The 127,317-nt window shown below is 34.8% G+C and overlaps 6 protein-coding genes across 9 annotated transcripts; 3 read left to right on the forward strand and 3 right to left on the reverse strand.

The window, feature by feature from the left end:
* The first annotated feature begins 15,270 nt into the window (after positions 1–15,270).
* Positions 15,271–31,762, forward strand: chrng (cholinergic receptor, nicotinic, gamma). Its single transcript, XM_056480700.1, has 12 exons — positions 15,271–15,386; positions 19,104–19,240; positions 19,319–19,363; positions 19,457–19,578; positions 19,783–19,938; positions 20,033–20,130; positions 23,525–23,725; positions 25,457–25,571; positions 26,064–26,178; positions 28,907–29,153; positions 30,715–30,848; positions 31,012–31,762. The coding sequence occupies exons 1-12, from the start codon at positions 15,326–15,328 to the stop codon at positions 31,201–31,203; spliced, it is 1,623 nt and encodes a 540-aa protein (XP_056336675.1). The 5' UTR covers positions 15,271–15,325; the 3' UTR covers positions 31,204–31,762.
* A 1,159-nt stretch (positions 31,763–32,921) lies between these two features.
* Positions 32,922–48,703, forward strand: LOC130238429 (phospholipid scramblase family member 5). Its single transcript, XM_056469439.1, has 8 exons — positions 32,922–32,972; positions 34,880–35,132; positions 36,171–36,245; positions 38,775–38,967; positions 44,625–44,736; positions 48,256–48,355; positions 48,523–48,581; positions 48,677–48,703. The coding sequence occupies exons 1-8, from the start codon at positions 32,922–32,924 to the stop codon at positions 48,701–48,703; spliced, it is 870 nt and encodes a 289-aa protein (XP_056325414.1).
* Positions 48,704–51,057: 2,354 nt separating this feature from the next.
* eif4e2 (eukaryotic translation initiation factor 4E family member 2) lies at positions 51,058–69,234 on the reverse strand. 4 transcript variants are annotated; one of them, XM_056480692.1, is made up of 8 exons: positions 69,119–69,234; positions 63,482–63,593; positions 63,269–63,403; positions 63,045–63,149; positions 60,918–61,070; positions 57,457–57,593; positions 52,920–52,980; positions 51,058–51,915 (listed from the first exon to the last, which is right to left on the reverse strand). In XM_056480692.1, exons 1-7 carry the CDS (start codon positions 69,136–69,138, stop codon positions 52,932–52,934), a joined length of 711 nt encoding a protein of 236 aa, XP_056336667.1. In that variant the 5' UTR covers positions 69,139–69,234; the 3' UTR covers positions 51,058–51,915; positions 52,920–52,931. The 4 variants fall into 4 exon arrangements, with proteins under 4 accessions (XP_056336667.1, XP_056336660.1, XP_056336645.1 ...); XM_056480685.1 differs by having other exon boundaries at positions 52,914–52,980; XM_056480670.1 differs by having other exon boundaries at positions 52,905–52,980.
* Positions 69,235–72,237: 3,003 nt separating this feature from the next.
* capn10 (calpain 10) lies at positions 72,238–95,236 on the reverse strand. Its single transcript, XM_056480656.1, has 13 exons — positions 95,050–95,236; positions 93,987–94,140; positions 93,728–93,859; positions 89,549–89,745; positions 88,544–88,770; positions 86,878–87,019; positions 85,623–85,789; positions 84,574–84,806; positions 81,144–81,343; positions 75,193–75,436; positions 74,885–75,081; positions 72,714–72,759; positions 72,238–72,356 (listed from the first exon to the last, which is right to left on the reverse strand). The coding sequence occupies exons 2-13, from the start codon at positions 94,116–94,118 to the stop codon at positions 72,330–72,332; spliced, it is 1,944 nt and encodes a 647-aa protein (XP_056336631.1). The 5' UTR covers positions 94,119–94,140; positions 95,050–95,236; the 3' UTR covers positions 72,238–72,329.
* Positions 95,237–101,057: 5,821 nt separating this feature from the next.
* Positions 101,058–104,468, forward strand: LOC130237073 (uncharacterized). The gene is made up of 2 exons (XM_056467882.1): positions 101,058–101,091; positions 102,362–104,468. The coding sequence occupies exon 2, from the start codon at positions 102,374–102,376 to the stop codon at positions 104,174–104,176; it is 1,803 nt and encodes a 600-aa protein (XP_056323857.1). The 5' UTR covers positions 101,058–101,091; positions 102,362–102,373; the 3' UTR covers positions 104,177–104,468.
* An 8,127-nt stretch (positions 104,469–112,595) lies between these two features.
* On the reverse strand, positions 112,596–117,679 carry ccl20a.4 (chemokine (C-C motif) ligand 20a, duplicate 4). Its single transcript, XM_056467893.1, has 4 exons — positions 117,429–117,679; positions 114,981–115,089; positions 112,934–113,011; positions 112,596–112,805 (listed from the first exon to the last, which is right to left on the reverse strand). The coding sequence occupies exons 1-4, from the start codon at positions 117,502–117,504 to the stop codon at positions 112,784–112,786; spliced, it is 285 nt and encodes a 94-aa protein (XP_056323868.1). The 5' UTR covers positions 117,505–117,679; the 3' UTR covers positions 112,596–112,783.
* Between the last annotated feature and the right edge of the window lie 9,638 nt (positions 117,680–127,317).

A 127,317-nucleotide genomic window follows, 5' to 3' on the forward strand; every position in this document is an offset into this window, starting at 1 on the left:
TTATAAAATGACAAAATGTACTTAACATCCAGTAGAAAGCGATATGATGTAGCATAATGACTGTGACCTATCCAGGCTACTAACAATAGTATATAACTGGTGACATGAAGGCTCAAGACAATGCAAGAAAGAATGACAGCCAGAATCACAAATGATCTAAGTGTGTTAAAAGTATGGTAGATATAAAGCGATTATCTGTGAATAGCTGTCGCATGGCAACGATCGAGATGTTTGTTTTTTTTTAATTGCTAGTGCTTCTCGGTGTAGATAATTCTCTTTGGTTTATACAAAGGTTGCATTTGACAATAACATTCTTTTTGTCCTTATGTCAAACAAAATCGAATTAATGCGCATGCGCGTACGTCCATCTCGTGAATGTACTGTCTTCTGCCATTTTCATCTATTTGCTGCTTTTCCGCTGCACATTTGGGCTTAACGTTACTGCGAACCCGGCTGAGCCAATAGCCTCGGACCTCGAGCTAAGCGGCTGCCTGAAATCATTCCGCGTTCAAAGTAAAAAGTTCCAATAACCAGAGGGAGATTAATGACAACACACGTGTATATTTACTAACCACAAACAGGAAATTGAAACTACTTGCGGTATTTTTTATTTGTTAATGTCTTGCGGGGTGAAAAGTTAGTTGTAACGCAAGTGTTACTAAACATGTAACGAGTAAAATATTACTGAAAATGTATTAGTAATGTCAAAATATAACTGTATACATACAATTTTTATTCAACAAAACTTTCCTAAAAAAATTAAATAAATTGACATTTTAAAAATAGGCTAATTATTGTCATGTATCTAGAACTGTGCACAGAAATCTGTCCTGACTAAAGGTCCCAGATTATCAGTACACTATACATAAATGGGGAATTAATCTCCTATTAAAGCAATGCTGTTGTAAAGGATGATAATTAAACCATAAATAGAAAAACAACTGTAAAAGAAAGCAGATGAAAAACATACTATATGCGCTAGTGAAAGAATGATCACCTGCACAGTCTTAACATTACATCCATTAATAATCTGTTCAAAAAATGGTTAAAGCGAAAGTGCCAACCTCTGCTGCTTACACAAAGACATTTTCTTAAAGAATCTCAAACTCCTAAAAGCAAGCATCGTGAGTATCGCATTTTGTCCAGTCTATTTCAAAGGGAACTGATCGCATCAGTTACGTTTTCAGGCACGGTTAGTTCGCACAAGGAAACGGGAGCATGCAAGCATTTAAACACTCGCGTGATCCTCCTCTCATTCGTTATTCACCTGCCTGAACAGTTATTTTAGTCAGTCGTGCTGTACCTCGATGGGCATCCTTATTGCCAAACTTTGCTTTTAAGAAAACTACCATTTGAAAGTTATTTTCAACCGGCCAAAGTGGCTAGTGGGTGTGGTTATCTAACCTGCCAAAGCTGAAATCTACCCGCATTTCAAAAGTTCACACTTAGCTGATGATTAATTATGAAGCTTGTTTGGCATGCTGTCCCGGGAGAGAGCCCTGAACTCATAAGATCCTTGAGCCCGGGGCTCCCTCCCGTTTGCAAGGCGAGAGGGGAGTTTGAGCTCAGGTAGATCTCGAGAACTCGCCTGCTGTAGTAGCTATTGATCAGATAGTGATTGATTGCTCTTAAGAGATAACTACTTACTAAGAGCATGTCTATGGTGCTGATTTGGATTAGTCAGTTAACTTAAGTTGCATGTTTTTGGATGGTGGGAGGAAACTGGGGAACCCAGGAGTAACCCACATGAGCACGGGGAGAACGTGTAAACTCCACACAGAAACGTTGGCTGGCTTGGTAATGAATAGAACCAGTGACGTTCTTGCTGTGAGGCAACAGTGCTACCCATCTGGGAAAGGAGGAGTAGGGGTGGAAGGGGGGATTCTTCAAAATGAAGATGGCTGTGATGTGGAACTTAGGGTATTTTTAGTGGCTTAGGAATCGTCTGATTGGTAAATCATAAATTAAAAAATGCGGGACTATCATAAGCACGTGGTCCTCTCAAAATTAACTTCACTTGGTGGTTGGGCGGGTGTTACTGTCAAGCCCTGTATATATATATATATATATATATATATATATATATATATATATATATATATATATATATATATATATATGTATATATGTATATGTATATATGTATATGTATATATATGTATATGTATATATGTATATGTATATATATATATGTATATATATATATATATATATATATATATATATATATATATATATATATATATATATATATATATATATATATATACATACTGTGTAAATTATTTCAGCTAGAATAAAAACAGTTTTACATTTTTTTAAAAACCATTTTAAGGTCAAAATGATTAGCCTCTTTAAGCTATATATTTCTTTTGCTAGTCTACAGAACAAACGATCGTTATAAAATAACTTGGCTAATTACCCTAACCTGCCTAGTTAACCTAATTAACCTAGTTAAGCCTTTAAATGTCCCTTTAAGCTGTATAGAAGTGTCTTGAAAAATATCTAGTCAAATATTATTTACTGTCATAATGGCAAAGAAAATAAATCAGTTATTAGAAATGAGTTATTATAACTATTATGTTTAGAAATGTGTTGAAAAAAATCTGCTCTCCGGTAAACAGAAATTGGGCAAAAAAAAAAAAACTAGGGCTAATAATTCTGACTTCAACTGTATATTGTAAAATTATATGGAAGTGATATGGAACTGCAGTTATTCATGTCATTTTGTATTTCATTATTTGGTTTAAATTCTGCATTTGGTGACAATTTTCGCACTAACTCGTGCTGTATTCGCTTGTATACTGGAAAAAAAAGATTTATTATATTTGCAACTTTAGTTAAAGGTAAGTGGTTGAAAACAATTTATATGAGCTGAATTTAAACAAATTAATTTAGTAATGTTTAACTTAATTTATTTGTTTAAATTCAGCCCATATAAATTCGTAATTAAAAAAAAATTCTAAATATAATCAATAATCTTTTCAGTGTATGTTGGTAAAAAACAAATACACTCTTATTTATTATGCAAATTACAACCTGGCCAGCGCATTAAACTTTATTCTAGAAGAACAATTACATAATAGTAATATATAAACCAATTTTAACTGTTTTTAATTGTTATTTTATTTAAATAACTGGTGAGCAGAAGACTCTTCAAAATCTGCTCAAAATACTCCCATCATACAAAGCACAACTTTTCTTTTTCATATTTCAGATGAACAAGAAATCAAATGTCTAGCTGACATTTTTTTGATGATTTTTTTACAGGATGTGGACAGTGAAAAAGCACCTCTTCGGCAGCTCGACAGTGCTCTGCGCTCCTCCATTGCTGCCCTGCGATCCAAACTGGAAACACTGCGCATTCCTGTCATTCCAGAACTGGACCACCAACTGTTTGAGAGAGATTTCACCACCTCCACCACTGCAGGACAACAGGAAAACACTGACCATTTTGGAGAATCTCTATGGGCTTCTGAAAGTTGGACTACTCTGATAAATGAAGCCCTCAGAGGAAGCACAAGCAGTGTTACGGGACGTCCCATGATGATGGCATCGCCTCAGGTTCATATGGATTCAACATCCAGATCTGTGGACCCTTCTGCACAACCAGTGAATCTCGTGACTCTGGAAACCTCTCATTCTCTGCTCGAAAAACGCTCTGTTCCTACCCAGAAACCCCTGCTACAGGAGCCACTGTTCAAAAGTAAGGATTAATAATGGGACAATTAAGAGAATAATAATAAAAAAGTACTAAAGTTCTTTCATCAACAACAATCATCCCAACAATGCAAATTTAGACCACTTTACAACTTGAATAATACGGCATGATAGCTCAGTGGTTAGCACTGTCACCTCACAGCAAGAAGGTTGCTGATTCAAGTTCAGCTGGGTCAGTTGGCGTTTCTGTGTGGACTTTGCATGTTCCCCCCATGTTGGCGTGGGTTTCCTCCAGGTGCTCCCGTTTCCCCCACAGTCCAAAGCCATGTGGGACAGGTGAATTGAATAAGCTAAATTGGCTGTAGTGTATGGGTGTGTGTGTGTGTGTGAATGTGAGAGTGCATCCACTGCGTAAAACATATGCTGGATAGGTTGACGGTTCATTCCGCTGTGGTGACCCCTGATAAATAAAGAAATTAAGCCAACGGAAAATGAATGAATGAATGAATAAACAAACAATGTTAATCCTTAATACTTAATTGACCATTTTAAAAGAATTGCCATCACCACAATTATATTTTTGTATAACATGTCTCTATTAAGTTTTACAAGGTTTTACAATAAATCAAATCGCAATACCCAGAACTTAACCCAGGTAGGTTTAGTGGAAAAATTAAAATGAAATAATAATCATTAAAAAAAAGAAAGAAAAATAAAAAATAGAAATCTAATTTTGCAACCCATTACTGGGAAACATCCATACACACTCATTCACACACATACACTACGGACAATTTAGCTTACCCAATTCACCTATAGCACATGTTTTTGGACTTGTGGGAGAAACCAGAGCACCCGGAGGAAACCCACACGAACACGGGCAGAACATGCAAACGCCACACAGAAATGCCAACTGACCCAGCCGAGGCTCAAACCAGCAACCTTCTTGCTGTGAGGCGATTGTGCTACCCACTGCGCCACCGTGCTGCCTGTTATTTTATATATAATTTTTATTTTTTTAGTTTGATTATACCATGATTAAATAATACATATCGGAATGATTTATTTCATTTTATTTAAATAATAAAATAAGAATATTATTTTAGAAATATATCAAGTATATTATTTAAATAACTCTAATTCTAATTAAAAATTATTATTCTATTGCAGATTTATGTTAAACCATGACTGTCTGGGCTAATAGAATCCACTTCTGTTGTTGTTTTAGAGCTCATGAGGAGGAGAAAGAGGGATTCACACACACGAACGATACGAGGAGCCACTGACAAAGGTACAATTTCTTGTTTGATGAACTTTTTTCTTACAGAAAACATGTTCCAGTAACTTCACATCACATCTACGTCATATTAAATGAATAATCATATTAAAGGAAATGTCTTTTTGAATTGTACTGTGACTACTTCAAAATATAACTGTAAATACTTTAACAAGCTTATCCTTTGTGTTTTGTAGTTTGCTCAGGAGTAACTGATTCAGCTCATCTGGTCAGCACCACCAAAGAGATGTACAACTGGATCCTGTCTCTTCCATCCAACAACATAAACATGATCTTTCAGGAGGTGTGTGTATGTGTGTGTGTTTGTGTGTTATAAATGCTATGATTTTTATGCTGATTCAAATGTGCTGCTTTGATACTCTAGAAACATTTTTTATTGTTATCAATACGGAATTTTTTTGTGCAAACCATTTCTTTAATGTTAATTAGAAAGATCAAAGAACAACATTTGTTACAAATATACACTGTTAGCAATTTTCTGTAGAATCTACAGTAACTTACTGGCAGCAGTGTGCCAGTAACTTACTGTAAATTAGCAAGAACACTGTACTTACATTTACAGCACCATATATCCACTCTATGTATTTAGAATATTGTATTTCTTTACTGTAAAATACACAGTAGTTTTAGCAATGCAGCTTTAAAATACTGTATAACTATCCGACAGTAAAATACAGTTCATATTACAATTAAATGCTGTGTAATTTACTAAAATCGTTAACAGTGTAATTATAAATGACTTTTACTCTCACTTTAGATCAATTTACATTAATGCATCCTCGCTGAAAAAAGTATAAATTAAATTTTGGAGGTCCCGGGAAGTGTATTGAAATGTTCAATTGTGTTCATTGTGTGATGTTATTTTAATTGAAACACAAATAAGATGTGGAACATATAGTAGCTCCTCCCCTTTAAAAAAAAGCAAATGAGAAAAGTCTTAAAGGGGGCGGGGCATGTCAGATACTAGAGAGCATTTGATTGGTCAAAAGAGTTGATGAGAAACCGAAGTATGATGTGATGACAAAAAGATGGCAGATATTTGTATCTTATAAATGCGAATGTCGACACTGTTTTGGTTCACACTAGCTTCTAGATAAGACTAACATACTAATACTAGCATCTACAAAATGTGAAATTCTGATTTCATGAGGACTTTAAAATCATGAATGGTACTGCTATTTATGCTATCAGTTGCAGTTTTAGTTTGATTTATTTTTGTCATTCAAAACATCACAATAATTTGAAATGCAGAACGAAATTACGTTGCATCAGACCCAACAAGAACATAAAAAACATCAAACTCTATAAAACATAACATAATAAATACGCTTTTATAATTTCATAAATATATAAAAATATAGTTATATATAAAATATTACCTTTTTTTAAATCACAGAATGGAATAAATTAATACTTAAATAACTGCTGCAGTTTGTTATGATAGTTATAATATTAACAATGTGTGCAAAATTAACTATTTATAGATTTATTATTACTAACTATCAATAGTATTAAACATGGTCTTATTCAAAAGTCTTATAATGGCAGGATAAAAACTATCACGAAACTGCATTGATTTGCTCCTCAGGCTTCTGTATCGCCTGCCTAATAGCATGAGCGTGAGCAGACTAAGGCCAGGATGGGTTGAATCCCTTAAAATACTATTTGCCCTAGACAAACATTGTTGTTGATACAGTTCCTCAATAGATGTCATTTTGACTCCATTGGATATTTCAGCTGGCTTTATTATCTTCCTAATGGTGTTCTGGTCTGATATGCTATTCTCATACTAAAGAGAGATGTCATTAGTCAGAACACTCTCAACAGCGCCTCTGCAAAAAGTTGTGAGGATTGATGTGTCTGTGATACATGGTGTTTATGTTTGGTGTTGTGTTTAATTCAGTATTTCTCTCATTCTATGCATTGATCATCTCAGGTGCAGGTTGATCTGAACTCTAAGAATGAACGTGGTTTGTACCAGTCCCGCATCAAGGCCACCATCGGCGGGCGACCTCTGACTTTTTACAGTTTGGTGGGTTTGGAGAACGAGGCATTCTACCGCAGCATGCCTCGTGTCCTTGCCATTGCCATTGATGCTCTCAAAACGTAAAGCACACTCATCTACGCTGCTGAAAAAGAAATCATACTTGAGGTCAAACGGCATCCCTGACAATGAGTGTTATTGCTTCCTAAACTCTACAGAGACATCATGTGCTGCTATGGAATCAGTTGGATGGGACCTTCCTCTTTCTAGAGACATTTATGGGACATTTTTCTGAAGGATGAAGGCTCTTAGTGGGTCACTGCGCTCTGAGATTGTGACTGTTTCCTCCTTTAACTTATTTAGCGAAGGCAGAGGTTGATCTTCATGTCTGAGCTGCAAACTGTACAGATATTATATTTGATGTTTGGTTTATATATTTATTTCTGTAATACTTTGTATTTTTATAATAAAAGTCAAATTATATTCAAATAAATGGACTTTTTGGAAATAACTATCTTTAAATACGTTTTATTTTTCATTTGTATTGATTTGCAGACATGGATTTCACACCGTTCCAAACTTTTATTTCCATCTAATGTCTTGTTTTTTTGTTTTTGTTTGTTTTTTTCTTCTTGTGTAATGTTTTTTTCATAATACATTTTTCGAACAAACTATTTTTCTACTTAATAGTTGAGTAGTTTTATCAGTGTTTACTATATCAAAGAAATTTGACCCTGAAAAACAAAACCTTGTTCCACAAGTAGAATTTTTATCAATATCCAACAATACATTGTTCATTCATTCATTTTCCTTCAGCTTAGTCCCTTTATTCATCAGGGGTCGCCACAGCGGAATTAACCGCCAACTTATCCAGCATATGTTTTACACAGCGGCCCTTCCAGCTGCAACCCAGTACTTAGAAACACCCATACACACTTATTCACACACATACACTACAGCCAATTTAGTTTATTCAATTCACCTATAGCGCATGTCTTTGAACTGTGGGGAAAAACGGAGCACCTGGGAGAAACCCATGCCAAAACAGGGAGAACATGCAGATTTCACATAGAAATGCCAACTGACCCAGCCGGGGTTGAACCAGCGACCTTCTTACTCAGAGGTGACAGTGCTAACCACTGAGTCACCATGTCACCCTCACAGTACATTGTAAAAGTTAAAATTATTTGTTTTATGAACAAATTTTGGGAGAAGCATGATCAGCTTTGACGAGGCTTTTTTTTTACAATAGTTTTTACAGTAGTTCTATAGTTCCAGTAAAGTCCAGATTTCAGAGTTGAAGTTCAGTTTAGTGTGGTTTAAGTTTCACTGCTGAAAGTTTAAACACTGTAGAACGAATCCACCGAAGCGCAGCTCCACAAGTCCCGATCCGAGCAAGCCAGTGGCAAGGAAACAAAACTCCAATTGACGAAGTGAAGGGAAAAATAAACCTCGAGAGAACCAGGCTCTGTTGGGCACAACCATTATTCCTCTGGCCAAACTTCCTGTGTGGAACTGCAAGCTAGGCGCCAGAGGCTGGAGAAGCTGTACGTCCACTCTGGAAAAGCTGCAGGTGTGAGTAGGGCACCGGCAGGAGATGCGGGGACTCGTTTATCACTGTAGTCTTTCAGGAATCAGTCTCAGACCAAATCCCCATAAATAGTAAAACACATCATACATCAGATTTCTCACAACTTCAGCATCTCTCCACCACCCCAATTCCATACTTTTAAACCCGACACCTACTTAAATCTGAGGGGGAGCATTCTGGAGCCGGGCTAGACAATGTGCTCGGACCCCTATCTCTTTATCTCTCTCTCTCTCTCTCTCTCTCTCTCTCTATCCTGATAAGGGGAATAACATGAGTTAAGCTACGGTCACACTGGGCTTTGTGTGTGCGAAGTTCAGTCGTGCGGCGCTGCGAAAAGGGGCAGGATTAAACAAGATGATTGGACATTAAAAAAGCAAGCGATTGCTCCATGTTTAAAATTTCTGCCAGGAGAGGTCGTGTTTTGATCCACGATTGGTCTCACGCAGTCAAGTGATGCGATTTCGCAGGTCAGAGTTCACCAAGCTTGAACTTTGCACCACAGCGACATGTGAAACTTGACGCATGATCTTGCGTTTCCGGTCTGATGCATTCGCGTGCGTATGAATGGAAGTCTATGGGAGTAAAAGCCCAGTGTGACCGCAGCTTTAGGGTGTCTTTCCGAGCTCAGAGCCCTCTTTCCGGACAGCATGCCAAATGCGTATAATCTATTCAGTCAAATATGACTGTGAAATAGTGTGAACTCGTGAAATACCAAAAAATTATTGTAATATTAAGAATTAATTTGTCAAATGATTTTAAAATAAATATTAAACATTGTACACTAGTCTACACTATTTTAATGTTGTTGTGGGACAATGTGAGAGACAACGGCAGCATGTCGTCAACTATATATCTAGATATTATTTAGTTTCAAGAGTTCGCCCTTAACTGATAATTGATTATGAAGCGTGTTTGGCATGCTGTCCAGGGAGAGAGCCCTGAGCTCATGAGATCATCGAGCCTGGGGCTTCCCCCCGTTGCAGGGCGATAGGGGAGTCCGAGTTCAGGTAGGTCTCGAAAACTCCCCTGCTTGATAATAGTAGAAGTAGATGAATGTTATAGAGTGAATACTGGATTCAACATCTGTCTATAATGTCAATTTAGTTTTGTCAATTGACTTGTTACATGTTTCTGGTCTGTGGGAGGAAACCGGAGAGCCCGGGGAAAACCCACGCAAACATGCAACATGCAAACTCCACATAGAAATGCTGACTTGGCCAGGTAAGATCTGAGCCAGTGACATTCTTATTATTCTTATCAGGCCATGATGCTAACCATTAGGCCTCCGTGCTGCCCTGGCAAGGACATGGGAGGAGTAGGGGTGGAAGGGGCGATTCTTCAAGACGAAGGTGGATAAGGTAAGATACTCTGGTTATTTATAGTGATTAGGAATCGTCTGATTGGTGAATCATGGTTAGCTAATGAGGACCAGCTGCTATCAATCATAAGCACGTGCTCTTCTCGAAATGAGTCTATAAATAAACTTCACTTAGTTCTGTCTGAGTAATAAGTGTTCGCGGTGGAGAAAAATTAAGTTTTATTTGCTTTAACGTTGTGGTTTCGTCTCCTCCTTTGGTAGCAGAGCTCATGTTATGACCTGCGTAGCCACAAATTTTGTAGAGGTATGTGACGACATGAGGTGCTTCATTAGATTAGAATGACTTGTCACTCGTCTTTTTTTCTTGGGCATAAGTTGCACGATACATAAACATTCTTGCCTTTCAAGTACTGGGTGTTTCCCAGTACTGTGTTGCAGCTAGAAGGGGATCCACTGTATAAAACATGGATGACCCCCATACCTGCCAACACTCCAGTTTTTCCAGCACATGCCTCTTGTAAAGTCTCTGCACGGTACTGTTAAGGACACCTAGACATCCTCACCACTCTGCGAACCCCTCCCCACCCCCGTTTCCCGGATTTTCAGAGGGAAATGTTGGCAGGTATGGTGACCCCTGATGAATAAAGGGACTAAGCCGAAGGAAAATGAGTGAATGAATGAATACAGGAGAGGGTATAAGACAGATCCTTGTAGCACTCCACACTGAGCCAGGTAGGATTTACACCATTTTAATGTTAAATTACTTACAGTTCCCTTTACATTGTCACTAATTGTCACATAAAAATGTTATAGCTGGAGAAATAAACGAATAACTGTGAGAAATCCTTTCTAGAGGTTTGTTTACCACTACTGAATCTGGCAACCAAACTTCCACCCTCAGTGGTCATGACAGCTGAACGTCTCTGTCAACAGGAGCATTGCCAGAAAACACAGGGGGGCAGATTTAATTTCTAAGCATTTCTGAGATGTTTTAGCTTACGGGAACTGTGCTAATTGTGCTACTTTGCAACAGGTGCCTCTGAATCACTAACAAATGTCACCCGGATGCTTTATTTGGAGCTGATGACAATCCGTTGGGCTTTCAGTATGAGCAGATTCTGGAGACTCCTAAAGGAACATTGAGGAAGTACTGTGTGTATAAACACTTTATAAAAATCCCTTTTAGAGCCAATCAACTGCAGTATAAAATCCTCTGTAATGATTTGAGACTCATTTGAGCCCTCCTGGACTTATCTATGCATAGAAAAAATGCATGAGATGTTAAGATGGAGGGTTGCCAGAAGTGACGCAAGCAGCTGTCTATATACAGTACTCTTGCATAATGACTGACAGCATAAGATGAACTGGCTCCTCTAACACTTTTGTCTCGATCTCCATTTGAACCCAACTCCTATCAATAATAGCAACCACAATCAATAATAATAAAAACAGTCTGCTTATCTTTGATTTGGTTGCAATGGAATTCTAATGGATTGACTTTGAATTGTTGAGAGCTGCATCTCTGCATCAAACAATCTGTCTAGAATCCGTCATTATGAAATTCCAAAGTGTTAAAAATAAACCTGGACACTCAACAGTGAGGGGTTAGTGGTAGTGCAGGGTGGCAACACATGATATTATTGAACTCTCTGTCTATAAGCAGATAATAAGATCCCTTGTTGTCTCATCCCTTTTTTACTTCTTTGCTTTTATATAACAGTATACTGTGAACAAGATCATTTGGAATAAGGTTTTAGACATATTGGGCCCTTTAATACACCTGGCGCAATAAGGCGTAAGATGTGTTTGGCGCGATTTGTTGCTATTTTCAGACCAGCTCAACCCTAATTTTTACGTTTTGTGTCACGTTTTTTAAATAGCAAATCCATTTGCGCTACTTTGTGGACTCATGGGTGTGCCGGTCCATAAAGGAGATGTGTTAAGGCACGTTGTTTGGCGCATTGCTATTTTGAAGAACTGAAATAGACTGCACCATTGACCAACTAAAAGCTGGTCTAAATTCCAGCACAGAGTGCGTTAGTTATGCACCTATGCCGGTTCAAATACACACAGGATGTACAGCAATACACAAATATCTTTACATATATGCATAAAAAAGTAATTAAAATGTTACAAAAAATTTTATTTACTACACAAATTTTTTAAGTAACCTGTGCTTTTATCAGTTTGTGATAATATCTCTGTTTCGTTTAGTCGATTCTGTCACGATCACAAGCAACCTAACATTTTCAGATCGACAGAGAACTACAATTCTGCCACTGAACCGAACTACAACTTCCAGAAGTCATTGCTCCAATCACTCCTGCTACAGCTGACAGCCACCTGGACACTGACACACACACACAAAGCTGAAGTTACTTATTGAATGATTACATGGACTATATATACACCTCAGTTTTACACACTCTTTGCTGAGTCTTGTTTCTTTTAAGAGCATCACATAAGCGTTATCCCTGTCTTGCATTCCCGTCTTATTGACCTTTGCTTTGTTCTACTGTTTATGTTGTTTTGCCACCTGACCTGACCATTTGCCTACTTTTGACTACGCTCTTGGATTTCCTGTATGCTCCTGTTTGCTCCTGTTTTGACCGTTGCCTGCCTGACTATTCTTTTGCAATAAACTGCACATGGATCCTCACCTCTGTTGTTCCAGACCCTTACCTGACAGATACAGTATGTGATCCAAATATTCGTAGCTTGAAACAGATGAAAATCTGACCAGATTGTGCTGCAGTTCTATGCAGATCCCAATTTAGCTGCCATTACTTTATAACCCATTTTTTTTCCTTCGCACAGGTCACGTGACTAAAAATGTTTTAACAAATTAGTTGATTGAGTTATTCAATGATTCACTTAAAAAAAGACTGTATATTATCTTTGGGAACATTATCATTGAGTAAATGATTAAACGACTCAAAATTTTTAGTCCCCCAAAAATACAATGACTGCATCTTAATCCTTTTTTTTGTTTGTTTTTTGTTTGACTTGCTGGAAAAAACATGGACAGGTCTCCAAGTTCCTCATTTGAGGTAATCATAAACAACAGTTTGCAGTAGCCCAAGAGCAGCTGTCATAAATATATACCTCACAGAGATGCCATTAGGTTTAAAATAATACACTAGAGGAGGTGAACTCATTAGATCCATTGACCTCACAGACTACACAAAGCTGAACACCATCCATTTTTTAACATGCATAAAAACCAACTTCCATTTGTCCATGAAGTAATTTAAAGTGTTATGACCCTTTTTGATTCCCCAGATGGCGATCATTAGACAGAGATGAACTCGGGACAGCTGATGACATGTGTCCTTCCACAAATCATGCCCGGGACACCATCTGTGAGGCTGTGAGTAATACTGTAAACTTATCTCAGAGATGCAGAAAGGTCTGTATATGTGAACAGGCCCTTTTTGAAAATACCGGTAAATTCGTTCTGGCAATTTTCTGGAAAGAGAAGTTGTAACATTACCGGTAATTTGCCAGAATGCTGCACTGTGTGAACGCAGAAGGAAGATTGCCGGAAAGAGCGCGTTCACGTCTAGAACGCGCTGATGTGAGACGTCTACTCCATCCAATCAGAACACTCAGACGCATTCACATCTGTATGATTTATGAAAATAAAAGCCTTTGCACATTTTCCCAGACACATTTACTGTAGCTGCTAGATGTTAGTCAGATAACGTTTCTATTTTCCTTCTTAATACCAACTGTGTAAAACATTATCGATAAAATATTTATGATAAACTGCTGTTTGTTTACCTTCAAGCTCTGCTTCAGTTGCATGACGTGTGTGCACGTGAAGGAGCCGCTGAGCACCAGCACACACACATTTTATGAATATTTCGACATGTGAAAATGTTCCTCCATATGTTTTCATATAAGTTGTTCTCAATACTTATCCATCTACATAATTTGTAATGTAGTCAAGTTTATAAACATTTAACTGCGGTTCGCGTTAAAGCCTTTCTCAGAAAGCAGCTGCATGAATGCTAAAGTTTTAAATAAAAGTGAAACCATCAACAAAAGCCAGACCCCGTCTATGTTTACAAATACAAGCGCAGCCATTTAGAGCTCATTTCTGCTTTACTGTGTCATAATTTACCTGTTCATGATGTCATAATTTACCTTTAGAATGGATGTGTGAATGGTCTTTTCCGGAAAAATTACGGAACATCCTTGCCTTACACTTTCTTATGAATTTACCAGTAAAGTCATTCTGGAAATTTTCCCGATATTTACCGTATCACTGTGTGAAAGGGGCTAATGTCTGCTTTTTCCCCAACATTCTTCAGAATACCTTGTTTTTACATTCTGGGCGAATCGGGGCATCGGGGATGAAAATGTAGCTGTGGTGAATGGTTTAAGCTTAAAGGTAAAGTTCACCCCAAAATAAAAATTCTGTTATAATTTGCTCATCCTACACTTTTTCCAAACATGTATGAGTTTCTTTTCCTTTTTTTTTTTTTTTTGTTAAACACAAAAGAAGATATACCAAAGCAGCATCCATTGACTTCCATTGTAAATTTGTTACTATTTTTTCTTGGGCATAAGTTGCACAATACATAAACATTCTTGCCTTTCAAGTACTGGGTGTTTCCCAGTACTGTGCTGCAGCTAGAAGGGGATCCACTGTATAAAACATGGATGACCCCCATACCTGCCAACACTCCAGTTTTTCCAGCACATGCCTCTTGTAAAGTCTCTGCACGGTACTGTTAAGGACACCTAGACATCCTCACCACTCTGCGAACCCCTCCCCACCCCCGTTTCCCGGATTTTCAGAGGGAAATGTTGGCAGGTATGGTGACCCCTGATGAATAAAGGGACTAAGCCGAAGGAAAATGAGTGAATGAATGAATACAGGAGAGGGCATAAGACACATTGTAAATTTGTTACTACTATGGATGTCAATAGCTGCTTTTCCCCAAAATTCTTCAGAATGTTTTGTGTTCAACAGAAGAAAGAAATTCATAACAGTTTAGAACCACTTGAGTGAGAGTAAATGATGTGGAAATGATTTTTAATGGGAAAAAAATAGTTTATGATCTTTCTCTGAGAAAGGAAATTGGTTTAACATGTTTACATGACCAAGTGCATTGTCCGCTTATTAAAACATAATAATACAGCATACAGCAAGCTCCTGTGACCTCGCTTTGAGGTCTTCAATACCTATAGCATGCATGTGTGTGTGTGTGTGTGTGTGTGTGTGTGTGTGTGTGTGTGTGTGTGTGTGTGTGTGTGTGTGTGTGTAGTGACAGCTGACAATGTGAAGAACTGTATGTGCACAGACTGTGTGGGCATACTGAAAATAACAATGAGGATTCAAATTTGTAACCACACCTATTTTCCCCATAAGCCTTCCCTTTCTCAGACAACTGCGTTTCCCATCACAAAACACTTACCAGGTGCTAGAGAACCTTCAACATTAATGTTTCTCTCAGGATTTCAGACATGGATCACAACTTTTCCTCAAATATCATCTGGTTATGGATCCTCCTCATTTGCTTTTCTGGTAAGACGATGTGTGTGTATATTTTTATGGTTTTTAATTTGGGTTCTGAGAGTTTGTGGAGCACAAAGATGCTTGGGATAAATGGATCATTCATCAGTAAAGGTTTTTGAAAGTTTGTTCACCAGCTTTACAGTGATTAAATCCAGTTCAACACATGAAGATTGTTTGAAAAGATGGTAAATTTAGAGTATGTCATATCCTTTTATGTCATATCCTTTATGGCATTGATGGACTCATACTCTGTCTTTATGAAGTGTTGGAGAACAGTGTCAGCATGTCAAACAGGGTGTTAAAAGGGTGTTAAATCCTTGTTGAATTACACAAGCATTACATAAAGCTTGGTGTTTCATCTGCAATAATAATAATAAGATTGTTTTAAAGTTAAAGTATGTAAGAGGATCATTCTTTTATTTACAGTGCTCAGCATATATAAGTACACCCCTCACAAATTTCTCTTTTAAACTCATATTTTTAATAGGAAACTATACAATATGATATTTGTGCATATACATTAGATTAGTCAGTACTGAAGCCAAATCTGGAGATTATCTAACAAAATAACTTACAATAACAGTCCAAGAAGTGAATTTTTACAGCCAAATTTATGTTATAGAAAAATTTTAAATACAAATTGTAAAAAAAGAGAAGCCCACACACACACACATACACACACACACACGCACACACACACACACGCACACGCACACACACACACACACACACACACACACACACACACACACACACACACATATATATGTATATATATATATATATATATACACACAACACCAAATTTTGAACCATATAATTTTATACAGTATACATAAGTTATACTTGATGGCACTGAATTGCATTAAAAATACATAAAAAACAAAGACAAGACATCCCGTTTTGGTATATTTGGTAAAAAGCATATTAGACACGAGTACAATGTCTACTTAACAGTTTCAAATTACTTAATAAAATGTCAAAATATGGAAAAAATTATGTTCCATCCTCATTCATCATAACTTGCATGAAAATTAAACAAGATTATTCTGATCTGGACAAATTAAAGAGTATTAAAAAAAAATATTCAACATAATAAAATTTTAATACATTCTGAATTATTAAAAATGTCCTGCTGACAATTATGTTTAACCCTTTTTATCTTGAGCCATTTGATACAAAAGCTAGATTTTCTCCAAACTTAATAAAACTTAATAAAACGTTATGAGGCTTTATAATGTATTTTCATATTCATGCACTTGTTATAATGAGCAAAATATATCCGGTGTTTTATGAACTAAAAAAAAAAAAAACTTCGGTGATTTCTTTTGAAACGATTTGAACTCTCACCAAAAAAATGCAAAGGAATTGCATGTGCTGTAGCATATAGAATTACATTTTAGAAAACTTAAATAGTATTTTCGTGTATGACTGAATAAGTACTGTAAAACCCAATAGTAGAATTTTGAACTCAGTGTTGAAGTTAATGAGTTAATAAAGTGATAAAGTAAGTGATGATTGAGCTTTAATAAGGTACACCTGCTGCTAACTAATTATCTCATTACTTCAATTTAAATGGAGTAAGTTCACAGTACTTATTTAGATTAGTTTTTGAACTCAAATGGTTTGTGGCAATCGGTTTGCTTAAATGGTTTGAGTTGCCCTATTAGGTTTTACAGTACTCAGTTGGTTTGAGCTATCTTAATTTAATGGGTTTTATTGTGCTCAAATTGCTTCATTTACTCAAATGGAATAAGTTCACAGTACTCATATAGATACATTTTTGAACTTAAATGGTTGCAATCGGTTTCCTCAAATGGTTTGAGTTGCCTTAACTTATGTTTTACAGTGTGTGTATGGGTGTTTCCCAGCTGGAAGGGCATCCGCTGTGTAAAACATATGCTGGATAAGTTGGTGGTTCATTCCGCTGTGGCGTCCCCTGATTAATAAAGCGATCCGCAGCTCTTCGATGCACCCCACTGCATTATCACTTTAACGTTAATTTTGCCTGGGTGACAAGCTGTTATAATACGCTGAAAGCATTGTGTAAATAATATATATAATATATAATCAATATAACTTATCTCTAAGACAACAACAAACTCTGTACTGCATCGGATGTCATTCCCTCGCTGTAAATGCTAGCCCTCCCGTTTTTTTTCTGCTACCTCGCTGCGCACGCATGTTGAATGTTTACAAACAGGTAATTCGTCTATAGCGCATGTCTTTGGACTTGTGGGGGAAACCATCTCTTGGAAACATCCATACACACTCATTCATACTCACACACTACGGACAATTTAGCTTACCCAATTTACCTGTACCGCATGTGTTTGGACTGTGGGGGAAACCGGAGCACCCGGAGAAAACCCACGCGAACGCAGGGGGAACATGCAAACTCCACACAGAAACACCAACTGACCCAGTCGAGGCTCGAACCAGCGACTGTGAGCACTACCTTCTGCACCACTGCGTCGCCTACCCCTATATTAGTGATTTCAAATACAAATATGTGAAATAATTTAAATACATGTTATTATACAATATATTATATATACAATTTATTGGTTTGCTCAACAAAACTTGGTCAATTGCTTAGATTTATTTATTTTTTTTGGTACAATAACCTGTTAATTTCCTCTTTAGGTATTCTGTTGACTATAGTCTATAAGTAACTATGCAATTTACATGTCAAATAGCAGTCATTACAGGGATAGTTGACCCAAATATGGAAATCCTGTTCCATCGTTTACTCACCTTTTATTCATTTCATTTTCCTTCAGCTTAGACCCTTATTTATCGCCACAGTGAAATGAACCGCTAACTATTCCGGCATATGTTTTATGACATATGTCATTATGTCATATGTCCAGCTGCAACCGAGCACTGAACTCACAATTACTTGTTCTAAAGCTGTTTGAGTTTCTTTCTTCTGTTGAACACAAGGGAATGTTGTAGAAAAAAAAACAGCCAATGACTTCCTGAGTATGTTTGAAATGTATGAGTATGTTTTGTTCCAATTCTGTCGTTTTAAAACCTTCCTGGCTATGCTTTCAAAATTGTATTAGTGTCTTTATTTTTATTACTTTTATTGATCATTAAGTGTTATCTTTTGAACTATTTTTGATTCACTATCACAATACATGTTCCAAAGACATTTGGGACATGTTTGTTCTGCACCTTATGGCTTGATTCTGACTTATATTGTTTGCTGTTATTTATTAAAATGATAATGTTATATAATATAATTAAAACATAATGCTTTACATTGAATTTTGATTTATGTTTTTCTGCATGTCGATGTTGCCCTAAAAACATGATTGATTATTTATTTTAATTTAATTTTATTTTATTTTTTGATGAATAAATGCGGACCTGTATGATTTAACTCCCAAGATTTATGAATTTAGGAACACTGATCCAGGGACACCCAGTTCCAGTGACAAGCAGTTCAATGTGCTTTTCCCCAACATACTTTAGAATTTCTCGTTTTGTGTTCAACAGGAAAAAGAAATTCATAAACATTTAGAACCACTTGAGTGTGAACAAACGATAAGAAATTTATTTTTTGGGGGGGGGGGGGTGAAAAACCTCAGAAAAAGTAACGTCTGTTTGATGGTCCCCTGACAGGCTTTCAACTGACTTACACTCTGCTACTAAGTTACTATCTATATATATTTTGATTAATAAAATGATGTATTAGATTGACTTGTTTTCATGTTTCAGGAGCTCTCTGTAATCTGGAAGGATCTCTGCACAGAGATCTAATGGTGGGATACAACAAAAACATACGGCCTATGGAGAACCATGGAGACATCATTGATGTTAAGATCAAGATGACCCTCACCAACCTCATTTCTCTGGTAAAGCTTTCTCTCTCTCTGTGTGTGTAATGATATAGCAGGCTATTCTATGGTTTATCATCCTTTTTTCATGTTCAGAATGAGAAAGAGGAGACACTCACCACTTGTGTTTGGATTGAAATGGTGAGACTAATCCTATCTGTATACAGTATGTTCAGTATAGTACAGGTAGCGGTGATTTTAGAGAAAAAGCTCTTTCTTAAACTCTCTTCGTAGCAATGGCGGGATTATCGACTGCGCTGGGCTAACAGGACGGGTTTTGAGGTCTATGAGAACATCACCCGCATGCGTCTTCCGTCCAAAACCATCTGGCTGCCTGATATTGGCCTGGAGAACAAGTGAGGGACTGAATTATTATAGAAGATCAATCTGACAGTGGAGATTACACTCTTTAAAATCAAGACTTTTATTCTGTAAATGACTGGTGACATTTCTTCCATTTGTTTAAAATGTTCTTATTTATAGCACACATTTCCATGTGGTTAGACATGTTTATAAATACAACTTTTGAAATGTCTGTTTTCGTGTGTATGTGTGTGAAGTGTGGACGGACGTTTTGAAGTGGCGCTCTATGCTAACACTTTGATAAATCCTGATGGTGGTGTGTACTGGTTGCCTCCTGCCATCTACCGAAGCTCCTGTGCCATCAAAGTTAACTATTTCCCCTTTGACTGGCAGAACTGCAGCATGGTGTTCAGGTATGGCGGCTTCGTCTGTCCTGACAGTGTGGACTGCTGGAAATATAGAAATGAGCAGCTTTATTCAGGGCGGTGTCTCTGATTGCTTTGGCAGGTCTCAGACATACAATTCCAATGAAATTACCCTGATGCTGTCGGACGAGAACAACGTCACTATGGAATGGATTGAGATCGACCCAGAGGCTTTTACTGGTAATGAACCTCCAGTAGCGCATAATTTTTCTTCATTAAGACATCAAGCATTGATCTCTAAGTAGAATACATTTGCTGGGTGTTATTCAAGTTGTGAAACTGTATTTAACTCCTTCTGGGTCAGGTGGAAACACACAATAACTTTAGAATAGATTTAAGTTAAGGTTAGTTTCACCAGCACGGACCACCCCACACTTTGAGCTAGGCTTTATTGTAGGGATGTAGGGATGAAAGGGATGGTTGGGGAACAGTGGGATCAAAGGGAACGGAAGGAAGAGGATAAACAGTGAACAGGTAGGTAGGTTGATTGGGTGTCCTACGATGATGCCCAGAGATTCAGAGAGGGGGTACCAAGTCTGTAATATTTTGGTAGAGTGATTGGACCATCCGTTTCAACCTATAAGGGAAGAGAGGGTTATAAGGATACACTGTAAAACCAAACAAACAACTTCATCAAATAAAATGTATGTTAACTCAAAATGTATGTTAACTGTGAGTGTAGTTAACTCAAAATTTACTGAAAGTTAATTTTACTCATTTGAAAAGAGTTTTGAACTCAGTGTTGAATGTAATGTGTTAATTAAATACCTAATTACTTCAACTTAAACGGAGTAAGTTCACAGTACTTATATAGATTAGTTTTTTTAACTCAAATGGGTTGTTGCAATCAGTTTCCCCAAACGGTTTGAGTTGCCTTAACTTATTGGCTTTTACAGTACTCAGTTGGTTTGAGTTCTCTTCATTTATTGGGTTTTACTGTGCTCAAATTCCTTCATTTACTCAAATGGATTAAGTTCACAGTACTCATTAGGATTAGTTTTTGAACTTAAATGGTTTGTTGCAATCGGTTTCCTCAAATGGTTTGAGTTACCTTAACTTTTTGGGTTTTACAGTGTACTAATGTGAACACTAATAAGAAGTTAACAAAACTAATTATTTTGAGTCAACGGTCCTGAAGTTCACTTTGTTAAGAGGTTGTAAACACACACTGTTTAAGTTATGCTCACTTAAAATTAATACACTACTTTTTATTTAGAAATTTTAAGGCAGTCGGTTTCCTCAATTTTTCTAAGTAAGGTCAACTTATTACATTTTACAGTGTAGTTAATGGGAAGCAAGGAAATGTAGAGAGGGAGGGTGGGTTCGAGAGAACGAGAAAAACAGTGCTAGAGGGCTGGTCTGCCTTAAATAAGTTTTACCCGAGTAGGTGAGGCGTGGTCCTGCTGCTGAACCTTTGTTAACAAGTGAACTCTAATTAAAAGTCAACGTTGTAGTTTGAAAATATAAATATATATATATATATATATATATTTCAAACCAGTTCTACAGCATATACACTGCTGAAATGAATTGTTTCTCAGATTTATTGTCTTGTTTTTAGCCCAAATATCTAATAATTCTTACATCAAGCAACATTTTTAAGACAAGCAAAACATATTGTCTTGTTTTAAGAACTAATATGTCAAAATTAAGTAAATAATTTTTTTTCCTTAAAACAAGCAAGATAATCTTACAACATTATTTTGCTTATCACACTGGCAGATTATTTTGCTTCTTTTTTTTTTGGCAAAATTAGGGCTGCTTATACTTCATTTAAACAGTTATCATCATTCTAAACAACACTTTTAATTAAGGAACATTTCACACCTGAGATTCATAATCAGGGTTGGGTAATCATGGCAAATTTTGGACAAAATTCTGCTTTACGAACAATCCTAGTTTAGGTAAGCCTTGATGGTTCTCCAAATTATTTAATCAGATACTCCCACAGTTTAAACATTTAAACCTTAAAAATCTAGCATGTTATATATTTATCATCCTAAATTATGGAACCCTTGTTACAAAATCTTGTTTTAGACTCTTTTCACATTTATTCATTTTCTTTTCGGCTTAGTCCCTTTATTCATCAGGGTTCGCCACAGCGTATGAATCATCAACTTATCCAGCATATGTTTTATGCAGCAGATGCCCTGGGAAACACCCATACACTCTCATTCACACACATACACTATGGACAATTTAGCTTACCCAATTCACCTATAGCACATGTTTTTGGACTGTGAGAGAAACCGGAGCACCCGGAGGAAACCCATGCCAACATGAGGAGAACATGCAAACTCCACACAGAAATACCAACTGACCCAGCCGGGACTCGAACCAGCGACCTTCTTGCTGTGAGGTGACATTGCTACTCACTTTTCCTCCTTTTCACATTTCTGGGTTAATGTTAATTTGCAAAGACCAGCTTATCTGAACTAAGCAGCACCATGCTAGTCAATGTTATGATGACTAATAATCAACTTTTCTCCATCACAACTAGAGGTGCACCGATGTCTTTTGAATAATCCAGTGATTTTCTCAGAGCAAAATCATTAAATACTTGCAAAAAAAAACAAAAAACAAAACTTAAATGTAATCTTTACAAAATATAAGATCTGAGTCTAATATGTACAAAATGTCACATGTTCTTAAACTCGAGCACTGGCACAAAACCATTGGTTAGTTTGACCTAAAACTGCTTTATTTGTTAAGTTTATTAAAAATATGTTCAATTATATGACAAATAAAAGTTAATGCTGGTGAAAGAAATATTTAAGTCTGATAATAATGAGTCTTGTTTGAAAATGTAAGTCTTTAATCTGATTTTGGCTGAGTGAGATTTGCTTGTTTTGTTGTTTCTGTCAGAACAGCATCTAAAGGCTCCATCTACTTTTGGAAAGCAGCATCTTAATTGCATTTTGAAGGGACATGCAAAAAATGTAGATGTATATGTGTATATGTATATGTGCATGTTTTTGTTCAGACCCAAGTAAGGTCAAATTTGAGAAGATATAATAAATAAAATTTATTTCGGTGTATTTTAAGCTAAAAATTCACAGACACATTCTTTATTTAGAGATCTATTTTACATCTTGCCCCTTGGGGCGTCACGGTGGCGCAGTGGGTAGCACGATTGCCTCACAGCAAGAAGGTCGCTCGTTCGAGTTGCCATTTCTGTGTGGAGTTCGCATGTTCTCCCCGTGTTTCTGTGGGTTTCCTCTGGGTCCTCTGGTTTCCTCCACAAGTTCAAAGACATGTGGTAAAGCTGAATTGGGCTAGCTAAATTGGCCGTAGTGTACAGTATGAGTGTGTATGGATGTTTCCCAGTGATGGGTTGCAGCTGGAAGGGCATCCGCTGTGTAAAACATATGCTGGATAAGTTGGCAGTTCATTCCGCTGTAGCACCCCCTGATGAATAAAGGGACTAAGCCGAAAAGAAAATTAATGAATGAATGAATCTTGCCCCTTTAAAAGTCAGAAGAAGTTAACTGTAATACAGCTAACCCCAAACTTAACCTTAATCATCATTATTATTTTGCTTATTAACATTTTGCCCTGTGTTCTGATTGGTCAGAGAATGGAGAATGGATGATTAAGCACCGCCCTGCAAAGAAGGTCATTAACAAGCGATACAGACCGGATGAGCTGGAGCACCAGGAGATCATCTTCTTCCTCATCATCCAGAGAAAACCGCTCTTCTACGTCATCAACATTATCGTGCCCTGTGTGCTCTTTTCATCCCTCGGGCTGCTCGTCTACTTTCTGCCGGCCAAAGGTCAGACTAGAACAAATGCAGACAGATGTCACTGTACTCAATATCCAGCAGTCTGCCTTTTAAAATAATTAGGAATACAAAGGATTCTCCAGCAGAAAAATCAAACTCTGTCCACATGAACACATTTTTTTCTACGCAGTTTGGCTGTTGTGTTAAACGATATATATATACATATATATATATACATATATATATATATATATATATATATATATATATATATATATATATATATATATATATATATATATATATATATATATATATATATATATATATATTCCTGATAAATCCTGATTGGGAGGTAACGTCTGATTCAGATTGAGTCTGAAACCGCGTGATTGGGCCTGATTTCCGATCACGTGATTGGATCTGGACATCCCTAATTATTATGTGTCAGTACTAATGTGTATTATCATGTCTGACAGGACAGGATTTGCAAAGAAATGGGGATTAAAATCAGGTGACTGAAACTGAAACTTTATGAAAACTCTGGCCAGGGTGAAGATTTTCCATAACTCCAGCTACAGTGTGGCCACTACAACCAAAGTTTTTGCCTCATGACGTCAGCGTCTGCGCTGTTTTCTCCTTTTTTAATGGCCAACATGGCTGGGTTAACACCAAACTCAGATTATTACGGATCTTCACATCATCATCAGTCCTATGACCAGTGTTGCCAGATATAGCTGACCTTTTCCAGCCTAACAGCTGTCCAAATCTCGCCTAATCTTTTAGATTAATATTTAATTAATATTTAATTTGTTTAAATTAACCTAACTGTCATATTTTTTAACCATACAGCAACCAACACCAGCAGTCACAGAACCACAACATAACCGGATCACACCAAAACACTGCCCCCTCTCACCAACACATTGCACTTATAGCTGTGTAGATTACACTACCTATGTTTTACTTTTAAAATGGGGTATAAAATTATCACATTTTGCATTTAAAATTCTTTTGAACATAATTAAGCGCTGCTTGTCAATCAGAAAATGCTTCTAAATTTGTTCTTGCTGTCTTGCAGGTGGGCCTATGCGATTAGTGCTATGCACTGCTCACTACTAAATGAATGGAGTAGGTGCACACAGTTATGTTTTGTTAAATAAGTTGCATATGAAATTTACATTTCAAAACCGCCCAAAATTGGTCAACCAGACAATGCCATTTTTTACCTGCATGATCAAATTCAAAACCACCCAATCTGGCAACACTGCCTACGACATATTGTGGTTGTTGAGGCGCTGAGGTGCTGAAGAATTGACCAGCTTTTTGATCAGGGAAGAATTGACAAGGGCTTGAACTCAAAATTCACCATAGTGCGTTTTCATGTGGACAAAGATTTTTTTTCAAACAAAAGTGGGAAAACTAAGTGACGTGATGTTGAAATTTGATGTTAACTGAGGGTAACAGGAGAAACTAGAATATATGTTACTGTAATGTTAAATGGTAAAGATAAATGTTATTAGCTTTGCATAATGACATTAAAATAAAGTGAACAGTTAAGACAATTTATTTAATATCAGCAGACTTTAGCCCCTTTCACACAGTAATGGCTATCTATAATAAAATAAATCTCTGCAACAAACTTAACTTCAAAAATGTGCTGTTCAAGGCAAGGATGTTCTGTAATTTTTGAGGAAAAGTGTGTTTAAAAGGAGCTTTTTCCATTATGAAGTGGAACTCTAAAATGTTTTTGATCAATGTGCTTTCTTCCACCTGTGATAGCTGGAGGACAGAAATGTACTATGACCATCTGTATCCTGCTCGGCCAGACTGTCTTCCTGTTCCTTATTGCTAAGAAAGTGCCAGAAACATCACAAGCAGTTCCTCTCATTGGGAAGTGAGTATGTGCCTTAATTAATAAATCACACCTTTTCAGTGCTTACCAATAAACTCACAATGTGTGTGTGCATGTATGTGTGTGTGTAATATACAATAAAATTAAACTGTTTATATGTAGTATCGTACAAAAGTTTTGGGGTCAGCATGATATTTTTAAAGAAAGTAATTTATACAGCAAGGATGCATTAACCTAAATAACACATCCATTTCCAAAAATAATAATAAATTCTTGTTTAATAATATATATTGTTATATAACCATTATTTCAAAAGGTTTGATGTACTGTATGATTCAGGCTATGTGTGGTTTATGGGTAATTTTAATTTAATTAACATTTTTCAAAATATCTTCTTTTGTGTCAAACAGAAATAGGAAATAGTTAATAGTGAGCACATTTACATTTTTGGGTGAACAGTCTCTTTAAAACTGGTCGCTCAAAAAAAATTGATAGTTAAAAACTTTTAAAGTGTAAAAATCTCTGTTTTTGCAGGTATCTGATGTTTGTGATGTCGGTGACCACAATAACTGTGATGAACTGTGTGGTGGTGTTAAACGTCTCTCTGCGAACTCCAAACACTCACCCCATGAGCAACACCATCAGAAAGGTACTCTAAACATGTCCAATCATTAAAGAAAGATTGAAAAAGTTAATTTTACATCTGATACTAGCAAGCAAAGGCCATAAAGGGGACCTATTGTGCCCCTTTTTTTCAAGATGTAAAATACGTTTCTGATATCCCTACAGCAGAGGTGGGCAAACTCGGTCCTGGAGGGCTGGTGTTCTGCACAGTTTTGCTCCAACACTAATCAAACACCTGAACATGCTAATCAGTGTCTTCAAGGTCACTAGAAATCTATAAGCAGGTGTGTTTGATTAGAGTTGGAGCCAAACTGTGCAGGACACCAGCCCTCAAGGACCGAGTTTGCCCACCCCTGCCCTAGAGTGTCTATGTGAGGTTTCAGCTCAAAATACCTCACAAATGAAGTTTTATAACTCTTTGAAACTGGCCCTTTTAGACTTTGATCATAACTGTGCCATTTTTGTGACTGTCAGTTTAAATTCAAATGAGACTGTGCTCCCAGCCCTCTTTTCAAAAGAGGGCGGGACTACAAATACCTGTGTGTCAGTATAGTGGCAGATTCAAAAACAAGACTAATGTCCTATATAGATTGTCACTAATGGGCGGGGCTTTCCTCCACTGATGACACCTACAAAGGGAGAATGTCAATCAAAGTATTTCTGCAGACTTTTTTTTCCAAGTGTGATAATAAGCAATCAATTTAATACATTTTGTACCATTAGAGATTGGTTATATTCACACACTGTTGCCACACAAATGTGTTTAAACCCCTTATAAAAGTGATTTTTGCATAATAGGTCCCCTCATCCAAAAAGGAACCTTTTCCAATAATGAACTCACCCTCAAGCCATCCTCAGTATACAGCATATGACTGTCTACTGTTAGCCAAACACAGTTAGAGTAGTTTTAAATGTTATCATGGCTTTTTTAGTTGTGTTTAATAGTGTCTCTGTTTTTGAAGCTCTAAAAAAGAACATATATGCTTATGAATCTTTATGAATCTTTGTAAAAAAAATATTTCAAATGTTTAAATTATAAACTAATTTCCGGTGGCTTCTGAATGTGCGTCCTTGACAACCTCTTGGCTAAAATCTGACTTGACGCATGATGTATGAATGCACAATAAAGTGCATTTTTAAAAAAATATAACAATTTATTTTTTTACAAAAACATGTCAGTCTGATTTATAAGACATGCATTAATCCCCTGGTGGCTTATGGGTTAGCTTTACAATGTGGATTTATGCACCTTTGGAAGCTTCAAAAAAGAGCCGCTCGCTGAAAAAAATGATTCATTGGATTTACTACATTGTTTTAAGGTAACTGGTTGAAAACAGTGTATATGGGCTGAATTTAAACAAATTAATTAAATTTAGTAATGACTAACTTAACTTGTTTCTTTAAATTCAGCCCATATAGTTTGCAACCACTTACCTTAAACGGCACCTATGATGAAAATTATCTTTTGTAAGCTGTTTGGACAGAACTGCGTGTTGGTAAAGTGTGTCCACAGTCATATTAGGGGGGATATAAACCTATAAGCCGCGTATTAACATGTCTTCGTAGTAATGCGTTTAATCATATCAACAAGACAGGATGTGCGCAAAGCAACTGAGATTAAAAGATCTGTTCAGCGCTCTGTGATCATCAATCATCATCAAATGTGATCATGAGTGAGTTTTACAAGTTTAAAAGGTTTTTAAAACACTGCATGTTTGTAATGAGTTACAGCGATTTTACAGTGTGTGTGTGTGCGTGAGCTTTGTAACATTGACATTATGTGTGACTCATCGTTGCAACTCCACAACAAATATATCAAATAATAATCATAATCATTGGGTAAGTTCTTACTGTAGTATTTGTCACAAACGTTACATGAGATCTGCTTTCTTCTTGTCTGTAACTGTGCTGTTTATCTACGAGGCGGAGATTGAGGCAGGGAAAACTAGCAATAAAGGCACAGGCCACAAAAACAACTACAATTGTGTTAAAAAAGAACATCTCAATGTTCTGAAAGGTATAATAAATAATCTAATGGGTGTTTTGAGCTGAAACTTTACAGACACGTTCTGGAGACACAAAAGACTTATCTTAAATCTCGAAAAAGGGGTAAAATAGGTGCCCTTTAAAAAATGTTTGTAAATCCAATGAATAATTTTTTCAGTGTACTGAACACCATTTTATAGCATGGGAGAGCCAGGATAAAGTTTAAAATGACTCCCACTTCATCTGTGTTCATCTGAAAAAAAGTCATATAAACCAGATGACTTAAGGTTGAGTACATTATGAGGTAATTCTCAATTTTAGGTGAACTGTTCCTTTAAGTTTATATAATCAGTGTGCAATATCAGTCACTTTACGCTAAAAGCCTTAGCTAAATTAGAATTGTGAATGCAGTGCAATGCTAAGATCTGTAGTCAATTTTTATTGATGTACAACTGGTTATATATTTGCACATTGGTTTATTTTTGAACAGTGACAACATGTGACACAGTCCCTATAGTTTTTACCACTCTACTTTGATTATTAGGTCTAAAATCGCATCTAAGTATGACTTCAAAACAACATTAGCACTGTTTAATTGACTGTGAACAATGTTGTTGATAGCCATTGGCTGCTAAAATGATTTCCATATTTAGAATTTGCAAACAATACATTTCTGAAGTTATATTATCAAGGAGAAAGTCAGAATGTGCGAATATAAACCAACTTTACCCTGATACACTTTTCCTTGTATTTTGTGGATTGCTCAGGTGTTGTTGAACATTCTTCCTCGAGTGCTGAGAATGACAATGCAGCGCTGGACACCTGAGCAGGAGGAAAGTGATTTTAAGATGTTCGCTCTGGGCAACGGGACACCACTCCGCCGCAGGAGACGCAGCTCTTTAGGGTTAATAGCGAAAGCGGATGAATACATGTTCAGAACGGCACGATCAGAGCTCATGTTCAGCCGACTGAAGGAGAGGAAGGGGCTGCTGAAGAACACTCTGGAGAAAATACGTCAGTAAATGATCATGAACAAACTACTATACTTATACACTATACATGCAACATGCTGAAAATGGCCCGACACGATGGCTCAGTGGTTCGCACTGTCACCTCACAGCAAGAAGGTTGCTGGTTCGAGTCCCGGCTGGGCCAGTTGGCACTTCTGTGTGGAGTTTGCATGTTCTGTGTGGGTTTCCTCTTAATAGTTATAATAGTTAGCAGTTCATTCTGCTGTGGCGACCTCTGAAATAGAGACTAAGCTGAAAGAAAATGAATGAATGAATGCTGAAAATTCAGAAGACTTGAATAAATGATAATTTCTTTAAGCAGTGTAAAAAATGCAGAGTTCCACACAATTGCTTCAAGTGGTCCCAACCCAAACCGATTAAGCTAACGTAATTGATTTTAAAAATTTAAGTGGATTGAACATGAAAGAATTAATTTGCCCCACAAAAATCTCAAGAATTGTTACGATTCAGCTTGTTTTGAATAAGTTGTTTGAACAAGCAGAAAAAATATTTTTTATGATACAGAATAGTTGGCGGTTCATTCCACTGAGGCAACCAGTAATAAATAAGGGACTAAACCAAAGGAAAATAAAAGTAGACTGTAAAAAGTGAGTAGTTGACTTTTCTTTAAAAAGTGAGTAAACTTATTTAAATTTAAATTTAAATTAACTATGTGCGTAATTATTAAAATTAAGTCAACTGAACAGTTCCAAGTTACGGTGGGTTTACTAAATTGTTTTAAGTAAAGTAAGCTTGTTGTTTTAAGAGCAATAGGACTCACTGTGTATTTACTGTATTTTTTTAATCTAATTAATGGAGCATTATTAAATCAGTATTATATATTCAAAAACATAAAAAAATATACTACCCCAAATATATCAATATATTTGTGATTTACGGGATCTTTCCTCCATCAACTTTTAATGTTAAAAAGGTGGAAAAGGTTACTTTTATTGACATTTTAATAGTGTGAAGAGATTTATTGTCTGGGTTGGTGTTGTAAATTATGGTACAAAAACCTGGTAATACACCGCCAGTACATTGTCTGTTAATTTATGGACTTAACTCTCCATATGTTTTTTCTTTTATAACATATTGTTACAAACTACTAAAATGTCAACAAAAGTCACTTTGTTAAACTGTAGAGTTGAATTTTCAACCTTAAAAGTCAACAGAGCAGAGATCAACTTCCCATAATGCAATTCATAACCATAAATAAACAGAAAAACATCATTCACAAAATACAGAACCTAATTAACAGATGATATTATTAAACAGTAATTAGTGTATTTTTTAATATTTGTTAATCCTTTTATGCTCATTTATACTCTTTCATTCTTTAACTTAATATTTTTAGTTTAGTTTGATTAATGCAAGTTGAAATGACTAAAAAAGCTGATTTTATTCAACTAAAAAATTTAAGGCAGCAAGATTTTTTTCTGTCAGTGTATGCACATTTTAGATAATATTAATAAAACATATTAACCCCTTTTTAACAAGGTTTACCATAGTGATTTTCTTGCCAAATGGCTTCTGACATTAATCCTGTGTTATTCTGACCTCAGAGAATGGTCTGGGGGGAAACACGGCACAGGATCTGGAGTGCAGTTTAGCAGCGGCTTCCCCTGAAGTGCAGCAGTGCGTGTCCTCCTGCAAACACATTGCAGAAAGCACCAAGCATCAAAATGACTTTCAAAGTGTGAGTTACTGCACCACAATCTTCCAAACATGAGGTTAAAAAGTCTCTCATTTACAAGATAAACACACTCAATGTTTGTGTTTGAGTTTAACTTCCCAATCCCAGACAAAGTGCTGTTGACGTCTGAATTCCAGACATCCTTTCTTCTTCTTCTTCTGTTTAGAAAAATGAAGAATGGTTTCTGGTCGCCCGGGTGATTGACAGGATGTGCTTCTTTGTCATGGCGCTGCTGTTTATCCTGGGTACCATCGGAATTTTCCTGACAGGACATTTCAACCAGGCGCCGTCTCAACCTTTCCCTGGAGATCCCAAAAAATATCTACCTGAAATCTTAGCTGGAGACATCCCTGGCTGAACACGGGTGTAAAACAACATGTCGGACGCAGAGAAACTCCAGCAGAAGACTGGAGCACTTGCTTGAAGAAACTCTGGAGATAAAAATATAGTGTTTTGCTGCTATTTAACTCTCAGCATTGCAATGTGGCTGCAATGCACCACTAATGAATGTGATCTTCAGAGAAAAACGTTGGTTGAATATGAAGCCATCCGAGACCTGGAAAGGCTTTGTTGAGTGGTTTGTAATAAGGAAGTCATGCTATTTGCTTGTCCATTTCTTTATCAACCCTACTGTTTGATATTGCTTCAACATTTCATTATTTTCCTGAGATAAATATGTAACATTTAAAGGTATGATCTGCTATATTTCTAGCCTTAAGCCACTATTGCTCAGTCTGTTATTATAGATCGTTTGATATGTACTCCTAAATCACACCAGTGTTGGGCAAGTTACTTCAGTATTTAATCACTAAATACATGATAACAGTTGTATTTAAACAACCTTTCTAATTCATTTGAGAAATTCATCTTGATTACTCAATAAATACTTAAATTACTTGACTAAATATAATTGATAAATGTCAGTACACAAGAAATTAAATATTATTTTCAATTAGAGTCAAACAGGGCCTTTTTTTTTTTAAATTAACATTCAAGAGTTTAAGCAATATTTGTATGAATGCACAAAACTTTTCAAAAAAGTAATAACACCATATTTCATACATTGCATATAATAGCCTAAATGTTTATGTTATTGTTTCTTAAGATTCTGCAGTTTTAGATTAGATTAGATTCAACTTTATCTAATCTAATCTAATCAAATCTAAAACTGCAGAAGCTTAAGAAACAATAACATTGTCGGACAATTAAAAAAATTTTTGTTGTAGAGAAATTGAGTTGATATGCAAAATATCTGAATAACACAAAATAAATATTTACAATGACTCTGCTACTCTGAATTTATATGTTGTGAAATAATTTCTCATTTCATTTTTATCTTATGGTCATGCAGCTGTCTTGATAAATTATAATTGTTCTTTAGTTGAAAAAACAGAATTATTTAGCAAAATATATGTTACTCTGCTTCTCTGTCTCGATTTATATAGAACTGTTGAATTACATAATGTTTAAGGCAAGTATATTATAAAGTAACTGTAATTAAATCATCCCGGAATTAAAAAGTCATTTAACTACAGTAACTTGTTACTTTGTAGCACCTAGTACCCATCTATGAAGAATGTAAGAGTTGTTGCTAGAAGGGATACAGCTGCGGCTGGAAATTAACTCGAATTATTTATATGATTTATTAAATTATCCATTCCCTAAACCAAAACTATCACAGACATGTAAGAACAGTAATTTTACCGAGTATTATTCATATTATTGATTAAAATTACCAATTTAATCGTATTTTATTAACTTCAACACCTACCTGGACCTTAATGTAAAAATGTTGATTATTGTTGAACAATGTCACAAACATAATGCTATAGTATATTGATGCGAGTATCCGCAGGTGTATCCCATTTAGACTTTACCTATCAGCCAATCATAGCAGTGGACAGTTTGTAGTACGCCACGCCCATTCAAACGGTGTGCTCTGAAGGAGTCCAAGAGGGTGGCCAAAACACGACAGAAAAAAAAAAAAAACAGCGCGTTGCTGCTAAATTATATATATGTTTGACATACATTTCTTTAGAAATATATGTAGACCTCCGTTAACTGTACTGAATAAAGATGAGGCAGTTCTTGATCCGTTTAAATCACATGGAGTTCTTCAGTTTTTGGGTAAAAACGCTTCTCGACCCCCCCACTGACTCGAGGAGGATCTAGATTTCATGGCTGACTGGAATTTTTCTGTGGGACAAAGAGCAGATCCGGGAGGAAGAGAGCGGGGCAGGAGGGGCTGCTGCTCGGTGGAAATATATAGACATTTAACACACACTTTCTGTTATATGTGTATGGGTGGAGCTGCTAAACACAGCATCTGATTCTCACTGAAGGAAAGACACTCTTCCCATCACTACTGCACCTGCCAAGCAGTTCTCTGATATGGTAAGAAATGTTCTCGAAGTTTTAATTTCACACACGATTAAGTTTTAATTATTGGTTTGATTTATGTTAGCATAGTTACAACGAAAAAAATGCTTAGTTGTGGATTAATCAAAAACTTGAATGTGTTTGTTTTTATGAAAATCCTAGATCCACCATTTCATTAGTTACTTTAATTTATCTCTCCCTTTCTTATACATTCAGCAATTTTGTGGTTTCCTTAAAACATGTAGGGATACCTAAAAGTATTTTAGTCAAGTTTTTATAATTAAACATTTTATTAGAATCTTTTATTAAATATTATTTACTTATAATATTTACAAAACATATATTTACATATCAAAATAATTTTTTATGATTTAATGTAATGGTGGTTAAATAACGTTAGTAAATAATATGAATAATTATTAATGTTGATTAATTTAACTATTAATACTGTATATGTTATATATTTCCCACCAATTCTTCCTTTGGTTTTCTTTGCATTTAATTGTTATGAAACAATTACTATTTTGTCAGGCTCTTTGTACAGATATATAGGATGTGGAAAATTCTGACTTAAAGTTACTTTTAACCAACCAGGTTCAACCAGCACCTTTTTTTTTTTTTGACCGGAAATGACACAGGCTTCTCCCAAAAGATAATAAGACGATGTGCAAGAGGCAACATTGTGGGGGAAAAAAATTCTCCACTTTCATTTAAATTTGAACAAAAAGTATAAATAATTCAGGCTTGACTGTATATTTCGTCACAAAATATATTAGAATAAAAATAATTTAATAAATATAAATTCTGTTCTTATTAATAATTTTTAAAAACTAGTATTGCTGTTTATACTTTAGTATTTTTGACTATTTATTGCATGCATACTTTAGTTCTGCATTCAATGTAATCTTTCATTATATATATACAATGGGGAAAATATGTATTGAACACGTCACCATTTTTCTCAGAAAACATATTTCTAAAGGTGCTGTTGACTTAAATTTTTCCCCAGATGCTGGTTACAAACAAAAGCAATCCATATATGAAATTAAGTTAAGTGTAATGAAATGACACAGGGAAAAAGTTATTGAACACATGAAAAAAGGGAGGTGTAGAAGGCAATGAAAGACCAGACAGCAGCTGAAATCTCTCAGTAGTTCTTCAGCAACCTTTTGCCCTTCCTCATTGCCCTTTCTAATATTAGCTGCTTCAATCCAACATCTACATTATCAGGATGATGAAGATGAAACCAGAGTGGACAAGGAAAAGAAAAGGAATCCAAGGAAACTCTCAAATGCTTTCAGAGAAAGAAAATCAAGCTGCAGAATGGCCCAGCCAATCACCTGATTTGAAATCCAATATAAAATACAAATTAAAGATCCGATTTGATAGACGAGACCCACAGAACCAAGATTTTGACACTCTGTTGAAGTCTGTGGAATAAAATCACACCTGAGCAATGCATGTGACTTCATTCCCCATATGAGAGATTCTTCCCAGGAAAAAAACATGTTGTGTTCAATACTTATTTTCCCCGTTGTAAATTGTACATTATAAAGCTAAAATGCCTTACAAATGTCAATTCTCAGTAATTTACAATGCCAATTGTCATACATTAGCCTTTGAGACAGCATGTTTCTCTTTTCTGTGTGTGTCAGGCCTTCTCATCTGTGACCACTCAGCCTCTTCCCTTTGGTGTGGAGAGAGAGAAACACATTGACCTGCTGTTCAGAGCGTTTCACAGGCAGATCAGACCTGCCGGAGACACTCAGGACCTCACACCGGTGCTGCAGGATAGAGGAGACCATGAGGGAGTCGCAAACGCACACGCTGAGAGGAAAACACTGGGGAAACTGACTGCTCTGAGAACAGTCACATCACTCCACATCACTGCTAGACCTGAACTACAGGGTGAGTACAACATTTTTTAAACATTAAAACAACTGATTATATCCTTTTTTTTCCATTTACAGATTTTATTTATGAGACATGGAGTTTTTAAGTGATTGTGAAATGTACTAATACAATGCAATTTATTAATAATTAAAATCAAACTGTTCACTCATGTTCAGAAGTCAGTAAAACTATTTTTTTTTAAAGATAATCAACATCTTTGTTCAACAAGGATGCAAGAGATGGTTCAAAAGAGACAGCCAAGAGTGGAGGATAATAATAATAATAATAATAATATTAAAATGTATATTATTTGTGACCCTGGACCACATAACCAGTCATAAGCCATCTATTTTTAAATTGGGATTTAATAAATCACCTGAAGAATGCTGTTTAAATAAGCATTATGTTGATAAATGCTTTTTTTGTGTACAACAATATTTTGTTGAGATGCAACTGTTTGAAAAACTTGACAAAATGAGAAATAATGAGAAAATTGCCTTTAAAGTTGTCTAAATGAAGTTCTTAGCTCTTAAACTTGAGTTTTGATATATTTACAGTAGGAAATTTACCAAAAAATTAAATTTACTTAATATTGTAAGGGTTTTTTTTTTTGGCATAAAAGAATCGATAATCAATAATTTTTAAAAAAAGAAAATCAATAATTTCAAACCATAAGATTTAATTTGGGCTATTGCTAAAAGTCTAACTGTCCAACGTAGACCGATTTCATGGTCCAGTCACATTTTTAATTAATTTAAATTAAATAATATTTGATACTATTTTAAGCACTCTTAATTATTATTTTTAAATTGAAAGATTATTCTAAATAATCATAAAATAATTCAATAATAAAATAAATAAATAAATAAATAAGAAGAATATAAATAAATAATAATATGTAATAATTCTGAAATGACATCAGCATTTCTACAGTATATATGTATATTCATACTTATTATCATTATTTATGTGGAACAGCTTGCGCATGGTTTAAGATACAGTATATAACTTCCTCTCTAAATAAAGAGCATTAATAGATTTTTATATGTTCAGGTCCACAGTGTGTAGCCCGGAGAACATACAGCATCTGCTCAGAGAACAGAGATCAGCTCTTTGTGGCGGTTGAAGGTAAATATGGGAGACAACATGTGCTGTTGTGTGTCACTGTTAAAGATGATTGAAGCCTTCTATTATTTACACCGTCAACCTTCAAACAGCCTCGTACAACATTTAAACACATTAAATCATGACTTTCATTCTTGTGCATGGCAAGTTTAAATAATTCATCTATTAAACTTTCTCCTACCTATTATATCCGTACTGCTATCAGTACTTGATGAATATTTTGTTCTTAAAATATAAACCAATATCTGGAAACCTTTTATATTAAATTTAGGTCAATTTTTAAATAAACATTTTAATTTTTTTAAGGCAAATTATGATGTAGTTGCATGTTTGTGTAGTGAATTGATAAAAAGTATCAAATATCCACACAAACACTGCATAAATAAAAAGTTGAGAAGTTACTGTAAAAAAAATATATATATTTTATCATATAAAAATTTATATTTTCCTATGTAATTGGTCTGTAAGTGTCAGGAGGACCCCAGTGTACCTAACTGTGATGTGACCTTTTTTTTTTTTCCTGGGCCACTCTAGGGCTAAAAGATAGTAGTCCTTATACAGTCCATACCAGTTATTCTATTATATACACTCTTATTAAATAGTTTGTTGTTTTATAAATACAAGTATTTATTCATTAGATACTAGTTTTGATTTATTAGATACTAATATATATATTTTAGAAACTAGTAATTATTATTTAGATACTAGTACTTACTTTTTCCAAAAGAACTTATTAGTAGTAAAAAAACAATTCTCTATTTAGTAACATCTACTTTTTTACTCATCTTATGTCAACATAAGAAACATAAGCCAACAAAATCGTCACAGTAGAATTAAATCCAAAATCTCATTCATTCATTTTCCTTTGGCTTAATCCCTTTATTTATCAGGGGTTGCCACAGCGGAATGAACCGCCAACTTATCCAGCTTATGTTTTACGCAGCGGATGCCCATCCAGGCGCAACCCAGCACTGGGAAACACCCATACACTCTCGCACACACACATACACTATGGCCAACTTAGTTTATTCAATTCACCTATAGCGCATGTCTTTGGACTGTGGGGGAAAACGGAGCACCCGGAGGAAACCCACGCCACACAAGGAAAACATGCAAACTCCACACAGAAACGCCAACTGGCCCAGCCAACGACCTTCTTGCTGTGAGGTGACAGTGCTAACCACTGAGCCACTGTGCTGCCCTAAATCCAAAAATGTTACCAGTAATTTTCTAAATGCATTCTAGTATCTCATATATGTTTATTAGTATTTATTGAATACATAGCTAGTCAGTAAATTATAAGGCTTACAGTAAATGTTAAAACACATTTATATCAGACACTTTCTTACCATCAGTCCATATATCTATAAAACATTGTGCATTTCTAAGTGTGCTTCACACAGGTGAGTGGGCTTGACACACCACCTGTAGAAACACTCTTCTCATGCATATGCTCTGGACACTTTACTTAAACTCCATCTTACAAGGACTCAATAAGAAAAACAATGTTTACCTGTGAATGTACCACAAATCATGTTGCACCACTTGTTTGTTTCAACCTTAATATACCTCTTTTGCACAATATCTTACTGTCTCATGCGAAAGTACTTGTATAGTGTAACGACCCTGGTCTAGGGTCAAGGACGCAACATAAAAGAACACTGCACAAATAAATTCACTTTTATGAACCCTAGAATTGGGTCCGTTTATTTGTCTTTTTGTCGTTTTTCTTTTTTCTTTAAACGCCCAAAATATGAAGCAAAATACCCCAAAGAGGACCCACAGAAAAATAATAAACAAAAAGTACACTCTAACTAAACCCCCAAAGGAAACTAAATACACCTAACAGAAATAAAAATACAAAAACTACTCCAACCTCCCTGACTATGAAGAAAAAACCAGGAGAAAATATTTTCACAAAAGAAAAGTGTTGCATCCAACCCTACTGCTTTTCACTGTGTATATACAGAGTACAATATCAACAAGCAAAGCAAAAACAAAATAAGATGGGGGCAGTGGGCACGGATGGATAAACCACAAACAAAAGTCAAGATTTACACCCACCAAAACGGTAAACGCAATCAAAATAACACTTAGCAACTCTATAATTTTTTTTACACCAAATACAAAATCTCCATGCCAACCAACTCGCTCTCCCACCCAATGCCTGTTTTCCTTTTTTTAAAAGACGCCCTGGGTCACTCCAGCCAATCCCACGGCACGTCATCTGCATAATTAGGGCGGGGCCTGTGTAGATAAAAAGAGAGCGAGAGACACACACACCTGCGAACACAACAGTTGTCTGTCTTGGGTTATGAGTATAGTTTGTATAGTAAGATGACTGATTCAGTATGCCAGCTACAGTATGTATAGGTTTAAAATAGCTCTTACCTCCAGTGTTGCGTTCATATTTATCATTGTTTATTTATGTTGCACTGTGGTCCTGCGGGACACAACATTTCATTCCACACATTGAGTGGAATGACAATAAAGCTCAATTGACTTGATATTTTGTGTTTCTTATCTCTTCAGAGAGCTCATGTATGTGTATGCAGTGCTGTGGTCCAGCTAGATCCTGTTCACTACAGGGCTTTGATAAGGAATCGGAGTGTGTATTTCTGTTCGAGAGGCCCCTGCGAGCCGACATGTGCTGCCTCGGCTGCTGCCTGATGGAAATAAGGGCCTATACAGCAGAGAGAGAACTCATTGGGACAGTTCACCAAAGGTAGTCATCAACAGCAAACATATTTAAGGGCCTGTACGGATGAATCCCTGATATATTGGGATCTCAGGACAGTAACATGAAGTTAAAATACTGCATATCTCAAAATCTGCTTGCTACAGAAGTTGTTAAAATGAGCAAAATCTCCTCTTCCAAATATTTCTGAAACTGATTCTGACTATTAAGAGGAAATGAATTAATCTGTTTCAGCATATTTTTGTCCCTCACACAGGTTATGGTATACATTTTCTGTTATAGAAAGAAACAAAATACATATATAAAACGATATTAAGTCTTTAAAGGTGCAGTAGGTGATTGTTTTCAGAAACATTTTTTGTTGTGCTGGTTAAAAAGTCTCTTCACATTCCAATAGTAATGATTAAACTAAAAAATCTAAATTTTTTTTTATTCTTGGTAGGGCATAAGAGTAAAAAATGTTCGTCCAATTAAATATTGTTGGGTCGACATCTCCCATAATTCTGATAAGTAGCCCAAACTGTCAGCAAATGTAGATTTGTACAACTGCGAACCCGTTCATGCAGATCCGCCATTTGCGCGTGCACGCGTGCCGTGTTCGAGAGAGTGACAGCCGTAAAAACAAATGCTGAATCAATACTTTTTTGAACTCCTGAATCAATATTGGAGTTACTTTTGCACGCTAGAGGAAGGACGACACCATGGCTGAAGTATTTCTTTTAGACAGGTCATGTTCTGTTTTAAAACTATTTTAGCTTCACACAAAGCTGATGTAGGTTGTGTTGTTACGAATGGGTTATATGCACAGAAGTGTTGTTCAGCCACTAAAATGTTCAGACGAAAGATTGATGTGACTATTTTCAGTTTCATAAGGGACCTTTTACAGCATCGATAATGTAGATTTTTATTTAGTTTAACAACAAAACAAAAGTAAATAGCGCTATTCTGCCTAGCCTGCTTTACTGAGCTGAAGTTGGTTTAATATTTACATCACATTGGTTCACTTTTGAACAATGACAACCTGTGACGTTGTTTATCATGTTGTTCACCATGCTTCAAATATTCGGTCTGAAATAGCATGCAAGTATGGGTTTCAGTAATAAGGGTAATTCCTGCACCCTGCTTTAGGACAAAGCGCATGACAGAGTGAGACCAGTGATCCTTGCATGCATGAAATATTGCACATTATAACAAGTTTTGTTTGCTACACAACTGAAAATGTGCTAGATATACTACAGTTTCAGAATTGTAGTTTAATAAAGTACTATAAAGTTTTCTAACTGGCGAATGACATGATCTAGTGGGTACTCTACTGTCAACTTTAAGGTGCGTGTTTGTGATTTCAGGAGTTGTGGCTTTGGACGGCAGGGGAGGGACTGTGTTTCAAAGATATTATGCTTACGGATAGCATTTTGGCAGATCACCTACTGCACCTTTAATACCTTTTAAATAGCAGAAATCCACATCTCACCTACCCATCTTTTTTTAAAAAAGTAAAATAATAACTCTGCCATCTGTCTGAAGTCATTTCTCCTCTTCTTTAAATTGACTATAGTGTAATTTTGACCCCTTTACAAATAATGTATTACTCAGAAAACAAGCATCCATGACATTTAATTTTTGGCTTTTGGTGAAATTTATGTGGTATAGAAATGGAAAATATGTGCAGGGAAAATGTCACAATTTTATTTTGTCACTATGATGCCACGTGAGAGAATTCATGAATAGGAGTGAAGTGACGCAACTGACACAGGTAGTTCACTTGATAATGACAAATAGCAGATGCACTGCAGTACATCTGAGTTCCATTCATACTACTGACATTCATACTATATAGAGCATACATCTCTAACAGTCGTGCAGTAAATTCAAATGACAATGTACTGTAATACATAGTCAAGTAGTAGACTATTTTGAATGCAGCTAAAGTTTAGAATTGAATTTGAATTTTATTTAGTTTGACGATGGATTTATGTACTTTAGGAAGCTTCAAAATAAAAGTCACTATTAGAGCTGCACAGTATTGGAAATATTGTGATATTTTATTTTCCTGCGTTAAATATTTCAATATGAAGATAGTTTGAATAGCACTATTTGACAGTTTTCTGGGGAGCCTAACAGTAGTCAGGTACAGAAATTAAATAATCACAATGCAAAAAATGCTTTTCTTACTGTGCTGTTTTTTAAAGATTCTTAGATCAAGTAAAAATAATGTTTGGTTTTTAACTTCAGTCAGAAATAAATCACTTGCAGAAAACTCTTAATTTTGACTTAAGTAAAAGGATCTTGTTTTTGCTTTCTGGAATATTTGGACTAGAAACGAGACAAATTCAAAGTTCTGTAGAAATACAGTAATTAAATACAATTTTGTTGCTTCTGGTCAACTATAATTCAGACTCAACATTGCAAATCTTGAGATGTGATTATTGTGGATGTGCACGTTGCAATATCGATCTGAAATGATATATTGTGCAGCAGTCACTACGTCACCTTGGAATTATAGTTTTTTTTTTTTGTTTTTTATAAGATTTTGCATTCCATATAGCAAACAATATGTGTGTAACAATTCTCTTTCATACATGAACATGCCAGTGACCCTAAATGTACTCTAAATGTAAATGATAAATTCTCTTAAATTTGCAAATTGGGTTAAAAAACAGGGTAAATGCAGACAGAATCTTTTTATTCCAATTTTCTTCTATTTCTGTTTAGAATTATAAGGTTTTTATCTTGCAAATCATTAATTGAAGCATTACTTTTTAAGAAATACAACCAGTCTACTTATTAATTTAATTTAAAAAATAAGAATTTGTGTTGTAACAAGATGTTGATGTTTGAGAAAGTAAAATGTTTGCTTTCTATAACATTTCTTTAATGTTTTAGGATGAATATGTTGTTCAGATTAAGCATACAAGGCTATGCAAAATATTTTGTCCAGTGCAAATGTTAATTTTATTGAATTATATGAAGTATTTGCCCTTTAATATCAAATTTAAAGACTTTAAAAGACAACAGACGATAAGCAAATGAGTTTAATAAACACTATTTCACTGACTATATATACACAAATAAAAATATTTCACATTTAATATATTACATTTTTTAATAACTTTTTCAACAATATAAAGTTGAGCATTTCATCTCGATGTCAAAAAATGCTTCTAAATCATCACATTTACACATCTTTTCAGTTTCGGGTTTCCTAATTTTGTGTGGTGCGGCATTAGTCAGCTCCGATTTTGTGTTTCTGGTTGTTCCGGCTGTCAACGAAGCAGTCCGGTGGAATGACAAAGAAAGATCCTGATTGGTCCTTGTGGGTGCATTCGGAATGCTGATTGGCTCACGGAAAGAACCTTATAGACCATTTCAATGTGGTCATGTCATTGGCCCATGAACAGTTCCTGCTTGTTATCAATCTATTTCATAACTGTAACAAGAGACAATTCAATCATAACTTAATGTTAAAACAGCTATCATGACATTATTTATCAATATGTGGCTCTTTTTGGATTCCAGGAATCTATAGAAATTAAAAATGTAAAACAGGAAATGCGTTGGGACCATTATTTTTGTTTACATCCCTCAAAATGGTCTATAGAGCCAAGCTAGAGTTTGACTTTTAAATAAAAATTCTTAATGTAAACCGCTTATAAAAAAAATCACATAATGTACATAAGTTGTCATTTAATAAGAATATGTAAATAACTCTATTTTGACAAATGTCAAATAGAACCTTATATTTGTAAGGTGACGACTATCCAACACCATTTACAGCATGGAAAAGCTAGGGTAAAAATGTAGAGACCATTTAAATGCAGTGATGTCATTGGCCCATAGACATATCCTGCTAGTTGTTAGATTATTTCATAAATGTAAAAAGAACCAATTCAATCATAATTTGGCATCAAATTAACTGTCGTAATATTATTTACCAATATTTGGCACTTTCGGAAGCTAAAAAAATAAAAAATGTAAATCAGGGAATACGTTAGGGCCATTGTTATTGTTTATATTCCTTAAAATGATTTATATTACAACTGTGTTTGTATGACAGAATAAAGTCTTGAACACTGAAGATGGCTTGAGGGTGGGCAACATCAAATAATGGTTAAATTTTCATTTTTGGGTGAACTTCCTTTCAATTCAGAATTTCCAGTCATTTTGTCAGGCGGATCCAACTTTTGTGCAATGATGGATGAACTAAACTCCTGTACTGTAAATCTATTGTGCAGACGATGCCATCCACATCATGGCTCTTCACGGTGCCAACTATTGTGCAGGGGTTAGACGAGGTCACCATTGTGTGTCTTCTAACTGCATTGAGAGGGGGGGGACTAACCCTGGATTAACCCTTGTAGGCGGAGACAGAACTTTGATGAACTTTCTGATATGAAAGTATCAACATGACCTCCTCCTCAGGACAGTCGTGAACAAAGGCAGTGCCGTGTTTGTTTGTTGTCACACACAGAGCCTTTGAGCATCAGGTCATGACAGGCTAACATTATATCCATCACACACACACACAAATGCACATTCACTAGGCTGGAGAAAACTCTTTCCTAAAACAAATTCATTAAATGTGAGTCTCATTAAGAGGCTTGACACGTTAAGTCTTTTAGAGATTCGTTTTGCAAGTGTATTGTGGCTTTTTGGCCGACTGAGCATCTTGATTTGTCGTCATCAGTGCTGGTATGTAAATGATTACATGCAATCTGGATTATGTAATCAGTTTCCTTCAGATTAGCCCCTTTATTCATCAGGGGTCGCCACAGCGAATTTAACCGCCAACTTATCCAGCATATGTTTTACGCAGCGGATGCCCTTCCAGCTGCAACCCAGTACTGGGAAACACCCATAAACTCATGCAATCATACACACATACACTACAGCCAATTTAGTTTATTCAATTCACCTATAGCGCATGTCTTTGGACTGTGGGGGAAACTGGAGCACCTGGAGGAAACCCACACAAACAGTGAGAACATGCAAGAAATGCCAACTGACCTAGCTCGGACTTGAACCAACGACCTTCTTGCTGTGAGATGACAGTGCTAACCACTGAGCCACAATGCTGCCCCAGATTCCAATTTGTTTTTTAATTTTAAATACTCAGGTTGCAAATGACATATGATTTTTAGAAATCTTCATCATATAATGCCTATATGTTCATCATATAATTTATTGGCATATCCATGAAAACCTTTAACATTCAGGGGACCTTTATATCACACAAAAATTTGGCAGAGGAAAGTGATTCTTTTAAGAACTAACCGCTGAGGGTACATCTCAGTCAGCACCCTAGCTCCCTAGGTCATTCATCAGTAGGTTGTGTACAAAAATTCGGGCACTGGTAAGGACAATAATGAGCTTGGTTCACTACACAGTGGAACCATATTTTACAGTCTATGAGTGGAACACACTGAGTGTGACATGAGGACATCCTCATTGTACCAAAATAACCAAAACTGGAGTTTATAAAGACCAGTATAACTAATCATTTTCATATATTAGTTTGTAAAAGTCCATTAGAGCTAAATAATCTGATGGTTTCATATACCAGCAACATTTCTACCATTAAACAATAGTAAATGCTCTCAGATTTGAATTTCTGATGAAAATATAAAAATTGAGTACAGTAAACACTGCAAGCGATAGTAAATGATGACTTTTTGCTACCTCATCAGGTGGAGTATGTTCACACCATATTTCGAAGTGTGTGACTCTGAAGGAAACTCTTCTACGAGGATCCAGGGCTCCTGCTGTAACACACGATGTCTGTCTGAGCAAGAGTTACAGGTCTGAAACCCGCCCATTGTTTACATCACCCATGGCAAGCTTTTTAAAATTGAATTTAATTAACCTACTACTTGTATCCATATCCATGCTTATTTTTATATACTGGTATCTTTGGTAAATCTTTTGTAAATTTTATGAATTTGACAAAGTCAGAACAGCCACAGTAAAGTTCAGTTCAAAATCTTGTAACCTTTTTAAAAATACTGATATCTAATAAAGGTAAAGGTTCTGATAATAACTGCCCATATACATATTGATTTATAAGATATAGATACAATCTATATGTTTATTTTAATGAGTAACAGGGTTAATAGGTTTATTTTAATCAAATAAACAAGAACTTAAATTCAAGTGTTTACTCACTGTTGTAAAGTAGTCAACTAATCACTTGGCAATATGTGTACTGACCTTTGTAAAGTCAAGTAATCATTTTTAAAGGACCAGGAGTACTCAATTTTTAAGAGTAAAGTCAACTAATTGCTTTAGAGGACACCTATTTTACCCCTTTTTAAAGATTTAATATAAAGTCTTTTGTGTCTCCAGAATGTGTTTGTAGAGTTTATATATTTGTATATAAACTATTTATATGTAGAGTTTGTATATAATATTTATTATACCTTTTTAAATCTGGGAACTTTGAGCTTTTAGGACATTGTACAGTAGCTGTTTTTGTTGCTTGTGCCTTTAATGGAAATGAGCTAGTTCTTCCTGCCCACCATTCCCATGTGCGTGTCAGTGTGTGTAGCCTTCACGTAGATAAACAGCACTGTGACAGACAAGAAGGAAGCAGATCTCCCTTACTACAGTACAAACTTTCCCAACTGTTATTTGATATACAGTTGAAGTGAGAATTATTCACTCCTCCGCATAACAGAGCAAGGAAATTTTAACAGGATGTCTGCTAATATTTTTTTTTCTTCTGGAGAAAGTCTGATTTGTTTTATTTTGGCTAGAATAAAAGCAGTTTTAAAATTTTTATGAACCGTTTTAAGGTCAAAATTATTAGCCCCTTTAAGCAATTTTTTTTTCCCGATAGTCTACAGCAGGGGTTTTCAAACTCTTAGGTCACACGCCTCCTAAGTTTGGCAAATTTCACTCGCGCCCCTCCCCCGGCCTCCCGCGAGCCTAAATTATAATGCATGTGCAAACATCGTTGATATATCACTTGCTGCATTTAAAACGCGTAGCATTAATTACATTGAAACATACGTAAATATACAGCTTACCTGTTTCTGTGAGGACAACATGGTTGGATTCCTGACACGACTAACCGTAAATCATCTTTCACTGTCAATAAGCATGAGCCATAGCATACTTGCTTTTGATGTACGTACATAAAGAAAATGCTGCTTCTAAAGCCAAGATCTGACGGTGTGGTTGAGTCGAACATAGAGTACGTTTACATGGGCAACAATACTTTAATATGATTAAGACAATACTCTGATTAAGAGTCACCATGTAAACAGCTTTTTAAAAAAATTTATTTATTTATTTATTTTTTAATCCGACTAAAGTCATAACTGAACTAAACAGAAATGAAATGAAGACGTGGAGTATGAATATAGGCCTATCAGTGGCATTATTGAAGTAAACACTGCAATCAAACTATTACCGTCATGTCGGACTTTTCGCCATATTTTCCGACAAGCTCCACACGCGCGGCTATCAGTAAAGGACTGCATGGCACACGCACGTAGACACACACACCACGAAATGCGGAAGTTTTTTATTTCCATTTGACGTGCGTTATTAAATTCCATAACACTCCTTTCCCCCTATTTGCATCTAATACCCCAGTTTGTCACGGGGGCATAAATGTTCATGAGTGAATGTGAAACTGCCGAACTGCAGTTAAAGTCACCCAAAACTACAGGAAACTCTTACATGAAAGCACTTCACGTAAACACCTTAATTATATTATTGTCTATTAAGGCAAATATCTACATTAGTTATGTCCATGTAAATGTAGTCAGTATGTCTTCAAAGTTATTGAAAGACCCAGAAGGACATCCTGCTGGTTAGATTCAGAAGTGCACTTGTTTGTCAGACGGCTCACCGGTTTTCATTGTCATTAATTTTAAAAAGCACCCGCTCCATTTTATTTGCGTATATTTTACTCGAACGCATTAACTCTATATGTGCCTGATAGTTAGATGTGGAGCTAACATTAATCAGATTCACTCTAGTGAGCACATAAAAATCAGCATCATAATTAACTTGAGTGCACGCCTCAATGTCTCGTTCCCCCTTAATAGGTGCTGGTGCCACCCTGGTGGGGCACGCCCCACAGTTTGAAAACCCCTGGTCTACAGAACAAACCATTGTTATACAATAACTTGCCTAATTACCCTAGTTAACCTAATTAACCTAGTTAAGCCTTTAAATGTCACTTTAAGCTGTCTTGAAAAATATCTAGTAAAATATTATTTGCTGTCATCATGGCAAAGATAAAATAAATCAGTTATTAGAAATGAGCTATTAAAACTATTATGTTTAGAAATCTGTTGAAAAAAAATTTGCTCTCTGTTAAACAGAAATTGGGAAAAAATATAAATAAATAGGGGGCTAATAATTCAGGGGGGCTAATAATTCTGACTTCAACTGTATTTTTTGTGGAGTTTACTCAAGCGTTTCTGCAACGATGAGTCACACACAATGTCTTTATAAAGTGTAAACACACACACACACACATGTTTAGCATTTGCACTGTTTTTGCCGGGAAAACGTGACAGGATACACATTAATATCCACTGCTGTATGGACATCTGTTATGTTAATGTATAAAATAAACCTGATTTAATGTCTACAAACCGGGATTAAAGTGTCTTCGTTTATAATTGTACTCACACTATGCGGCTGTGCTGATGAATTACGTAGCGATTTTACTGTCCTTATTAATAATGTTTTAAACTTGTTAAACTCATTTGATGATAATTGATGATCACAGAGAGCTGAACAGATCTTTTAATCAAAGTTGCTTTGCACACGTCCTGTCTTATGCATATGATTATACGTTACTACGGAGACATGTTAATACACACCTGTCAGTCAATTCAGAAAGTGCAGGAAACCGCACTCCTATGTCACGTTGTGGTGGGCCTCAAAATGGAAGGGATTTGGGTCCAATTTTAACGTCAGGAAGTTTATAAAAGAGACTTATTGTCTTTATATCACCGCAATATGACTGTGGACACACTAAACCTAGACACAGTTATGCTGAAAATCAGCTTTTGTAAGCTGTTTGGACAGAAGTGCCCCTTAAAAGCAACAGGTGAACACACTTTTTTTAGTCATCTAATCGCTTTAAAAGCAATGGGTTTACACTCTTGTAAAGTCAACTAATCACTTTAAAAACAATAGGTTTACTCACCTTTGTCAAGTAATCATTGTAAAAGCAACGCGTTTACCCACTTACAAGTGCACTAATAACTTCTTTCAGCTTTTTGCAGTTTATAGACTAGATATAAATTGGCTTGTCATTTACATGCTGTTCTTACTGTCCTGTTTTCTCATTTACAGGTGGTTTCCACTATTGGCGAGAGTATCGGCCGCATATGGAAGAAGTGGCCTGGATATAATGAGAAATGTAACATGGATCACGAGTACTTTGGACTGGATGGTAAGATATAGTTTTTTTTAAACCTGCTAATATTAGACCAGCCTTTATGCAGGGAAGCAGACAAATATACTCATTTTGCCATTTTATTCATTTATTAACTCATTTATTTTTGCACAATAGCTTCAGCTTTAAGAATTGCATAAATAAAACATTGCTTTCTCTCTTAGTCCCTCAAGAAATGAGTTTGAACACTAAAGTGCTGTTACTCGCTGCTGCCTTTCTATTGGTCAGTTACCAAACACACACACACACACACACACACACACTGGTGCTTTATTAATCTGCTAAACTGCTGTATTGGTTATCTGCTTCTGTTTGCAGAATCATATGTTTTTTGAGATGAGCTAAGAGGACATAAGACATCTGCAAACATCACCTTGAAGTAAAGCGAGAGTCCTTCTAAATAAAACAGTGATGCCTTATGATGACGAAGCAATGCATTGTTTCTATGGTAACCGCAGGAACACAGATGAGCGATGCTTTTCTGAGCTAATTTAATCTCAACTACAGTAATCATGCCTGAACAAAGCATTTGGACAAAAACTGGGTTTAGACGTTGATCACTGAATTTCATTGAATATTATTCCTATGAATCCTACTGTATAAGATTTGATATACATATTTCAAGGGCCTCAAAACCTGCTGCAAAAACACGTTGCACCATTTTCTACAAGACTTCCATGATCTTAGTTTTTTGTGCATTTTACTTGCTAAAAACATATTTAAAATATAAAATCATTGACCTTTAGGTAATGGTCGATGTATTTTAGTGCAGTAATCTATAATTCTTTTTTTTTTGGTACTTTTATATAGTCTTTTCTTTTTTTAAATATTTCCCAAATGATGTTTAACAGAGCAAGGAAATTTTCACAGTATGTCTGATAATATTTTTTCTTCTGGAGAAAGTCTTATTTGTTTTATTTCGGCTACAATAAAATCAGTTTTTAATATTTTTAAAGCGATTTTAAGGACAAAATTATTAGCCCCTTTAATATATTTTTTTCGATAGTCTACAGAACAAACCATCATTATGCAATAACTTGCCTAATTAGCCTAACCTGCCTAGTTAACCTAATTAACCTAGTTAAACCTTTAAATGTCACTTTAAGCTGTCTTGAAAAATATCTAGTCAAATATTATTTACTGTCAATATGGCAAAGATAAAATAAATCAGTTATTAAAGCTATTATGTTTAGAAATGTGTTGAAAAAAATCTGCTCTCCCTCAAAAATGAGGGAAAAAAATAAACAGGTGAGCTAATAATTCAGACTTCAACTGTATATATATCTCACAGTTACATTTTGCCAATATCATGCAGCTCAAATATGAATACAGCTGAAGTGTTTTGACTATTTTAGTCATGAAAGCCAAATGCTCATAAAATATGCTCAAAACAGTCTCTATTTTTTTTTTCTCTGCTAAAAGTTCAATAAGCTTACATTTCTCAATTTAATTTTTACACTTATAAGTGTAGGTATAAAATAATTCTTACATGAAATATGATTGAACCACAGTGACTACTGCAGCTTTTATCATGGCAAAAAACAGGTTCATTTTTTTTTTCATTTTTAAATACAAAAATAAACATACTTATATTGGATTTAAAAATTGTGTAAATTTTACATGGACCCACAGAAAATAATTTTGACCACACACACAAAAATACTTTGTTACCTAGATATTAAAATCTAGGGCCTCAAACCGGCTGAAAAACCTGTTGCACAATCTTCTACAAGATTTTTTTTTTAGCAAGTAAAATGCACAAAAAAAATTTTAAAACATTGAACAACAATAAAAACATTGATCTGCAGGTTATGGAGTAATCTTCAATTTTTTTTTTTTACTTTTATATTGCTAGTAATATTTAAAGATGAATGTTACCTAGACTGGCCCTCAACATCCTGACGGTATTATATAATTTTTAGTTGTGTATCTATCATTGCATGTAAGACAATACAATTTTATTAGGATTTATTATGGATATTTGAGTGATAGAGGGCTGCTGTTTATATGCCGTTTTAATACTAGAAACTGCTCCGAGCAGCATGTATAATCATGAGTACAACTGAAGTGCTTCTATTTTAGTAAAAAAAAATTCAAACAAAATACAAGCGGTATAAAACTGATAATCAAACAACCCTTGAATAAATAGAGGTTAAATAAAAAATAGAGCTTACAGACATACATTTCCACATTTAAACCAGCCACAGAATTCAACCGCATGTGTGTTACTCTCCACCGTACACTGAGAGAAAATGAAAGTAAAACTAATCCAAATGCAGTGCTATAAATGTTGACTAGGTGGGGGGTCAAAACCACAAGCGGCTACAATGATAGTGGTTCAAAAATATGTTTTGGCAGGCCGAATTTTGTTCTATTTTTAATATCAGTTGCGGGCCGGCAGTTTGAGACCCCTGAGTTAAAAGGTTTCAGATTTTACATACAAAATAAACTAAATTATATTGGGTTTTGAAAAATTAATCATTTAACATGAACCCACAGAAAATTTTGACCATCACAAAAAAAAAAACTTTTCTGATAACAAGGTTTCCTAGATATTAATATCAGTTAGCATCAACAATAATAATAATAATGCTGCAAATGTAAATAACCCACCATAAATCATAAAAGATGAAAAATATGACTGACAACACACATAATGGAACATGAAAACAACAAAAGCCACAACCACAGCCAGAACATTAGCAGCAGATGCATAATCAACATTTATTGCTATGATCGATCAATAATTAAAAACCTTTCCTTTCCACTTTTTATTTTTCTCTCTTTTTTTTTTTTTTTAATGTACCTCAAATACAACTGTCCAGCACCAGCACTGAAGTCCAGGCAGTATAAAGTAGGTGTTGATCCACAGCCTCCAGTAACTCCAGATATATCAGTGTTTGTTAGTTAGCATGTCTGAATAGTGATTGTAAAGTCAGTGTTTATGAAGGCCAGGCACAGTGAATCAGGCAGCGCCGTGCCCATCCATAAAGGGCACTGTCCTTTGGGTTTACACTCCTTCAGCTCAGGAGAAAGAAAAGAAAAAACAAGTCCGCCATTATACAGCTCTCCAAATAGGTTTACAAATATAATTTTTTTTGTACAACAGTTCTATGTTAAAACAACTCAACACTGTAGCTAAAATACTGCACTATAGTAAAATATCCCCATCAGCCTGCGACTCCACTGGATAATAATGTGACCTAAATGAACTCTTCAGTTTAAGATGGTCGTTCAGGTAAATGTGAGTATTATTCATTTTTTGTGGTTGTTTTTGGAAAATGTGGCAGTTTCCAGCCTTTAGTTTGGGTGGTCCCGCTTTCTCTCTGAAAGATGGCCGACTGGAAATCATTCACACATTGATGTTTTGGTTCCTCCTCTGTCTTCAGGTGTTGTTTGGACGTTTATAAAAAGCCAGAAGTCTTCAATATTAAAAATGGCCCATGCTGAGCCCCATTTCGTGACGTCCCTTTCATTTTTTCTTTTAAAAACAGCTCAGTTTCAGGTTGGTGTGATCAGAAAGTGTCCTCTTCATTGGGAAAATGAACTTAATCGATCTAGATGGGGAGAAAAAGGAGTCATACTTTAAGGTTTTGATGAACATAATCTGAAATCTCATTGAGTGTGTTTACATGGACACCAATAATCTGATTTTAAAACGATTAAGACAATATTCTGATGAAAGTCGACCATGTAAACCAGGGGTCACCAAACTTGTTCCTGGAGGGCCGGTGTCCTGCAGATTTTAGCTCCAACCCTAATCAAACACACCTGAATGAGCTAATCAAGGTCTTGCTAAGTATACTTGAAACACCCAGCTAGGTGTGTTGAGGCAAGTTGGAGCTAAACCCTGCAGAGACACCGGCCCTCCAGGACCGAGATTGGTGACCCCTGATGTAAACAGTGATTTTTGGTGACGTTAATCTGGCTAAAGTCATAATCAAACTTAACAGAAATCGAAATAAGACATGTGGAGTACGACGATTTTAGTGGCATTATTGAAGAGCAGTACAGACAAGTAAACACCGCAATCAAACTATTACCGTTGTGTAGGGTTTTTGCTGCATTTTGCGACAGGATATTTCATACACACATGGCTGTTTGAGAATATTCTCTGCAACTACCGAGTCAGTAAAGGACAGCAGACCCACATCGCAAAATGCAGAGTTTTTTCCCCCCATACGACATGCGGTATCAAATTCCATTAAAACTACACTCCTCCAGCAGTTCATACTTGTATCCAATATCTCGTTTGTCACGGACGCATGCATGAAATCTTCCTGAATGAAAGTGAAAGTGCCAAACTGCAGTTAAAGGCGACAAGGTAAAAATGAAACACACGAAATTACATGAAACTCCAATGACGTTAATCGAATTATGTGCTTTAACATGTAAAATGAAACGTCAAAAACTCATGTAAACACCTTAATCATATTATTGTCTTCAGATTAAGGCAAATAATTCCATTACTGATGTCCATGTAAATGTAGACGATGTTTGAGCAGCTCTAGTGTCAGTGATTTACGTGTCAGTCATAAGTTTATACCCGTCTCACACACACTGGGTGAAAACACTAGCGTCCTCCACTTGCATTCACTAGACCGTGGAAATCCTCCCAAGCTCTGGAAAACACAACACATCACAAATAGATTATTATTATCATCTAGTGTGTCAATATTACTACTACAACAGGAATATACACCACCAGTCAAATGTTTGGGGTCTGTTTTTTATTTTCATGTTTGTTTTTTAAAGAACATTATTCTGTTCATCAAGTCGGCATTTATTAAGAGTAAAAAAATTGCTAAATATTTCTTAACATTTTATATAACTGCTTTCTTATTGTGTGTAGTTTCAAATGAAATTATTACTCCAGTCATTATTGCTTTAATTACATTCATAAAAAAAATAATAATGAATATTAGAGTGATTTCTGAAGGATCACGTGACTAAAGACTGGAGTAATGAAGCTGAAAATTCATGATTAAAATCACTGGAGTAAATTCAGTTAAATTATAAACTACTTTTATAGTGCAATAACATTTCACATTTCACAATTTGTACTGTATTTTTGATTAAATAAATGCAGCAAACTTTGACCGGTATTGTGTACATGGATAGTTAACGTTCTTTAAAGAAACACCTCATTTTAGACCATTAGCATCTCGCTTTAAATAGAAAAACTACTGAAACTCGTTTTTTTTTAAGACTTATCTGTAGGTACATCAGAGGCTGATGGAAGATAAAAAGAAGCTATTTTATAGGCTGATATGGCTAGAAACCACACTCTCATTCCAGCATAATCCAAGTGTTGTCACATGAAGCGACTTTTGGGTCCAATGAATGAATATATATATATATATATATATATATATATATATATATATATATATATATATATATATATATATATATATATATATATACACATACATATACATACAGTTGAAGCCAGAATTATTAGCCCCCCTTTTCATTTTTTTTTTTGTCTTTTTTAAATATTTCCCAAATTATGATTCACAGAGCAAGGAAATTTTCACAGTATGTCTGATAATTTTTTTTTCTTCTGGATTTTATTTGTTTTATTTCGGCTAGAATAAAAGCAGTTTTTAATTTTTTAAAACACCATTTTAAGGTCAAAATTATTAACTTCTTTATGCTTTCGATAGTCTACAGAACAAACCATCGTTATACAAAATTTTGCCTAATTACCCTAACCTGCCTAGTTAACCTAATTAACCTAATTAAGCCTTTAAATGTCACTTTAAGCTGTATAGAAGTGTCTTGAAAAATATCTAGGAAAATATTATTTACTGTCATCATGGCAAAGATAAAAGAAATCAGTTATTAGAAATGAGTTATTAAAACTATTATGTTTACAAATGTGTTGAAAAAAATCTTTTCTCAGTTAAACAGAAATTGGGGGGGGGATTAAACGGGGCAAATAATTCTGACTTCAACTGTATATATATATATATATATATATATATATATATATATATATATATATATATATATATATATAAAGAAAGTTTTTATATATTGTTAAAATATTGATGTCTGTGAATTCTAGAGATTGTTGTGTACACCATGACTTTATATAAAATTCACTTTAATGTGTGATAGGACTAAAAAGTGGTCATAAACGAGTATTTCTCAATTCAAATGAGTAGCGGATTGGACCCGGAAACAGTATTCCATACGTCACGAGGTAACAAGTGGATAATTAAGGAAATGGACCCTTTTCACAAAACTTACGATCTGTTTAATGGTCATAAACATCTTAAATCCTTGAAAGTTTTTTATATTTTGATTTAAAAAAGACTTTTTATGTATTTACTTATGTATTATATCATCTTTGCATCAAATTACAAAAACAAATTACTGCGTATGCAAGGTAATGTAGTGTCTGGACGGGACAGTAAATTTGACGTTCTTTTTTCTGTCTCACACAATTTTTTTCCCTTCTTTTGAAAGTCTTAAAAACACTATCGTTGAGTTTTTCTTTAATTAATTGAGCAAATAGGACTGTAAAAAAATATTTGTTGCTGAGAAACATGGACATGTGAAAAGGGTCCATTAAACAGCACCTGAACATCTTGCAACCATGAAGACAATTGTAAGGGACGACTCTGTGTACTATCGCTAATCAATATCACTATTACTTAAATTCCTTCGTTATGACACCCAAATGAGAGTAGAGTTCCTAGCCAGAGCGACCTTGAAAAGAGCAACTTTACATTTTCTGTTGGTCTTAGTACACAGTGTAATTACAGAAGGGTCAAGCTTTAAATAGGAAAATTATCAAAACTATTTGGTTATTTTTTTTAAATCCCTGCCTGAATTGCTGGATTATTCTTCAATTTGAATTATATATATTTTTTTCAACTTTGTTTTTATTGATTTTAATTATATTACAAAACCCAGCAAACAGTACAGAATATTAATTATATGATATTTCCGAATGTACTTTTTAACCACAATATTTGGTAAACAAAAATGACATTTAAAATAAACTCTAAAATAGAATAAAATACAAAGACTATAAATATTCTAATACAAATAAAAAACATGATTATGTAATGATGAATTTAAAATTACAGTCAACTTTCCAAAGACATCTAATTTTTATCTATCTATTTATAAAGCGGCTGAAAGAAGACCACACTTTTTAAAAAGTCTCTGCTTTACCTCTGCTTATGTATGTTAATTTTTCAAGAGCAAAATTATCAGACATTTGCTTTATATATCGCGCAAGGACAGGTCTTTGGGTATTTTTCCATACCAAAGCTTAACACGTTTAGCTTGTATAAAGCTGAAATCTATACCTTTCTTTTTGTTTGCATTAACTGACACATTTTCAGGATATAAACAAAGTTTTGGATCCAAAGGAAAATTTTCTCCAGCCATTTCACAGACCAAGTTCCAAAACAATTGCAGGTCTCCACACTCCCACATACAGTATAACAGAGTTCCAATTTCATCTTGAATTTTACTTTCTATTCATCATGTTCATTGTGTGCTTTGACACAATATTTAAATAGCACATTTTATAATGTAGACTATTAAAAGCAAGATGCTAATGGTCTAATTTGATTCAATGATCTATGCTAAGCTAAGCTAAGCAAAAGTGCACCAGCCAGACCTGGAGATCAGCTTAAAGGATTAAAAAAATGGTAAAACTCAACTGTTTAACTCTAGGGGACTTTTATAATAAGCCTTTTTTCAAAAAAGAAAAAAAAGTGTTCATTTAAGGGGTTATGAACTGAGAAATATAGCATACTGTAGGTTACTGTATTATAAGAGCATGTTTATAGTAGTTATTGCACTACAAAACAAAAAGGAAAGTTCAAGACCCCCTGCATTGATACAAACAATGAAAAAAAACATTTGTAATAATAATAAAATAATAATCAGAATATTTGAATAAAGCAAACACAAAACCCTTTGTAACACTTAGCTTCATTCAGATGCAGTTAACACACTTTGACCCCTAGTAAATATTAAAATTATTTAAAAAATTCTTATTATAATGTAAATTCATTCAAATTTATCGAACATATTTTCAATCTGAAAAGCTTCAATTTTACACACACACAAACAGAATTTGCTATGTAACAAATTCATAATCATATATGATACAATCACAAGACCATCTTTTATATGGCCATTTTAAAACAACTGACCATAAAAACATGTCCTCCCCTAGATTTATATTACAGTTTTTTTACAGACGCTAGAACACATTTCTCAATACTTAGGTCACTTTTGCAAAACTCTTCACACAATTCTCCTAACCGACTTTTAGCTTGTCAAAGCAGTTCATTTCACATTCCAAATGCACTACAACTACTAAAACACTTTATTCAGGTCTCAAATGAACTCATTCTTCCAGAACACTAGCAAAGAGTGTTTGTCGGCTGTCACCCTTTGCTAAACACAAAACAATGAGCTAAAAAACACTAACAACATGTAGCATTACACAGCGTTTTCTTGTGTAAAACAAGGACACGTCTCTGTTTATAATTGCAATATATGTTACTGGAATAAATCAGACATGATGCAAAATTCCTCAATATTTTATGTCCTTTATTTATAAGTCGTTTATTAAAGTAATTCTAAAATACAGAAATTTGTCTACACACCATCCACTGATACAGATACAACAGTAATGCTAATCTGACTGGTTAAACTGCATTTTTAGATGTGAATTATGTTTCAAACAAATATTGCTGGTGAATTTTGCTCTTATTTTGCATTATGTTATTGTTTTGAACATCAGTTTAACAGTAGTCATTGTAGTCATTGAATGTATTTGTGCCAAAACAATGACAATTGATCCTGAGTTTAGCCCACATAGACATCTGTTGTGCTCACTGTGTGAAGAGTTTTGCAAAAGTGACCTAAGTATTGAGAAATGTGTCCTAGCGTCTGTAAAAAAACGTAATAATCATTTACTGACGTATGACAGATTCATTATGTGCCATTATAAACACACATATACAATTATATGTTTAGTTTGGGAAATCTTTTAGCTCAACAAAGCCATTTTCACCAGTAGTGTGTATATACATTAATGTGTGTGTTGTGTAACTCACTTGATGCTGTCGGTGTGTGTTTTATACTCCATAATAGTATTAGGAGGCAGGTTGAGGACTCTGCGTAAAGTGTCTCTAATGCGAGCGGTGGTGGCCTGATCGCTGGCCGTCTTATTCCAGATGGAAATGATATCCTCCTTCAAACAAACAAACATTATTATTATTCTTATTATTTTCAAAGCAAGCAAGACTGCATGTGAGAGTGCTGACAGGTCTTGCACACACAGAACGAAACTGATAAACGAGAGAAGATTTTTTCCACTACTTAATCGTTAGCGGATGTTTGGTTATATTAGGCAGATACAAAAAAGTGTAAACGGATGATAATAATAGTTAAAAAAACAAAAACATGTCACTAAATATACTTGTGCAGCCGTTTATATACCTGGGTGGCCCGCCCAAGTAAAGTCTATGTGTGGGAAGCACTGGCCTGGTAACCTGTTGGTATTTCTTTTGTTTTTCTATTGCTTTTCTTTTATAATCTTTTCAAAATAACTTTTTTGCATTATAGTTTGTGCCCAAAACAAATATGCAGAATCCACAAAAAAGAGAACATTCTTATAGCTAGAACAGGTATTAAACAGCCCCTATTATGGGTTTTTGAGAATGAGCTTCCATGTAGTGTGTAACACAGCTCCAAGTGAATGAAAACATCCAGCTGAGGTTAAAATCTGCTGAGGTTAAAAGTGCACCTTGTTTAAAACTATTGATTCTTAAGCGAAATATTTGACTACGAGTAGAAGAAACTAATTGTTTTTTTTTTTTTTTTACTTTTTATTTAAGATTTTTTCAATATATATATATATTTTTTTACAGAACATCCCCTTCCCCAACAATTTAACCCCTTACACATGAGGTGATACATAAAATAAATAAATAAAAAACAATAATGAAATTATAATAAAAAAATAAAATAATAATAATAAATAAAAAATTAAAATTGTAAAAAAAAAGTAAAATAAAATAGTAAAATAAAAAATAAAGAATAAATAAATAAATAAAAGGTATTGCCATCCTAATTACTTTACGGGGGATACACTTGTACATCTAGTTACATTGTGTTGCATCAAATTACGGTGACAGTAGGTTAAGCAACTTCTAAATATGTCATAATACTTTTCCACCTCTTCAGAAAAATATCAGTCTTCATTTGTAGACATGCAGTCATTTTTTCCATTATATAGACCTGTTTAAGTCTCTGAATCCACTGAGCTACCTTTGGAGAACTTTCTTCCATTCAGTGTAAATAAACGAATTGTGTTGGGTTCAGATCTTTTGTTGGATCGCATCCATAGATATATACATTAGATGTCACCTACCCTGTTGCCGTCTATTGGAAGGAATGCATCAATAGAGCCGCCATTTTAGTACAGGGTAGTGCTCCTTTGAAATGAACGCGGGACCAAGCTGCAGTGGAGGACTGTGGCCATCCAGAGCCAGAGAAACACACATATACACATATATCTACGATCGGGAGTTTCCCCGGAGGTCAGTTTACAAAATTTAATTACGAAAATTATAATTTTACATCACTTTTCTACATTGATCGATAAGTGATCGCTCAGGCATTCCTGACAAAAAGCTTGTGTTTGTGTGTATGGAAATATACACCCTCCTTGTTAAATTTGATCTAATCCGTGTCCTGAAACACACCCCCTTCTCCTGCTTTCACTTCTCATACTGACGGAGGGAGCAATTCGTTTGTGAATGAATCTCCGTTATGAACGACTCCTTCACTAACCGACAATAATCCAAGTTTCAGGCACCGCAGCATCTCGCTGTCATATTTCTTTTCCTTTGTTTGCTGACTTTATTCAACAAAACTAGCATAACCCAAGCGTTTAGTGTGAGCTGGTGCTACTTTGCCTTATGTGAATTCAGTAGGTGACTGTATTATCATCAGTAAGGTTACTTGTTTAGCACAAAAGTTCATAAATACATACAAAAATGTAAAAAACAAGATCTTACCTATGAAATGTTCTGCCTTTGTGCTTTGTTTGCTCATTACTACACCTGTACACAGCGCTAAAGTCCAGCATCTTCACGTAGTAACACTGTCTTGACTAGTGCGGTTGGATGACACTTGTCCTGGGAGCACTGTACAAATATGGCGGCGCTATTGACGCATGCGATATCTAGTGTATATATCTATGGATCGCATCAACATCGATACGGTACATCACCAAATATGTACTTCCAGTTCCGTTAAAATGTGCATGTGCTTTCCCTCCACACACTAGCGGAGGAGCAGGGGGTCATGGGACTGATCGTGACGCGAGGAGGAAGATCACTGACAGATGGAGATTCGGCTGCGGGCAGGGCCGGAGCTAACTGAACTGGCGTTCTAGGCAAAAGATGATTATGCCACCTTCAAACTGAAAGTGAAAACGGGATTGTCGCGGATGAAAATGATGAAAATGAGGAAATGTCAGGGACGCTGCCCTAGGTCGCCTCTATGGACGCGCTGGCCCTGGCTGTAGGAAATAAAGGGTGAAAGTTCATTTTCACAACAGTACTACAGTATAGCCAACCTAGTGCTGTGTTGTTCCTGTCATTTTACTGATTTTTAATACAATAACCTACACTGCAACGCTGGATTCGCCGGCCGTTTGCTATTGAAGGAGCAGCAGAGACTATTGGACTTTGTCAGACTTTGACAGGGACTTTGTCAGTAACTGTTACAGTTTATATGGACCAGTTTCTTCTTCCTCCAGATCATAACATGTAAGTGGCATTAAAATTGTTGCCTTGTTTTGTGTAGTTTGCAAAATATGTGTTTAATTGTGTGTTATAAGTTGTAATGGCTTGTAATCACGTATAGATTATAGATCAGTGCTTGTACTGTATCTCTCAGGTTAAATCTGTATAGGGCTGTTCACATACCGCGTCCAAAACCACGTTAAAAACGCGACACATGCTTCTTCCTTTACCAATTTAGATGCGTTTCTGAACTTGAGATCCTCTGCTGTTTGCCTTTGCTATGGCGTGTGTCATTGTTACTTGGGGTTAGGTTTAGGAGTAGAGCAATATGCTGGTGTTTAACTGCATTAATTCATTGCATTCCTGCATCGGGCTCTCATATACTCTCTGGCTGCTATTTCAGAGCCATGGTGGGCTTTTCTCTCTGTCTTGCGCTGAACGCAGTCAACCAATCGCAACATACTGGGTCATCGGACCAATCAGCACAGATTAGCTTTTGCTAAGGAGGGGTTTGGGAACAAATGAATCAATGATTGATTCATATGGGAGTCGCTGGGATAATTAGGTAAAAACAAATGCAGATTATAAGACAGTGAAAGTGTTTTTTGACCTTGCACGCATATCAGCATTTTGTTGGAGACGCCCAAAATCAAAACATGACCTTTTTAATGCAAAATAGGGGCTCTTTAAGAGTAGAATAGCTGCTATAAAGACTTTATTTAAATAATGCTTTTCGGGTTTGTGTAAAATGATTATAGTACCTGGAATCGAACGGACACGACGGCGCCACAGATCTCCTCGCCCACCATGAACTGCTCACCGAGCATGGCCAGGATCAGATTCTCCCAGCAGCGAGACGCCAGGCCTTTCCGGAGCCGAATGATCCATTTACCACCACTCTTATTAGCATCATCCTACACAACACAGCACAACACAAATGACATTATCTGCGCTCCTACTGTACGGTATGCAGACAACCTGCACAGGATCACATCATTTAGTCTTAAAAGCAGAATGTACTACAGTAATACAAAATGCTATGGAATTTGGTAAATAAATAATGTACTCAATCAAAAATCAAGATATGGACTAGTGTCTGTGAATGTGAATTCTTAAAACAACTATTTAAATATGAAGTTGATGGGTTTTTGTCAATTTACTACACTCAAAAAATGCTTTGCTGCTTTTTTTGGCTTGAAGTACTGATTTTTTTGGGGGGACAATTTCATTGTTTTACACTACTGGTCAAAAGTTTGGGGTCAGTACGATTTTTAAATGTGTCCTGCTCACCAAGCATTTATTTAATCAAAAATACAGTACAAATTGTGAAATTGTGAAATGTTATTGCAGTATAAAATAACTGTTTAAAGGTAGGTTATCATTTAATTTACGAACTTATTCCAGTGATTTTAAAGATCAGAAATCCCTCACAAATATTAATTATTATTATTTTATTATTACTATTATTATGAATGTAATAGTAATAAAAGCAATAACGACTGGAGTAAAAATGTCATTTGAAGCTACATACAATAAGAAAGCAGTTATTTAAATTTTTTATAAATATTTTTTTTTACAAGTAATAAATGCAGCCTGATCAACAAAATAATTTTCTTAAGTAAAATTTTCTTTAGTAAAAAAAAAAACTATTGTGATTATTTTCAAAATAATGATAAAAATATTACACATTATAATTAGTAATAATCTTCTAAAGAATTAAGGAATAAATCACACAATTTACTTTCTAAGATTTATATAAGTAAAAAAACGATAGTAGATATTCTTAAAAGAATAGTTTAAACAAATTACACATTATCATAATTAATAATAATTATATTCATTTCTAAAAAATGAAGGAATAATCACACACGTTACCTCCTATAGTTAAGATAAGAATGATATTATTATCATTATTTTGATAATAAATACTATCATTCTTTGCTTATCTTATAAACTATAGGAGGTAAAATGTGTGATTATTCTTTCATTTTTTGATTTTTTATTATTATTATTATAATAACGTAATATTATAATTATTTTGAGAATAATTACTATTACAAGTTATTATTAGAATTGATAATAATAATAATAATCTTCATTTAAAAAAAATTAAGGAATAATCACACACTTTACCTCCTATAATTTATAAGTAGAAAAACAATAGTAATCATTATTTATATAATTATTAAACATATTTTTATTACATATTATTATCATAATAATATAATAATAATAATAATCTTAATTTCTAAAAAAATTAAGGAATAATAACACACACAGACTTTATCTCCTATGATTTATAAGTAAAAACGACAGCAATTATTCTTAAGATAATAATAATAAAAAAATTACACATTATTATCATCATAATAATAATAATAGTAATCTTTATTTTTTCAATAAATTATGGAATAATCACACACTTCACCTCCAATAATTTATAAGATAATTAAAAAAATGATAGTAATAATATCAAAATAATGATAAAACATTACACATTATATAATATTAATATTCTAAAGAATTAAGGATCACACACACACACACACACACACATACAACAAAAAGTAAAATAATGATACAATAATATTACACATAGTATTAATTATTAATAAGAAATAAATAACTAGATGTATTTATGTAATAAAATAATCAAACAATTTAAATGTCATGACATAGTAGGAAATAAACCACAACAAAAACATTAAATTAAATGTGTATAACTGTAACTGTTTCATGTAAAATTGCAGCATTTTAAGACAGAAAGAGCAAAAATTAATGTTATTTTTGGAAACCAAGAAATTATAGAATGAAAAATATCAATAAAGATAAAAATATAATAGACACCTAACGCTCTACAGAAGAAACACTTAGATGTCAAAACTGACCTCCCACATGGGTTTGATTCCTTCCTTAAACAGGTGGAAATCACTGTGACCAGTCAGATCACCCGGTCGGATCATGTGACTATAAAAACGCCAGAACTGCTCCACCTGCAAACACACGAGGACAGCTGTTGAGCATTGAGCAGCCCACTTCAGTCTCCGTTGGATCTGAATGTTGCGTCAGCACAGTCTGTTTGTGTGTGTGTGTGTGTGTGTGTGCAGGTTACCGAAGCAAAGCTGCCGATCTGTTTAATGTTCTGTTCATAGCTCTGTGTGCTGGCCGGACGTCCTGGTGTGCGTCGAGAATACCAGAAGGTGTAGTTATACTGAAGAGGGTGTTCACCGGCTCCCGGGACCACCGCCTGAACAAACACAGCAGCGCACCGTTATTCACAACAGTCTTTATGTCTATCGATCTATTTATAAATCTATACATGCACCTTTCTCTTTGTAGTGTTTGCTTCCTTGTCCTCTTCGTCATTTTTTTCCTTCTCCCCGTCTTTCGGTGAGCTGTTGTCCTGGTCGTGATCTCCACTGTCATCATCTTTCAGGCTTAAAAACAGATAAAACTCTTTACTCACTAACAGTGTTGGGGGAACGCATTACAAGTAACTCAAGCTACGTAATAATATGACTTTTTCAAAGTAAAAAGTAATGCATTACTTTAAAATATTAAGCAGTATTATTTGAATTATATTTTAGATTAAGCTAGTTAGTTAGTTGGTTAGTTAGTTAACTTTATTTTTCCCTGTAGGGAGATATAATTTGCAGCGTACACTCACAGAGATATCTGGCATTTATATAAATAAATCATTTAAAAACATGGTGTCCCTACTCTAAATAAATATCCAGTCTACTAGCCATCAACTGCTACTGAAAGAGGAGGAATTTAAAAACTTAATTGCTTGAGGTATTGTAATGAATATGGCCAAACAGACACGTTATTATTTTGCTTTTATTCAACAAATAATACACCGTCAACTTCTCCTACCCAGAAAAGACTGGATAGTTACTTGTAATTCGATTCCAAGGTATTTACAACACAAAGGAATGCTCAGAATTGAACACACAAAGAAGTTCTATAAGCTCCTTGCTTAAGTTTTAGACTTTTAATGTAAACCTTTATTCTCTCTTTATGTGTAATCAGGTGTTTTGCAACAAGTCTCTTGCTCATGTATTAATATTATGGTTTTAATACTTCAGCAATCAATGTTTAACTCTATCTCAACTAAACAAGATCTTAGATGGGTCATGTTTGATGTCCCTGCAAAGCTAATTTGGTGTACTAAATGATTGTTTACATTTCATGTTAATACGTTTGCAACATATTAACATTTTGAGAAATTCTGAACATTTTTGCATCAGTTTACACCCAGAAAGCAAATCACCACGCTTTGGAACAAAGGACTATAAAACCTGCCTTGGGAAGTTAACTTCTCATTGTTGAACTTGGCTCCGGAGGGTGGATTACAAAACCATCCTTATTAAAGCTTGTGCCTAAGGCCACCACCCAGACTAGAACCCAGAACAAAGTGAACCCAGAACTAGAATCCAGGAGAACCCCAGCAGGTGGGGTCCCAGACACAATGAGTTAACCGCACAGCTCAGACATTCCCATCTCCGATACCTTTCTTTCTTTTCCATCAAGAGTCTAGTTAAGTATAGTGCGTCGCCAAAGCAGAAGTCAACACGACTAGTGCTTTTGCTGCTTAAAAACTTGAAACGACCGACTCCACCCCACTCCAAGCCTCACAGGACAAAGAACTGACCACCAGCTAACCACGTGCTCAACAGAGGGAGTTCTTCACATCACAAAAGAAACGCAAGTAACACTTCCAGACAACCACTGAACTGGTGTAAACTAAACATAACACTAAAGAAACCATTTCAATTGGTTTAGTTGACTATTCGCTTGGCCTTACAAAATCTGAGGTTTTTCCATCATTACTCTCTCAAACCTTTATTTTACTTTCTCTACACTTGTATGAATGCGTGTTTGTGTTAGTTTCTGTTAGATTAGTCAATAAATCTTCGTTTTGTATAAAGAAAGGTGCATGTGCATATTTATGAATCTAATGTCCTAAACTTCAATCTTGTTACCCTGCTTAAACATAAATGAGTTATTTGATACCAATAGCTGTATTTGAAGTCAACTGTCCGTTCGAACGAATGCTGGACGATTCGTTTGTTCGGATTTAAAGAGTCGATTTTTGTCTTTTGAAGGCCCGTTCAAATGAATCTTCAATTCACTTTGAGCTAATTTGCTACAGTATAAATGATAACTTTGTTCATATCAACAACCTGATGGTAACAATTTGAAGGTGGATGATAAAGGATGTTTCTCATAATTGGCAATCATGATAAACTTATTAAGTACTCTATCAATACTAATACTATCAATGCTCTTTAGTTTTATTCCCAACAACTTACTGGCTGTTGTTACCACCTTCCCCAGTGACCTCTTCTGGGCCTCAGAAGCATATCCATACTAACAGATAACACAAAATGTTGCAATACTTTCGATAAAAGCACTATACAACATGATCAACAATGTGTTGTCAACATTAAAAGACAGTAGTTTCTTTAAGTAGTACATTCTCTATTGAAGCTTTTTCCTTACAGTCAGTCCATACATTCCTCTTACGTTTGTTGTCCAACATCACACCCAAATTTTTATAATTTGTTACTAACTCCATTTGCTCACCATTAATTAATGTGGGATGTGTTGTGCTCTCTCTCTCTCTCTCTAAAATCAATAATCATCTCCTTAGTTTTAGGAATATTTAGGAGAAGTTTTGTGTTTTCACACCAATCTAAAAAGAAGTCAAGAACAGGCCTGTGCTCTTCCTCCTCTTCATTTAAATGGCTCACCAAAGCAGTATCATCTGCTTACTTTACAATATTTATATATTTTTTAATTAACTCATACGAGAATTTGTATATAAAATAAATAATAACGGCTATATATAAATAATAATAGCTACAACTGAGGTACACATTTTATCTGAAATTAAACCTCCCAATTAATTAGCTATTAAAAACTTATTTGCTGAATTAAAATTAGAGTAATCACGTTGAATTACACTCAATGAGAGAATGAGCTCCCTGCGAAAACAGACAGAAACCAAGATGGCAGAGCCTTACATTTCTGTGATGGAAGTATTGATGGTATTTTGTACACGAGGAAGAAAAGGGGATAGTCTCAATGGACAGCGATTTTACTGAACTAATAAGGCAAAAATACAAAAGTAGCAAACACATTGCTTTACACTGTCATTAATCTGTAAATACCCTGCATGTTCTAAAAGAGATCTCGGCCAGGTCAGAAAAAGTAACGTAACGCAACTAGTTACTTTTTGGGGAGTAACTCAATATTATATTGCATTACTTTCAAAAGTAACTTTTCCCCAAACACTGCTCACATTTTTTTTTGACCAGTACAGCTTTAATAACAAAGCAATACCAGGTAATAATTTTAAAATATATATATATATTACAATAATTCATAGGTCAAACTGTATCCTACAATATATACAGACAATACAGAAAATATAAGTGCACATCTCTCAGAAAGACTATATAGATATACACAGTATATACAGTTGAAATCAGAATTATTAAACCCGCTTTGAAATTAATTTTTTTCCTTTTTGGAATATTTACACAATGATGTTTAACAGAGCAATTCTCACAGTATGTCTGATAATATTTTTTCTTCTGAAGAAAGTCTTATTTGTTTTTATTTCAGCTAGAATAAAAGCAGTTTTTAATTTTTTAAAAGCCATTTTAAGGTCAAAATTATTAGCCAGACATCAACAGAACAAACCATCATTAAACGATAACTTGCCTAATTACCCTAACCTGCCTAGTTAACCTTATTAACCTAGTTAAGCCTTTAAATGTCACTTTAAGCTGTATAGAAGTGTCTTGAAAAATATCTAGTCAAATATTATTTACTGTCATCATGGCAATGATAAAATAAATCAGTTATTAGAAATGACTTATTAAAACTATTGTTTAGAAATGTGTTGAAAAAATCTTCTCTCAGTTAAACAGAAATTGGGGGAAAAATAAGCAGGGGGGCTAATAATTCAGGGGGTTTAATAATTCTGACTTCAACTGTATACATAAACATTTTACAAATTTTTTTCCCATCATAAATTATATATACATAGCAGACCACCTGAAAATTCGGTTTCATTTGGATTTAATTGATTAGACTGTGCTGATTATTTTCTTTATTCTCTGTTTTTTATGCTATTCTATGCTTTTTACCCATATTACAAATGAAAATATAGTCATTTAGGTCTTTTAGAGTATATAATATATGGTGGATTCACTTTTTTAAATTAAATATTTGTTATTTTGACCAACTGATATATTTTTTCGGAAAGACTACTAAACTATATTTTCATTTGTAATCTGGTTAAAAAAGTACTATAGCAGATGACAGGATAACTTTGAATGATCAACGTTAGATAAGCCACTGGAGAATAAAGACGAGGCAAGTTTATTCACATAGCCCATTTCACACACAGTGGCAATTCAACGCTATTTCATTTTTTTAAATAAATAATGTAAAAGAAATGTTTGTTTATGCAATAAACACTGTGTAAAATAAGTCATAAAACATACAAAAAAAGGAGCATAAACCATATAAATTTCAAATAATTTCATTTTTATTTTAGTCGTTCAGAGTATATAATATATGGTGGATTAGCTCTGATTTTCAATCACAGTGTTATTTTGACCAATTGATATTTTTCGAAAAGACTAAAATAACTATATTTTCATTTGTAATCTGGGTAAAAAGTACTATCAGACCTTTATAGAATTAAGCAAATATTCAGCATAGTCAAATCAATTAAATCCAGAAAAACTGAATTTTCAGGCGGTCTGCTAATGTGTGGATTTTGTATATATGATATATAACAAGAAAATAAACATATAAAATAACTCTTCTGAACTTAAAATATGTGTATTGACATGCCTAAAAATTAATGCAAACATGCAAAAAAACTAAAAAAAGTAAAACCTACAAATAAAAAAATATATTTTTATATATAGTATTTAACCTCCTTAACATGTTTAATTGAATACAAGAGAAATAACATCACTGCATTGAAAATAAAATACAATAAAAGTTAAAAAAGAAAGAGGGGAAAAAACTTTACAATGCCTTAATTATTAAGAAAAGAGATTATAAGCTTTAAGAAACGTATTATTATTAATAAGCTTAAGATATTCAATATTGAACGAAATTTCAGCAAGTATTAAATCTAGGTATTGCCTTTAGGAGCTTAATTTTGTGTATAAAAATTTTACAGCGTCTAATACATTACATGTACACAGTGGTGGTCAAAAGTGAAACTGAATGGGGCTTATTTGACCCTAAATGACCCCAAGATTGATCCTAAATGACACTGCAGTTATGAGAACAGAAACACTCAAGTTTATTTTTAGTGCCACAGTCCTGATTTTGTAACTTCCTTTCGAACCACTATGACATTGCTGTTCTGAACTTTAATTACACAGTAAAAATCGGCCTCGCGTGAGTTTGCAGAGAAAGAGAGTTCATAAGTTTGCAAACATATTAAGTACGCTGGTTATGTAACAGATGATTATCTACTGTAGTTTCTGGTTGACGTGCCATGTACAGTACAGTTGAGCGTGCATTGACTCAGCGCCACATGTCACTCCAGCAGGGCTGCAGAGAAGAGTTTGAGCCCGGCTCTCGGAGCACCTGCCCCGGCTACTCACACACACGCGGAGCCCGGTGATCCGCATCGGCCTGGAGGCCCCGTGCGCGCAGTTCTGCCTCTGGAAGTGCTTATTTGCATGCATCATTCACCGCGTGCATTAAAACGCAATACATCTGGCCACAAAAAGCCGTTGGATCCAATCATGCAACTAAACATGGTGAGCTCCAGCCCATGCCAAAGCTTCTAGACACACCTCTTTTCCCCCCTCACTCTCTTTTCTCTCTCTCTCGAGTTTAAGAGACGCTTGAAACGCATGGGCTTGCATTCGCGCAAGGCTGACCCCCGGTTACGTGCAGCGTTGTTTTGATTACTCACGCGTCAAATTTGTTGTTCATTATTTTCTAGAAGAGTGTCTGGATCCGCTCTCGCGCCGACGGTCGGCAGCCCGTCAATTCCGCAGCAACGGCGGCGCGCGCTAGTGGTGGCGGCGGGCGCGCGCATGGCACCGTGGTGGGTGACGCGCACGCTGAGAAAGTTTCAGTTTTATGGTACAAAGGAATGACAGATGCAGTCATCATAAAGAAGTCTGAAGATGTCCGTGCTTAAAATAAGCCCCAAACGTTAGAAATAATAAAGTATAACATTTTTCAAATTTATACATATAACAAACATGTTTACAATTTCCTAATATTCACTCACCAGCCACTTTATCAGGTACGCACTTACTAGTAGCCTACCGGGTTTCACCATCAGAACTGCATTAACCCTTCATGGCACAGATTCAACAAGGTACTGGAAATATTCCTCAGAGATTCTGGTCCATATTTACATGATAACATCACGCAGTTGCTGCAGATCTGTTGGCTGCACATTCATGATGCCAATCTCTCGTTCCACCACATCCCAAAGGTGCTCTATTGGATTGAGTTCTGGTGACTGTGGAGGCCATTTGAGTACAGTGAACTCATTGTTATGTTAAAACAAACAAGTATGAGATGATTCACGTTTTATGACATGGCATATTATCCTGCTGGAAGTAGCCATAAGAAGATGGGTACACTGAGGTCATACAGGAATGGACATGGACAGGAACAATACTCAGGTAGGTTGTGGCGTTGACACGATGCTCAATTGGTACTAATGGGCCCAAAGTGTGCCAAGAAAATATCCCCCACACCATTAAGCCACCACCACCAGCCTGAACTGTTGATACAAGGCAGGATGTATTCATGCTTTCATGTTGTTTATGCCAAATTCAGACCCTACCATCCAAATGTCAGAGCAGAAATCGAGACTCTTAAGGCCAGGCATGTTTTTCCAAACTTCTATTGTGCAATTTTGGTAAGCCTGTGTGAATTGTAGCCTCAGTTTCCTGTTCTTAGCTGACAGGAGTGGTAGCCGGTGGGGTCTTCTACTGCTGTAGCCCACCTGCCTTAAGGTTTGACGTGTTGTGCGTTGAGAGATGCTCTTCGGCATACCTTGGTTGTAACGAGTGGTTATTTGAGTTACTGGTGCCTTTCTATCAGCTCAAGTCAGTATTGCCAGTAAGCGTATAAATTGTTTAGAATTTCCCAAAGTACTTCATTAACTTGTAGGTTTAAATGAATCTAATTACAGGATAACTTGATCAGGATGACTTGATTGATTAGCATTAGATAAGCCAAGCCACTGGAAAATAAATGCAAATTTCAAATTTTTAATAAATAATGTGGAAAAAAGGAGTAAAAATAAGTCACAAAGCACACAAAGGCGCATGAACCATATAAATTTAAAATAATTTAATAAATATTGCCACACAATCAACAGACGCACATATGAAAGAAAGGCTCAGAGCAGCACATCTGCCAGCTGACCCTCACAAACACAGACTGTTAGTGAGGACTTGATAACTAACTAACACTCTATTCATTCTCTGCATCCTTGTTTCTTTTCTCTCTCAATTTTTTCTATCAGTCTCGCACTTTTGTTGCTGTTTTCTGCTGTCTAGCCTTATATAGCAAACTGCAGTATAAGCTGAAGCTGAAAATTCAGCTGTGTTTAAAATCAATATCCATGTTTTACCTGTTTTTACATAATCTAGTAAATGAAACACTACTTGTTATTCCTGATTTTTGGACAAAAACAAAAAAAATTTTAAAATATAAATATAAAATAAAAATCATAATAAAAATAACATAATGAATCTGTAATCATTTGTAATAAATGAGAGCATTTAGAATAAATATGACATTACTAAACTTTTATAGTGCAATATGCAAAAAAAAAAAGTACAAAAATAGATCAACGTGTAGCAACGTACAAAAATGCATCGTTCCAACTCATAATTTTGCTAAATGGCCATATTTGAAGGTTCTGTATAATTACAGTGCTCAGCATATACAAGAACACCCCTCACAAATCTCTATTTAAAACTCATATTTTTAATAGGAAGCTATACAATATTATATTTGTGCATGTACATTAGATTAGTCCGTACTGAAGCCAAATCTGCAGTTTATCTTACAAAATAACTCACAATAACGGTCCAAAAACTAGTACACCCAAATGTATATGTCATAGAAAACATGAAATACAAATTTACAACAGAGGAAAAATCAGGAGAAGCAAAAAAAGTAAAAAATTGAAATTTTGTAGGTTGTAAATTTATTTTGCAATATTTTGCTTGAATGTAACCGTTTCATCTTTCAATTTTTAAATATGTTTGGTGACTAAAATATTATTTTAATAAATATATTGGTTTAATAAATCAGTTTTGTTTAAATGCACCAAAATACATTACCTTTATTCACTGAGAAATGAAAAAAAAAATCATTTTCAAAATGGGGTGTACTCAATTATGCTGATATTCTGTGCAGACTGCAATTCCAGTTTAACCCTATAGGGGTTAAAACCAGAAAGCACAATATGGCTAATATAGGCTGTGACAAGGTAGCCTGAATGGCGAGTATACTAATCCTGTATAATTAGGCTGGTTTCAGGATCACATGATCCTCACCTTACATATGTGACCCTAGAGCACAAAATCTGTCTTAAGTAGATTTGTGGGAATAGCCAAAATACAATGTTCAGGTCAAAATAATCGACTTTTCTTTTATGTCAAAAATCAATAAAATTATATTGAGATCATGTTCAATGAGAATATTTTGTGAATTTATTACCTTAAATATTAAAACAACTCATTTTTATTTTGTAATGTGCATTACTAAGCACTTTGAACAACTTTAAAGCTGATTTTTAAATATTTAGATGAAAGCTTAGAATAATTGTATCTCGGACAAATATTGTCTAATCATAAACCAAACATAAATGGGGATCTTATTTATTCAGTTTAAAAATGGACATGCAAAATTGTAGGTTTTGGATTTAGGATTCTAAGATTTTAGAAGATTTTGAGGTCCAAGGGTCACATATTTCATGAAGGGTGGTTATACCCTCATTCATTATATACCATATACATTAAATTAGTATATACCATGATTCACTGGTAGGTTGTGATAGCTGTTCGTAGTAATCGATGTGCACAGACAGCTTCATAAGAGATCAGCTCAGTGGACGAGACTCTTGTCACCATCTGATCCACTTTCTATCATTTCATCACTGAGATACAGGAGACCTGTGAGGACACACAGAGATAAGAGCATTTCAACAAAAGCCGTACAGTGAAGAGCAGACGATATAGAAGAGAACTCAGATCTAACAATGACAAATACTGTACAAGCAAACAGTGATTTAACATCCTAGGAAAACGGCACAGCATATTATTTCCATTTAATAATAATTTACATTTTTCCAAATTAGTAACATCCATGAGTAAGAGTGATTTAATACATAATATACTATACAATTACATTTTATGTATATATATATATATATATATATATATATATATATATATATATATATATATATATATATTTATGTATATATATATATATAGTCATGATTCATGTCTTTGAAAAAAGATTATTACCTCCTGAACGGCACGGCCCAGGTGCTCTTGACTCTGCATTGCTTTTCTGAAGAGGACGACAACATTAATGCTTTACTAGCCAAATAATTCAAGTCAAACAGCCAGAATTTAAAAAAAATGAAAATTTTACCTTTATTTTTACTATAAGAGCTTTATATTCTCAAACTGGAGTAAGTCAATTTAGTTTATTAGAGCATGACTATATACTGGGTTTCTGTAGGTTTCAACAAGTCAAATTGAAGACTTTTTAAGACACGTTTAAGAACATTTTTAATGAAATTAAATTTGTTTTGTATATTTTGATTTTACATATTTTATTCAATTTTTTTAATAATGTGTCAAAAACAATCAAACTTTATTTGAATACATACAGATTTTTATTTGCAACATAACTTAAAAAAAATTGACAAGGAAACTTAAGAAAAATGTAAAAAAAATAAACTTAAGACGTGAAGAAGAGAGTTTTGAATGTATTGCAATATCAGCTTCTCTGGCTATTTCATGGCAAAATTTACAACATTTTAAATAGCACATTATAAATACCACTTTTCTATAATAAAAAATATATATACAAAAATAAAAAGACAGCAACATTAATAAATAATACCTATGACAAAAAAACAAAAAAGTTTTTATGGTTTATTTTTTGCTAGAAATTTTACAGTTTTTGAAGGATTCACTATTTTTTTCTTTTAAAGGAGCAGTATGCAAGTTTGACACCCAGTGGTTGAACTAAGTTTTGCATTCCTGGATCAAAACAAATGCAAGCGCAGGTTGCCAGATTGAGGACCAAAAGGAGCAAGTCTGACGATCGAGCCTAAAAGCGGATTTAAATTGTGTTCTATATAAAAGCAATGGCACGCGATATTGGAAAAAATATGGAAATATTTTCCATAATAAAAGCATTCGATTTGATATATTAGAAACGGCTTCTATTTCTTGCAGCAGAAAACTGCCAATGATCACCTCAGGTACACCTCATGTGCTTTTCTCAGTGTTAAATGCTAATAATGTGAGTTTGAATGCCATTTTACATGACATTTATTGCCATACTACTGAAAACAGCAGTAGATGGTTCACCTCAGATTTTAAAAACATAATAGACTGTTTAAAACTGAGCTTTAGGACTTAAAACCAACACATATCAGTGCTTAAGCATGTACATGTAATAATGTTAAATAGGTTTAATATATATTAAATAGATTATAAACCTCAGCATTTCATAAGTGAGTGCATATTCTGTGCTTCTGAATGGCTGTATTTAAATTTCTGTCGTGTTTCATCTGGTGCAAACAGCCAAATTGGTTATCACTGCAAATCTTGTCATGTAGCGTTTTGTACGGACACGGGGTTACAAAGTAACCTGCTCACCTAATGTTTAAGCTCGTAATATTTCGATTATTTGCCAATTAATAACCTCATGTGGAACTCTGAATCTGCGTCTCATTTCTGAGTCTGCTTCTGTCCACCGGAGGTCGCGTTTGTGTCACAAGCGCATGCTTTAAGAACCTCTCTAATTGACTAAATGAATGAAATATGCTGTTTTCCATCAAGGTAACCCAGGGTGCTGAAATATAATTGGCTTAACTGGCATTGGGCGGGTAAAAAGAACCAAAACAAAGACAGAATATCTGACTTTAGCATTGTTTTTAGATGAACAAGAATGTTCACTTAGCATGTTCGTAAATATCTGCAAACATATTATGGTATTTGTATGCTTTAGAAGAGTCAAAAACTTAAATACAGCACCTTTAAAGTCTCTCCAGGTAAAAATCATTTTCTAATAACATTAAAAATAGGGCATTCCAAAAGTATATATTTAACACTGTAATTTCTGTTGCAATATTGACATTTTAAGGGAAGTTCTCTTTTGAGTAAACGTCCATGAGTGAGTCTTGTGGGATCCAGCAGAAAACCATATAATAAAACGTCCTCTGTAGTTCATTCACTTTGATAAAAACGCCAATAATAATGGGACGTTTCAGTTTAAAAGAACTTAATGTTTGTAGACAAGATTATGAAACAGTAAAAATAATAAAATCGTGTTCTTCAGCTTCTTCTTAAAACACTAAAGAAATTATACGTTGTGTGAATGAACAAAGTTTATTTGGGGAAAAATGATAGATTTTTGAAGCATCTTCTATTATAAAGTGTATAGACAGAGTGCTTACCGCTGTATCTTGCGTATAAAAGTAAGTATGAAGTCAGAGCTGAGGTCTGGCTGGTAGGTAGAGGGAATTACGACGTATTCGCCTGGCAGAAGATGACAAAACACACTGACCTCCTGGGAGTAAGCATGAGGCACACAACTGACCACTGGAGACATGACACCAGGGCTTAACAGAGAACCAGAACCACCGTCAGGTACCTAAAAAAAACACAAAAGAGTGTTAGACACCTACAGTAACTAATATGCCTTTACAGTAGCTTAACAAACATGCTTCAGCAGTATGTCATAGAAAAATAGAAAATTACTGACCTTATAAATATGAAAGCCAATGGGATGGAGGGAATTTTCAGGCCTGTTTTGGTGCAGGGTCACCCTTACATTGTTACCTCCAGGGTCATAGGTCACACTAAGGGGAACACGCGGGTTCAGTCCATGTGTGGTGAAATTGCGACTTCCTCCGGCAGTTGAACCGATAGACCAGCAGCCGTGAGAGCTGATACTTTCCCACTCGCCCTCTGATCTGAGCTGAAGAGGAGGAGATGACTTCATCACACTGGAGAGAAAAACAGAGACATTTTGGACCATTGAGATGACTATTTCATCATATCACATGTTTAATGCAGCTTATTAAAGTGGCACTGGTATGGAAAGGTAACTTTTTTTAGTTCCCATGGGGAAATTAATTTGCAGTATAGCCATCATCAGGTGTTCAACACATAAACATGGACCATCATAATACAACACACAAAAAACTTAACATCAGACCAGCAAACTTCATAGTCCATTACTATTTGTAAATTATATTGCTTGTGGAATAAAAGAAAACATTGTCCTGTTTTTATCATATGGAATTATGATATGCATACACTAACATTCAAAAGATTGGGGTCTTTTTCTTGGAAATGAATACTTACGCCATGGCCACACTAGCGTTTGAGCATGTGAAATTCTGTTGTACGGGGCTGTGACAAGGGGCGGGATAAAACAAGATGATTACACATAAAAAAAAGAAAAAAAAAAGCGAGCCATTGCTCCATAATTTCTGTACAGAGGTGTCATGTTTTGATCTTCTATTAGTCTCACGCAATCACATGATGTGATTTCACAAGTCAGAGTTAAACAAGCTTGAACTTTGCAATGCAACGAAGGTTGCTGCTAGATCAGATATAGTTGCAGATGGATGTTAACGAGAATTATTTATATTATTTAATAAATTTCCCATTTATTGTATTTTATTAACTTCTACCCTTACCCCGACCCTAAACCCAAGCATCATAGTAACGTAAAACAGTAGTTGTACAGAGTATTATTTATGTTATTTATTAAATTACTCAATAAATTGTATTATATTAATGTCTACCCCCACTCCAACCATCATAGCAACGTACAAACAGTAGTTGTACAGAGTATTATTTATGTTATTTATTATATTACCCAATAAATTGTACATTATTAACACCTACCCCCACTCCAACCATCATAGTAATGTAAAAACAGTAGTTGTACCGAGTATTATTTATGTTATTTATTATATTACCCAATAAATTGTACATTATTAACACCTACCCCCACTCCAACCATCATAGCAACGTAAAACAGTAGTTGTACTGAGTATTATTTATGTTATTTATTATATTACCCAATAAATTGTACATTACTAAAGCCTACCCCCACCCCAACCATAAACCCAACCATCATAGTAACGTAAAAATTGTAGTTGTACCAAGTATTATTTGTTATTTATTAAATTACCCAATATATTGTATTTTATTAACGTCTACCCCCACTCCAACCATCATAGTAATGTTAAAACAGTAGTTGTACCGAATAATATTTATGTTATTTATTATATTACCCAATAAATTGTACATTATTAACACATACCCCCACTCCAACCATCATAGTAATGTAAAAACAGTAGTTGTACAGAGTATTATTTATGTTATTTATTATATTACCCAATAAATTGTATTTTATTAAAGCCTACCCCACCCCAACCATAAACTCAACCATCATAGTAACATAAAAACAGTAGTTGTACAGAGTATTATTTATGTTATTTATTAAATTACCCAATAAATTGTACATTATTAACACATACCCCCACTCCAACCATCATAGTAATGTAAAAACAGTAGTTGTACCGAGTATTATTTGTTATTTATTATATTACCCAATAAATTGTATTTTATTAATGCCTACCCCCACCCCAACCATAAACCCAACTGTCACAGTAGTGTAAAAATATTAATTATTGTTATACAGTGTTACAAAAATTATGCTATATTGATGTGCGTGTCCACAGCTGTATCCTATCCAGACTTTACCCGCAGCGAACTGTGAAACTTTTCGCACGAGCTTCCGTTTTCGGTCTGCCGCATTCGTAAGCGTATAAGTGGAAGTTTATGGGGCTTCTATGGAGCTTTTGGATGAATTACTAAATTGTTACAAAACTGCATTAAATTAATCATGAGTGAAATATATATTTTTGTTACGTATAAATGTTGTTTTGTATTTTTTTATTCACATAAATAGTTCATTCAAAACAATAAGAGCAGCTGTTTTCAGTATGGTTAGTAATCAGAGACTTTACTCAAGCAAAAAAACCTGCATTTTAGAATGATTTCTGAAGAATCTGATGAGCTGTCAGAGGAAAAAACATTTTAAAATATATATTTAAATAAAAAACTCTATTAAACTATTTAAATCATTTTTTAAATGTAATTTATGTTTTTACTATAGTTTTGAAGAAATAAACACAGCTTAGGTAAGCATAAGTCATTAGAAAAATCTTTTAACTTTACAGTTTGTTGTGAGTGATGTGCAGCAAAGATTCCCATCAGAAACCAGAAATAGCCCTCATTGTATCTACATGTGACTTGATGCTTCAAATAAAGAAGACTGTAACATTTAACTTAACAATTTTGCTCAATAGATTCTTCAAAATTGCTGATTCATCCAGAAATTAAGGCCCAATCCCAATTCTATTTTTGTACCCCTACCCCATCCCCTTGGCCCCTGAAACGAAGTGTAAAGGAGAAGGGCTTTAAAATTTACTATTATGGAACACCACTACAGCACCTGCACACGTCATCATATGTCATCGCGATCTCTTGCTTCATATGAGATCAGACGATGGCGACTGCTGTAGTTATTCCAGTAGTGTTTTTTTTTTTGTATTTATCTTCAGGAAATCACTGAAGGCATATATCATGTTATCATAGCTATCTAATGTGGCAATAAGATCTTAACTATACTGTGAATTTACACTGTGGTCATATTCATCTATAGCCGCTTTTCCACTATCGTGCCAAACCGTTCTAAGAACACTTTGGTACGGTTCTTTCTCCACTGAGCCTGGAACGGCGCGGCACGATTAAAACCATTCTCGGCCCGGAATCTGTGCTGACAGATTCTGTGTGTTGACGTCGCAGCTCTATTGCCAAGCTACCACAGCTGGCTCAGCGGAAGAGTGCTAATCATCAGACATCCACAAGTAAACTACACTACATTTAATATAAAAAAATTATACAGGTCTAAACCATACAGTTCGAAAAGGATTTTAAAACCATAGAGCAGCCTCTGGCAGGGAAGGGAATCATTGGCTCGCCACATTTATACGAACATATTTTATTTGTTAAAGTTATTATTTTATAGCCTTGAATATAATTAACCATGTATAATTACTAAGCTGTCATCTAAAATCTTAAACTAATAAGTCTATTGTTTTATTCGTGGCTAGAGCTTGAATAATTTGATAGACAGCAATGAGACCTTTACTTCGACTGACTGAGCATGAGTTTATTGCAATCAGCGCTGTATTTTGGTAGCACAAAAACTCACTCTGATCCGGGAGAGAACTTTAACAACAGCTATATGCACTGCTGAAAGACTTTTCTGCTGCGCATCGAATAAAGACTTGCTTAATATCATCGAATTCCACAATCCACAACATATCCTTGGAACACGAACTTGCAGACTCTTTGAACAACGAGGAGCAACATGTTGTGAATGTCGACTGTCACCGGAGAAAGTCAAATCTTTCTTTTGTTTGAAAGCTTTACGGAGTGGCACTGTAGCTGTCCAAGGTACTGTTGTATGATTTGAATTATAGACTTTATATGCACCAATAAACAAGTCAAATGAATGAATAAATCAAATAAATATGGATTCTTAAATGTCAATATTCAAAAAATATCAAAATCAACGACGTTACAAAGAAATTAAAATGGTTGTGCCTAACTGAGTCTGGTTTCTCTCAAGGTTTTTTCTTCACTTTCGCCAATCAGTGAAGTTTTTTTTCCCTCTCCGCTGTCGCCTCTAGCTTGCATGGTTTGGGATCTGTAGAGCTGCGCATCGTTAGATTTGCTCTACAGTGTTTGGACTCTCAGTGGTGATTTTTAAACCACACTGAACTGAGCTAAACTGAAAGAACTTAAACTCTGAAAACTGAACTACACTGTTCCAATTTACTATGATCTTTTATGTGAAGCTGCTTTGACACAATCTACTTTGTAAAAGCGCTATACAAATAAAGGTGAATTGAATTGAACAATACGTTTTGACAAATGTTTTAGAAAAATAAAATGAGCAATTTTCAGCATTTTGCTATAGGCTGTATACGATTCAGTTAAATATAAGTTGGACATTTATGAGGCCATGTAACATGTTTCTGTGTTGTAAATATATTGGCCAGCTACGCAAAATATTTTCTAAAACGTCGAGCAGGAATTTGTCTAACTCGTTAGTTAATTATGAAGACTTACAATCTTTATTAAATTATTAAATACAAATTATTAAAACACAAATAAAATGGTACAAATACAAAAAGAGCAGCATTTTGCTAAATATATAGCCCTTTATATGCTTTATATTCTGATATGCTGTGTGTTGTTTCATACTCGTTTTTTAATAAACTTGCTGCCTTCGTTATTTAATGTTTGAATACTGAATCAATATACAGCCATCGTTTAAAAGGTTATATTTTACCAACAAAATGTAGTATATTTTATATCATGATCAACTTCTGATATCCGCTGTGTAATTTAATTGAAAGTGCTATTTTTATTATTAGTGAAAGTGCCCACTCACTTTTGACAAGGCCTGTCCAAAAATATATTTCTGCCACTAATACAAATGCACTATTATTGTTGCATTATCATTGTTTATTTTTTATTATTTATTTCCTCTCCAATTATTTTCAATCACCACCTTGCATTTTGGTAATTTTCCATCCAAATTAAATTTGCCCAGAGCATATGCAGCATATGACCTCTAAATAAATAGGGGTGCTGTGATATGTATATTTAGCAGCCCATATGAGAGAGCGGCATGAGAACAGTGCTTAGTCACATGGTTCCTTTCGCTTTTACACATGAACATGAAAAACATAGTTTCTGCTATCATTTAAATTTTAATTTAATTGAACAAAGGGAGCCATTTACATTGTGTTACCAAGGCAACTACTGATGCGTTTTGTGTAACATTTCAAATAGCTTTCTTGCAGCACAACAGTGGAAAATGAAACGGTATCCGTGCTGTCTGGCCCAGTTTGGGACGAAATGGAACGGTTCAGCATAAAGAACGGTTCAGCATAAAGAACGGTTCAGCACGATAGTGGAAAAGCGGCTTATGTACACAGACAAAAACAATATTAACATTATAGCAGACACTGTTAAAAGGTCATTCTCAGCCACTAGACTTTTCTGACAGGGTATTCGAGTGTCAGAATGTTGTGGGATTGCTATACAGGAGTTATTCTTAGGGATTATAAATTTAGCGATTTTTATTTGAGCTTTTTTTCATAAAAGCATGACGGTTAAACACAAACATGGTTATGAATGTATTAAAAAATTAGCTTGTTTGTTTAAAAAATTCTTAATAAATGACAAAAAAAGTACTAATTTGTGCATCTCCTGACTTCCGTGTGGAGCCATGCTGTCATTGTAGATGGTGTATTCAGGAAAATTGTCTTACCCCTTGGTTTCGAGTGTGGTCCTGAAAAATTTCCGTTTCAAGGGGTATCTAGCCCTTTCCCTTAGCCCTACGCCTTCAAGCTAAAGAGAATTGGGACACCCCTACCCCTTCACGTAAACGTGCAAAACGAGGGCTAAAGGGAAGAATTGGGATTGAACCTAAGTCTGTATGAGTGAGTTACTAAATCATTCATTCAAACAGTTTTAAAAAAATATGAAATTATACATTAACATATACTTTGGCCTGCACGAAAGGTAACAGTTATTATTTTTTTATGCAGTTACCTGAGAGAGGTGGAGCAGGATGAATGAACTCTTAGTAGAAATGGTCCCTCTGCTCCCTGCAGGAAAGTACTGGGCACCAGCAGGTAAAAGCCAGGATTCAGGTGTGTGTGTACCACCACTTCCCTATCATATGCATGTGCGTGTGACACAAACGGTGGCTTGTTGAGTGTCTGCATGAGGTTAAAGTGCTTCTTCTCCACCTACAACATATCATATACAACATATTAATAAGAATGCATTATATTATCAGACCACTTGATAAATCAGCTGGTAATAGCTTGCAATGTAAACACTGATATGGTAAATAACTCAAATTTAGATGAATTTTGACCTTTGTGGTGATTTAGATTCATTGTTTTGCATTAGACAACTAGAGTAAGCATGAGAAGCGCTGGTTTTAAATGTACTTTAAGCATTTTACTCGTTAAACTGGTAATTTTTGGGTTATTTTTTAGTTTTCTCCTCTTGCGTTCAACAAACAATCAAACGAACAGAGAGGGGTCTCAGGACCTTAAGGTTAACTTTACACCTTTCTCCAAATATCAGAAGGTAAAATATTGACCCTCGAGCATGACCAGAGAAGGGTCTCTTGACCTTAAGGTTAACTTTCTCCAAATTTCAGGAGGTAGAATATTGACTCTAGATGATCATAATGACACTACAAACCTCAAATTTGAGCTTTGCAATCAGAAATAATGTGCACCTAGCTGAGAGAGAAGGTGGGCCTGATCAACTCACACTTCAATCTTACCTAATAGGCTGACCTTTGAAAAGCACCCAAATTTTGACAATAAAGATGAGGGTTTCTTGCTGAAACATTGGAAGCTCAGCCATGGGATAAGCGCGTATCGCCCGGCATTCTCGGACACACGTGTTGGTTTTCCAATGTGACTGCAACGGGCTCCCCAGTCTTTCAAGAGGAAAATGATGGCACGTCTCTGAGGTTGTATATACTTGTATCAAACTGCTTGGGGTTTTCTGTAGCTGCATCCCAAATCGCATACTTATGCTCTATTCTACGCCATTTTGTAGTATAAATAGTGTAAGAAGTACGTTCACACTGAAAACTCTGCACTTTAATTACCTGGATGATGTACTCATTCAGCCGATAAAATGAAGTGTGGAATGATGGACACTTCACGCACTCAACGACCGCAGCTTTGCTCACGTAGCGGAAGGGGCGGAGCTACATCGTCTCCCGATGGTGAATGCGGTCTTACGCATGGCAAGTATTACTTGATAGTTTGGTCATTTATTTCACTGATTTGGCAACCGTCAAACGTCATCAGGGAAACGGTTTGCTTAGTAAAAAAACATTAGTGCTCCATTTGGGATGACACTACATACATATACTACGCTGTTGAGTGTGTAAGTGCAGAAGTACATAGTGCATAGTGTATAGTGTGCCATTTGAGATGCAGCTATTATCTGTCTTTTATTCATGTAATCTCATCTTTATTTTGCATTATAATCCTTTTATGCAATTTAGCTGTATTTCGATTAATGATATTCATGAGTATGATTCATGATTATTGACTATTATTGTGATAATTAATATCAGCTGTGTGGACCAGCAAAAAACAGTTGTATTGCTTGATTAGTATGGTGTATGGAGCATTATTGGTGCCTTCTCTTGTCGAGAAGGTTGGTGCCACACTTGTCTCACTTGAGTAAAAATTTAAACCATACTAAAACACTTTTGGTATGCTGAAACATTTTACATACTAAAATTTGGGGCATACTAAAACATCTTGGTAATGTCAAGTTGTCATAACAAAAGATGAAGACCGGTTGTGATGTATTTGTTTATATTAAGCTGTCATAACAAACAATGTCATCTTTGCATTTAAAAGGACATAACTGAGCAAATGACGCTTAATAACAGCTGTCATAGAGCATGCATAAAATCTCATTCACATTCATGACACGTGTTATGTCATGATTTTAAAGGTTTCATGGCAGTCTTATGAACACCTTCTCAAGTGAAGTGTTACAGTAAAATTTAAGTAAAATACACATATAACTTGGTTAGAATGTGTGAGGGAAAACAGTATTCTGTGACATCCACCAATCATACTGTATACAGCTTAATTCAGTACCTGCTATGTAAATCTTTTTTACTTTACAATATTACTCCAAAACAGGTCCACCAATATCCTATTGCCCGTCCGATAATAAATTGTATTTATTGAGGGTTTGCTGTGTTATACTAATGGAAATATAACTACAAAAATATTCATTTAGTTCTATTTATGAGTTAAGCAATAATTAGTGTCATAACATCAGAAGCCGGAGTTGATTTAATAGTCAGAATCAACAGTTTATGGGCAGTAAAATGATAAACCTGACATTGGCATTGGCCTTCACCCTAAAACATGTTTAAAAATATTGGCTTAAAAGATATGGGCAAAACTCAACATCTGGCATCCCAATTCATATAATGTGATATGTACAATGAAATATTAGTGTGGGGTCTTGGGCTGCAAAATGTATTGTTTCAGCATCGATATCGCAATATGCACATCCGTAATAATCACAATGCTAAGTTTATATGTTGGGATTATATCTTTACATGGAGCCATGTGCAGTGGGTAGTGCTTTCACCTCACAGGAAAAAGGTCACGGGTTCGAGTCTCAGCGGGGTCAGTTGGCATTTTCTGTGTGGAGTTTGCATGTTCTCCCAGTGTTTGTGTGGGTTTCCTTCGGGTGCTCCGGTTTCCCCCACAATCCAAAGACATGTGCTATAGGTGAATTGGGTAAGCTAAATTGTCCGTAGTGTATGTGTGTGAACTAAGGTTTATGGTTGTTTCCCAGTGATGGGTTGCAGCTGAAAGGGCATCCGCTGCGTGAAACATATGCTGTATAAGTTGGCGGTTCATTCTGCTGTGGCGACCCTGAATAATAAAGGGACTAAGCCAAAAAGAAAATGAATGAATGGAGTCACTGTTCAGAACACAGAAGATTTTGAGTCACTAAAGAGTTTTATCATAATGGAGTGAAAGTTTATCATTTGCATGTGTTTTTAAGGCCTGTGGCTGTGTAAGCATTCAGGCACACGGAACTGAACTGTTTACAACTCTAACAAAGATGTATTCATTGCATTTTTTTATACAATGAGGACTATACAGTGTTATTTTTTTACATTTGATTATACAATATCTGCATCTGAATACTGTGATAAAAATATTTCACTTCTATCTTTGTTCTAGTGTATTTATCTATGCTAATGTGTAATGGTTCATTACATTTTATGCATTATTCCCTCCCTTACAAAATACTAAATCAGTCTAAATTAAATCTTTCCAAAATGAGCCATTCAAGCTATCTGGTCAAATTGTATTCATATCGCAATACATAATCGCAGTAAAACAAAATATCGCAATGTTAATTCTCTTTCCAATATCGTGCAGGCCCAATGTGGTCCTCTTACCTTCCACACATGCAGTGCGATGGCCTGAAGGTGTGTGTGCGGCTGAGTGCCACCCTCTGCTGGTGATTCAGCTCTTCTGCACTGCAGCAGCGACAGTAACACTTCTCCTTTCTCACACACTTTCAGCCAGAACTTCGGGTTGCTGCTGAAAGTGCTGTTGTTTCGGCATCCACCTGCTGAGTGACCTTTGACCCAGCGGCCTCCAATCTGCTGACTATGGGTTAGAAAGTTTCCTACATGACAGAAAATGACAAAAAAAATATTAGTAATAAATGTAATGATTAAATATATTAATTATTCTCAACATATTTAAGAACATATTGAACACACAAGCACAAACCAGGACCTGAAAGTCAAAGTGGGTTCAACATAAAATTTGGCCTACCATAATGCAAGATGAAGGGGGAAATGTGGTTTAAGAACAAAAATCTAACAAAATAAATAAATAAATCTGCAGTATTTTATTTTATCATGAGGGTTGAAAGATTTTAGAAAGAAAAATCTAATTGTGACGTTTTGACCAATAGAGCAATTGTTAATATGGAAATGTTCAAAGCTCTTTATCTTCTTTATTATGCAATATACAGTGGTCAAGCAGTAAATCTGAATATGTATATATAATTAATTACCATCGTCCCACAATAAATAATTCACACTTGGCCATACAAAATTAAACTGATCATAATTAATCAATTAAAGCTTCACCTTTCATTTTATCAGTTAAAATTACTTGCAGTTTACTAAAAAATGTCACCTTAATATTTTTAATCAATGACAGTAACATGCTGATGGTAAATATAATATTAAAAAAGCACTATTTGACTAATGTACATTAGCAATAATCATTTTCAAAAATAATTTGTGTAAAATCTGCAGAATACTGTAGATTCCACACACCACCATGCTGTATTACTGCAAATGCAACTAATTTTTCGGCCCAACTGCACATAATGCATTATTTATTTTGGCCAACAAAATAAACCAAAGCAACAAAAGTCAGTTAATTTTCAGCACTTCAACATTTTGTCCACCTCTAGTATAAACAGTACCTGTGTAGATGCTTTGGAGGTGTCCTGCATCATTGACAGGACAGCCCACTGTGACCTCATCAAACTCCTGCAGGAATTCAGCCTCATCCATCCAGAATTCGCCCTTTGCAGTACGGGACAGCAGAGACTTAGCACAGGACGCCTCCAGAGAAGCCCAGCCTGATCCACTGTACACAGACACACAATCATAAACACAGAAGCCCTCTTTCCATGGTGTCCAACTTGCCCTCTAGTGGTAGTCGAACTGAACTTTCTAAAGCAGCTACTGCTAAAAAAAATTCCCCATGGATAAATGAAGAAATAATGAATGAATAAATATATTCATACAGAAAAATGACCACTCAGGCACTATAATTTTTTTTGTGATGAAAAGAATATGGACTGAATTGCAGAAACACAAATATGTAATTTTCTGTAAACTTACAGTAATATGCCTGTGGAGTGTCACAGAATCTGCCAATTTTTTGATGAATGAATTAAAATTAGGGCTGTGGCACCAAATCGAATTGCAATATGGACTTGTGTCTGTAAATATTAAACCATGTTCTGCACATCTGTGTAAATGAATGGTATAGTTCGACACATTTGATGATAAGGTGTTTTCAGCATCTCACTATATAAAAACAAAAATACAGGCCCTTTAATACTGTACAGCAGAAAATTCCTCTAAAAGTAGTGATAGTAAAATAGTAATAACAGTAAAAATATTAAAACTATGATTTTTCTTCACCATTCTGATTTTAACAGGAGTGAAATAGTCATCTGTAAAATCGCACACATGTAATTAATTGTAAAATGTGTTGGTTGTATAGGTTCCATTATTGCAATTAAACCAAGTTATTGATGACAAAAAAAATGTAAGCATTTAAAGAAAAAATAAAATAAATAAATAAAAAACAGAAATATTCTGTTTATAGAATGGAAGTTAGAAAGGTAATAAGTAATTTTCAAACATAATTTAAGCTAATTTAAAGGTAAAGATATAAAAATAGATGCAGTTTTCAAGGTAGAACATTATTATTTTTTTTATTTATAACAGTATGTTGACCGGTAGCAAAGCTGGAGAGAACGGTGATGGCATTGGAAAAGATCAGCGAGTCAAGACTTAAACTCAGGATGCCTACAGCACAGTTGCACTATATGTCAACTGCTCACTGGGCTATCTGCAATCACATTTCAAATATTTTCAAATCAATCAAGTAAAATAGGGTTTTCATCACCTAAAACTAACAAAATGTTTTTTTTTTCATTATACCTCTCCCTCCAGACCCCAGCCCAGCTTTTCCTCCCCCAGGGGTTGAGTATCCTGATCAGCTGCACTCCTTCACCTGTAATGGTGGTCACACTCGTCCACTCCATCACACTCATGGCGTGAAACTGGCCAAGCTCAGGGAAACCTGCACAGAGACAGAGAGAGACAGAGACAGAGACAGAGAGAGAGAGAGAGAGAGAGAGAGAGAGAGAGAGAGAGAGAGAGAGACAGAGAGACAGAGAGAGAGAGAGAGAGAGACAGAGAGAGAGACAGAGACAGAGACAGAGACAGAGAGAGAGAGAGAGAGAGAGAGAGAGAGAGAGAGAGAGAGAGAGAGAGAGAGAGAGAGAGAGAGAGAGAGAGAGAGAGAGAGAGAGCAAAGCCTTTACCAGACTTTAGGCCCCAAAAGGCATCATTATTACTGCATAGCCACCTAACCTGAATAAATTAAGCAAATTACATATGAAATTAATATTTATTTTCTTTTCCTAATTATAAAAACATGAAAGGGAAGAATAATCTAACTCTAGATATTTCCTATTTTATTTTGTGAAAGATGTACATTTCCTGGTAGTTAAGAAGTTGCCAGCATAAATTCAAGCAGTAAACATACATTCTGAAAATATGTCAACTATAAATCACTGTTCTTGTGAAAACTGAAACCTTTTTTTGAGTATTTTAAATTAAATTAAAAATCTAAAACTTAGAAAAGGTAGAAATGTAATTTGTTTGGCAACTTACTTAATAAAAACAAGCTAAAGTAAATTCCTAAAACTGAAATAAAAAAGTAACAATAATAATATAAATAATAATAAATAAATAAAAATAAAAAAAAAATAAAAAATAATCAAAACCCTAACATTCGAATAAAACAAATAATTTCGAAACTATTAACTTTAACATAAAAAACCTAAGTAAATGTAAATATAATTTAAATTAAAATAGGAATAATATAACATTGTAATAATTCATTCATTCATTCATTTTCCTTCGGCTTTTTCAGGGGTCGCCACAGCGGAATGAATCGCCAACTATTCCGGCATATGTTTTTAAGCAGCGAATGCCCTACTAGCTGCAACCCAGTACTGGGAAACATCCAAACACACTCATTCACACTTGTACACTACGGCTGATTTAGTTCATCCAATTCACTTAAAGCTCATGTGGGGGACTGTGGGGTAAACAAGATCACCCAAAGGAAACCCACGCGAACACGGGGAGAGAACAGAGGGACGAGCCGTGAGACAAACCAGCAACCTTCTTGCTGTGTTATGACCACTGAGCCACTGTGCTGCAAACAGCACAATAATATTTAAAAACTGCTTCAAATGCCTAACTGGATTAACTTATTTTTCAAAACCCAGGTAAGCTGTTTACTACAAATGTGTGAGAATTCACTGCAGTAGCTAAATAATGCGCTGAATAGCAAAACTGTCTGTGCTACAAACCAGCGAATTAATATTTAAGAAAACACATAGAGCAACAATATGTTAAGAAAAGCCAGTTTGTAATATTAGGCAGCATCACAAGCTGCTTAGTAAAGGTAAAAATGGCTGACACCAAAGGTCAGACACATTACATCTATAAACAAATACATTCTTACATGAAAAATAAGACGAACAGTGTGTCTGATAGTAGGGAAAAAAGTCAGCGGTTGCTTTTGTCTGACCTGTGGTTGCGCTGTGCACACAGCAGCTGATGGCACATCTCTCCTTCAGCTCCAGGGAGAGATCAGACACTCTCAGCCCATGCAGAGCATGCTGAATCTGGCTGTCGTTTGGCTGTTGTGGGGACTCTGGATCTTTTAGACTCCATCGTACAGCTACAGTTCCACTTAGGTCCACCATCGCCTCACATACTTGTCCAGCCCACAAACGCTCATATGAACCATGTAGCCTAGCATAAAGAACAGATAACAACTGCTCAGTTATTCGGCACGGTTTCAGATTATAGGTTGCACTTCCGGTTTGGGGAACATTAATTCAAAATAACTAAAACAAATAACTTTTAATAAGCTTACCCTATAAATTCCATATACAGAGTGAAAACTGAGTGAGGAGTGCATTTATTATAAAAATAACATTGCACTTGGTATTTTAACATGGCGTGGTACCACAAGCACATCTGTCACCAAAGCTCATTCCAGTTCAGTGTTTTTTGTTCCTTGAGATATTTTTTAGTCTTCGTATTTCCCACAGTTCAGTAATATTCAATATACTGTGTATACACTCACCGGCCACTTTATTAGGTACACCATACTAGTACCGGGTTGGACCCCCTTTTGCCTTTAGAATTGCCTTAATCCTTCATGGCATAGATTCAACAAGGTACTGGCAATATTCCTCAGAGATTTTGGTCTGTATTTACAAGATAGCATCACGCAGGTGCTACAGATTTGTCGGCTGCACATCCATGATGCCAATCTCCCGTTCCACCACATCCCAAAGGTACTCTATTGCGTAGATTATAATTAAGTATCTTCTTTTGTGTTTAACAGAAGGCAGAAACTCAAATAGGATTCAAACATGCGATGGATGCGTAAATGAAGACAGAATGATCATTTTTGGGTGAACTATCGATTTAATTCACACGAAGCATCATGGAGCATATGAAAAAGGTAGATAGTTCATTTAAATGTTTTATATTTTGCAGATATATTTACACAAGCACTTACTTGGCATATGCTTTCTCCAAAAGTGCTACCCAGAATGCCCTTGGGCTCTGGCATCGTGAGAAGCAGAGATTATCATTGATACAGGGCAGCCGGTCATCCACTCGCACCTCAATCCAGTGTCCATTCTGCCAGAAACGGAAGAGGAATTCACCGCAGTAAGCAGAGTCACCCCATAAAGGCTGTTTTGGTGGAAATACCTGATAGCAAACACATTCGGTTAGACATAGCTGTGAAAAAAATAACCTGTAGCAGCAGTCTGTGTTACAGTATATTTTATGTGTATTTCTAATGTGTGAAGTCTGAAGATTTAAAAGGCACCTATGATGAAAATCAACTTTAGAAAGCTGTTTGGACAAAACTGTGTGTAGGTACAGCATGTTCTCTGTCACATTGGTGATGGATTCGGATTTCTGTCTTCCAATCCGTACCAGCAGGGATCAATGTTTATCCTTTTCTTATTATCCTGTTCCTCATTATTTCATTAATATGATTAGTTGAATGAGAATTTAACTTTGAAATAATTTTGACTAATGAATAAGTTAACACAATGCTTAATGTAAGAATGTTCAGTGTCCTTGCTCCTCTCTTTGTCTATTTTAACTTTATTTTCAGGAGCCACGAAACCAGGTCATAGGTCATGGAGACCTTTAGCGTGGAACTGCAGAGCCTGATGACTGCGAACAACTGTTTCTATTGTTATTTCAATCAGTTAATACTGTCTAAAGTGATTTTGCTATTTTTACAGTTATTTCTTTTTAAAGTGATTTCCTTTTTATGCAAAATAGACTTTGTGTGTAGTAAGAAGATAGCAGTCTGAATGCTGTTTATACCAGTTTTGAACTAGTTTGATAAGACAGCTGAGAGTACGAAGAAACAACCTTGGGTTTTTATAACAGATTGTCACTTGCATGTGCATAAGCATCCGATGGGCCAGTTCTACAGGTCTGAGACCAGCTCCTTATTGTCTACAGGCAACCTGACCCAAGCCTCCTGTCGCTATCCCTATCTGGATTCAGATACGACCCGTCATTGACATACATATTTAGAATTGTCTATCTTTGTTTTAACCAATCGGAACCTGTTACCTGAATCACACCCTTTCTGGTCTTGTGTAGAGGGTATAATTGTTATCGATTTGTAATTGCAAGCAGAGCGGCCTAGGAACTCATTACGAGTGTTGAAGCTGGCTTCTGTTGATGAAACTGCCAAATATGTTCAGTAAACTTTACTTATTTGAATCTTTGACTCTGGCCCTTCTTCATCTGACAGACTAGTGATTCTTTGGGATAAAACTGTAAATTATCCCTACATTGGAGTGATAGAAACAAAACTATTCAATTTTTTTAATTTTCTGACGTTAAAGAGCCCATATTAATGGTTTTTGAAAATGACCTTCCATGTAGTGTGTAACACAGCTCTAAGTGAAGAGAAATATCCAGCTAAGGCTTAAATCTGTAAGTGTACAGTGTTTAAAACTGTTGATTCATCTATAAAAGAGTCGACTCATAGTGCTTCAAACGAGTCGTCTTGATAACGAGTCATTAGGTGTTTCGCGATGACATGGCTTAGAAACACAAGCCCCGCCCAGTAGTTGCGGGCGCAAACCCGGGAGATTTGAAACCTGCAGCCCTGCCCACTAACACAGAAAAGGCTAGACACACAGACGCTGGTTGAATGAAGTCATGCTGTGCTCAGCTGGATATTATTGAAAGTCTCTACCCAAAGATGAAACTGTGAAAAGTCAGTGGTTGAGGTTTATTTTTGAAAAAATACCTCAGCATTATAACCCAGCCTTCTGCAGTGCTACTGGAAACTACATGCTTACAAAGAAGAATTCGAACAATACTAATGTAAGGGACTTTGTCAGAACATGGATCAGTGCATCTGCATCATGGATCAGTTTCTTCCTCCATTTCACAAGTGTAAGTACGTGCGATTAAAATTGTTGCCTCGTTTACTCTAGCTTGCAAATTATGTATTTAGTTGTGTTTTGTTACTTGTAACCGCGTGTACTGTATCAGGTTATCACTCTTTATATTCTCATATGGCCTGTGAGGCCACATTAAATATGCGACACATGCCGCTTTGTTTACGGATTTAACACTAAATGGGTTTGTGAGCTGGCGTTCCACTGCCGTTTGTTGTTGCTATGGCCATCGTCAGCGAGGGGCTGGGAGACTCTTGTCAACCTCCCCAGTTCTTCTACTGAGGAGGGTAATGTGTGGTTGTGTGTGTCACTGATCGCTGAACGATTCATATGGGAGTCGCTGGGATAATTAGGTATAAATAAATGCAGATTATAAGACCATAAAAGTGTTTTTTGACCTTGCATGCATATTAGACTGTTGTTGGGAATTCTTACAACCAAAATATGACCCTATTTCATGTATAATAGGGGCTCTTTAAAATAGGACCCAAATCCCTGTGATTTTGAGGCCCACCCCAACGTGACGTAGGAGTGCGATTTTTCCCTGCCCACCAAATTGATTGACGGGCGCCATGTTTTTATAATAACATGTATACACATGTCCACAGAACATTTTTTTGCAAATAAACTGGGATTAAAATATTTGTTCCAACTTTCTGTGATTTTTATAAGTTTATTAAGTTCAAAACGTTTTTAAAACAGAGCATGTTAGTAATAAAGACAGTAAAATCGCTATGTAATTCTTAACCGTTATAATCACCACGGCCGCATGGTGTCAGTAATTGCGCATTATATATATATATATATATATATATATATATATATATATATATATATATATATATATATGTGTGTGTGTGTGTGTGTGTGTGTGTGTGTGTGTGTGTGTGTGTGTGTGTGTGTGCGCATGTGTGTACCGCAAACAGCATTTGTGTGTGACTCATTGTGTCATAAAGGCTTGAATAAACTCCACCAAAAATACATCAGATAAAATTACTAAGCTGTATTTCAGCTTCATCCGAGTCTGTCTCTGTCACTGACTGCTGTTTATCTGATGTAACGCAGGAGAAGCAGACACGCATGTGGGATCGGTGGGCGGGGGAGCAGCTCATTTGCATTTAAAGCCACAGGCTACAAAAACAGCTACACTGTACCCAGACACCAAAATGGGCAGATTCCAGAGGCTCTAATAAATGATCTGATGGGTATTTTAAGCTGAAACTTTACAGACACAATCTGGAGACACCAAAGGCTTATCTTACATATTGTAAAATGGGTAAAATAGCTGCCCTTTAATGCTCTGTAATTCAAAGGTCTATATTTAGGAGTGTAAAGCCATACCATGAAAAAACTGTATTTAATTGGACAAACAGACAAAGGGGAAATTAAAAAAATAAAAGGAAAGAAAAGCAACAACAATGAACAGTACACATTTTCACCAAGATTAACAGAAGACTCTAAAATTCACTTATTGTGACATTCAAAAACAATAACTCAACCTATTCTATATTAACTACTGATTGCTTCTCTCATCTGTAAGTCACTTTGGATAAAAGTTTAAGTTTAACAACTTTATTAATCCCATCAGGGGCAACTAGATTAGGGTAATAGATTTTCATGATTCAACAAACACAGACAAATCGCTTACAAACAGTGTTAAAAAACAAAACAAAAACAATAACAATCCAGCATGCTTCATGTATAATTTCATAAATAGTTAAAAAAAAAAAAAAACCTTGGAAAAACACATGTATTAGACATGTAAATTTAAAACTTGCTAAAATGTAATGTTGTAAAGCCTCACTGCCTCTGGAACAAAAGGTAAATTTATATCTGTTGGAAGAGCATTTAATGCTTCTTAACCTTCTTCCAGAGGGCAACAGAACAAAAAAAGGCTTCAGAGGATGGGAGTCATCTCTTATCACACTTTGAGTTTTCCTTAATACTTGCTGTTCATGTAACTCTGCTAGACTCCTCAGAGGTAGACCAATAATCTTGGAGCAAGTCTTGACTAAATTTTGCAGTCGATTTTGCAGTCGAAAGCATCTGCATACTGATTCAGTTTTGATGTAAATTTACTAATATAGGCATAAATATTCTGACTGTTGTTACCCTTGCAAAATCAAGGGTAATGTAGTTATTTAAAAGAAGTTAAAATAATGAAGACTGACAGCTTTAATGATAGAAAACAGTAGCCGAGGGTTTTATATCAAGTTATGATAAAATGTCTCACACATCAAACCAGTGTTCACCTTTTCTAGAAGATGCTGTTTCTTGAGTAACATGGAGCAGGCACAGAGCAGCCAGCAGTCTCCCAGAATGCCTTGCTTTGGGTGAGCCTCCACAGGGTCATCAGGAAAGAGCTGAGGCTGCTGGCAGATCTCCTGGAGATGCAGTAGGTTATATATTGGGTTTAATTCTTTTTTTTTAGGCATTAATGAAAATGAGTTAATGTATTATTTTATATAATATAATTTAAATGTTATTTATGAAATGAAAGAACACTGTTACTTGTGGGCGGAGCCATGTGACATCATCCAACAACTTGGAGAGCGGCGTGGTGTAATCACAAAAGAGTGACAGATCATCTGCTGGAAAATCCAGATCCACAAACATCTCATGATGGTCAGTGTCCGTCTCCATGGAAAGCAGACCAGCTTTACATCTGACAGACGAAAATATGTCATAATGATCAAACCAGTCATGATGCAAACATGATGTGCTGCATTTTAAACTTCTTTAAACTTAAAACTTCTGAAAGACACCTAAAAGACTGCCATATACAGTAATGGCAATGGTTTGGTTGGCATTGCCATTTGAAGATTTATTTTTAATGACTCTACAAATTTTATTAAATATTTTATTGGCCACTTATTTGAAATATGAGTGAAGAAAAATACACAATCTTGGTTAAGGAATTTACCTAACTAAACTATTTTCCATAAAAGGCATACATTCGATGTATATTTTATTAAGCAAAAACAAAAGGCTCACAAGAAAGACAATACATTGGCAATTACATTTGAATTTATATATCAGGCACTTTTAACCAAAACACACACATACGTGTGATGAGTGTATTTACACAAACTAGACAGAATAAAGAGTAGATAAAAGGTTTTAGTAATTTAAAATAACAAGGGCATTTTGATAAATGGGGACAATAGTAAACTAACAGAAATGAAAGTATCAGAATTAATTATGGTTATGTCTTGCCCTTTATTGCTTTTGCATTCATTTACGTTTCTACTTTAATATTTTTCGCAATTTTATTAAAAAGTAAATATGTTAATAGTCGATACAGTACAGAAAAGCCCATTTCATTAACGTTAGCTTCATTATTTTTGCTGATACTGATGAACAGTTAAACCTGAAAACTATTGTCCTATACTGTATATGACGAGTGTTACAACTTACACGTTATAACTACAATTTACACGTTATACGTTAGGAGAGTGTTCTCAAAGACGGCTTTTGTGGTGATGTCGACTCTAATTTGTTTTAGAGACAAGAATGTTGACATACTCTGCAACAGTAACGCTTTCTGTATAAATAGTAATTCATTCAAACGTACCGTCAGCTCAGCTGGTTTTCTAATCCGTTACACACAGCCGGAGGTATAACGAGATGGATAGTTCGGGAGGGAAAATAAAATGCATTACAGGGAAGATAAATCTGTCAAACAGTCGTGTATCGTGACGTTCAGATACACTCAATGCATTCAAAAAAGTAAACAGACTGCACCAGCATGATAGAGCCCGTAACCGGAAGGACGCGCACGCCGTGGACAGCGCTGTCATCCGGGGCGGAGGAGCTGCGACAAGCGCGCCTCCGAGTGGAGCTCCTCGGAACTTATTTTATTTTTTTATCCATTTTTTTCCCATTTACTAAAAATCTAAACAAACAAAAAAATAAAATTAATAAGGGTTAACATTATAACTAAAAAAGCAAGGGTTTGTACATTTTGTAAGAAATGCAATCCGAAGAATGTGAACTAGCCTAAAATGGCCAATAGGTGTCTCTGAGTACTTTGAAAATATAGACACCTGTTTAGTGTGTTTTCAGCACATTAACTATTATAGTACTATTATTACAGATATTCATTCATTCATTTTCCTTTGGCTTAGTCCCTTTATTCATTTGGGGTCACCACAGCGGAATGAACCACCAACTTATCCAGCATATGTTTTATACAGCGGATGCCCTTCCAGCTGCAACCCAGTACAGGGAAACATCCAAACACACTCATTCACACACATACACTACAGCCAATTTAGCTTATTCAATTCACCTGTACTGCATGTCTTTGGACTGTAGGGGAAACTGGAGCACCCGGAGGAAACCCATGCCAACGCAGGGAAAACATGCAAACTCCACACAGAAATGCCAACTGGACCAGCCGGGACTCGAACCAGCAACTTTCTTGCTGTGAGGCGATAGTGCTAACCACTGAGCCATAGTGTCACCCTATTATGAATACAGATGCTTTTCACTTATTTATAATTGACAATTATAAATTGCATTATTTTAATTCTTTTATATCAACACGTAATCCAAACTATATTTTTATTATGAGGGAAAAGTAAAGTAAAATAGTGTCTGGATGTAGCCTTGATCATGCAAGCTGAGATTGCATATCTCAGAGATGCAATGTCAGACACAATGCACTCAATGGAGTTGGTGACGTCACTGTGAGGGGTTGGGGTTAGGTGAGCGCATTAAAAAGCATTGCATGCAGCTCAGATTGCAACTGCACCAAGTCTGCATCCAGACCCCTCTTGTAAATGTACGTATATAATAAATCAGGGTTTCTGCAGGTTTCACCAAGTTAAATTTAAGACGTAAGACATTTTTAAGACAATTATGAATGAATTTCTAGACATACAGAACTAATTGCTAAGGATATTTTTTTTCAATTATCCCAGTTGGAAAAGATTTTGACTTTCCCTTTAAAAAAATGATTATAATTTAATAATACAATAGTAATAATTTAACAATATTAAAAATATAGGTCAAGTATCCTCTGCAGTAAATAAATGAACTTTTAAACAAATGTTACTATAAGAAAAGTAATTAAATGCTATTTTTAAATAAAAAGTGAAAAGTTTAATTGAGATTAGGATTGTTGGTGATTGTATTTGTGTTAATAGCCAGATTGGCTAGCTATACATCAACAAAGGAAAATTAAGACCTGTTATAAATGATTCAAGACCTACAACACAACATTTCTATAGATTTAAGACTTTTTAAGGCCTAAAAATTAGCTTTTGAAATTTAAGAAATTTTAAGAGTTTAACACCCTGTGGATATCCTGTAAATGAATTGCAGTGATGTGACCTATCATTGTAAAATAAAAAAAATTGATTTTTTATCAGCTGAGAATTAAACAATTTATAATGTGAGAAATTACACTTAAAAAAATATTGTGTTTATACAGTAAGTTGATTCTCTGTACTCATACAACTTTATTAGTACAAAATTATGATAATCACGTCAGAATAAGAAAAATGATGCAAGTCCGCAGCTCACTGCAAAAAATGGAAAAGCTTCAACTCATCAAGAAACATTCAGCAACATTGCAGGCATGCCAACAGGCATGGCTGCTTATTGGTGGATTTCTACAAGAGTTCACTAGATAAAAATGATGACTATAACATCAATATGCTGTGCTGATTAGAAATGATTGACACTTCAAATGAGGATGATAATATTCACCAGTACAAATGTACACTCACTGGTCACTTTATTAGGTACACCTTACTAGTACCTAGTAGAAATCGAGACTCATCAGACCAGGTAATGTTTTACCAACCTTCTACTATCCAATTTTGGTGAGCCTGTGTTAACTGTAGCCTCAGTTTCCTGTTCTTAGCAGACAGGATTGGCACCCGGTGTGATCTTCTGCTGCTGTAGCCCATCAACTCAAGGTTGGATGTGTTGTGCATTCAGAGATGCTCTTCTGCATACCTCAGTTATAATGAGTGGCTATTTGAGTTACTGTTGCCTTTCTATCAGCTTGAACTAGTCTGGCCATCCTCCTCTGACCTCTGGCATCAACAAGTCATTTGCGCCCACAGAACTGGATAATTTCTCTTTTTTGGACTATTCTCTGTAAACCCTAGATCTGGTTGTGAGTAAAAATCCCAGTAGATCACCAATGTCTGAAATACTCAGACCAGCCCATCTGGCACTAGCAACCATGCCACATTCAAAGTCACTTAAATATATAAGTTGGACAGGTGTACCTAATAAAGTGGCCAGTGTATGTATATTGCCAATTTCTCAGAGTTAAAATTTGTTTCCTGCTGAAAAACCACTATATGCTCTAGCCAAAACTATGCACTGGGAGTGGGATGAAGAATCAGTTTGTAATGAAGGGAATAGTCTGCCTTATCTCTCACTTTACTGGTTCTTTTCCAGTGTTTTTATGAACCAGACTGTAATGATGCAAACAATGTTCCCCCTGCTTGGAATAAATTGGTTTGATGCTTTTCTACAGCTCCTCAATAAAGAAGGTAAAGCCTGTGCTTGGCTTTAAATCAAGAAGACCTTCAAAGACAGGAAAGAAATCTTCAAGAACTCAAGGGGGGATTTTACAAGAATTCTCAAAGTGAACATCATAATGGCTATGACACCTTTCAATATGCTGTGGTATTTGACGGATAATGTTGATAATTAACAGTACAATTAACAGTTTGTTGATTGTGCCTGGAGTACAGATCTGTTTTTTTAAGGGCAAATGGTATGATAACAAATTGGTGGAATCTGATCCCTAGAAGAGGGATTAAAAACTCACACACACACACACACACAAACACAAAAAAACAGGCTATGACAAATCATAGTTGTCGGAAACAATCTGAGTAAGAACCTTACAGTGTTAATTTAACACTTTTAAAGGTATGTAACATACAGTCCGGAGGTAAAATTTCGTTGTGACCCCTAAAAGGATCTGGTTTTGTTCTACGTGAGTTTATGACCCCTGGTTTCAGCAAGTGTGCAGGTAAAAGTCACTCTGTGACATCTTATCTACCAAGATGCTGGCCAGACCTAGAGTTGTCCTGTCTTCAAAGACATTTCAAAGAAAAAAAACCCTCTATCCTGACACACACACATGAACACACGCACTTTTGAAATGGACTCAGAAATCTCAAAATTTAACCCAAAAGTAAGGCCCAATCCCAATTCTACCCCTTAGCCCTTACCCCTACCCCTCGTTCTGCGTGTGCACGCCAAGGGGGTAGGGGTGTCCCAATTCTCTTTAGCTTGAAGGCATAGGGCTAAGGGGAAGGGGTGAACAGCCCTTCGAATGAAGATTTTTCAGGGCCACACTCGAAACCAAGGGGTACGAAAATTTCCCAGAATACTCCAGCCACAGCATTGCTGAACCCGGAAGTAAGGAGAGCCACAAATTAATATTTTTTGTCATTATTACGAATTTTTACTAAAAACAAACACGTTTTAATACATTCATAACCGCGTTCATGTTTTACCGTCATGCTTTAAAAAAAAAAAGAAAACGCTTAAAAAAAAAACCCTGCTAAATTTTGTGATCTATAATCCCTAATAAAGCTCCTGTAAAGCAGTCCTACAACGTTCTGACACTCGATGACACTCAAATACCATGTCAGTAATGTCTGGTGGCTGAGAATGAGCTTTTTACAGTGTCTGCTATAATGTTTATGTTGTTTTTTAGTGTGTTTACATAGATAAGTATGGCCACTGTGTAAATACACAGTCCATTATGATCTTATTGCCACATTAGATCGTTATGAAAACATGATATATGCCTTCAGTAATTTTCTGAAGATAAATACCAAAAAAAAAAAAAAAAAAAAAAAAAAAAAAAAAAAAAAAAAAAAAAAAAAAAAAAAAAAAAAAAAAAAAAAAAAAAAAAAAAAAAAAAAATCGCACAACTGGAATCACTTCAGCAGTCATGATCGTCTGATCTCATTTGAAAACGCACTGTATTTCTTCTCATTTTAGTATAAGAAAGTAAGTGCACACTGCTGAACTACCAGAGTATGTCAGAAGAGGTTCTAACGGTCCTAGATTAAACATTACAGACATTGACAACTGTTCTTTCAAATTGTTATACAGAAACATTAACAATGGAGACATTTAAGGGATTTCACTCAAAAATGAAACATTCCTCATCATTCTATCAATTCACCCTGTTATGATCCCAATGAACAATAAAAACATGATACACAGGGGAAATGAAACTAAAGGTTATGGCTGTCATAACCATGATGACTTTAGCAGTTTTTATAAATCCTGAATGTCCTGTTCAGAAGAGCTCATCATCAAGTCTTTCTTCAACCCCAACGTCTGTTATCGCCAAGCCTACTAAAGTAACTTAAAAAAAAGTACTGTAAGCTTTATCTGTAGATAGTTACAGTGGGAAAACATTCTTAAAAAGTCTGCCACTCTGAAGTTGCTAAAAATGTATTTGTAAATCAAATATTATGACCCGAATATAGCCTCATACCTGTCTATTAGCTTACATACACAACCGCTTAGAATGCTATCACTCAATTGAAGTTGTTATCAGCTAGCAGTAGGCACAGAAGGCTGTTATCATCCATCCACATAGTTAATCAGCTATACTAATAGAGAAGACTCCAGATCCAGATCTGTTTTTACATTATTGTGACGGTTGGGCTGGGGTAGACGTTAATAAAATACAGTTAATTGGAAATTTAATAAATAATAGAAATTTTTATCATGGTTAATCAGCTATACTAATAGAGAAGACCGCAGATCCAGATCTGTTTTTACATTACTGTAACAGTTGTGTTTGGGGTTGGGGTAGGGGTAGACGTTAATAAAATACAATTAATGGGAAATTTAATAAATAATAAAAATATTTATCATGGGTAAACAGCTATACTAATAGAGAAGACCCAGATCCTGTTTTTACATTACTGTGACAGTTGGGTTTGGGGTTGGGGTAGACGTTACTGAATTACAATTAATGGGAAATTTTATAAATAATATAAATAATTCTCATTAACTTCCAGCTGCAGCTGTAATCTATAACTGATTATTCATGTGGATGGATGAGAACAGCCTTCTGAGACAACCAGTATGCACAGAAGGCCCCTACTGGCCCATATCTATCAGCTGGAAACCACTAATAAAGCCTATTCAATCGAATGATAACATGTGAATCGGCTGACAAACACAAAAATATTGGTTTATTTTAACTCAAATTCTGTTACAATTTGTATAAATCTAACCACTGTTTTAAAAAAATTGTGTAAAAATAAATAAATAAATAAAATAAATAAATAAATAAATAAATAAATCAACGCAACAAGTGGGTTTGTCCAAATTTTATATAAATATGTGTGTCAAAAATAACCCAGCATTTATAATGGACTAGAGCCAATAAATGGTTTATAATGGTATAATAATATAGTTTAATGCACAAACAGTATTCTGTGACTAGAAAAACTCATTTAACAGCACTTAGTCTAGAAGTTATTTTTCTAGTAGTTATTATTTGTAGACACACCCAGTGTGTGAAGTTCAGCCTCCTTCATACTGTATAAATAAACACCCTCAATATGTCAAGGATGCAGGCTCTTCCACTGAAGACCTTCAATCTGAGGTAGGTTGACTTTACATTTACAAATTTTTTGAGAGTTTAAATGCATTCAGATTACAATTTGTCAATTATATTTAATGAAAATTTAAAACATATTTCATACATATTCAATTTCAATGTGTTTCTGACATTTAAAATTGACCTAATTAAAATAAGAGGTAATGTCAGGATTTTATTTATGTATTATTAGTACTTTTAAAAATCTCTTCTTAATGTGATATAACTGGTCCTTCAAACCATTGATCTGTTTTTATGAATGTACCCTTATATGCCACATAGTATTAACGCTTGTGCATACATTTTATATAAGTAAAAAAGAATCCGATCCTTAAAGTTTTTCTGTGCCTAAAACATCATAAATAGTAATAGTTTAAACTTCTTCTGTTCCACAGATTCCTTTACAAGCATCAGTCCTAAAAAAACAATCAAAAGTTGCATAATGCCATTTCGTTTATTAAAAAATCTGTTTATTTTACAAATACTGGATGCAAAGCAAAATTTTATTTTTAGTCTTCAATAATTAAATATTTCAATCTTCAGAAACATCATTAGTAACATTATCAGCAGTCACAATAAACTGTCCACGTGAAAGTATCAGTATACAGTTAAAGTCAGAATTATAAATATTTCCCAAACTATGTTTACCAGAGTAAGGACATTTTCACAGTATGTCTGATAGTATTTTTTCTTCTGCAGAAAGTCTTATTTGTTTTATTTCAGCTAGAATAAAATAAGTTTTTAATTTTTAAAATATCATTTAAAGGTCAAAGTTATTAGCCCCTTTAAGCTATATATTTTTTCGATTGTGTACAGAACCAATCATCATTGACAATAACTTGCCTAATTACCCTATCTTGCCTAGTTAATCTAATTAACATAATTAAATGTCACTTTAAGCTGTGTTGAAGTGTCTTGAAAAATATCTAGTAAAATATTATGTACTGTCATCATGGCAAAGATCAAATAAATCAGTTATTAAAACTATTATGTTTAGAAATGCGTTGAAAAAAAATCTGCTCGCCGGTAAACAGAAATTGGGGGAAAAATAAACAGGGGGGCTAATCATTCAAGGGGGCTAATAATTCTGACTTCAACTGTATATAACACTAAAATGTCCATAAAGATGCAAGAGCTTTCATAATATTGTGTAATGAAATTAAATATCGTAAAATCAGTTTTTAAAACTCAACTTTTTAAATCTCAAATTCACATTTTATCATCATTAAATTGCCATCAGCTCAAATTGTATCTGTGTGATTTGTTTTTCACAAAGGTTTTTTTTGCCATGGCTGCCATGAGACTCTTGCTGCTCTTCTGTCTTGTCTTGGCGAGCGTCTCTTCTGTGAGAAAACTTAACAATATTGACGAACTGAAAAACATCACGTATGCCAAGTCTGCTCCACGTCATGGGCTCCAGCTGCTGTTCTGGTTTGCCCAAAAAGTTCTGAATGTTGACCAGAACAACAATCTCATCCTTGATTCAAATTTTGATCCCACTAGAGACGACTTCGGATTCCACAAGTATGAAAATATCGAGCATATTCTCCCCTCATTGGCTTCATGGGAGAGTTACTATTCAGTCGGCAATTTAAAATCTCCCGCAGCTAATGCATTACCAGCATATGTCCGAAAGTATTACAGAAACACCAATGTGCCTGAAAGAAACATGGACCGACTCATCGTCTCTGTGAAACAAAATAAACCAAACAAGATTCTCAAGGTGTTTATTACGGCTCATAACCTTCACAAGAGTGATTTTAATCCTTCTGACACTTATGAGATTGACCCTGCACTGCTCTTGCAGATCAGAGACCCTCATAACTGCACTCTAGACGAGAACAATAAATATGATATTTACTCAATACCACGTGATACAGAAGACGTAGTCTATAACAGATGTCTTCAGTTTCTGAAAGAGGCAGGATACAGCACCAGTGACTGTAAATACAGTCAGATCAGTCACCGAAAGAAACGCTCACCATATTTGCAATGCAATACATATGAAGGAATCAAGCTAGACATAAAAGCAACCGCAGAAGGTACCACAAAACTCATATGGGAGATTCCTACAAATATAATGGAAAACTCAAAGTATGTGCACATTGAAATTTGCCAGAACATTTATTCCAGTGAAACGAATGAAGTTCATACACATGTCAAGAAACGGTTTAATATTTACGAGTCTTCTGGGGCTTTAGAAACTCCTGTACTTCTGAATAATGGTCTCCAACCTCGATTGCGACTGTACCCATCCCTTTTTGATTTTCAGTTTACCAACCCTTATATCTGGTATGGCCCAGAGTTTAATCAAGCTAACGGATTGTTGCCCACAGTTATAAAGGGGTATGACGCAAGTCTACAGCTCCACGTTATAGACGGAAAAGCCTACGCTCGACTCTACATCAAGAAAACCTTCAGGAACTGGATGTCTGCATTTACTAAATCATGGGTGGGCTTTTACAAGAGTTCACTAGATAACAATGATGACTATTTAGCATACCAATATGCTGACAGGTTTTCAAAGATTGAAAACTACATTGTACACAAATATGATATTTACCAGTACACTTCCAATTTGCCCATTGCTCCAGGACTTCAAATTCGCTTTATGCTGGATAAAAAATACGATAAAGTTTTAGCACAAACTACTCCCTGGGAGGGCGTTGAAACCCTGACAATGTTGCCATCAGATTGCGCCGCAATAAATCCTGATCTTCTGCCTGAACTGTTATCAAATGGTCGCGAGCTATTCTATGGTCCAGGTTTGGATGATGCTGGTCTGCAGCTCTTTAGCAAAGACAGTAAAGCTTGTGCTCGGCTTTTTATCAAGAAGACTTTCGCAAACTGGAAAGACGCCTTCTACTACTCATGGGTGGGGTTTTACACGAGTTCAAAAGATAAAAAGGATGAGTATCAAACATATCAGTATGTCACAAAATTTGAAAAGATAGAGGAAGATGATGAGAGTTATGATGTTTACGAGTACAAATCCAGCCTGGACATTGTTCCAGGAGTGCAAATCCGTTTCATGTTGGACAAAAGTTCTGAAAAAGTATTAGTGCAAACTAAACCATGGAAAAGTGGTTAAAACATGGTTGTAACAATGCTTAAAGCTGGAGAATGTTTCACATTTGACTTCAATTTTTCTGAGAATTTACATATATACATTAACATCAGTTACATCTGTTAAGAATGATAATTCATACATTGTTCAGAACATGTTAATCACAGATCACTGAAATACTTGTCATTAACATTACAACTATTTCAGATAGAAAAGATCAGTTTTGATAACCTACTAATTTCAATTTCATTATAAAATATACTGTTTGTTGTATACTTCTTGTTGTATAACTTCTATTAAAATGCATCAGATGAAAGTCGTGTCATCTCTTGATATTAAACTGAACAAGCTAATTAAAACTGAATAACCAGCCTGATCTCACGAGAAAACGTAAGTATTTTACGTTTTGACAGTTTAGTGGCTAATTTGTACGAATTAATGGTAAGTTAAATGGTAAGATTTTAAAAAGGAGGCGTGGCACCTAACCCCGCCCCTAAACCCAACCCAACGCAAATCGTAATTGTACGAATTAGATCGTACGAATTCGTACGAATTAGCCACTAAAAAAAAAAGTTACGAATTGCCGTGAGATTGTGTTGGAATAACCGTAGTCTACTTTCTCTACCATAAACTTACAGTAATAAACTGTACTGTTAAAATAAGGGATTGTTTTATACTGACCTTATTACTTTATACTGAGGTGTTTTAACTCTTTTGTGAATTTAGTTTTTTGTTGTGTTTGAAAGTTGAGTGAAATTAAATGAAATCTAAATGATTGATTTATTTAGGTGAATACTGTCTAAATTATATTAAAATTATTTTGTTGTTATTATTATTATTGTTATTATATACCTGACAGATATCTATTAAATAATAGTATTTTTAACAAAACCCCAACCAGCTGCTTACCAGCCAGTTTACTGGCTTTGGTTATGTTTAGTTTAACCCATGAAGTTAAGTTCATGGCTTAAGTTAAGTTAAACCATGAAATAAGTAATGAGCTGTTCCCTATTTTAACTAAAAAGCACAGCTTCTTAAAATGATCAAAAATGAAGAATGTGCTACTGCCAATAACAATAACAGTTACAAATATCATTATATTGTGCATTTTAGTGGTAACATCAGCACAAACACCTTTTAGGAGGATACATCTGTTTCCTGACTTCCTTGACAAAAATTATAATAATGCATTTAAGCCCACAATAGTACAAAAAGAGCCCTAGAAAACTCAACAGAAAATCTGATTGACGAATTACATAAAATTTTAACAATCTACTGCATTGTGTCGAAATAAGTATTGCTTTGCTATTATTTTAATAATTATTAACAGATTTGAAAGAGTCGAGTTTTCTTATACAAGTGACATGCTTTGATAAGAAATAAAATAAAAAGATTATAAATCAATGTTCCGAGATCCTTAATTTGCACAGTGATGAAACAAAATAAATACTATTAAAAAGTTAATTTGGAGGAAAAATGCATCAAAATAAATATCAGATTTTTGACTAAATTACTACAAATGTTTTGTGAAGCAGTGTTTTAAAAAGGTCTTAAAGGTTATTTTGCTCTTTTATAAAGTTTTGATTCTGTTTTTTGAATAGAACTTATATAGAACATGCTTGGTGGTTTAAAAACCGTATTTTTTTTTTTTTTTTTACATAATTTACATTGGTACAATATCTTTCTCTACAGCCTAGCACAAGGGCTCAGCTTGTTCTGGGTTTGATTAAGGCCTGCCTTCCAAACAAAAAAAAAAGTGCGAGGACTGGTTAGCTGTCTTAGCACATTGTTATTGGTTAATTGGTAATAATAAATATTTGATTCAGCCACCTGTAAACAGAAACTTGGAATGTTTGAACTCCCTCTGAGCTCTTCTGACTGGTCCACTGCTTTGGAACTGACAGTGATAGCCAGTAAAAGTTGAAGTTCTTTCAACTTGACATGGCATCTAAAAACACAGCACTTACGTGCACAGCATAACAAAAGATGCAAGACAAAAAATACCCTTGGTTTCAGACAATTTCAATACTGCCACACCCCTCAGCTAAAAAGCAGCAGAGACACTGCAGGTTTAATAGGAGACAGATAAGCAGCAGAGCCACTGCAGGTTTAATAGGATACAGACAAGCAGCAGACAGATTGCAGGTTTAATAGGATACAGACAAGCAGCAGAGAGATTGCAAGTTTAATAGGAGCTTGAGAAGGACAAGCACATATAGGGCCCTATCAAACACCCAGCGCAATAAGGCGCAAGACGTGTTACCATGACATGTTGCTATTTTCAGACCAATGCAATCCTAATTTTCCTGTTTTCTGCCTCATTGTTTAAATAGCAAATCCATTTGTGCCACTTTGTGGGTCTTCTGGTCTACAAAAGAGGTGTGTTAAGGTGGATTGTTGGCGCGTTGCTATTTTGAGGAACTAAAATAGACTGTTCAATAGACCAGCTGAAAGCAGGTCTAAAGTCCTGCGCAGAGCACATTAGTTGTGCGCCTCGCTTACACATTGCTTAAAACATGCAGGATGTACAGCAATACACAAATATCTTTACAAATGAAAAAAAAATACTTTTAAAAATATTAATTTCTACATAAAAACCACTGCCTTCATATCCTCTTCATCTAGGGGGGCTTTTTTCAGTTTATTCATGACAATTAGCTTTGGTATAATGTTATTATTAGTAGTACTATTATTTATTATGCATATTTATTTTTGTTTTGTTAAAAACAAGCTTAGATTTGTCCATCTGTCAGTTTTTGTACCATATGGGGCATCGCGTGTATTTGGATATAACTCAGTTTTTTGACAACACTTCATTATTATTGTTCATTTATTATTTGCTGGAAATTAGAACTGAATTTAGAAATAGTTTTGAATTAAATCTTTGCGCTTAACAAACTAAATTAAATATGTAGGCTAATAGATGTCTGTGCATCCAACACGTTTCTTTATCCACGAAAGAGAGAAAGTGAAAGTAAAGGCAGATTGGAGGGGGTTCATTCTCTCATTGCAGATGCTCTGTTTAACTTTTCTCACTAGTGAAGGGTTCAGTTTTTCCACTTACAAAGACTGTCATGCAAATAGCAAATGCTCCATGGCAAAACGCAAATGACTCTTCAAGGGAATAGGAGATGAGACTCTGATTGTTTTATTCTCAAAACACACCCATACTCATTAAGAGAATAAGCACAACCCTGTTAAACCATGCGCCGCGGCACAGAGCGTATTTTTTCACCCTTAAAATAGCAAAAGTGGATTTGAACACGCCCTTAATGCTTTTGCGCTTCAGACTTTGCACCTAGATCATTAAAATAGAGCCCTTAATGTCAAAGGCTGTGTCCAAAATATCATACTTCCTTAGTATATGAAAACAGTGAGCCGAGTAGTATATCCGAATTTATAATATGCAAAAAACAGTAGGCAAGAATTACCAGGACGACCTACTACTTCCAGGGAGATTTTGTAGTGTAATCCAATGAATGCTACACCATCTCATGATGCCATGCAGAGAATTCATGAATTCATGTATTAATGACAAATGGCAGATATAGTACATCTGAATTCCATTCTTACTATTCACATTCATACTACATAGAACATACCTTTCAAATGGCTGTGTAGTAAATTCAAATTCAACTGTAGTACCTACTCAAGTAGTAGGCGATTTCGGACACAGCTAAAGATCAAATCTGTTCACAGACATCTAACCCAGCAAAAACTCTAGATCAGAGGTGACAACCCTGCTCCTGGAGATCTACCGTCCTGTGGATTTCAGTTGCAAGTTGCAACCCATATCAAACACACTTGCCTGTAATTATCCAGTGCTGTTCAGGTCCTAATTAAGGTGTGTTTGATCAGGGTTGGAGCTGAACTCTACAGGAAGGTGGATCTCCATGAGCAGGGTTGAGTCCCCCTGTTCTAGATCAAGCTGTCATGATCCTTGAGAAGTGCTCCATGTCTTACTATATTAAAAAAGGTTATGTTTAATCTCTCACTCCAGTGGAGCTTTTTCTCCGGCAGAGGTGAGATTTCTGTTATGAGCATTTTCACTGATACAATGTTTGTTTTAAGAAGCAGGCATTTGACTACATGTGTGTTCAAGCCAAACAAAACATTTATGGTTTGTAAAATACTCACTGATGCCTATGGAGATGGTAATGACAATCCTTTTACACATAATCTGACAAAGTTCTTCACAACAGACACACACTCTTTGCTTAATTTACTCTTCCCCCATTTAAACAGCCACTTTCATGTGTTTCGTGAATAGTTGATGAGTGTTCGTGTTGTATATCCAGCAGCTATGATCTCAGCCCATCAACCATGCCATCAAAGAACAACAAACATGACTGTTATTAAGATGTTTAAACAATAAAATACACATTTCACATATTTGGGGATCAGGGTGTTAAATATTTAAAAATATAATCCATTTGAGCAGAGAATATTTGTCAAGATGATCGTACAGGACCTTTGCATGCACAGATGACGTTAATGTTGTTTTACTCCAACCATTGGAACTTCTATTTCTATTTACAGTCAATCAGAAAAACAATGCTTGTAGCCCCTTCTAGTTCTTGAAAAATAAATTAATTAATTAAAAAAAAAAAAAACCTTTTAGGTATTTTTAAGGCCATGACAAGCCAAGCCGATGCCAAACAACTGGCACCAAGGAAACCCTACTGTGTTGTCGACTTGCATTGGAACACCTACATCACTTCACTATGTCACACCCGCGCTCTTATATGTTGTTGAGTAAACAGTGGCAAACTCTGGCTACAATTCACACAGACTCCTCAAAATTAAACAACAGAAGACGAGAAAAAACTATTTAGAAACTCACGAGTTCCAATTTCCGCTGACATTCAGAAAACAAAGAGAATTTGGCATGAATTCATTCTTCCTTGTACTGTACTGATGGTTCAGGCTGCTGGTGGTGTAATGGTGTAGAGGAATATTTTACTGTTGCCATCTTGTGCCCCATCTTTCAGCAGAACAACACACCATGTCACAAAGCTCAAATGATCTCACATTAGTGGTTTCATGAACATGAGTTTCAAGCACCCTGCCGAATCAATGCCACAAATAATTAAGGTTGTTCTGGACGTATTAGTGCAGGCGTATACATAATAAATGAGTGGTAAATGCACTGTATGTTTTCTCTTTCTGAAGAAAACGCGTCAGGTTGTTAATAACAGAATATTCTTAATTATAGTGTGAGGTCTTCACAGCTTCTGTGCAAGCCCAGCATCATGCATGGGGTCATTATTACCCTGTCAGATTTATTAAGGGATAAAGACCTGCTTACTGGACAAATGCCTTAGAGATCAATCAGTGCTGAGGATTTCTATAAACTTTATAACGTTCCTCTTTAATAATAATAAGGATGTTGGATATTTTTTATGAAACTGCTGATATCAGGTTGGATGTGTCATTTTCAGGGTCATGTTCAATCTCATCTTATGTAACTTCTGGGGAACGGCCAGTTATATTTGTTCTCCCATGTTCTCTTGTTGACATTAAAACAATGACAAAAACAGCTGTTGCAGAACCTTTGCTCACAGATTTACTGTTTCAGAATGTCAATGAACAATAATAGCATGATAAACCGGTGGAAATGAAATTAAAGGTTAAAGCTGTCCACGAAAATGATGACTTACGCAGTTTTCTTGAATCCTGAATGCCCAGAGTTCAGGATAATGAGTTCATCATCAAGCCTTATCTTCCCACCTTCTGTTATTGTCTACAAGATTTCAAGCTTTATCTTAAATATGTTAACAGTGCACAAGTGTGTGGGGCTGAAGTTGCATTTACTTTAGAATGCATTAAATTGGTAAATAAAACTTTGATAATGCACACAATCATAATACAATGCAGGTGACATGGTGGCTTAGTGGTTAGCACTGTCGCCTCACAGCAAGAAGGTCACCGGTTCGAGCCCCGGCTGTGCCAGTTGGCGTTTAAGCGTGGAGTTTGCATGTTCTCCCTGTGTTGGTGTGAGTTTACTCCATGTGCTTCGGTTTCCACCACAGTCCAAAGACTAGCGCCATAGGTGAATTGAATAAACTAAAATGGCATGTGTGTAAATGAGTGTGTATGGATGTTTCCCCGTGCTGGGTTAAACATGTGCTGTGTTTAAAACATATGCTGGATAAGTTGGTGGTTCATTCTGCTGTGACGACCCCTGATGAACAAAGAGAAAAAGCCGAAGGAAAATGAATGAATAATGCAATGCAACAAAATATTATGACTGAATACATCTAAAGCCCTTACATCTAATTATTTAAATAATGAGATGAATGAATTTCTAATATATTAATTCAAATGGCTTCAATTTAGAGCTTTTTTGCAGAAATACTTCTACAAATATTTACAGTCAGTGAAGGACTAGTGAAAAGGACCAGGAAATCACAACAATGCTTAAGCATTGTGCTGAAAATGATCTTTGTTTATACAGATTACAGTCTGATTGCACTGTGTTGTGTGTACATATATACATGTAAATATACAGATATTTATTCTTTTACATTTTATTATTCTGATTGGCTGGAGGCTATGTAAAAAAGACCATTAATCAAAATGCATATGACTGTCCATTCCCAAATTTTACATATCTGATAGGTGAGATTGAACATGACCTGAAGAGTGACATCCAAACTGAAGAGATGTTGTCAGTAGTTTCATAAAAACATCCAACATCCTTGTTATTATTAAAGAGGAACTATTGTTCCTCTTTTATAAAAAACAAGGAACAGTATGTGAACAGTATTACCCTGTCAGATTTATTAAGCGACACAATGACCCCATGCATGATGCTGAGCCTGTACAGAAGCTGTGAAGCCCTCGCACTGAACTCTGTGTAAGAATATTCTGTTATTAACGATCTGACACATTTCCTTCAGAAAGGGAAACATGCAGTAGATTCACTACAAATAATGTACACCTTACTTGATTTACCACATTAAAACCTTCACAACTGCCTTAATCCTTTGTGACATTAATTCAATAAAGATTTTAAGATTTAGGCTTTTTAGATTTTTAGATATTGACATGATTATGACTCAGTAACTGCAGATTTGTCAAGTGCACATCCATGATATAAATCTTTTATTCCTCCGCATCATATCTCGGTTGGACTGAGATGTGGTGAACATGGCAGACATTTAAGTATTGAATTCATGGTGTAAAGACCCCAATGTCTATTTGAGGGTCGATATGTACATATAACCTGTATATTTCATGACTTATTGTTAACCTAATAAAATTAAAAAGTAAAAACTCAGAACTGGACAAAGAAACAGTACTTCAAATTAAAGGGGTATTCACTGGATTAAATACTACAATACTACAAAGATTAAGTAATAATAATAATAAAAAAAAAGTTATATAATGTTTTGGGTGTGTACTGGCTACAGAGAGATGAGCACATACTGCCACCTTCTGTCAACAGTCCCAAACTTAGATCTGCATTTAAAGGAAATGTTGTCAGTGCTCCCAGTGCTGCTTTTAAATTGGTTTCAGACTGCAGTTTGGTGAGTAGTTAATATTGGAAATGCTTTAAATAAAAGGATCTTTATTGGCCTCAGTACAAAAATAAAGAATATTTACCTCCCATGGAAATGTTTTAATCCACAACAGGTTGTTTATAGCTGAAAATGAGCCTTCAGATTGTTTAAATCAGAGGTGTTCAAACTCGGTCCTGGAGGGCCGGTGTCCTGCATAGCTTAGCTCCAACTTCCTTTAACACACTTGCCTGGATGTTTGTAGTGAAACTGGTTCAGGTGTGTTTAATTGGGGTTGGAACTAAAATATGCAGGACACCAGCCCTCCAGGCCCGAGTTTGGACACCACTGCTTTAAATGTTCTTGACCCCATAAAAAAAGGTACTTTAAAGAACTTTTAACTGAAAGGTTTACTTGGTTACACTGTAAAACCCCAAAAGTTAAGGTAACTCAAACCATTTGCAACAACTGCAACAACAACATCCTAATGAGGAGTGTGAACTTAATCCATTTGACTAAACGAGGCAATTTGAGCACAGTAAAATGCAATAAATGAAGAGAACTCAAACCAACTGAGTACTGTACAACCTAATAAGTTAAGGCAACTCAAACTGTTAGGGGAAACTGATTGCTACAACCTTTTGAGTTAAAAAACTAATCTATATGAGTACTGTGAACTTACTCCATTTAAGTTGAAGTAATGAGGTATTTAACTAACACAATACCTTCAACACTGAGTTCAAAACTCTTTTCAAATGAGTTGAATTAACTTTCAGTACATTTTGAGTTAAGTTCACTCATTTCATTTGATAAAGTTGACTGTTGGGTTTTAGTGTACAAAAGCAGTTCTTTAATGGCAACTTTGAAAACATCTAATCTTTATTTTGAAAAGCGTAACATTAATTACTAATTTTGTTGCTAAAACAAAAGAAAGAGACACATTATTGCTGTCAACGCCATTTATTTATATAATAATAATGATACAAATGTGCAGAACTCAAGAATCACGATCAATTCAGCAAATTCAGGGTAAACATTCATTGTTGCTGTCAATACCTTTTCTTAATTTACATAACTATAAAAATCAATTCACTGGTGGTTTATTCTGTTGGATTTAAAGGTGTCCACATTAGGTCGACTTATTTTTCATCCTGCAAAAGACAAAATGCAACTCTTATGAGAGACTTTTCTTAAAAAACATCAGCTCAGTCTTATTAAGCTCTGTATTGAGGATAGGTGTTATGAACGGGTATGTAAGTGTGTGCACTGCTGAACTCACTGGATGTGTGAAATGGCTTTCTGAACCCACAGGTCATCAGGATTAGCACAGATTTGTCTGTTCTTTATTGTAGTAAAACTGTATTAAAGAAAGAGAAGGCTTTAGATTAAATATTACACATACTGTATTACAAATAGTTGATTTGAACTATATATGACAAATCATAATATAAGAGACATTGTTTTTGGCAACAGTTCACCTGGAAATTAAGAGTGTGTTTACATGCACATTGTGAACATTCATTTATTGGAGTAAGGTCATAAATGGATTAAGATAAATTGATTGTCACAGCTTTGTGCTTATGCTAATTTTGGTTTATTAAAGTGCGCATGTGTTCTTACTGTGGATTTGTGTAGTCTAAAAAAGCATACACTCTAAAAAATGCTGGGTTGTTGAAACCCAAAATTGGGTCAAATATGGACAAACCCAACCGTTGGCTTCAGAAGTGTAAATTAAATTAAATAAAAAAAATACCAACTTTAGGTTTGCATGTTTTTGGCCCAAATCTGGGTTACAATAGCCCAGCATTTAGAGTGTACCAAAAGAAATATAGACTATTTCCTGATGCCAAAGAATGATGTCAGCAGTTACAATCAAACTACTACATGGATCATTTATATGAGCAGTAAGTTTTCCTTTCACATTTTGCATAAACCTCTGCTTTTAAATGATTTAAGATGACTACCAACAAAAACAAAATACCTAAGTTAGATAAGAAAAAATGTTTTGACATCGCTACCAGGAAATTAACAGATTTTTAATCTTTAATTACATTAGGCTACTGGGTAATGGACAATGGGTTATTTCAAAGAGTTATTTCAAAGTTAAATTTTTTTCAATGAATGGGTTTTAGGGTATAATATGTACATCATTAAATCATGTAAATGTTTTGAGTTTGAAAGGGATGGATTAACGAGAGGAGGAGCAAACATATTAAGTTATACTAGAACATATACATTAAGGCAACTCAAACCATTTAAGGAAATCGATTGCTACAAACCATTTGAGTTAAAAAACTAATCTTTATGAGTACTGTAAATTTAAGTTGAAGTATCATCAACTACTCTATCTATCTATCTATCTATCTATCTATCTATCTATCTATCTATCTATCTATCTATCTATCTATCTATCTATCTATCTATCTATCTATCTCTCTCTCTCTCTCGCTCTCTCTCTCTCTATATATATATATATATATATATATATATATAGTATTATAGATTATTATAGTATATGTATAGCCAAATAAATATAAATATACATATATTATAATAATCTATAATAAATATACTGTAATGTATAATAGTCACACAGTGTATAATAGGCACACTCTAACATCTTACATAATTACATATACTCTGCATTTTTTTTACAGAATTAGAGAATGTTTGCAAATATATAAAAACATCCTCCACATTTTACTTATGCAAAAAAAACAATTAAAATTTTTTTTTCCTTCTATAATTATTAAGTGCAAGTGATTATATTACAATTACATGTCTATATGTATATACATATATATAGTACACACATATATACACACACATTTACAGTATATATACATACACACATACATATATACACACACATACACATAAATATATACACATATATACATACATACATACATACATACATGTACACACACTTTTTTTTTTTTGGTCTACTAACACAATACACAGAGTCTACATATAAATATGTAAACCATTATCTGAATTGACCAAAAAAAACCTTAAATTTAAAAAAGTAAAAATTACAGAAGAAAAATAAGAGAACAAAATATATACATAAACTCAAATAAAATAGATTACAGAATTTAAGCAAAAATAATACCCCATACCAACCTAGAAGGTATAAATGAGGGGTTACTAGTAATTGGAATTGATAAAGGTAGTGGCTCCACCTTAAAATAAGATTAGATTTGTCTCCAAGTGCAGATAACACTGTTAATAACAGGGCTGTTTCTATAAATTTCTTTTTTCTTTTTTATTGTTCTGTTTTATATGTCAAAGGGAAGTAAGTCTATTCCTCTGTTGTTACTCACATGACAGCCTTGATATTGCAGGTCTTGGTGGTGTCCTGCAATGTGTAGTCCATCAGTCGGTTGAGAGGCAGAGAATGTATTGAATACATGGTACAGCACCTCATGGGACCTTAACACACAGCAGAACAGACTCTTAGTACATCTGACCAACTATCTGAGCAAAAGTTTATTTGTTGAAACAAAGATTTATTCATCCACAAGTCTCCTCAATGGCAGTGTATTCTATGACTGATTTGTGGTTTGTGAGTCCTTGTTCCTCTATTTTAAGCCAAAAGTCTTTAAATCCCCAACTTACACATAACATATAATCATGAATAATTCATTCATTCATTTTCTTTTCGGCTTAGTCCCTTTATTAATCCAGGGTCACCACAGCGGAATGAACTTATCCAGCATATGTTTTACGCAGCGGATGCCCTTCCAGCCGCAACCCATCTCTGGGAAACCCATACACACTCACTCACACTCATACACTATGGACAATTTAGCCTTGCCAATTCACCTGCACCGCATGTCTTTAGACTGTGGGGGAAACCGGAGCACCCGGAGGAAACCAACACGAACGCAGGGAGAACATGCAATCAATCATGAATAATAATAAAGCTCAATCATTTCTCCCTAAAAACAGACAGACAAATAGATGGATGGATGGATGGATTAATTAATTAATTTAATTAATTAACTTTATTTTATATAATTAATTTTATTTTATAAATTACTTTTACTTTAAACAATTATTTAAGTGATTTAATTCTAATTATTAAAATGATTTAATTATTTAAATATTAAACATCATTAAACATTAACCAGGCAGTGTATACTATGACTATTTTTGGGTTTGTGAGTCATTGTTTCTCTGTTTTAGGCCAAACTTTGAATCTCCATAACTTACACATAACATAAAATCATTAATTAAAATAATGCTAAACAATTTCTCCCTAAAAATTAATTAATTAATTAAGATAGATAGATAGACAGACAGACAGACAGACAGACAGACAGACAGATACACACAGAAAGACAAATACTGTATATAGACAAACAGACAAATATATAGACAGACACATATATAGAAAGTCAAACAGACAGAGAGACAGACAGACACATACATAGACAGACAGAAAGGCAGTTAGACAAATATATAGACAGAAAGACAGACAAATATGTAGACAAACAGACAAATATATATACAGACGGACAGATAAACAGACACATATAGACAGACAGACAAACATACATATATATGTGTCTCTCTGTGTATTTGTTTGTTTATATGTCTATAATCAAACAAATATACAGAGAGACACATATATAGACAAATAGACAAATAAATAGGCAAATAGGTTGATAAATTAAATTATTTATTTAACTTTATTTTGTATAATTAATTACATTTAATTAATTTAATTTAAATTATTATTTAAATGATTTAATTGTAATTATTTTAATTATAATTACTTTATTTCATTATAATTATTTTTTTAATGCATTAAATGTTAAACACTATTTTAAAACAATAACCACACCAGAGATTTGTAAGAACGTGCACATAAAAATTTAATTTGTGCTTCTCACAGAATTTCCCAAAACTTTTATAAACAGTTACAATGAAACAGCCAGCAACATGTCGAATTAAACAATAACCATTGAAGAAAAAGTGAAATTGTATTTTCTGGAACACATACTTCAATCCTCCTTGTTTGTTAACATCTTCGAAAACTGATTATAATAATCATTTAATAAACCCAATGTGATGCATATTTACATTATACAATAAATGAAACAGGAAACAAAGAAACAACCAATTAAAAATCTGCACAAAAATCTTAGTGTACTTTTCTATGCTATTGACATCTACTTGTTTGTCCTATTACAGAAATAATTTATATACAACTGATAAACATGCACTGCATATTAAAAATAAAAATTAACAATTAAAAATAAAGAAATCTATAATAGATTCAGTGTAGCTATAATTAAATGCATATTAATAAAGAAAGAATTTAAATGCTTAGATGATGACACTGTAATTTAAAAAAGCTAACAATATTAAGTTTTTTTTTTCTTTATTCCACTACACTGAAAAAAAAAAGATTAATTGGATTTATTGGTTTTAAGGTAATAGTTTGCAATTAATTTATATGGGGTGAATTTAAACAAACATATGAAATGTAGTAATGTTTAGCTTAATTTGTTTGTTTAAACTCAGTAAAATTCAGTACATCCAATGAATAATTTTTTTTCGGTGTACATAAATTCATCATGCTGCTTTGACTCAAGTCATCAAAGGAATTGCAAAATCTCTAATCATCAAGCATGACAGCATTCAACTAGTGATCCAGTTTCTATCTGTTCACAAAGGCCTGTGGTTACATTTCGAGAGCAGCCTTGTGAACTCAAAGAACAGAGAAAACACTTGAGTGTGAGATAAAAGTCAGGTTTACTCACTGCTTTGACTCAGGTTGACACAGACACACAGCAGCAGAAGCAGCGCAGATGACGTCAGGACCAGTTTGCTCATCATGGGACGGAAATAAGACACTTTCGAGTCCAAAAAGACTAATGAAATTGATATAAATATTTAGTATAAAGTTGCACGGACAGCAGCAGTTTTGAGGATGTTGGAGAAGAGGAGTTTGCTCAGTCCACCTTATCTGGCATCCCTAAAAATCGACAATTATATAGCAGTTGTGCGGGGAATTTGCGGACCACATGCCACCGTCACCGAACGTGGAAGACGGGGGGGAAATCACACAGAAATATTACTAGGTCAGGTAGACTTGTGTAAAATATAAGTGGGATATTCCACATCTATAATTATCTTACTACTCTTTGAAGATTTCTATGAATTTCCGACGGGATCAATGTAATTTTTTAAAATAAATAATCAGTGCCATCAATGAAATTAATGGTTTAGACAATAAATATAATCAGCACTCTTAAAAATAAAGCTTCTTTATCATGAAGAATTTAAGGAACTTTTACACAAATGCTTCTTTAATGAGGAAAAAATAAGAATAAAAAAATGTAGTAATAAATCTTTAATAAATGTTCACTGAAAAAATTTTGTTCTTTTTGTAAATATTCACAGAAAAATACTGTTTTTAAAAATAAATCTTCACTGAAAATAAAAATTTTGTTTTAATAACTTCATTGAAAATAAATGTAGTTTTAATAACTCTTCACTGAAAAAAAATTTGTTTTAATAAATCTTCACTGAAAAAAATTGGTTTAATAAATCTTCACTGAAAAAAAATACGGTTCTTTTATAAATTTTTCAATGAAAGATTCTTTGGGGAACAAAATGTGTATTTTTATGGCATCACAGAAAAAAATCTGAGACCTTAAAATATAAAAAAAAAAAAGTAGTTCTTTTGATATTTACTTAAATATGTAGTTCTTTTAATAAACCGTCACTGAAAAAAGTAGCTTTTATAAATCTTCACTGAAAAATATTGTTTTAATAAATCTTGACTGAAAAAAATGTAGTTTTAATAACTCTTCACTGAAAAAAAATGTTTTAATAAATTTTAACTGAATTTTTTTTTTATAAATCTTGACTGAAAAAAATGGTATTAATAAATCTTCACAAAAAAATTTGTTTTTATAAATCTTCACTAAAACAATAAGGTTAACTTGTCATTGAAAGGTTCTTTGAAAAAAAAATTGTACTTTAATGGCTTTACAAAAAAAAAAAAAAAAAACTTGGAAAAATGTTGCTCTTTTGATAAATATATACTAAAATATGTAGTCCTTTAATAAATATTTACTGAAAAAATTTGTTTCAATTAACCTTTACTGAAAAAATGTAATTCTTTTAATAACTCTTCATTGAAAAAAGTTAGTTTTAATAAATCTTCGCCGAAGAAAATGGTTTTATTATTATTATTAATTATTATTATAAGCTTTATTTTACCAGGAAAAGCACATTGAGATTTAAAGCTTTTTACAACATTTTTAAATAAATCTTCACTGAATAAATGCAGTTTTAATAAATCTTGACTGAAAAAAAAAACATGTTCTTTTAATAACTTGTCATTGAAAGGTTCTTTGGGGAACCAAAACTGTAATTTCATGGTATCACAGACAAAATCTTTGTGAACAAAAAAATAGTTCTTTTATTAACTCTTCACTGAATAAAGTTAGTTTTAAAACCGCTTCACTGACAAAAAAATGTGTGGGTGGAGCGGTGGCGCAGTGGGTAGAACTGTCACCTCACAGCAAGAAGGTTGTGGTTCGAGTCCCAACTGGGTCAGTTGGCATTTCTGTGTGGAGTTTGCATGTTCTCCCCGTGTTGGCGTGGGTTTCCTCTGGGTGCTCCATTTTCCCCCACCAGTCCAAAGACATGCGCTATAGGTGAATTGGATAAGCTAAATTATTCGTAGTGTATGTGTGTGAATGAGTGTGTATGTGTACTTTTATGGCAGAATATAAATTTGTACTTTTATGGCATCACAGAAAAACAAATTTTAGAACTTTAATTGAGATATGAAACTTAATGACATATGTTATGCTGGTATCTGCCTTAAATTATTTACAAAAGTGATTTTATACTTCATTATTTAATAATAATGGGTATTTATATATCTATTATTGATTAACCTTTGTTAATATTGTTTAATAATAAAAAGTAAAATCAGCTGTTCATTGTTTGTTCAGGCTAGCTTGGGCAGAAATAACTGTTAGTTTTTAATAATCTATGACTGTATAATTGGCAATAATTACCTAAGAGCAACAAAGTAAAGTTTTATTGTTGTTTGTTCATGTTAACTAATGTTAAAATATAATGAAACCTTACTGCAAATTGTTACCAAATAAACAAATACAAGTGACAGCGTTAAAAGCAAATGTTTGCATAAAGCTTCAGCTCAGTGTTTCTGTGTGGCTGTGACTTCATCGCATCTGTAGCATTCAGTTCATTCACAATTCATTCAAGACAAAAGGCATGCAAATATTTTGTAACCATTAAACCCTGCACACAGGAGAGTCACAGATAGCTTCCGTTACCTATTTTCCATCTTCCATCATTTTTGCATTTTTGTTTCCAACTGGAAAAATCCTCAGTCGTTTAAAATCTACCGTTCAGACGAAATCATCACTGACTGAATATATAACAATAAATAATGATATGGCATAATAATAATATATATACTGAAGTCAGAATTTTTAGATCCCTGTATATTTTTGTCAACACTTTGCTAAACACAATAGTTAAATTCATTTCTAATAACTGATTCATTTCATTTTTTGCCATGATGACAGTAAATAATATTTGACTAGATATTTTTTAAGACACTGATATTCAGCTTAAAGTGACATTTAAAGGATTAACTAGGTTAAATAGGGTACTTATTCAAACCTTAAAATAGTTTTAAAAAATTAAAAACAGCTTTCATTCTAGCCGAAATAACAAATAAAGAGTTTCTTCGGAAGAAAAAATATTATCAGAAACACTGTGAAATTATAGGAAATTCCTTGCTATAAATATAAAACTTTGTTTCCTTATTTTACTAAAAAAAATTGACTGAAAATTAAAATTAAGAAGAGGCTATTTAGACTTTATAAATAATTACAAATACAAAACAATACAATATAAAACATTATTGTTATAATCGCTATATATTCTTAAATCCCTTTTAAAAACTTTACTGATCAGTTTGACCTATTAACATTATACTAGTTATGTCTGTTGTTTTGATCCTGAAAATGTATCTGTTAGGATTAGTTTTTGAACTTAAATGGTTTATTGCAAATGGTTTCCTTAAACGGTTTGAGTAACCTTAACTTTTTGGGTTTTACAGTGTAGTCAAGCTGCTCCTGCCTTTGCTTGATTTGCTCTTAGATTTATTGTGCATTGTCCAATATCTGTCAAGTGACAGTAATGACTTTTTAAAAATATCTGGTTCATTTACAACATTTAATTGAATCATTTAACTTTAGTTGGCTTCTTTTTTAGCCTAGCAATAAAATAAAGAAAAAAGGTTACGTTAAATTAGAAATGACAATCTCTGTCAAAGGCATCCACCCCAACCACACCATCATTCTACCTCTCTTTTCAGATTGCGGGTCAAATCAAAGGTTACCATGGACCAACTTTGGGCAAGCAGCTCTGGTCTAGTGGCTGTTTTTAAATGTGCTTTATAAATAAATGAACTAACTACAACAAAATTAATGTTTAAAGATTCATAATAAAGTGTGGAAGTGAAACAATCTAAAATATATAAAGATATATAAAATATATTTAAAAAATGGAAAGAGTTAAGAATACTATATTTAAACTATATTTATATTTACTATACCTATAATCAAACTATAATTTTACATACTATATTTTTTCTAAATAATTCTACATCCATGATGTAACAAAAACACACACACAAAATAATACAACTACACAATATACTAAACCATATGTATCATTTAAACATCTAACCGAACTGGTTTTTCCTGGAAATCTGATGCTGATCATGCTTATCGAAGATTCAGATCAGATCACCGTGTCCGATCATGTGGGGAAAAAAACAACAACTATATATTATAATCAACCTGACATAAACTGTAAACATTCTCCCCTTTTTGAAACATCACAGGAGTAGAAACTAACACACACAAACTCAAAATGTCTGTAAACCTGGAGGTGTAACTAAATAAAAAAAAGAAATCAAAGAACGGCTTGAGTAAAACCACCTCAAGAAGCAGCGCTTTTATGTGACATTAAAAATGATCTAAAGGCATGCAACGAGAGACCAAAGTGAAGGTTTCGTGGGTTTGAAGGGAAGTAATTCATTGCAAATGATTCACTGTAAGGCTTTGATCTCGCTCTTATGACCCATTTCACACTTCGATTTTAGGACACCAGTTACATAAAACATTATGACCTAGAAAAAATATGAATTCAGCAAAACCCACACGAGAAAGCCACGCAGTCTGCATATGGAAAATGAGGACGCATGATGAAAGAGTGGGTTTTTTATCCACTTGTGGTGAAATTAAAACCGAATGTGTATAAGTTCAAACAATGAGCGGTTGATGTATCTGATGATCAGTTTTCACAAGCAAATATACAGTATTGTTTAATTTCAACTCTTTACTGATTTACTGTAAAATAAAGCATGTGTGAAAAGTTCAACTGCGCATTCAAGACATTGCAGATGTACATACAGTCAGTCAACTTTTGCCACTGATGCCCAGTGACATAAGAGCATTTTCAAGCTTAATTTATTTTGTTTAAGTAAAAACGGATTATATTATACTTCTAATTATTTCATTAATACTACTAACTAATCCAAGCGGCAACATCCCGCTCTCCCTTGTGAAGCAGATACAGAAGTAACTGGAACTGCAATTCATCCTGCATTCAGTCCTGGATCCATAATAAAACAGATTTCTATTGAGCTCACTGTTAGAATGGCCAACTTTACAGCAGAAAAAAAAGTGTTTACAGCCTGGTACAAAGAACGATTTTGGTTCATATTGCCAATATTAGCCTATATGACAAGTGTAAGGGGATGAATTTTTTTATAACTCATCTGTTTTGTTTATATTAAGTTATATAAAGTCTGCATAATTAAGAGCGTGGCTACTTGAGTGAGAGCTAGGTCTTGCTGTTCGCCGTCACTTCTCCTCAGCTGATTCTGGCTGATTAGCTGCTGAACTCAGCATTTACACCATATTTTTGTGTTGCTTTATGTGCCTTTAATCATTTCTTACAATTATCAGATGATATGGCATGCTGTGTGCACTTAATTGTGCTCACAAACCGTTCACGTGGCCTCCATTTCCCAGGTGAGTGAAATTATATACTTATATACCATCTCTATAAATGTATTTGTTTTATTTAAGATCATTTATCATTTATAATGTTCTTTAGACCTGTAATGCAATCCAGAACCTGACAGATTGATTAGCTGTAGGCTCTAAAACAGTCATCTGAAGCGTTATCGTACAGTGTTATGCCTGGACTTCATAAATAGCCTTGCATTTACTAACACAGACTATGTTTTAAGTGTTTGGAAGTAATTTGGGTTTTTCCCCTGTAGAAAAACATCATAAGAACAATGTTTAGTGGCTCAATGTATTACAACAGTGTTTTTAAAAGGCTAAACACTTTACTGATATAGTGTACAGCCAAGCACATGTGGTCAGAACACAAATGAGTCACAGGTAATGAAGTATTAAGCATTTCTCCCAAAGAATAGCCCGTCTAAGCAAAATGCCAGTAGGCGTCTGTAGCGCCACTCATGCTCCAACTATTTGCCCTTGTTTGGTGTTGGTGCAATGAGGCGCGAACAAAATGGCCACGGTTGGCCACGCCTACTGGTAGCTTCTTTTGGTTTCTTCAGAAACCTATGGGTGACGTCACAAATACTACGTCCAAATCTTTTAAGGTCTATGAAATAATCATATCAACAATGTTTTTTTTAGTTTATCATTGCTATTAATTTCGAAAAAAAAATCTAATGATCATATAAATTTTTTTCTTCCTTTCCTTTAAATAGTCAATTAATTTATTTTATTGACTGAAAAACAGACAGTCAAATACGCAAACACTGTAAAAAATATATCTGTTAATTAAAATATATTTGTTAAAAAAAGTTTTCTGTTTATTTACGGTTGTTAATTGCATTTTGGGAGCTTTATCTCTGCTCTGTCATCTTTTGATGTTAAAAACTCAACTCTACAGTTGAACAAAGTGACTTTTATTGACATTTTGGTAGTTTGAGATAATATAATTTATAAGAAATCATTTATAGAGAAACAAGTCTGTAAAATTACAGAAAATGTGCTGGCAGTTTATTATAATATTATTATTAGTATTAGTATTATTATTAGTTTATTATTATATAGTATATTATATAAGTATTTAATACCATACTATACAACACCAACCCAGACAATATATAACTTTAAACTAGTGGTGTAATGGATCACAAATCTAACGGTTTGGATCACACTCCGGTTTTTCAGTCACGGAACGGACCATTTTTCGGCAAAAAAGAGAGGAAAAAAAGAAGAAAAAAAAAGAGAGGAGACAAATGTCATTTGTGTTCTGTTTATACAAACATATTTCTGCAAAAACCATTGGTTTGAACAAACAGAACTTAGAACCTGTAATTTTAATAAAAATAAAAATCAAAAAAGAACCAGCTAAGATTTGGACTTATTGATTGACTGGGATAGGGTGTGGTCTAACCTAATCTTAACTTCTAAAAACTTAACTCATCGTCTTTTCCATTTCAAAGTTATACATAGAACATACATAATTCCTTATAAGAGATTTAAAATGAAACTGCAGTCGAACTACAACTGTCATATCTGTAACACTGTATCTTCAGGTAATTTTCTTCATACGTTTAGGGAATGTCCAATTGTTGTAGACCTGTGGTCTCATGTAAATTCTGTTTTGTCCTTTTTACTACAAGTAAATTATGTGCCTAATCCAATATGTCTTCTCAATGATGATTCTAATTTCTGTATAAGTACACTAAAGAAGAGAATGTTGTTTGCTGGTTTTACAGCTGCAAAGAAGACAATCATACAAAATTGGTTTACTCCACAGATGAGTGCAAAAACATTCTGAATTCATAGCCTCCTTAAAATAGTGACTTGTGAAGGTACAATAGCACAAATAATAAGGCTAAACCGAGTACCAATGATGCCTGGCAATGTTTTTCTTCCAACATTTTAGACTACATAAAGGAATGACCATGTAAAGGTTTCTTTTTTTTTTTTCTTCTCTTCTTTCAGATTGAAAATTATTGATATGTCTGTTGCTTCCCCTCCTGTTTGTTTGTTTAAATGTCTTTTATTTTGTTAATTTAAAGACAATACAACGTTGAAAAATCACAAGAAAAAAGGAAAATATTCAATACGAAAAATGATCTTTGCTACTGTTGCTAAAAAATGTTAATTATAGAAATCTCACATCTTGTCCAACATATCATATTTATCTTTAATTAATGATTCAACAATTCACAAATAAAAAACTTCAAAACTAGTTGTATCATTGTTGAAAACCTATTCAGTGACATAATTTTGATGGTTGTTTGTCGCCACCCATTGGTTAAACAATGTAATTGCTGCAACATTCACCAGTGTCAAGTTCCATTAAACTGTGATTTTAAAGGGCACCTATGGTAAAAAAATCTGCTTTTCAAGCTGTTTGGACAGACATATGTGCATGTATGGTGTATAGACCGTCATATTAGGGTGATATAAGCACACCCAGTGCTTTTTTTTTTCAATTTAACAACATAAAAAACGGTGGACCAATTGGAGCGGTTTTCAAACCGACTGCAACTTTACGTAGGAGAGCGGTCCGCGACAGGCGCGTCATCATATCCTCAGTTTGTTGATTCACGTCCGCCATTTTCAGCGTGAGTCGAAGCAATATCACTAAAGGAACACGCTAGCTCTATTTTTAGATGCAAGGCTCATTGGGCTTAACACAAGAGCAATATTCTCCACATTATCGCTCTAATCGGAATTATTGGTTGTATCTTTAGGTAGGTTTGCAAACATGTGTACTTCTCATTGAGTCTACCTTATACTTCAGCCGTTTGCATTTCTCGCGATCCCAGAAGCTCCCTGTGATCTTAACTAGCATGCGTTTTAGAATTCTAAACATAGGTTTCTATCATGGTACACTCAAGTCGAGGGCTGGGCGCCGCGGACCGCTGCAGAAACCTATGTTTAGAATTCAAAAATGCGTGGCGCGACGATTCGGGACACTTCATGTTTCTGCCGCGCCAAAGAGAGTGTCTGGTGTGCCGTGTTGCGGCTTCGAGCGGCACATCCGGTGGCTCAGTCAAAGTTAATTCAGTGTGCGTGGTTATTAGTTTCTGTGTACAAGCTCGGCACTTGAAACTAGCACACAGTTGGCTGTAAAACTGTACAAAGACACAAATAATTTTGTACTCTCAGCTTGGTCTGTGTCCGAGTCGTACATGTACGACTGAATGCGGATCCTCTTCTCTCAGTCTGCCTGTCTGTGTTGCAAACACAGAGCGGGAGCTCATGGCCCCGCACCCTTGTTACGTTGGGCGGGAAGCCGAAACTAGTCTACATGTGAAGCAACACACCCCTAAATTAGCGAACTGTGGACACGCCCCCAACATGACACTTTTTAACACATTATAATAAAAAAATCTGAATTGTGTTTTAAACTGAACCTAAACTGGCACACTCAGAAGAACTATAATATTAATATTAAATCATAAAAAAGAGGTAAACTATGTGCCCTTTAATCTTTACCATAAGCATCAGTGTTTATATCTGAACTATAAACTGTTCTCCCAGGACTTCTGTGTAATTTAATTGTTTGTAACTAACTGAAAAAAAACGTGTAAAAACTGAATCTCTCGATCAAACGCAGATTTGAATGCAGCGCTTCGTTGGATTAATAAACATGCAAATCATTATCAGTTATTCATGTTGAGCAGTTTTGAATTTAGAGCACAATCTTTTAATGTTTAATCGTGCAGCTTTACACTGAATGCATTAATGCAGGCTAAACAAACAGAAAACACCTTTAATTAATAACCTAAGAAAGCATTTAGGTAGGTGCCACCACAACTTTTTCCAAAATCATTATATTTTACAGAGAAGCCAAAATGCTGTCATACATGTGACTTGAATGAGCGGATCTCTCTGCAATTGTTATAAATGTTGGATGAACCTACAAATTCAAAAAGAGTAATTAATCTGTGGGTCACGTGTGTTCCAAACTGTGGGTTGTGATCCATACGAATCACGAATCTACCGTGATCCGTTACACCCCTACATTAAACTATTAAAAATGTCAATAAATGTCACATTTTCAAACATTTCAAGGTTAGAAGTTGATGGAAGAAACATCAAGGTCCCATAATACAATTCAAAAGCAGAAATAAACAATAAGAAAAATAAAAACATGAATCACAAAATATGGAAAACTGCTAATTTTCAGATTTTTTTTTTTTACAGTGACAGGGTTCTTACTAGACCATTAATGAAAACACTACTATATGTAAAACAACTCTTCCTGACATGGGCTACTCATTACTTCTAATTAATGTTTATATTTAATAACATTTCCTGCTTTTTGTTGATTGGAAATTAATAACTGAAGTTCTTTTTACGCTGGTTGCCTGTCTGATTATTTTATTTTCCTATTGTGTTTATATAGGGAGGCTATGATGAAAGTACATCATATTTTACTACTTGTTTAATTAAATTAATGCTTAAGTCTATTTAACTGAAGATATTTTACTTACATTACAACATTGCTGCATATTGATGCTCGTACACCGGAAGTTTATCGGTAGGGGAAAAAAACACTATAGCTGTGCATCTAGGC

This window comes from Danio aesculapii, chromosome 2, assembly GCF_903798145.1.
Source record: "Danio aesculapii chromosome 2, fDanAes4.1, whole genome shotgun sequence".
Lineage (NCBI taxonomy): Eukaryota > Metazoa > Chordata > Actinopteri > Cypriniformes > Danionidae > Danio > Danio aesculapii.

What these genes read in the sequence shown, in the direction of transcription:
- chrng (XM_056480700.1), top strand. Translation starts at nt 15,326, where the DNA reads ATGGATCACAACTTTTCCTCAAATATCATCTGGTTATGGATCCTCCTC. An exon ending in CCTCCTCATTTGCTTTTCTG is followed by an intron (nt 15,387 to 19,103) that starts GTAAGACGATGT and finishes TTCATGTTTCAG; the next exon opens with GAGCTCTCTGTAATCTGGAA. An exon ending in GATATTGGCCTGGAGAACAA is followed by an intron (nt 19,579 to 19,782) that starts GTGAGGGACTGA and finishes ATGTGTGTGAAG; the next exon opens with TGTGGACGGACGTTTTGAAG.
- LOC130237073 (XM_056467882.1), top strand. Translation starts at nt 102,374, where the DNA reads ATGGCTGCCATGAGACTCTTGCTGCTCTTCTGTCTTGTCTTGGCGAGC.
- LOC130238429 (XM_056469439.1), top strand. Translation starts at nt 32,922, where the DNA reads ATGAGGCAGTTCTTGATCCGTTTAAATCACATGGAGTTCTTCAGTTTT. An exon ending in TGGAGTTCTTCAGTTTTTGG is followed by an intron (nt 32,973 to 34,879) that starts GTAAAAACGCTT and finishes TGTGTGTGTCAG; the next exon opens with GCCTTCTCATCTGTGACCAC. An exon ending in TCGCTGCTGCCTTTCTATTG is followed by an intron (nt 48,582 to 48,676) that starts GTCAGTTACCAA and finishes TTCTGTTTGCAG; the next exon opens with AATCATATGTTTTTTGAGAT.
- eif4e2 (XM_056480692.1), bottom strand. Translation starts at nt 69,138, where the DNA reads ATGAACAACAAATTTGACGC. An exon ending in AGATCGGCAGCTTTGCTTCG is followed by an intron (nt 63,150 to 63,268) that starts GTAACCTGCACA and finishes GTGTGTTTGCAG; the next exon opens with GTGGAGCAGTTCTGGCGTTT. An exon ending in TCGTGTCCGTTCGATTCCAG is followed by an intron (nt 57,594 to 60,917) that starts GTACTATAATCA and finishes GTTTGTTTGAAG; the next exon opens with GAGGATATCATTTCCATCTG.
- capn10 (XM_056480656.1), bottom strand. Translation starts at nt 94,118, where the DNA reads ATGGAGACGGACACTGACCATCATGAGATGTTTGTGGATCTGGATTTT. An exon ending in TCACATGGCTCCGCCCACAA is followed by an intron (nt 93,860 to 93,986) that starts GTAACAGTGTTC and finishes CTGCATCTCCAG; the next exon opens with GAGATCTGCCAGCAGCCTCA. An exon ending in TCGCACTGCATGTGTGGAAG is followed by an intron (nt 81,344 to 84,573) that starts GTAAGAGGACCA and finishes GATATGTTGTAG; the next exon opens with GTGGAGAAGAAGCACTTTAA.
- ccl20a.4 (XM_056467893.1), bottom strand. Translation starts at nt 117,504, where the DNA reads ATGATGAGCAAACTGGTCCTGACGTCATCTGCGCTGCTTCTGCTGCTG. An exon ending in TGCAATATCAAGGCTGTCAT is followed by an intron (nt 113,012 to 114,980) that starts GTGAGTAACAAC and finishes TCTTTAATACAG; the next exon opens with TTTTACTACAATAAAGAACA. An exon ending in AAAGCCATTTCACACATCCA is followed by an intron (nt 112,806 to 112,933) that starts GTGAGTTCAGCA and finishes TGTCTTTTGCAG; the next exon opens with GATGAAAAATAAGTCGACCT.